The sequence below is a fragment of the Pelophylax lessonae genome, assembly GCF_965119305.1.
Source record: "Pelophylax lessonae genome assembly, chromosome: 10".
Taxonomy (NCBI): Eukaryota; Metazoa; Chordata; class Amphibia; order Anura; family Ranidae; genus Pelophylax; species Pelophylax lessonae.
Genome location: NC_138777.1, coordinates 184157088 through 184301266, shown reverse-complemented (window position 1 = coordinate 184301266; position 144179 = coordinate 184157088). Strand labels below are relative to the sequence as shown.

Sequence of the window (144179 nt, the reverse complement as noted above, 5' to 3'; positions counted from 1 at the left end):
CGTATTTCCTGTGCTTGTTGCTGACTCTGCTTGCTGCCTACCTTGACCTCTGCATGGACACCAACTACTCTTGACTCCAGCCTTCTTCGACCTCTGCCTGGACACTGACAACTCCTGGTTGCTGCCTGCCTTAACTTCTGCCCAAACACTGACTAACCCTGCCTGCCACCTACTTTGATCTCTACCTGAGCCCTGACTTCTCCCATTGCTGCTATCTTATGTCCACAATACAAACATTTTGTTCCTGTTACTCTCTAGTGTTGCGATTCAGAGGACCGCAACCTGGTGTCATCTTGCAGCAAAATAGCCAGGGTGCCACTAGGGTCACTGGCCCATTATTCCTTGGAGGGGGGCTTCGGTTAAACCCAAGGTGCAGCTTAGACTTCCTCTGGGCTGCTTCTTCATCGGTCTTTGGGTCCCCGATGCCAGCATGTTTACTAAGGAAAACTGGCTGTGACTCATTGTGGCTGCACAGCCGGCTTCCCCCTGCGCATGTGCGAGTTGCGCTGCATTTTGTGAATGGACCTGCAGTCTCCTGGGAGCTGTTACGTGTCCCAGAAGGTTGTGACCAAGAGAGGGAATTGTCTAGGTATTCCAACAGGTGGATCAACAGAGAATTTTTATAGTGTTTCCTAGAGGGGTCAGAGTGGTGTATTAAGTACCTTGCTGGGTCTTCCCCTAGGTCAACATCTGTCAGCTGTTTGACAGTCTCTCTGATGTGTGACCAAAGGTTGGTCAGCATGCTACAAAACCAGAAAACATGGAGGATAATACCCTCTTTGCAATGCTAGCAAATATTTGTTGCTTCCTGGTGGAGCGTCACCAATAGAGTTGGAACTCTATACCAGCAGGGGAGCATTTTATACCCCAACTCCAGGTATTTGCTACTTTCCCTACACAGATCCCTCTCCCATTTAGGTAGATACGGAGGTACAAAAGATTCAGCATGCCAGCTTAGTAGTTTATAGGTATCTGAAACCACATGGGATGTGGGGTCTGGGACAAAACAGAGATCCTGAAAGTGAGTATTAGGGAGATCATTAATTCCTCAACAAGATAAGGTAGTAAGAAAATAAATAAGCTGCTGTAGCCACCAGTTGTCTAGGGGCGAGAAAAAACAGCTCCCGAATGACCTACGGAGCTTTCATCCCCCTACCAAATGCGAAATCGCGAAGTTGAAAAATGCCAGGAAGCATAGGTTGCTCAAATCTCACATCTGTTAATCCTGGTAGAAATGTAGGGTTGCCAAGCACTGGGTACAATCGAGAGGGAGCAGAGTCTGAGATGATGGCATCCTTGCACTGTTGCAACACTCCAGCCATTCCTCCATATATCTTTGGCATGGATAGGTATATGCGAAAGACGTGGGTGGAATTTTGCCCACACAAAACGGATAAAAGCACCACATACTTTTTTACGAAAAGACAAAGGAATCACAATAGGAAGCGTCTGAAATAGGTAGAGGAGCCGAGGCATAATATTCTTCTTGAGAATGGCATTTCTGCCCATCCAAGAGTGAGAATTGTTAGCCCATTTGCGCAGGTCTTCTGTTATATGATGTAAGATGGGGGGGGAAATTGACCTCAAAGATTTTGTCAAGGGTGGGGAATTTTAGCTCCCAAATAGGTAATAGAAGAGGTAGCCAATTAAAACAGAAAGGAAGAATGAAGAACACGGGACCTGGTTGAGTACAAGGAGACCTTTCAAAGCTCTGATTTATGTGCATTTATTCGAGAGAGCGCCATAACGTCTAAATTCCTCCACCTGGTTCGGAAGAGTAACCTCCGGGGACACAACAAAAAACAGCAGGCCATCAGCAAAAGCTGCCACCTTATGTTCCACAAGGCCCACCGGGAAAGCCCTGACATTCTGATTTCGGCATACATATCCCAAAAAAGGCTCCAGAGACAAAATGAATATGCTGAGGTCACCTCGTTGTTGTACACTGTGGTCATCAGGTTGGAATAGATGGCCTTGATCCAAGTCAGAAAGTTGTATCCCACTCCTATGTGGCTAAGCGTCTCCACCCTGTCAAAAGCTTTCTCAGTATCTGTAAAGAGCAAACATATGGGAATCTTCCGTGAGTGAGCCAGATGAATGACATTTAAGACCCTGGAACATTTTCTTTTGTCACCTTTCAATATGTTGTAGACTATTGTCTCTTGTAAGAGATTGTATTAATAAATATTGTATATTTTAATTCAATTTTTTGTATTCTTGGTGCCAATTTAAAAAAATCCCAGGCCACTAATTGACCTTCTTGATGTGTCAATAGCTTGGTTTTACTTAACAAATGAATATTTAGCAACAGAAAAGCTTAAAGAAATTAATGAAGAATTTATAATCTTTACTATTAAGATCTGGCAAATTACAAATATATATATATACATATCTAGCCCAAACTGGTAGATAGTTGCAGTTGTTTCTGTGCAATGAAAACATTAAATGGAGGTACGTCTACTGACAATGTTACTGTGACATGTCATCTGACACAAGTCGATTTCTACACTTTGATTTCAGGTTCAATAATGCAGAGAATCCTGTTTCTCAGAGATAAGTAGTTATCAAGAGAGCCAAAACATCAATTGCCCTTCAAAAGACTGTAAACATATTTACTTTTTTAAAATAACAAACATGTAATACTTACCTGCTCTATGCAATGGTTTTTGCACATAGCAGCCCCAATCTTCCCCTTCTGGGGTCCCCAGCTAGCGGTCTCCCCTGCTGACTGCCCCCAAAGCAAGCTTCTTGCTATGGGGGCACTCATGCCGACTCGATCACGAGCCATGCTGTGTGTGTTCACAGACACACACAACACGGCTTAGACCCGCCCCTTGCTCTTTCCTCGCAGGCTGTGATTGACAGCAGCAGGAGCCATTGGCCTCCATGTCCTGTGAGGGGAGAGAGGATAGAAAGCTACTGCTCTCAGGCACAGTGCTGGGACTGGGCTCAGGTAAGTATTTATGGGGGGGGGGGGGGGCACTGGACACAGAAGGTTTTTAACCTTAATGCAGAAAATGCATTAAAAGAGAAGTATGGAGGTTTATTTCTTTTTTCTTTTTTTCAGAATCATACCTACCTAGGTTGATGCACCATTGGTCTGATAATGCATCTGTCCCCCACTGGCTCTAACACTGAGAACCCGAGCTATTAAGCACCACCAACCACTAGATTCTCAGAGCTCCCCAAGCAGAGAGCTGGTGGCTGTCTGCTCTGCCCCCCCCCCTCTCTCTCACTGGAGCACCGGGCTGTGGAGGGAGTGGCCAGGTGTCGGTTCAGCAGTCCACTGTCTGCTGAAAATGGGTCACAGGAGTGCAGAATAAACTACAATCCTGTGATCCACAGGAGAAGAACAGCCAAACGAGCTTTGGCTTTACTTCTTCTTTAAGGTTAAAAACCTACATTTAAAACCACTTTAGGCCGATCCGTGTTAATAAGGATGATAGTTAATAATCTGATGTTTAGGTTATTCAATTTTAATCCAACAACAACTGTACTTTTTATATTTAGAGATCCAGTCCCATACCCCCTTTATTTGGTTTCCATACCCCAAGGGGTATGGTTAACCTGGTCAAGTACCCCTTCTCTGTATTAAAGCTCCACTATGGACATTGACCCCTCCTACCACAAGCACTACCCCACCCCCTCTTACTATTTGCTGTAGCAATAGTTACAAAAATAAATAAAAAGCCCACCTAGCTGATCTAAATTAATGGGCATGTAGTGTGCTGGGTCCCAAGTCATATATCTTTGGGACTGGGGAATAGGAGGGTGCTTTTCTGGCTGTCCACATTGCCTGCTGGGTGACATAGATACTTTCCATTGGCTGTTCAGTGGCCGGGTTATAAAATGCTTGATTAAACATTATTCACTTACATAAAGTGTATTAATGTGGTGACTCTAACTGTGCTGCACGATTCTGAATAAAATGAGAATCGTGATTTTTTTTGCTTAAAATAAAGATCACGATTTTCAGCATAACATCATCTTTCACATTATACAAAAAAAAAATGAAGCTAACTTCACTGTTTAGTTTTTTGTTTTTTTCAGATCATTGAACTGTATTTTTCCCCAGAAAATTGTGTTTGAAAGACCACTGCGCAAATACAGTGTGACATAAAATATTGCGATGACCGCCATTTTATTCTCTAGGGTCTCTGCTAAAAAAATATATATAATGTTTGGGGGTTCTAAATAATTTTCTAGCAAAAAATACTGATTTGAACTTGTAAGCAACAAGTGTCGGAAAAAGGCTTAGTCTTTAAAGTGATTGTAAAGTCTCGTTTAAAAAAAAAAAAAAAAAGAAAATAACAAACATATTATACTTACCTTCTCTGTGCAGTTGGTTTGGCACAGAGCAGTCTGGATCCTCCTCTTCTCTGGTCCCTCATTCCTGCTCCTAGCCCCTTCCTCCTATCGAGTGCCCCCACAGCAAGCAGCTCGCTTTGGGGGCACCCGAGCCGAGCTGCAGCTCCGTGTGTCCATTTAGACACTGAACTGCCATTCAGCCCCGCCCCCTCTCTCTCCTGATTGGCTCATTGACTTTGACAGCCTCGGGAGCCAATGGTGCCGCAACTGTATCTCAGCCAATACTGGGAGAGCCCCAGGACGCGTGTGTCCATTTAGACCCGTGGACATCACTGGACAGAGAGAGGGGGTACAGGTAAGTATTAGGGGTGCTGGGGGGGGGGGGGGCTGCTACACACAGAAGGCTTTTTATCTTAATGCATAGAATAGAATGCATTAGGATAAAAACCTTCCTGGCTTACAACTCCTTTAAGTTGGTAAACTGACCTAATTTACAGACCGAAGTTCATCCCTTTGATCTAAAAGAACGAAATGATACAATGTCTCTCCTTATCTCTCAGCAATGTTGTGATAAACTTTGCCGGCTGTTGCAGAGAGCGGCTCTGCACTGTTACATGAATCGTGGAAATGCCAGATTAATTTCGTGAGGGGGGTTGAATCGAGAACGAGGCCTGTTTTTTTTTTTTTACTGCTTGTCATTTCTAATAAAATACCTCTCTATTCTAGCAGTTTTACCTCTTTCTGACTTGGAGTGTCAATGCTTTGTATCACTGATGTCACCCCTGAGTACTCTCTCCCATACACATTCTAATGCAGGCTGTGCCTACATACAGGTGCTTTTCATGTTCAGTTGTCAGCTGCCAACATCAAAAGTAGCCATACCTGCAAGGACAGTTATAAGCTATTGAGAAATAAGGCGGGTTGACATAAAGTTTAATGGATGCCGCAAAAATCAGGCCAAGGGTTCATTTTGCCCGGAAATGAGCTTCAATGATTGGGGCAGCATGCCAACTTAGTAGTGACCTCTCTTCACAGCTTTGAAACCCTGGGTTCCTGTCCATATGGACTACGCATGCTCTCCACATGTGGCTTCTTTCACAATTCAGAAACAAACTGGTAGACTATATTAATTGGCATTTGACCATATGTGCTTGGAAACACTTCTGTAAGACTCTGGTAACATACGTTACATTGTAAGCTCTGGGAGCAGGTACTAGCGTTGATGGTTCTATCGCTGCTTGTTTGGTACAAGTAAAGTTCTCCATATATTCCAGTGAGAGAGAGAGCAGTAATTTCTCCTGTCCCTACTACCTTACTTGATTTCTCCTTAAGGATTTATGGAAGATTAGTAACATAGCAGGGTAGCACAGAATCAAGAGAGGCCTTTCATAGATACTGCATGGGCGAGAGATCTCTTTACTGGGTTCCTGGATACCCTTGGCAGGCTCAGCAGAAATGTAACTGTTCCCCCTTTTTACAAAGAGAGCACTATTATGGGGCCAACTTTGTCTTGGACCTATCATACCAAAGCTGGGTTTAACTGTTCTATTCTTAACTTCTTCTGTTGATGAAGTATATCTTTGCATGTATTCGTTAACTTTAACTTCCTTTCATAGATGCTATAACCAAAAAAGTGTAAACAGAAGGGGAAGTTGTGGTATGAATTAGCACTGTAGAACCTTAATATGAAACTAAAACTTATGCTTGTGCTTAGCAGACTATAGCATAGGATCTACATAAATAAACTATGCTTCATCGGTTCAGTGTTGGGTTATTTAACACGTTAGAGTTAAACTGTTAAGTTTTACAGATCACTGCAAATTATATATATATATATATTGTAAGGGATTAGCTCGGTGGTAGGCGTGGATGACCCCTTTGGGGGTGCGTTTTCACAGAGAGATAGCCGAGCAGAGGTTGAAAACAAGACTGATTTATTCATGCAATTTACTTCACACAATTGCAAGCGTCAAAACAGCCAAAATAAAATAAAAGACAAAATAAATCCTTGCCTCTGTGGGCGGCTACCTTCTCACGCTGGAACCTACCTAAGAAGTCTTTCCAACCTACTGTTGGGCCGACACTGCTGATCCTACAGCAGACACTCAAATGTCCATTTGTTTGCTTTTCACACAGCACAAACATTGTCCATTGAACATGTCCCTTTGTTTTCTTTCACACAGCACATGTTCATTTATAACAGGATCCTTTACTCTTCAGATTCTTCACATGGAACACAGTTCATTTAACAGGTCCCTTTACTCTTCACACTCTTCACATGGAACACTTCTCTTCACACTCTTCACATGGAACACTTTGTCTTCTCACCTTTGAGACGTCTTCACTCGTGGTTACCCTCCTTAGCTTTACATCGCTGTAGGGGGTCTTCTCCCATGCTCACCAGCTTGTCGGGAGGCACACATCCGACTGTCCCCCTCTCCCAGCCCACACGGCGACAGGCGGCAGCAGTCCTTCTCCCATGCCCACACGGCGTCGGGAGGTACACGTATGTCTGTCCTCCTCTTCCCAGCTCACACAGCGACAGGAGGCAGCACTCAATAGATTTTCTCTGGACAAATTATATAGTCCTTGATCTCCTCATTCTGAACAGCTGAATGGTTTTCAACTTCCTGCTGGCTCTCTCTGCAGCCAACACCCTATAGTATCAGTGAACTTTCAAAGCAGGTGGGAATGTGTCTCCTCTCAGTGACTACATTCCCAGATTTACCTGACTTCCTGTCACATACCCCCCCCTCTTGTTTCAACCCTAGGGTTGGGACACATATTTCCAGGCACGCATGTGTCAGGCACTGCTGACTCACTGATAAGCCTCCTATTATCCTCAAGCTTCCGGATGAAACTGTTTTGTCATCTTCATTGACAGATTTCTCATAACTGCCACACAGTTTGTCTCTCATCTCATATACACATTCTTCAACTGCATTTTTGGCATCATTTTGCTCCTTCTCGTTTCTGTCATCTTCATTGACAGCTTTCTCATAAATGTCAGACAGCTTGTCCCTCATAACCGTCTGTCCAATCCACCATGGAGGACCGTGATCCATAGGCAACTCAATTGGGCTAGTCTTAATGTCTTCAACATTCTTAAGACGCCTCTCTCTGCAATCCATAAATGTTTTCCACAAAACTTTGAGAACCTTTGCTTCACTAAGCTTTGTTCCAAGTAGGGACTCTTGACATCCCTCTGTGACTTGAGTTGCCTCTCCATACATCTGTACACAATCATTGACTTTTTGTTGTAAAAGGGAATGATCTTCCTTCTTGAGCTTTGCTTGCTCTAAGATGCTGTGCAGAGGATTTTCCAATTGAGACAACAGGCTGTCACACATTTCTTCAAAGTGACCCCTGTTCCTTTTCCCAGAGATATCAATATCATTCACCAAACATTTCATATTCATAGGCAGATCGGAAGCATTTGCACTCATCAACTTCTTAAACTTTTCGCCCTCCTGAGCGAGTCGCAGTAAAGGCCTACTATTTGATTTGATATTCAGTTTATATTTCTTGCCAAACTCTTCACAGAAGTAGTCAACCAGAACATCATCAACTTTCCTTACACCAACATAGGGGTTAAAGGCAACAACACAGTTGAACCCAGCGATCTGGGTGGTATCCATTATAGACCTCCTCTCTGCATCAGTGAAGAAGCATGGAACTGCAACACATTCTTTTACAGGTTTCTTCAATGCACTTTCTGCTGAACTATTTGACCGCTCAAGGTCACCTAGTTCTTTTTCTCTATCTGAATTCCACATGGAATGCATCTCAAGATCACGATCAAACTTCTGCCACCCGTCTTTCACCAGTTCCATTTTGGAAACACTCCCTGAAAGGCACTTATTCATTTGCTTCACGTTTTCACCAACAGCCTTAGTTTTTCCCACTAGGTTTTCAGCCTGAACTGAGAAATCATCACATTTCTTACTCAGCTCCTTTGTTTGCTGAAGCTCTAATGATACATTTTCCAATGCTTGAAGTTTTTGAAGGAACGGTTTATTCCAAAGGGGTGATTCAAGCCACATGTCGTCACATTTCTGAGGCTCACTCAGGACAGACCCCAAAACACTGATCCTTTTAAAAACTGCATCAGGCACACTATCCCCTCTTTGGGACAGATCCTCTGTTGCCTGGAATTCCTCTTCCAGTTCCTGCAACGGAATCTTCATCTCTTCTACTTGCTGTTCTAAGGCTCGCTTAGACTTTTCTAGCTCCTGAACTCTTTTCTCAACCTCATCCTTGTAGCTGACCACATGTTCCATCTCTGTACATAGCTGCTTGTTAACTCTTTCTAGTTCAGCCTTACACTCTAGAGCTTCCTCCAAAGAGCGAGCCAAGAACAGGGCTTTGCTCTCGTTATCACGCACCTCCGTTTCTGCACGTGCGCGTTCTTCTGCATATTTTGCAGACACAGTCTCCTCTTCACCAAGCATCTGATCAAACTTCTTTTTCACATCTTCAACACACTGTAATGAACCAACGCTTTCTTCCATGCGTTTTTTCATATCCGCTATCTGAGCTTGCAATGTTGCGACTTGCTCTGATAGGTTTTTCTTTGCTTCCGCCTTCTCTTTTAATTGTTCCAGGAAGCCATTTTTCTCATCTTCCATTTGTTTGAGCTTTGTGCTAAAACTCAGCCTTTGACACCTCTCTTCCTGTAAGAGTTCCTGCGTGTCTTGCAGCTGCGATTCCAAGATAGAAAAATCTTCCGCAATTTCTCTAGATTTGCTGTCTGCTTGAGAAAGCTGATTTGTAACATTGTCCAACTCAACCTGCAGTCGGTTTGCCTTCTCTGACAGCTTAGCACACAATCGGTCACCTTCTGACACCTTGACTTGCGATTCCAGAAGCCGTGCCTCTACTTTTTCCCTCTTATGTTCACAATCTCCTTTTCCCTGCATAAGAGCCTTCACCTCATTGGCTAGCATCTGGGAATAAGAATGTAATTCTGCCACACAGGCTTCTTTCTCCTTTAACTGCTGCTGGACACGTTGGGCTTCCCCTTTCCAACTTTCACAGTCCGCACGCCATTCATTTACCACATTGCTCAAAGTAGTGAGCTCATACACAGTACTCAGTAATTTAGCCTCTCTTTCACTTTTCTCTTTGTCGCTGAGAGACAATGTCGCTTTCAGAGCAACATTCTGTTCCTGCGACTCCTGCAGGTCTATTTTTGTAGCTCCCAAAGACTGAAGACTTTTTTCCAGCTGATTACGCAACTCCAACATATCAGCCATACTTTGCTTCTGCAAAGTCTGAATTTCACTTTCCTTTTCCATGAGGATGGTATCTTTCTCCATTATAGTCTCTCTGCGTTTTTGCAACTCGACCAAAAGAAGAGCAGTGGATTCTTCCCACTGTGACACATGAGACTTGAGTAGTTCATTCATTTCCTGCAAGTTTCTATGCTCCATTTTAAGCAATTCCAAGGCTTGTTCCTTTTCTTCCATTTTCCGTTGCAAGGCATCCAACTCAGCCCTGGACACATACTCGGTTTCCTCCAAACCGATGGCCTCCATTGGCTGCTGGCGTCTCTGTTTCCAGCCTGCCATGCTCTCTTGATGAGCCTTTTGTTGAGCTGCAAAGCTCCGCTGAAAATCCGCATTTGCCTGCTGTTGAGCTGCATTTGCCTGCTGTTGAGCTGTATTTGATATAATCAGTTGTTTCAACATCTCCTCCATTTTGAGCTTACTTTTCATCTGAGCACACTGCGTCTCCATAGCAGTTTCATCAGTGTTGCTAGGGACAACAACCTTCCTCTTTAGTAGACTCTCTTTAGGCATGGATGGGGCTGGTTCAGACGGCAACATCCCCTCCATCCAAAGAATCCGGTCTCTCATTTCATCTATCTTTGCATTTTTCAGGCGTTTGGACCGCCCCATCTTCAATAACTCCACAAACAAATTTTTCACAGTCCAGCAAACAATTTTCAGACCACTGTCTCTTCAACACATGTAGTTTTTCTCTCTCTTGCAGGATCTCTTTTCCTGCGCACACAGTTTGTGCAGTCACTTGCACCAGACACAACAAAGTTCATCAAATAATTTTGAGACCGCTGTCTCTTTAAAACACTTTTTTTTTTTTTTTTTCTGTCAGGATCTTCTCTCCTGCACACATAGATTGTGCAATCTCATGCACCAGATAAAGTTCATCAAACATTTGCACTTCCTTGCAGGGATCTTGCTGCTTCTGCCCGCATCCTCCACCATATGTAAGGGATTAGCTCGGTGGTAGGCGTGGATGACCCCTTTGGGGGTGCGTTTTCACAGAGAGATAGCCGAGCAGAGGTTGAAAACAAGACTGATTTATTCATGCAATTTACTTCACACAATTGCAAGCGTCAAAACAGCCAAAATAAAATAAAAGACAAAATAAATCCTTGCCTCTGTGGGCGGCTACCTTCTCACGCTGGAACCTACCTAAGAAGTCTTTCCAACCTACTGTTGGGCCGACACTGCTGATCCTACAGCAGACACTCAAATGTCCATTTGTTTGCTTTTCACACAGCACAAACATTGTCCATTGAACATGTCCCTTTGTTTTCTTTCACACAGCACATGTTCATTTATAACAGGATCCTTTACTCTTCAGATTCTTCACATGGAACACAGTTCATTTAACAGGTCCCTTTACTCTTCACACTCTTCACATGGAACACTTCTCTTCACACTCTTCACATGGAACACTTTGTCTTCTCACCTTTGAGACGTCTTCACTCGTGGTTACCCTCCTTAGCTTCACATCGCTGTAGGGGGTCTTCTCCCATGCTCACCAGCTTGTCGGGAGGCACACATCCGACTGTCCCCCTCTCCCAGCCCACACGGCGACAGGCGGCAGCAGTCCTTCTCCCATGCCCACACGGCGTCGGGAGGTACACGTATGTCTGTCCTCCTCTTCCCAGCTCACACAGCGACAGGAGGCAGCACTCAATAGATTTTCTCTGGACAAATTATAGAGTCCTTGATCTCCTCATTCTGAACAGCTGAATGGTTTTCAACTTCCTGCTGGCTCTCTCTGCAGCCAACACCCTATAGTATCAGTGAACTTTCAAAGCAGGTGGGAATGTGTCTCCTCTCAGTGACTACATTCCCAGATTTACCTGACTTCCTGTCACAATATATATATATATGTGTGTGTGTATATATATATATATACAATATATATATATATATATATACTTAGTATACTGTATGTATGTGTGTCTGCTCAACAGATCCCTTGTATATGTAAAATAGCAGTTGCTGTTAAGAGAAGTATCAAAGGGTACATCTTGACTATAAATAAATAGGCATATTTAACAGCGCTAGCTCTAACTTTTTTTTTTTGCGATATATTTAACTTTTATTTACGCTATAAACAACAAAAAACAACAATTTGAAAAAAAAAATATATATATATATATATATTTTTTACTTTCTGCCTTTAAACATCCAATAAATAAAAATGTAGAAAATCAATTTTTTTTCATCACTTAAGGCCAATATGTATTCTGCTATGTATTTGTGGTAAAAGAAAACCCCTTTAAGGGTATATTGATTGGTTTGCACAAACCTAATAGTGTCTACAAACTATGGGATATATTTATGGAATTTGTATTTATGTTTATTTTTTTTTACTCTCACTAAAATCTAAACCATAAATCATATCCTATTCACATTATCCAAATTAATATATAAAAAAAATTTGTAACAATTCATCAAAAATACATGTGCAACAAAATAAATAAATATATCATGTGCAACGAAAACAATTCTAAATGAAGCATATACAATAAATTCATAAAAATCTTGTGCAAATGTAGTTGCAACAAAGTGTCCAGTGCAATAATATACCACAAATAATGTACAATGTTCCAAAAAAGTGTCCTATGCTTCAAACAATCAAATGCAAATCTCCATGTATCACAAACATCTTCACAATGTATATTCATTCCAGAGTGAAAATCCACAAGTGAAACCTCCACCATTCAGCCTGCCAAAGATTTTTTGAATCTCGGTCGGTTCAGCAGGGACTGCCCGAGATTTGAACCATGTATGGGTAGGTGATTGCACCTAAGTTGATCGATTGATCAACTTGGGTACAACCAACCTTGTTAAATTCTTCATGCAATTATTACCAGTGGCTATAGCTGCTAGCAGTATCACTGTGTGTTCTCCTGGCCCGGGGCGCCCCCCCCCCCCCCCCCCCCAAAGGAACACAGTAGCTCTGCAGGAGGGATTGGGGAAATTCAGCAATTGAAAAATGCACCATCCATCTATATCTGGCTTAAATTACTCACCAGAGCTATTGACCCTCTAATCTATGGGTCATCTCTCGCTCAATCATTTAGCTCTAGTGGATTCTTAACATAAATACATTCTCAGCAAATGTGGGTGTAAAACAAGAAAAAACAATTCTCATTGCATAACACAGCTTTTATTAAGATCACATTAAAAACAAAGTAGCACACTCACATGGATTAAGTGCCATTCTTGACACTAAAGGCTAACTGCAATGTCTCATTAAACTGTGCCATCTCCAGCCACACACACTGGCTGCAAGCACACACAGGCCAACAGGATGGCACTGAACAAGCCTCGTCCTATTTGGATAATGTTAATAGGATGATATGATTTATGGTTTAGATTTTATATTTAGTGATAGAATTGTTGAAGCTAGCGCTGTTACATATTCCCATTTATCACTGTAAATTGTGGCATTTCTAGTTTCTAGACTGAATACATTGTCTGTAAATAAATATTCCACTGAATAATATGGTGTAAACAGCATTCAATTGGTTGTATGTAACATGGTATTTATGTAAATAATATATGTGAACTTAACCCTAAGAGGACTGTTTTGTACCCAGGTTGGAATTGACTTTACAGCATCAAATGGAAATCCACGGGATTCCTCATCTCTACATCACATTAATCCTATGGGAACCAATGAATATCTCTCTGCACTTTGGTCAGTGGGACAGATCATCCAGGACTATGATTCGTGAGTAAAGTGATTTTAATCTCTGCATACAATGAGAACACCTTTTCTGCAAAAGGGTCATGCCTTTAAATGTGGTAGGAAAAGTCAGCTCTTTTGTCAGAAAAAGCTCTTATTCCTCCGTAAAGTGAACCCATGGGCAAGCAAGAATTCTTTTCACAGTAAATGAGCATTAAAACAGGGAGTCCTGGCCATTATCTATGTAGCTTTAGGCACTGTGGAGCAACACATCTTCAAAGTTCATATAAGAAGCAGCAATGTTTTACATTTGGTGTCTGAGCAGTTTTATCCCTCTCTGATCTTGTTTTTTTCTGATCAGGCTGCACGAAAAATAGGAACAGAACTTCCATCCACACAAGCGAGGTGGCTGGAGAAATCCCCTCATTGTCACATTCTATTTTGACAGCGGGACTATTCACTGTCAGAATACACTGGTCAACGAATGCAGTCGCTGATCAACAAAAGTTTTCTAGCTTGCCAGATAAACAAAAGCCAATCTAACAGTTGATTTCTGTTGAACAGGGACGGCCACACATAGAACCCCCACACATAGAACCCTGTTGAACCAGGCAAAATTAGGTCTGTCTATGGCTAGCTTAGGTCACTGCTGAAAAGGGGGAGCATAAGGAGCAGAACTGTTCAGTTAAAAATTGCTTAAAAAAAAGAGAGAAAAGGAGGCGCAAACACCTGGTGCATTATCCTTGGACACCTTTAAAACTTTTATTAAAAAGCCAAAAACATACTCACAGACATGAAGAACATATATCGCATAGAATGAGTCCACACATGTGGAGGTAGTCGTCCCTATCGTTGGACCGCTGACGCGTTTCAGGAGACATGCTCCCTTCTTCAGAGCTAATACATCTTTCAGCAAGATTAAATTTATACTGGACATGCCCAGCGAGCTGACACCCGTTTCTCCTCCCACCCCCACTACTTGGAAGCTTGTCAATCACAATGGTGAGGGCTGGGCTACAGGACAAGAGGAGCCACTGTCAAACACTCTTACCTGCCTTGTTAGGCTCTCAGCTGCCCAAGTCACCAGCACCACTGACACCCTGACAGGGCGGGTAAGAGTGTTTGATTGACAGTGGCTCCTCCTGTCTTTAAAATTCACAGCAATTCAGACTGGTCCTGTCTAAAGCCCAGGTTGCTTGGACTAGAAGTACCTTTGTGGATCCTAGAAGCATATGCCTAGGTAGTGGCAATGCTGCAGAGGGCTGCTGAGCCTGCAGATAGTTACTATCATCAACAAACCACGGGAAGTCTCTGGTAGGATCAGCTGGCATTTATATATAAATTCAGTGTATTAAAAAGATTAGAAGGTACACAATATTTGTTGTAGAGCCTAAAAGGTCTAGTTTTTTTTTTGGGGGGGGGGGGTACTGATGCTTTAAAGGACATTTACAAATAGTACAGTAGCTGCTCTTTAAGCTTTTTGCCGGCAAGTTCCAGTAATAAAAATGGTAAGAGACAGTTCCCTAAAGCCTCGTTGCCTGACGAAGACAACAAGGGATTCTCGAAAATGCACATAAAGTTTTAGTTTATGCTTTTTTCTAATTAAATTTACCATCACATACTAAATAGCCTATTATAGCAACATTTTATTGGCATTCTCATCTTCTCCCATTTTATCTTCCCATATCTTCACATGTCTCCTAATGACACGGATTAATGCGTGACGATGTATTGATCCCTGTAGTGGGTCAACCAGAGCAATCCATCTTAGATTGGGTTACATTGTCTGTGGGGAGTTAGGTTACTGCTAATAGCTAATACTTTTTCCTGACTGGCATTATTTAAATGAATTTGAGTTCAACTGGAAATACCTCATTGTTGTTTTGTTTTTTTGGTGGACCAAAATCCAAGCACAGCCATACTAAATATTAGTATACTGAGACTTTGTTAAATGATTGCAAAATAGTTTTGGGAGGTATCTTTTTTTTTTTTTTTTTTATGAAATAATTAATGACAATATACAGCCATGGCCAAAAGTTTTGAGAATGACATAAATATTAATTTTCACAAAGTCTGCTGCCTCAGTTTTTATAATGGCAATTTGCATATACTCCAGAATGTTATGAAAAGTGATCAGATGAATTGCAAAGTCCTTCTTTGCCATGAAAATGACCTTAATCCTATAAACAGTGCTGTATTTTGGCCTGGCCAACAAGGCCCAGGCCTAGGGCAGCACTTTGCAGGGGGGCAGCAAAAAAGCCGCCCCCTCCACCTGAGACTCTTTTGGCCTCTGGTTGCTAGAGCCACCTCTCCCACCTCTCTCTCTCAACCCTCCTTTCTCTCTCACCTCTCTCTCTCACCCCCTCTCTCTTTACCCCCTCTCTCTCAACCCCTCCTCTCTCATCCCCCCTCTCTCTCACCCCCTCTCTCTCTCACCCCCTCTTTCTCTCTCATCCCCTCTTTCTCTCTCATCCTCCCTCTCTCTTATCCCCCCTCTCTCTCTTTCTCTCACCTCTCTCTTTCTCTCACTCCCCCCTCTCTCTCTCTCTCACCCCCCTCTCTCATCCCCCTCCTCTCTCTCATTCCCCTCCCTCCGTCACCCACCCCCCTTTCTCTCTCTCTCCCACCCCCTCTCACCCCCCCTCTCGTGAGATCTCAGGGGTTCATGCTGGGACTTGGAGTCCTTCAATTTTGGAGGGAGTCACATCTGTTAAAAAGGAAGGAGTGGGGCAAATTGACATAGGAGTCGGAAAGCCGGCGCACAATTTTAGTCTTGCCTAGGGCAGCACAAAACCAAAATACACCACTGCCTATAAAACACATTTCAACTACATTTGTGAAGAAGGCTTCAGGGTGCCCAAGAAAGTCCAGCAAATGCCAGGACTGTCTCTTACAGTTGATTCAGCTGTGGGATCTGGACTCCACCAGTGCAGAGCTTGCTCAGGAATGGCAGCAGGCAGGTGTGAATACATTTGCACGCACAGTGAGGCAAAGACTTTTGGAGGATGGCCTGGTGTCAAGAAGGGCAGCAAAGAAGCCACTTCTCTCTGGGGACTGGGGTAAAGTCATTTTCTCTGATGAATCCCATCCCCTTTCCAATTGTTTGGGGCATCAAGAAAAAACCTTATCCGGAAAAGAATAGGTGAGCACTACCATCAGTCCTGTGTCATGCCAACAGTAAGGCATCCTGAGACCATTCATGTGTTGGGTTACTTCTCAGCCAAGGGAGTTGGCTCACTCACAGTTTTGCCTAAGAACGCAGTCATGAATAAAGAATGGTATCAAAAAAAAAAGATCCTCCGAAAGCAACTTCTTCTAACCATCCAAGAACAGTTTGGTGATGAACAATGCCTTTTCTAGCATGATGGAGCATCTTGCCATAAGGCAAAAGTGATAACTAAGTGGCCTGGGGAACAAAACATCGAAATTTTGGGTCCATGGCCAGGAAACTCCCCCGACCTTAATTCAATTGAGAACTTGTGGTCAATCCTCAAGAGGCGGGTGAACAAAAAAAAAAACCCCACAAATTCTGACAAACTCAAAGTGTTGATAATGCAAGAATGGGCTGCCATCAGTCAGGATGTGGCCCAGAAGTTGATTGACAACACTGCAAATATTGACTCTTTGCATAAACTTAATGTAATTTTCAATAGAAAACCTTTGTCACTTATGAAATGCTTGTAATTATACTTCAGTATACCATAGTAACATCGGACAAAAAGATCTAAAAACATTGAAGCAGCAGATTTTGTGAAAATTAAGATTTGTGGCTCAAAACTTTTGGCCACGGCTGTATAACTGCCTCACACCATTTAGGACATTGCTCTTTATACAAACGAGGCTTTTTGTTCAGTCTTTGATTTTTTTTTTTTTTTTTTTAGTAAATGTTTATTAGGACATCAAGAAAACAGGTCCATGTTATATACGATACCATTCATGAGTAACCACTTTACCACCGGAGGATTTTGCTGTCTTACATCCAGGCCACATTTTGCGATTCGGCGCTGTGTGACTTTAACTGACAATTGCGCGGTCGTGCAACGCCGTACCCAAACGAAATTTACATCCTTTTTTTACCACAAATAGATCTTTCTTTTGGTGGTATTTAATCACCTGTGCGATTTTTACTTTTTGCGCTATAAACAAAAAAAGAGCGTTTATTTTGAAAAAATAACAATATTTTTAACATTTTTTTATATGAAATTCCTCCCAAAAAATATGTAAAATGCCTATGTTTGGTAAAAAAAAATCACAATAAGCGTATTTTGATTGGTTTGCGTAAAAGTTATTGCGTTTACTAACTAAGGGAAAGATTTCTGTCATTTTTGGTGCTTTTTTTTTTAACGAGTAATGGCGGTGATCTGCGATTTTTTTTTTGCGAACTGCGACATTGCGGCGGACAGATCGGACCCTTGACTGACATTTTTGACACTTTTGGGGGTACCAGTGACATTACTACAGTAATCAGTGCTATATATATGCACTGTTACTGTAAAAATGACACTGGCAGGGAAGGGGTTAATTTTATTGGAGAGGGAGGGGGTTAATGTATGCCTGGTGCTTACTAACGTGTGGGGAGGGGAGGTGACTGAGTGAGCCAGGGACAGATCGGAAGTTCAGCTATGCTGAACACTCCGATCTGTCACTCCCTGTCACTTAGGAGATCCGCCCGCTCTGTTTACACAGGTGGACGGATCTCCAAACTAGATTCCCCGACGATCGGGGAAGAGCGGCGGCGATCGCCGCCGCTCCTCCCCTTGCCCGACTCCCGCTGTGAATGAAAACAGTGGGAGCGCGGTTACACTTTTTGTAGCTGCTGACTTTTAATAAACACAGAAAAGGCTGGAACTCTGCTTTAAGATCAACCTATTATGGGATGTATATGTGTATATGGATTGGCTGCTAAGGGGGAGGGGGGTTGTCCCACAGTGTATATTTTTTTGTGCCTGTGTTTCAATAAACAGTTTTTATTCTGGTTTCCTCCAAAGCTGTTACTGCTTAGTTCTTGGGGTACCTATAGCCAGATTCACGGATCTCGTGTTCCAGAGCTTAGGATGCAGCTTCTTGGCGGAAACACCCAGTCGGGGTGTCCGGAGTCTGTCACAGATGGAAAATAGGGTTTCCATCCGTCTGGATTTCACAGACAGGATCGGATCGGATAGCAGTGGGTGTCAGCGGACCACCTAAGAACCAAGCCTATTTCTGACACATGCCGTTTACAAGTTAAAATAAGTATTTTTTGCTAGAAAATTATATATATATATATATATATATATATATATATATATATATATATAAAAAAATATTTTAGCAAAGACTCTGGAGAATAAAATGATGGTCGTTGCAATATTTTTCATCACGTGGTATTTGTGCAGCGGTCTCTTTTGGAAAAACTATATTTCACTGAATATTAAAAAACTAAACAGTAAAGTTAGCCCAAATGGATACCCAACATGTTACAGTTTAAAATTGCACACACTCATGGAATGGCGACAAACTACGGGACTTAAAAATCTCCATAGGCGGTGCTTTAAAAAAATTTTAACGGTTACCAGTTTAGAGTTACAGAGAAGGTCTTTTGCTAGAATTTTTGCTCTTGCTCTGACGATCAAGGCGATAACTCACAGGTGTGATTTGAACACCGTTTACATTTACGGGCACGACTTACGTATACATTCTCTTTAGTGCGCGAGTTCACGGCGTCGGGGGCACGTAAAAAATGTTATTTTTTTTCCCTATTTGTTTTATTTTATTTTGTTATTTTTAATACTGTTTAAAAAAAAAAAAAATCTGATCACAAATCTGTAAACATCCCTTGTGACAGTAATAGGCAGTCACTGTGGTCATCTGTGTATTTACATTCACACGCTGTATACTGAGCACTGGGTCACAGTGCTGGATTTGTAAGTGCTTTTAATTTGCTATTAATAAATGTACTTTCCAAGCAGAGAGGGCTATATATTTCTTTACTTAAATGTACCATACGCTGAGAATTTGAGGACCAGATTACCCTAGAGATTTTGTGCTGGCGATCGCCAGTCCTGCATGATCCCAGGATATCTTGATAATAGAGTGGATGTGTATAGGAGAATACATTGGTCACCCCTGAGGGGAAAAGTGCAACTGACCTACCTGTTGACTCAGGGGTCTTGGAGTGAGGTGAACTGCTATTGTTGCCTATGGTGGAGGGTTTGCACCTGAATCACCTGCAAGATTTAATCAGAAGCACTGACATCACTCTCTGGGATCTTGTGTATTCTTTATGTTTGCGCTGCACTGTTTTTTTACTATTAGTAATAGGCAGACCCCCCCCCCCCCCCACTCCACTTCAAAGTATTCAAAATGCAAAAATCTGCAATACTGACACTTTTTTTTAAATTGGCTCCATTGGCAGCAGAGTAAACCGGAAGTGATGTTGTGATGTCTTTTCCGGGTTACGTGATCAGAGACCCGATCAAAGTCGAATCCGGCTTCGTTCGGGACTCCAACCAGTGGACATCTCGGCTGGTTGCTCGGGTCTCCATGTGGGTCGGGAGACCTAAACAGAGCGGCGGGAGGGGGGAAATGTCTCTTCCAGCTTGCTGGGATAGCGGCCGAGTGGCTGCTGAGCCGCATCAGTTGTTATCCAGAAAGCCAACCGCCGACTCTAAAAACCGGTATCGGGGTAAAGCCTCTAGTTGCAGGCATGACCCCGGTACAACCACTTCTTCTAGCCGACGTACAGGTAGCTCGGTTTGTGGGAAGTGGTTAAACTTAAAAAAAAACAATGAACAGGTCCATTGTGTTTGCTGTTGATCAGAGATTTGTTATCAAAATGATAGGCCCAGCATCGCAAAAAAAACCCTTAAGTGGTAGTAGAGTGGATTTGTTTATGTTTTACCTACAGGTAAGCCTATACTAAAGCTTATCTGTCATGTTTTGCACACCAGCAGCAAATTTAAAATTAATTCTAAGGAAGAAGAAAACTTAGTAACAATAATTTCATAACATATTAAAAAACATATTAAAGACAAAACTTCTTGTATCCATTCCAGGACCATCCTTTCATTAATGGTAATAGCACTGTTCCATAGTACAATGCACAAAAATCAAACTAGGTCCCCAACTGGTAATATCACAGTTTGAGGAATTTCCACATGGTGTACAGCTAGACTTGATGTACTCTGATCTGTGTACTCCATGGTGTTACTGCCAAAAGTCACGTTGCCACAATCTCCTCACCAATTTTTGCTTCTTAGGTGTTGGGAACGTTTGCACCAGTCATCTTGCTTCTGGAACAATGCTCCAAATCTGTCAAAGTATATGAAATATTCTATGCAAAGTAGACGTGTTCTATTGACAGGGAATCTATGTCATCCAATCATGATACCCAACGTTTCACCAGTATAACTTTTTTCAAAGGAGTAAATGTTCCTTCCAGAATTTGACTTGATTACTGGTGAAAGACTCCCTTTAATGAGTAGAGGACCCCTGGGCAAAATTTGGAAGAAGAACCAAACACTATTTCTGAGAGCCGTGTCACACTAGTAAGCCTTTTGCCTTTCAATGGCAGCAACCCACCAGAAATAAGACCACTTTAAGATCAGAGAAAACATTCTCCTGCTTTTTTAGTCATTCTGTCACTGCTGCTTCATTGGTCATCAACATTTTTCAGCGAGCGTGTGACGCCATAGCAGCAGGTGAGAGCTTGCTTTAGAAATTCTGTTGCTGGCAAGTTGCCAGCAGTGACAGGATCGCTATTCTGATATGGTCCTAAAACTTGTTGGCCATACAAATAAATAAAGTGTTTTAAATGTTCTTTAGCTTAAAAAAAACATTGTTCCCCACAGGCAGAAACTTTTTGATTTCGATTTTTCACTAGTGGTGATCATTTATTGATCAAACTGCCCATTTAATGCTATTGGTGTGTAAAAGATGCAATTCTTTTACTGATACTTTTGTTATAATAAACATTTCTACCAGTAATGTGTATGGAAAACATTAGATTTATAAAATATTTTAAGCAAGAGAGATGCGTACTTTACACAGTGTGCCAGCTATGTGCCGAAGCATTCACAGAACGGTCACATGACACAGGAATCATATTTCCAAATATAATGCTGCACTGTTCACGGTCTAATGCCAATGTCCTTATCACAGTAGTCATAGAAATATTTTGTAGTCAGCTGATAAGGATAGATCTGGGTAAACAGAAATTGCTCATTACATTTTATTGTATGAAAGCCAAGATAAATGTAGGTACAGTAGGTATTTTTTTTATGGTTGTTATAAGATTAAGATGCAATGTTATGTAACAGGATTTTAATTGCTTTGATTCTGCTCTTATTTGTACAGCCATACCCCACTTTTAAGTACACAATGGGACCAGAGCATGAGTAAGACAAAAATGTACTTAAAGTGAAGCAATACCTTTTTTCACTTCTCAAGGCATGTAAATACAATAGCTCTATGGGAAATATTGGTCAGCTTGACATGGCACTGCTCCCAAACCATAAATGATAAGGACACCAAACTTGGGAAGCACGTTAAGGGGACCAAGGATTATGACATGGTAGATTACCTAGGCAAGCTGGCTGACCAAAAAATAGAATAGGTTATAGCCCTGATTCCCCCCGTTCGGTGCTCCCTAAGTTTGGTGTCCCTGTCACTTGGTTCAGGAGCAGTGCCATGTCAAGCTGACCAATATTTCCCATAGATGCCAGTGTTAGACAGGGAGCAGTGCCATGTCAAGCTGACCAATATTTCCCATAGACACCAGTGTTAGACAGGGAGCAGTGCCATGTCAAGCTGACCAATATTTCCCATAGACGCCAGTGTTAGACAGGGAGCAGTGCAATTTTAAGCTGACCAATATTTCCCATAGACGCCAGTGTTAGACAGGGAGCAGTGCCATGTGAAGCTGACTAATATTTCCCACATATGCCAGTGTTAGACAGGGAGCAGTGCCATGTGAAGCTGACTAATATTTCCCACATATGCCAGTGTTAGACAGGGAGCAGTGCCTTACCAAGCTTACCAAGATTTCCCATAGATGCCAATGTTAAAAACCAGGAGTAGTGCCATGCCAAGCTGACCAAGCTGTGTTCGTACTCGCGAGTGTAGGTAAAGGGAGTGTACATAAAACGGGGTATGCCTGTAATAAGATGTAGTGATTTGTGTATTTCTCTATAATGTTTATATATGATAAAAGGAATTATATATCTACATATTGACTATAGTGTTTTTTTTTTTGCATACTAGTCTCATATCGAAAATAAAAGAGGTTACTAAAGTTACGAAAATTCTCATACAACAGAATAAAAATTTGGAAGTGATGTAATGTATTGTAATGTATTTGTATTGTATTTTTGGACGACAACTGTACCGATTAAATAAAAATCGTACGATCTGTTATGGCACGCGAAAAATTTTCAATAGTCCCTTTGGATAAATTTGCATGAATTATCATGTTCTGCTTTCCAAAGCTGTGTAATAACAATCAGATTATTGTATGATCACTTCAAAAGTGGTATTTTTTGTATGAGTTTCTGATTGTGTGCACGAGCCATAAGAACAGTGTGAACAGAAAGCTTTTATGAAACTTTCAACAACTTTTTGAAGCTTCTGGCAAGCTTCAATCAGCTTTCTCTAAGCCTTAAAGCACCCTTCGTCTCCTTTTGTAAAATTGTATACATAGATTTTAATGGGAGTGCTCATGGCCACTTTAAAAAAAAGCTGCTAACCAGCTTCAGCATGCTTTGAACAAGCTTCAGGCTGGGCTCACATTTGTGCAATGCAGGAAACAGCACGATTACTGTGTGGGTTCCGCATTGCACCTGAATCGCCGGCGGTTCACACTGACATCTGCAAACCGATGCGGGTGTCAATGTAAAGGTAATGACACCCCCAGATTGGTTCACAGATCGCAGCGTGAACTGTGAAATGGTACAGGAATCATGATCGCACAAGTGTGAACCCAGCCTCGAGTAGTGCTGAAGCCTGCTAGCAGCTTGTTCAACGAGGCAATCAGTATTTCCATTAGGATTTGTGTTGAACAATTACAAACAGGGGCTGAATGGTACTTTAAAAGCTTCAACAAAGCTTGCTGAAAGCTCTACAAATGCTTTGTCAAAGGTTGCTGTTCACACTGCTCTTATACAAGCTGAAGTCCATGTGAAACAGACCTTAGGGCTCGTTTACCCTAGTGATTGGGGGTAGTAAAACCCCATGGTTGGACCTTGTTTGTGCCCTCAACCGTTCCCCCATTCAGCTGGAAAGACTGCGGCCGGGGATGTACAGTTGCGCGTCAGCAGTTGTACCCCATGTCACGTTCGGGGGGCACTGCCACTGGCCACACGCAAGCCATTTAGGTGAATAGGGCCACGCTACAACCGCAATGCACTGGGTTGCGGTGTGGTAGTGTGGCATTTAGAGTGTTAAAAGGGGAACAGGGAGGCAGGGCCAGGGACAAGGGGTGGACAGGAGGGACAGCTGCCCTGGGCGCAGAGGTTTACTGTATGGATAGAGGCACCAGTGAGCTTATTCTGATACAAGGCATTTTGACAAGTGGATGACTGCTGGGGTAACATCCCCTAAGTTTGCACATAATAAAGGAAAGGGAGGCGCAGTTTGGCTTCTTTGTCTTGGGTGCTGGATGACCTTGTCCTGGCACTGCAGGGAGGCTATGCAACACATCCGCACCGTTTGTCAAAATCTCTCTGAAGAGCAATCTGAACACAGATCACTCTTCAAAGAGCAATGCTGGTGTCAAAAAACCCTAAAGGTGGCCATGTACTGTACATTAAAATTTGAATGTACAGTCACCTTTAGATTTGCCAATAAGGTAATTCAAGAGCCTACCTATCTAGATAAATTGACTGGGTTTCTTAATCAGGCCCATGCACTTTATAATTGTTGGTCAATGCAAGGAGAAGAACACAGCAGGACAGACAACAAGCATGGGCTGTGCGGGCTCAAGGGGAAGTTGCCCTGGGCTCCCCAACAATAACTGGGCCCAGGGCAGCTGCCCTGTTTTCCCAATGTTAAAGACGGCCCTGACTAGTGAGCTGGTCACTTCTGGCTTCTTCTTGAATACTCCATCAGCAAGATCTCCCTGCAATAATTCATGACTGTCTTCCTGTCCACCTGGGATTTTTGGGTGTTCCCACCTTTGTACTCTCTTTATTAAAAAATAAACAACAAATCTAGCTTGAAGAGTGGGAACCCCTCAAATTGGCCAGAGCAGGTGTACAGACCCAGGAAAGCACAGGTCCAAGAAGGGTCCCCCCTTGCAGTGGGACTGTTTAGTTCTAGGGAACAGAAAAAGCTGTTTTACATACCCAGAACTCTATAGACACACACAGCTTGGCTCGGGATCATTTGCCACCTTCCTGTGGTGGCACACAGAGAAGAGGAGGAGCCCAGAGTTCCGGCAGGGGACCCTAGAAGAGGCACCATTGCACAGAGCAGGTAAGTATAACATGTATAAGTATCATTTTTTTTTTTTTTAAATTAGGCTTTATAATCACTTTAAATACGGTTTGTATGGGGCGTGGCCGGGATGTAGACGGCGCCGGACGTGTGTTAGCAGAGCTCTCCACCATCCTGATCTTATCCGGCTCCATCCACGGCCCCTGTGCCTCGGATCGCGGCGGTTTTGCCCTCCTCCGCATCGGGCACAGGTGGGGCACGGATGCCGGGGAGAAAATCCCGGGTTTCAGCACCGACCCCGCGGCCTAAACGAGCGGTCCCGCCGCGAGGCGCGAAAGCGGCCGCCGCCATCTTGCAGGTCCAGGCCTCATCTTCTTCCTCTGCAGCCACAGGCGCCCAGGCCTTCCTGAAGTCGGGAAAGATGTCCGCGGGGGCCGGGGACCCTCCTATGGCACAGCCTATGGACTCAGGTACCGGGGGGTCTCTGCCGGGGACCGCTGGTCAGAATGGGGGGTCGCATGGAGGGGGGGATATTACTGCTCCCATACTGGCTGCTATAGACGCCTCAAAAACTGCCCTGATGCTCCGGATTGACCACCTGGCCTCTGAATGTACCCTAATCCGCCATGATCTGGATAAAATCAGGGGGCGCCTGACTGAGACTGAGGGCAGGGTGTCTGAGGTGGAGGATGTTACCGCTTCCCATTCGGCACAAATCATTGCCATGCAGGCCCAGGTGAATGCTTTGGCGGACAAGATGGAGGATGCTGAGAACCGACAGCGTCGCAACAATATCAGGGTGGTCGGCTTGCCAGAGAAGGCTGAGGGATCTAATTCTACATTGTTTGCTGAGAAGTTCTTTTGTGATCTACTCAAATTGCCTCCCCCTCCCCCGACATATGTGGTGGAGAGGGCCCATAGGGTTCCCACGGGACCTCGGCCACCCGGGGCCCCCCCGCGCCCGTTTCTGGTCCGCTTTTTGAACTTCCGTGACAGGGATCGTATCCTCTCTGAGGCCAGGAAGCAGGAGGAATTGCAGTTTGAGAACAGCAAGATAATGTTATTTCCTGACTTCTCTGTGGAAACGCAGAAGAAACGCAGATCATTTACTGAAGTGCGCAAACTCCTGAGAACCAAGGGCCTGAAATATGGTATGATGTACCCGAGCCGCTTGCGTGTGGATTACAAGGGATCTGTCCTTTTCTTCAATTCGGCGGGGGAGGCTGCTGACTGGTTGGACTCCATTTAATTTCCTCTGATGCACCTGCTATCTTGGATGATATGGGGCTCTTGGGGCCCTGCTGCACTGTACTCCCTATTTGCAGCTCCTGTCTATGCACGGTCTGCCTCCTCAATTGCTGCTGGGGGGACATCTACGGTTCCTGTATTGTTGATCCTGCCCTGAAGTTTCCTGGGTTGCCCTGGGCTGGATCCATGCTTCTATTCCTGGGGCTGTGGACTGGTCTACAGGTCATTGGAGCTCTGTGTGCTACACGTTGTTGAACTGACATTTTTCTCTTTTTTTGTTTTGACTCTATTTTTCCTCTCTTTAGGTTTTTTTCCTTTTTTTTGAGGAATGACTGTCTAGCGGCCCCCCCTTTTTTGGGGCTGCCGTTGGTGGACAAGAGTAACGCCGGCTGCGGTTTTTATGTTGCAGCCATGCCTTTAAAATTTTTGCTGGGTTTTGGGATTAGGCTGGGTACCCTGTTGCACTTTTTTTTGTTCCAGGTTTGGGTATCACAGCAGGGATGTTTTTTTGTTTTTGGCTCCAGGCTCCATCCGGTGGTCACTGTTCTTTTTTACTTATGTGTCTGTATTGCTGAATGTCTGGATGGAGTTGGGGGATCGGGTTGGTCCTCGGGCTGTGCTTGGTCCTCCGGCTCCCTCCTGCTATATGTCCCTCTGCTGTTCTATGGCTGAGCTACTTAAAATCATGTCATGGAATGTGCGGGGTCTCAATGACAAGGTGAAACGCACAGCCATTTTTAGGTACATTAAATCTGTTCAACCGCATGTTATCCTCCTCCAGGAGACGCATTTGGATGGGAGCAGGGTGCTTGCCTTGAAGAGGCCTTGGATTCAGAGGATCTTCAATGCCACTTACTCCACGTATGCCCGTGGGGTGTCTATTTTGCTGGGTAGAAATGCACCCTGCTCGATTCAAAAGGTAATTACGGATCCTGGCGGACGGTATGTTATTGTTCTACTGGAGATTTTTCACCGGCAGGTGGTACTGGTGAGTGTCTACTTACCTCCCCCGTTCCACTCTCAGATTCTGGTGGATCTCCTGGTGACCTTGGCCCCTTATATGCATCTTCCTCTAATTATGGCGGGGGATTTCAATGCTGTTCTGGATGGCGGGCTGGACTCTAACCCGGGTAGACTGTCGTCTCCTGAACTGGTGTCCTGGTCTTCCGCGGCTCAGCTTACGGAGCTGTGGCGCTGGAAAAACCCTGGGGTACGTGGCTACTCCTGTTGGTCTGGGGTGCACAGAACGGCGTCCAGGATAGATCTGGCTTTTGCTAATGGGCCTTGTCTTGCTTTGGTCCAGGATGCTACATATTTGGCGGGTGGCCTCTCTGATCACAACCCACTGCTGTTGACTCTGCGGGTGGGAACGGGTAGAACTAGGGGTGCATGGCGCCTTTCGCCGGGTTGGCTGCAAACTGACAAGGTGATGCAACAGGTGGAGCCCCAGATGCCTACATATTGGGAAGATAATGCCTCGTCCACGGTAGGGGTGGTCCTGTGGGATGCTTTCAAAGCGGTTATGCGGGGTCATTACATCTCTGCGATTAAGGCATCTCGTAGGGAGGCTAATGCTGACAGGGAAGCTGTTCTGCTGGAGGTCCGTAGGTTGGAAGATGAATACTCGGCCACTCCGGGACCGGCGGCCTATGCGGCCCTGGAGGAGGCCAGGAGGCGTTTGGCTTTGTTGGATACTGATTTTGCGCATGCCAACCTTAAACATAGAGCGGAGTCACTTTTTGAGAAGGGAGACAAGAATGGTAAGCTTTTGGCCTTTTTGGTGGCAGATCAGAGGGCTTCGGTAAGTGTTCCGTGCATCCAGTCTAGTTCAGGGGAACTGGTTAGGGACCCGGGGGAGATCTCCCGGGTCTTTATGGATTACTACTCTGACACCTATTCCCCCCTACCTGCATATGACCTGGAGGAGTTGGAGCGCCTTTTATCTGGCTTGCCGGTTCCGGTCTTGGAGGGTGAGGACAGTGCGTGGCTGGACAATGACATCACGTTGAAGGAAATAGAGAGAGCCATCTCATCCTTTCCCTCCAATAAATCGCCGGGCCCTGATGGGTTCCCGGTGGAATGGTATCGGCAGTACTCGGACTCCCTGGCTCCCAGGCTCCAGGCATTGTATGCTGCGTGTTTCGATCAGGGGGCCCTGCCGGGTTCCATGCTCGAGGCGTATGTTGTTCTCCTGCCCAAGCCGGGGAAGGATCGCACCCTGTGTTCCTCCTACCGCCCCATTGCCTTACTCAATGTGGATCTCAAGATACTCACGAAGGTCTTGGCTACTAGGCTGGCGGTGGTCTTGCCTTCCCTGGTGGACATTGATCAGACCGGGTTTATGCCGGGCAAGTCCACGGACACCAACCTTCGACGTCTGTTTACTCATTTGCAGGTGTCCCATGCCTCCGTTGGCACTAGGGTGGTGGTGTCCTTGGACATTGCCAAGGCCTTCGACACGGTGGATTGGGGGTACATGGGGGTGGTGCTGAGGCGCATGGGGTTTGGTCCTAAATTTTGCAAGTGGATTTCCCTTTTGTATTCCTCCCCGCGTATGGCGTTGAAGATTGGATCTTCCCTGTCTCCATTTTTTGCAGTAGGTAGGGGGACTAGGCAGGGCTGCCCTCTTTCGCCCTTTTTGTTCTCTCTGATGATTGAACCCTTGGCTATTGCATTGCGTGCATCTCCGGAGGTGGGGGCTCTGGAAGTGGGCTCCATTAAGGAGTGCCTGGCACTTTATGCGGATGATATGCTTTTATTTTTGAAGGATCCCAATGCTTCTCTGCGGGCGGTGTTCAATATCCTAGACACTTTTGCAAAGTTTTCCGGCCTAAGGGTGAATTGGGATAAATCCACTATGCTCCCTATTGATCCTGGTGCCATTGCTGCAGCTGATGGGGCGCTACCATTGAAATGGGTGACGGAGTTCACCTACCTGGGAGTCAGGGTGTCGGCGAGGGTGGCGGATTATCTTACTCTGAATCTTAACCCACTGCTGGAGGTCTTTAAACGCAGGGCGGAGGTGTGGCGCGACTTACCTTTGTCGGTTCTGGGGCGCATTAACTTGGTGAAAATGAAACTTCTCCCTGTCTTTCTATACTTCCTTAGAAATTCCCCGGTGTGGGTCCCGCGTTCTTTCTTCCGCCGCGTTCATGGCCTGATAGGTTCCTTTATTTGGGGTACCTCTCCTCCTAGAATTGGTCTGCAGGTGTTGCAGGAGCCCTGGGGTCAGGGGGGATTGGCTTTACCTGATCTTTATAAATATTTCCTGGCTGGGCAGGGGGTGGTGGCGCGACGCTGGCTTGCAGGGGACGATGGGGACTCCGCCACGGTGCTGGAGGCGGCTGTTTTGGGCTCCTACGAGAGTCTTCGCCTTTTACTGCATCGAGGGTCCAGGGCTACATTTCAGCTGACAGGAACGATGCGTTCTACCATCAAAGCCTGGGAACAGATGCAGGTGCTGGTGGAGCCAGGAGCCACTGGTGTTTCCCCGGCCTCCCCATTGTGGTGGAACCCCAAGTTTCCTCATTTTGCCTCGATCCCTGATCCTACCATCTGGGCCGTTAAGGGGGTGAAGTTGCTGGGGGATATTGTCTCTGGTGAGGAGCTGTGCTCCTTTGATGCCCTGAAGGCGCGTTATGATCTTCCAAATGGGTATTTTTTTCGCTATCTCCAACTTCGCCATGCGTTTGTGGCACAATTCGGTTCCTCTCGGGTTGTGATTAAAGCTTCAGCTCTTGAAACAGCGATACAAGCGGCGGGTATGCGGAAGCCTCTCTCAGAATTGTACAGGGAATTGTTCGCTGTCACTCCGCCTGCTGTACGTAGATGTCGGGAACGCTGGGTGGAGGAGGTGCCTGACCTGGATGGTGATGACTGGGATGATATGTGGAGTTCACCCTTCGCCTACCTGGTCTCTGCGAGGGACCGTCTGATTCACTTTAAATTTCTGCATCGGATTTATTACACGCCGGCGAGGCTGGCACGTATTTATCAGACGGCCTCGGCGGAGTGCTGGCGTTGTTCCCATTCACCGGCGGACTTCAGTCACATCTTCTGGGGGTGCCCGGTGGTCAAGGACTATTGGGCATCCGTCTTAGCTTGTATTGTGGAGGTGGTTAAGATTCCGGTCCCCAGCTCCGTGGAGGTTTGCCTCTTGGGGTTGGTGGATGGCTTAGCTCCTGCGAGGGCCATTCGTACTCTGGTCAGCTTGCTGCTTTTCTATGCGCGCAAGGCTCTGCTCTTACACTGGAAGAGTCCCTTGGCTCCCACGATCCTTTTCTGGAAAGGCTTGGTTAATAAAGTGACTCCGCTCTATAAGGCCACGTATCTCAGTAGGGGGTGCCCCCGCAAGTTTGATAAAGTATGGAAAACATGGATAGACTCTCCGGCCTCGACCTCCGTAGATCAGCTTTAGTGTTTTATGTGCTACTGTTCGGGACTGTCTGGGGGGGGGGGGGATGGCCATGCCGGTCGGTGATATATTCCTGTTCATTGTGCTCTAACTGCATGTATAGAAGTCTCTCTATTTTTTTTATTTTTTTTTTATTTTTATCGACTGAGCCATGGGGTTGCTGCTAGTGGGCTCTTTGCTGGACTAATCTATAATGTTCTATGACCTTGTTACTGGATAATTGGAGCAGTCTTGAGGGGTATCTTTATTACTGATGGATGCTTTGTTTTTCCACTGGACGTGCTGGATGGAGCCTGGGGTGGGGGGGGGTGGGTGGGGGGTGGTGTGGGAGGGGTTTGACCTGTTGTCACTGAGGGTGGTTGTTGCCCTGCGTGGCATTGTCTTGTCTGTTTTTTGTGTGCAAAAGTTCAATAAAAACAAATTTTCAAAAAAAATACGGTTTGTATTGTTGCATCTGAATTTTATTTAGCTAATTTAAATTCAGTTAAAGAGGAGCTCCAGGCTCCTTCAGAAGAAATTTGAAGTGAGCAGCTACAAATACTGACGCTGCTGACTTTTAATATTAGGACACTTACCTGTGCACAAATCCAGCGATGTCTTCACCCGAGCCAATTTTTGAACCGGCTCTTGGGTGCTGCCGCTGCCATCTTGGCTAAGGGAAACTGGCTGTGCGGCTTCATAGCCGATCCCTACTGCGCATGCGTGAAACTTGCTGCACTTTGTGAATGGTCCAGCTGCGGGGCAAGAAGGAGGAAGGCCGAACTTCTGGCTAAGTTCGCTGCGACAAAGTCAGCCGAAGGGGGGAGCGGGTACCTGTCAAAACCAGGTACCCACCCCCCCCCCCTGAAAAGTGCCAAATCTGCTTAAACTATGCTCAATTGGTACTAAGGGGCCCAAAGCATGCCAAGAAAATATCCCCCAGACCATTAAACCACCACAACCAGCCTGAACCATTGATACAAGGCAGGATGGATCCATGCTTTCATGTTGTTTACGCCAAATTCTATCTTTACTATCTGAATGTCGCAGCTGAAATCGAGACTCATCAGACCAGGCAACGTTTTTCCAATCTTCTATTGTCCAATTTTGGTGAGCCTGCGCAAATTGTAGCCTCAGTTTCTTGTTCTTAGCTGACAGGAGTGGCACCCGGTGTGGTCTTTTTTGCTGTAGCCCATCTGATTTAAGGTTCGATGTGTTGTGCGTTTAGAGGTGGTATTCTGCATACCTTGGATGTAATGAGTGGTTATTTGAGTTACTTTTGCCTTTCTATTATCTCGTCTGCCAATTCTCCTCTGACCTCTGACATCAACAAGGCATTTTCGTCCACACAACTGCCGCTCACTGAATATTTTCTCTTTTTCGGACCATTCTCTGGAAACTCTGGGTTTGAGATGGTTGTATGTGAAAATCCCATTAGATCAGTTTTTGAAATACTCACACCAACAATAAAGTCACTTAAATCTCCTTTCTTCCTCATTCTGATGCTCGGTTTGAACTTCAGCAAGTCATCTTCACCACGTCTAAATGCCTAAATATATGGAGTTGCTGACATGTGATTGGCTGATTAGCAATTTGTGTTACCAAGCAGTAAAGTGACCGGTGAGTGTAGATCTATTATTGCTATCTGGAGAGGTCGACTGGAAAGTTAATCAATCATGTATCAATGTGTGAATGGCCATCATCTGTCTGCTGATTCCCGAACTGTTAAAGTTTTTAAATGATAAGCTTACAGTTTTTCTGTGGTCTCTGCTTTGCCATCTGGTGGACATATTTGGTATTACAAGTATAGCAACATACTGTGAAAAAGGAACCTTTTATTCAGTTAAAAACTTTTGATTTACTTTGGGATTTCACCAAAAAGAATTCCTTCCCTGAAATAAATGTCCCTACTTTATTACTGAAAACTGAATACTACAATCAACTAAAACATATGCATATGATGCACATTTATTATCCTACTTAACTTGAAAAGTAATCCTACTTTTTTTATTTTTTATCCTACCTTACCACATATTTCATATAATAATACATTCAAACTCTTAAAAACCTCTGCCTTATCTGATTTATATTGCTGTTGTATAAAGTTATATAGGTGATGTTTTGTATTCGTATGGGAAATTAAACCCCATCTGCATTTCACCACCTTTTTCAGGGTTTAACTTTTTTATGTCACTTTTCTAATTTACTATTCCATAATGAGGAATTAGTGATAACCCCCAATGAAAGGGAAACACGCCTCAAAATAAGGAGCAGCCAGCGCAGGAAACTTGTTCGGCATCTCTATTAAACGGCTAGTCTAATACAGACTCCACACAACAGTTACCACGGTAACATGCTCATTTGTTTTCTGCTGCTTGCTGGGAGAGAAAAATGGATTTCTGTCAAATGACAGAAATTCATGCTTTAAAAGCTACAATAATGTACATAGAAAAAGGCTCAAAACAATGCTGGGAAGACATGGGAAGTATAGATTACCATAGAGCATGATCCTCATTTTTATATGGGATAGTATATCGCTGTAATAGTGTAAAGAAAAATAAAAAAATCTAAAAATAGGAGACTGATGTGAAAACAAAAAAGTGGACTAAAAAATGCCGCAGCTGCCAAAAGAATTGCTCCATAAACTGCATAAACTACACTGGTTACTCTATGTGACTGAATGAACCTCCAGTTTCCTATGCACCCCTCTTGTAAACATGCTCCAAAGGTTTCAGTTAAAATGTGTATTTTTAGTTTGTAGGATTAGCCTGTTTGAATCTTTAAAGGATAAAATATAATGGTTGACATGATTGCATATTGGAAGAAACACGATCAAGTGTTATGGTTCACACTGAAATAATTATGAGCAGCATGGTGCCTCAGTACTTGGCACTGCTGTCTGGCATTGCTGAGGTTCTTGAAATAATCCCCACCATGGTATTTTTTGCATTGAGATTCTGTTTTTCCCATGATATAAGGCTTTTCTCTCTTATGCCTAAAACATGCCAGGAGGTTAATCCACACCTGACCAAACTGATCTTTGAAAAAGATCTTTGGCATAAAAAGGTTTTGTGGGAATTTAATAAAACATTTACAACACTTTTCTGGTGGTATGTCCTCTTTAATATGGCCTGCACCAGATTTAAAAATCCCAGTTTTTTGTACTGTATTGTAAACTACTCATGTCACTTTAAATAGCGCCACTAAATTAAAAAAGAATTACCTTCAGTTTGAAAATAACTAAACTGGAGGTAATTGGGACCAACTCTAAGTTGGTATATTGGACAGGCAGAATGCCTGTTTCCTATACTCAAAAGAAGGGGGGGGGGGGGAGCTAAATAATGGCTGAAACTGGAAAGGTTCCTATCCAACACCCACTCACTCAAACTCTTGTAATATACAAAGGAGTGGTACTCATATGGCCAGAAAAAGCTTATATGAAAAACAGGGACAGCAAGGAAAGAAGGTTGCCCCAAAGCGCCATATCTAAGTAACCGGGGTATGCGTATGCCAAATTTCCAAAAAGAACCAACTCAATATTTTATGAAAAACTATGATATTTATTCAATCATCAATAGTCAAAAAACAATGTGTAGTCAAAAAACAAACAGACCCTTCCACCTTGTCACCATAAAAAGGATTACGTAATCATTAAAAACACATGCACGCCAACCTGAACTGCTGTAATACACCATAATAGCATGAATGGATAAATAATTACCAATTTCAAACAGGTGGAGGGGCTAGCTAGCGATATCGGATATATCTCCACAAATGGGCCAAAAATAATGGCATAAATATACAAGATGAAAAGCCGCAGGGTCCGTGTGGTAAGCCAATTAGACACCGGTGTGTATATAATTCACTAGCCCTCACTGATTGAAACACACTGCAAATTAAACCAATGAGTCTAGGGGCATTCTGGAATTTTGCAAAATAATAGAAAATAACAGTATAATAATAACCAGTTACACAGTGTCAATAAATACTAAACCTATCGAGGATTTACAATACTTAGTCTAGGGCTATCCACTAAAGTAATAAGCTGAGTGACAATATCGGATAAGCCTCCACATATGGGCTGTCTCCTATGCTATACTGTGTAGGAAAGCCTTGGGGGCACTCTGCTCAATTTGGTGTGTATTTCTAGAGAGTTTTTTTATGGGAGGGTGCATGTTATCAGCACAGGGCCAATCAGCACTGTCCAGACAGAGGGTCAGCAGTCATGCAGCCTCGTAGGACAGTCAAAGGAGAATAAAAACTCCTCCAAGCTTTAACCAGTGCTCAGCCGAACACTGATAGAAGTCACAAGACTCCTATATACTGCTGATGAGAAAAGGTATTTAGCAGTTTATATTTATTAAAATAACTCCATTCCCATGTTCTGTGTACTGTGGGAGACCAGAAATAGGGTTTTACTGTTGATGTAAATGATCCGGTTCCTGGGCAGGCAGCTTCTACACCCCAGAGGATCCCCACAGTCTACTTGGCTTGTAGTCATGTAGTGTGATGTAAAAAGAGTTCTGATTGACTGGCAACAGAGTGAACAAACCAATAAGTAAAATAAACCTACAATGGTATTTTTTTGTTGTGCACAGGCCTAGTCAGCAGTCTGTTTGGCAGTGCTACCCCATCCGCTCCCGTCCTTGGTTTTCAAGGACTGTGTTGGCTTAACAGAATCCTAGCAACCAGTGAAGCAAAACGTGGGCAGAGCCTGATGGGGAAGCTGAGGGTCTAGTTCCCTATCAGGTCTGCTCTATCTTGTGATTAACAGCAGGCAGTGGGCTGATTTTATAGGCAATAGCATGCTGTCTATTGACTATGGAATCCACCCTCTGCCTGCTGTTAATCACAGGGGGAGCATTTCTAATGGACAACTCTGGCCTCTGTACCTCCAGCATGTAGTGTTTGACCCAAATTCATATATGTGTTGGAAAACAGGAAGGAGGCCCAATGGAATTCTAGAGAGTGTTGTAGACCCTCTTTATAATTTCCCTATGTGTTTGTATGTGTATTTAAAATTCTGAAATGCAATTTTCTGGGCTCCTGGCTGTAATATACAGTAAATAAGGACTTTTGACTTTTCATATTCACATATTTGTTCCAAAGCAGGCTCAGCATTCAAGCCACTGGATCAGTATAACAGTCTGCAATCTTGAATTTCTTGTATTGGGACACCTGCCTTTATACTCGCATGATTCAATTTGAGAGTGCGCTACCAAATGGCAGTAAAATTGGGCGCAAAAGTAAATGAAATAGTGCCACAACCTGATTTACATAGAAGAGAAATTGGTAAAAAAATATGGACTTTATAGGCACTGATATCTTTTTTATAAAAAATATATTTTATTGATTGACAATTTAAAACCAAAGGAGTTCCCCAGAGTGAGGATGTAACAGAAACAGAGACATAAAAATATTGCCTTAACAGGTGTATATAGCATAGGCAATAGTAGTCATGGTAATAATACAGAAATGTTACATATCACATAACAATAAGTGACAAAATATATACGTCACATCCTGTAGGTTTCATAGACGTAAACATAGCTTGTATCGTCCCTGAGTTCCACTCGTGCGTTACTAGATATGTAGACGGTTCATGTAGCCAGGTTGCCCTACATGTTTCGCTTGAGTAGTCAAGCTTCCTCTGGAGCTACTGGTACATATCTTTCTGTGTGATGGAATAATTTACATGTTATTTATAAACGTAAATGTACAATTTTGCATAAATCACCATTTTGAATAGTTTTAATGTTAATAGATTACAAATCAGAAAATACATATTATCATATACGACATATAACATATTTATTATTGAAATACATAACAGTCAATCAATTATATAGAAGGGAGTTGAGAGAGTAGGTCACAGTGGAGGATCATGTCACTGAAACAACCCCCCAGGGCGAACAGCAGGAAAGGGTCCATGTGGGGACTGCAGCAGTGTAAAAATTCAGAAAAATTTGTAAATATTGTAGTTATACATACCTGTATGAAGCCAAGTATGAGTTCAAAACAGGCCAGAGCCATTAAGTAAAAATGGAAAAAGTGGAAAAATCAAATTAATTATAATGGGGAGCTTGCTGAAATATGTTGCCAAGAGATGCCTGAAGGACCTTGGCTTCATACAGATTCAATATTGAGTTGGTCCACCCTTAGCAGCTATAACAGCTTCAACTCTTCTAGGAAGGCTGTCCACAAGGCTTAGGAGTGTGTCTATGGGAATGCTTGGCCATTCTTTCAGAAGCGCATTTAGGACAAAATGTCTTGGTATGCTGACACCTCAAGAGTTCCCTTCACTGGAACTAAGGTGCCAAGCCCGACCCCTAAAAAAGAGTCCTGACCTCAACCCGATAGAACACCTTTGGGATGAGTTAGATTGCAGACAGCAAGCCAGGCCTTCTCATCCAAAATCAGTGCCTGACCTCACAAATGCACTTCTGGAAGAATGGTCAAACATTCCCATAGACACACTCCTAAACCTTGTGGAAAGCCTTCCCTGAAGAGTTGAGGTGTAAAGGAAGGCATCCTAATACTTTTGGTAATATAGTGTATCATTATAGAAATCATTATAGAGCCTGTGTCCTTCTGACCTCCACCAGAAAGTCAGGGCCACCAGTTAGACCTGTGATTTTCTAAAACAAGGGCTTTCATGTTCAGTGACAATGAAGACACAACAAATCAAAGCATGCTATCAGGTAGGTATGGATGTCAAATTCAAATGCTGATCAGGAAACAGTGAGGACTTTCTTGCACTATTTTAATTAAGTATCTGAAAACAGGGGGAATAAAGTGCCTAATGATTAGAGATTTATGGGAATGGTCACATGTACTCAGTTAGATGAGAACCATTTGTGATATCCTGCAGTACATGTTTTCCACCCACATAGAAAACAGGATTTTAGTGTTGTAAGATTATATAAAGAATTCTGCAATACATTTCCCGTGGTCTTATTTTGTTTATTTAATTTTCTTTTCTTGTATTTGTAGAGATAAACTATTCCCAGCATTAGGATTTGGTGCACAGCTGCCTCCAGATTGGAAGGTAACATCATTTCCCCTCATTATGCGATGATGTAATAGTATGTATGGAAGAATAGAACTGCATGTGCATGGTAAAGCAGACATACTGTATATGAGTTTTTACATTTGCAAAATGCTATAACTTTATGCAGAAATGAAGTGACTGTTGGTCCAGGATTTGGCCTATAGTACCAATTTTAAAGATTAATTGAACTATCAGTTTAAATAAGCTAAATACATGCCAAGTGCATCAAAACAAAATGTGCTATTCCCTGGGCAAATTGAAAATCTCATCCTCGTGATACACAATAGACATGTGTGGTTCATTTAGTTCTAAATTGAAATTCAGACAAATTTATCGTTATTTGGAAATTTGGATGTATCCGAATTAAAACAGTAAGGAATTTAAATAAATCCGAAATAACAAATCATAACTTCAGGCGAGATTCTAATTCTGATAGCTTTCAAATGGAATTCAAATCTTTTTGAATTGTCTTCAAATTGTTTTCAGATTGAATTTGAATTTTTGAAGAGAATAAAATAGAATAGAAAATAAAGGAATAGAATAGAAAATAATAGAATAGAAAATAAAAGAATACAGAAAAATAGATTAGAAAATAAAGGGATAATAATAGAAAATAAAAGAATAGAATAGAAAAGAATATAGTTAAACAGAACAAAATAGAATAGAAAATGGAACAGAATAGAATAAAATAGAAACAATCTTTCCATCTTCTGAAATTCGAATTCCAAATAGAATACATTTGAATTTAAATACAATAGAATTAAAAAAAAAAGATTAGAATAGAATATAAAAAAAGACTAGAATAGCATATAACCTTATTCCGAAATTTGAATTTCGAATAGAATAAATTCAAATTCGAATAGAATAGAATGGAAAAGAATAGAATAGAATTTTAAAAATAGAATAGAAAGAATATACGGTAACTATTTCCCAAAATTCAAGTAGAATACATTTAAATTCGATAAGAATAGAAGATAAAAGGATGGAATAGAAAAAAAATAATAGAATATAATAAAAAGAATATAACCATCTTCAGAAATCCAAATTTTGAATAGAATACATTAGAATTCGAACAGAATAGAATAGACAATAGAAAAGAATAGAAAGAATATAACAATACAAATCTTTTCTGAAATTAAAACTTCAAATGGAATGAATTTGAAATTTAAATAGAATAAATTAGAATTTGAAAAGAATAGAAAAGAATAAAGTATAATAGAAAAGAATAGAATAAAAAAAAACAATATAATAGAATGGAATTGAAAGGATATAACCATCTTCCAAAATTCGAATTTCAAATAAATTTGATTTAGAATGAAATTTGAATTTGAATCGACTTGAATTTTCTGAATTTGACCAAATTCATAAAATTTGAATAAATTCGAATTTGAATAAAGGAAACAAATTCCGAAAAGGAATTCAACAAATTTAACTAAACGAATTTATGTAAATACTGAATCAAAGCAAAATAAATTTTTTCATTCTGCACATGTCTAATACATAATTGTACCTTTTCATTATATATATCCTGCCCCTCTGTTGTGTATTTTCTGGGGCTAGCCCCCCTATTTCCTTCTTCTATGTTCACTCTGTTAGGTTAATGGGTGTAGAAACATGTTCAAGACCTGCTATTGAAAATTACTTCCTCGTAGTACTTCTCTTACTTCATAGTAACTTACTAGACAACTGAGAGTCATCCAACCCTTGGGTTAGTTTTCTCCTCACGTTCCATGCGAGAAAGCTTACCAATGTATTACTGTCGGTATGTGTTTTGCTTTTACTTTTTCTGTCCATGACTGTGTGTGCTTTTGGTTTTCAATTAGCCGTTTTGTACCTCTTGATTGTTACATCATAATGTCACTTCTTTTGCTTTTATCGTGTTTTGTATATTAAAACTCCCAATAAACCTATATTTAAAAAAAATGTGTTCAATACCTTACAGTTAAACTTCTTTCTAAAGCTTAACCACTTCCCATATAGCAAAATGATGTCCGGGAAGTGGTTGCTCTATCATGACTGGCCGTCATATGACATCCACCAGGCTAGACCGCGCAGAACAGCGATCGGTGGAGCGGTGTGTCACTCTGACACACCGCATCTCCGTTCCTGATAAATAGCCTAATGAGGTAGGCTCTTTACCATGTGACCAGCTGTGTCCAATCACAGCTGGTCACATAGTAAATAGGAAGTGCCGCTGATCGGCTTTCCTCAGTTCGTGCCTGACAGGCACGAGTAGAGGAGAGCCGATTGGTGGCTTTCCTGACAGGGGGGGTTGTGCTGGTAATCAGAGCATTGATTACCAGTGCAGACCCTTGGGGGATGCCACTAGAGCCACCAGGGATTGCCCACCCATGGCCACCAGGGATGCCCACCCATGGCCACTAGGGATGCCTACCTATGGCCACCAGGGATGCCAATCAGGCTCAGGGACCCTTTCAGTGCTGCCCATCATTGCCATCTATCAGTGCTGCCCACTAGTGCCCATTATTGCCCATCAGTGCCACCTATCAGTGCCGCCCATTAGTGCCGCCTATCGGTGCACATCAGTGCTGCCTATCAGTGCCCACCAGTGCTGCATATCAGTGCTACCTATCCGTGCCACATATCAGTGCCCATCATTGCTGCATATCAGTGCCGCCTATCAGTGCCCATCAGTGCTGCATATTAGTGCCTCATCATCAGTGCCTCCTCATAAGTGCCTGTCAGTGCGGCCTCATCAGTCCTCATGAGTGCAGGAAAAAAATGTATCTATTTACAAAGGCTCCGTTCACATCTAGGCGTTTTGGGGCGTTTTTGGGGCGTTTTTCTGCTCTAGGATCAGCTCTCAAAACGCCCAACAAGACAAATCCTATTCATTTCAATGGCCCCTGTTCACATCTGAGCGTTTTGACGCTGTATACAAAACGCCCAACGCTCAAAAAAGTACATGAGCTTCTTTTTGGGCAGATTACAGGCGTTTTCCATTCATCTCTATTCAATCTAAAAACGCCTACACAAAAATCGCGGTAAAAATCGCGGTAAAATCGCGGTAAAAAACGCCGCAAAAAATCGCGGTAAAATCGCGGTAAAAAACGCGCGAAAAACGCTACGCTCAGGTGTGAATGTAGCCTAAATGTTATAACATAAACAAAAAATGTTTGTTTTTTTTCAAACATTTCGGTCATTTTTTATTTGTGTAGCAAAAAAGAATAAAACCCTGCGGTGATCAAATACCCCCAAAAGAAAGCTCTATTTGTGGGGAAAAAAATTACATAAATTTGGTTTGGGTACAGTGTTGCATTACCGCGCAATTGTCATTCAAAATGCAACAGCGCTAAAAGCTGAAAATTGGCCTGGGCAGGAAGAGGGTGAAAGTGCCCTGTATTGAAGTGGTTAAAGAGGAACTGCAGTCTACTCACATAATTCGTAAAAAAAAAAAAAATACATAATTATCATTCTGAAGCTTCCCTCCAACCACTTTGCATATTATTTTATATATATACTGTATACTGCGATTCTGTACTTGCCAAATAGGCTGCAGAAATCTCCCTCCACTAAGTCTGGCTGCAGCCATTTTAACTGTGGCAGCTGAAGCTGCTGCCTGTTCACTTCCTGATTTACATAGACACACACATACACATTTATACACACACACATATATATACAGATAGACAGACACAGTCACACCATTGCTCACATTTCTCCTCTCTGGATGAATACTCATGGATCTCTGCAGTCTCCTGTTATCTCCGCCCTCATCCAGCCCCCTCCAGCTACCCATCTCTCATTGGCTGTCCTATGACTCATCCTTCCTCCCTTGCTGGAAAACTCTCACGAGAGTTAGAGAGAAAGCTGTTCATGATGTCATTAGCCTAGGCTAATTACCAGACAAGGAAGAGGAAGTGGGCTGTATAAGGTATTAATTGGCAGAAAAAAATGTTTTACTGTCCAAAGGTAAAATAACAAGGGCAGAGGATTTAATAGATGGAAAGATGAAAAAATGACTGAAGAGTCACTTTAAGTAGAAAAGCCTGTCTCCTGCTAGCAGCTGCAGAGTGGGACCCATGCTATATGTGGGGAAGCATTGGCCTCTGGTCTGACAAGCCCTAAATGAATCCGGCCTATAGCTCTGCAGTCAGCAAAGTTCATCCCCCCTGCTGATTGGAGAGCTCTTGCTCTGTCTAGGCATGGGACGTGTTGGACCCCTGCAGAAAGATCACTGCTTCCCCACTCTGTAGTATGTTGGAAGGGGAGAGGCTTTTCTAATTAGGCTGTGGCTGCCTTAGAAAGAAAGTGAACTGTAAGTCACTGAACATCTTTTTTCATAAACCGGAAATGTATTTTGCTGATTTAAGCTGAGAGTTCAATTGGGCTTTACAAAAAAAAATGTTCATCACTTAAAGTGGTAGTAAACCTATCCTGTCCAATTTCTGCCATCTCAAGCATTCTAAAGTGAACTTGCTCTGGGTAGAATGCATTCTACCTTCTCTGTTTCTGTGTAATCCGTCCTTTTCTTTGCAATGATGTCATCGGTGCACTTAGTCAGATTTTTCCGGCATGCTCTTCATGCCGTAAGTCCTGTGTTTACATGCTGGGGCTACATAATTTCCCTTGTTTAGCGGCAGCTCCAAGATCCCATAGAAGAAATGGAACTGGATGGCAGCACTCCGATGCAAACACCTTTATTCAAAATTATAAAAACGATGAATCACACAGTGAACAATGGTAAAACAACAGGGTACAGCTAACACGTTTCGCACCTCAACTGGTGCTTAATCAGAGCTGAAATATCAGACATGCATACATACAGATATATATATATATATATATATATATATATATATATATATATATATATATACACACACAGTATCTCACAGAAGTGAGTACAACCCTCACATTTTTATACATTTTTTTTATATCTTTTTATGTGACAACACTGAAGAAATGACACTTTGCTACAATGTGAAGTAGTGAGTGTACAGCTTGTATAACAGTGTAAATTTGCTGTCCCCTCAAAATAACTCAACACACAGCCATTAATGTCTAAACCGCTGGCAACAAAAGTGAGTACACCCCTAAGTGAAAATTTACAAATTGGGCCCAATTAGCCATTTCCCCTCCCCGGTGTTATCTGACTCGTTAGTGTTACAAGGTCTCAGATGTTAATGGGGTGCAGGTGTGTTAAATTTGGTGTTATTGCTCTCACTCTCTCATACTGGTAACTGGAAGTTTAACATGGCACCTCATGGCAAAGAACTCTCTGAGGATCTGAAAAAAAAATTGTCGCTCTACATAAAGAAGGCCTAAGCTATAAGAAGATTGCCAAGACTCTGAAACTGAGCTGCAGCACGATGGCCAAGACCATACAGCGGTTTAACAGGACAGGACAGGTTCCACTCACAACAAGCCTCGCCATGGTTGACCAAAGAAATTGAGTGCACGCACTCAGCGTCATATCCAAAGGTTGTCTTTGGGAAATAGATGTATGAGTGCTGCCAGCATTGCTGCAGAGGTTGAAGTTGTGGGGGATCAGCCTGTCAGTGCTCAGACCATACGCCACACACTGCTACATTGGTCTGCATGGCTGTCGTCCCACAAGGAGGCCTCTTCTAAAGATGATGCACAAGAAAGCCCGCAAACAGTTTACTGAAAACAAGCAGACTAAGGACATGGGTTACTGGAACCATGCCCTGTGGCCTAATGAGACCAAGATAAACCTGTTTGGTTCAGATGGTGTCAAGTGTGTGTGGCGGCAACCAGGTGAGGAGTACAAAGACAAGTGTGTCTTGCCTACAGTCAAGCATGGTGGTGGGAGTGTCATGGTCTGGGGCTGCATGAGTGCTGCTGGCCATGAATGAATGCCAACATATACTGTGACATACTGAAGCAGAGCATGATCCCCTCCCTTCGGAGACTGGGCCACAGGGCAGTATTCCAACATGATACAGACCCCAAAGATATCTCAAAGATGCCACTGCCTTGTGGTTGATGGACTTGCCAAGCATGTCTCCAGACCTAATCCCTATTGAGCATCTGTGGGGCATTCTCAAATGGGAGGTGGAGGAGCGCAAGGTCTCTAACATCCACCAGCTCAGTGATGTCATCATGGAGAAGTGGAAGAGGACTCCAGTGGCAACCTGTGAAGCTCTGGTGAACACTATGCCCAAGAGGGTTAGGGCAATGCTGGGAAAGAACGGTGATCACACAAAATATTGACACGTTGGGCCCAATTTGGACATTTTTACTTAGGGCTGTACTCACTTTTGTTGCCAGCCGTTTAGACATTTAAATCTGTGTGTTGCGTTATTTTGAGTGGGCAGCAAATGTACACTGTTATACAAGCTGTACACTCACTACTTTACATTGTAGCAAAGTATAATTTCTTCAGTGTTGTCACATGAAAAAGATATAATAAAACATTTACAAAAATTTGAGGGGTATACTCATTTTTGTGTGAGATACCTGTATATACCTGTATGTATGTCTGATATTTCAGCTATGATTAAACACCAGTTGAGGTGTGAAACACGTTAGCTGTACCCTTTTGTTTTACCATCGCTCGCTGTATGATTCATCGTTTAATCATCTTGAATAAAGGTGTTTGCATCGGAGTGCTGCCATCCAGTTCCATTTCTTCTATGCGTTCCTGTTGCAACCAGGGCCGGCAGGCACCTGATCTATTCTCAGAGGCAGCTGAATAATAAAGGAGGTGATTCTATCCTGGAGCAGTACTCCATTTGTTTTTTTAGCTCCGAGATCCTGCGAGACTCAATTTCCATACATTAGAACCCTGAATATGGGGTAATACAGAAGCAGGTCAGCTCTAATTTGTGGGACATGGTTCTCATAGTAATCCCGCAATGAAAACGAGGCTTGGCTTACTAAGCACTGCGCATGCGTGAGATTACGGACAGGTTGAGGGATAAAGAGCGGAAGTTATAATGGCATCAGACGCGGAAGACAACAGTCAGTATGGCATATGGCTGTACCCAGAAAGGAGCTTAGACATAAAGAAGGAAAATACAAGTAGGAAACATGCAATATGATTTCAATCTGCTGTGCAGTGTTTTAAAATGAAATAATACACGTTCTTCTCGAAATGTAGGTGTTGAGGGTCTGAGTTTACTATTGCTTTAAGCAGCCCATAGACTGCTTAAAGCGGTAGTGGAAGAGAAGAAAAATTTGCTTGATCGGGAAGAAAAGAATAAGTGCTTGATTCCTACATCAACATAGTCAGTGTTGATGACTATGTTGAGTCAATGGTTACTGCTGGCGGCGATAGCTTCCAGCAGTCATCGCGTGCAAAAAATCTGACAGGCTGGTTGTACTAATGTCAATGGATGAAGCAACTTCAGTACAACCAGCCTACCCATAGATAGAATATCAGTCGATCCCTGCTGAACCGTCTGAGATTCGATCCATCTATGGTCAGCCAGAATGAAAAACAGGCACTCTAAGGTGCCTGAACTTAACTTTTTCCTTTCTCTTTAGTGCCTCAGGAGTCTTAAACCAGGGAGTTCTTGTGTCTAATTCTCAACTTACTTTAGAAAACTCAAGGGCAGCCCTTCCGCTTCCACTCACTGAAACTTCATATTGGTTGTTACCCTTGATAGATGGCTTCAGTGTCATATAGGGACTTGGAGTAGGAAACATTTTAATGACTGCTGGAGCATTTTTTCATATGGGTGTAATGTGTAACATGCTTCAAAAGGTGACCCTAGCCTTTAAAGTTTTACTAATCTCACAACACTAAAATCTGTCTGTATATGTAGTAAAGCATGCTTGGTATACTCACTGTGGATCCTAAGAGGTTATTCCTGCGCATTGTGTAAAAAGGCTGTTTGATTCTGTCTTCCCTGATCCTCTCCTTCTTCCAGTCCCCGATCCATCCACTGATAGTACAGAGCCTTGGGGGCACTTTGCACATGCTCAGTTTGGTGTGTATTACTAGAGAGTTTTTTTTTTTTTTGGGGGGGGGGGGAGGGAGGGGTGCATGTTTGGCACAGGGCCAATCAGCACTGTCCAGGCAGAGGGTCAGGGGTCATACAGCCTCATAGTACAGTCAGAAGAGAATGAAACCTCCTCCTAAAAGCTTTAATCAGTAATCGGCCAGACACTAATAGAAGTCAGAAGACTGCTATATACTGCTGATGAGAAAAGGTATTTAGCAGTTTATATTTAATAAATTCAGTAAAACCTTGGATTGCGAGCATAATTCGTTCTGGAAACATGCTTGTAACCCAAAGCACTCTTATATCAAAGCGAGTTTCCTCATAAGAAATAATGGAAACTCATATGATTCCTTCCACAACCATTTATTCATAAGCCCTTCACTTTATAGTCCATTAATAAGATTATAGCAATGTCCATCCACAAATGGCGCCTCCACAAGGGGATTAGAAGCAAAATCCAACAGGGGCTACAGTGTATAAAAGAGAAGAGAGGCGCCTCGAAATGTAGAAATATGGTTACATTTAATGAAGGTACAACATTTAGCAACTCACATGGACTACATAGACCATCCTCCGTAGACCACAGCTCTATCACCGCTATCAGTCTGCAGTCGTGATCAGGAAGACTACCCTGCAGTAGAGCGATCTGAAAGCAAGCCTTGAATCGCTTGAGGAGTGCAGTTAGGAAGGAATGACGTTGATGGTGGTGGTGGACGGTCTATGTGGACAGCTTTACCCCAGATTCTTTCATTCTTAGATGTGCCCCTTTTAATCATCAACTATGTAAGTTGCTAAATGTTGTACCTTCGTTAAATGTAACCATATTGCTACACTTAGAGGCGCCTCTCATCTCTTTTATACGCAGTTCTGATGTGACGCTACTTGTATATCAAGACATCGCTTGTTTATCAAGTCAAAATTTAAAAAAAAAGTTTGCTTGTCTTGCAAAACGCTCTCAAACCAAGTTACTCTCATTTCAAGGTTTTACTATAACTGCATTTCCATGTTCTGTGTACTGTGGGAGACCAGATATAGTGAATGCAGGCTCCTGGGTTTAGTAACACTTTAATTATGATTGTTACACGTGTGAATATTTTGAGGTACCGAATCAACTCGGACAATAAAGCTCAGTTTGTTGTTTGCAATACTTGTAGTCGTAGACTGCCATATTCATATTTTCACACATTGGTTGTCATCTAGAAAATGTATGATAAGCAAAAGGTAGAATTAGAATAATACTGTATGCATTCCTTTTTAGACTGGGTTCACACTGCCGCGACTTCAAAGTCACACGACTTTGAATCCGACATCCCTGTCCAACTTTATTGCGGCTTGCATACAACTTAACAGAAGTCATTGCAAGGTGTATTGAAGTCGCACCAAAAGTAGTTTAGAAACCTTTTTCTAAGTTGCACCGTTTAGAACGGTTCCATGGGGCGTGACTTGTCATGCGACTTCGAACTGTTAAGTTGCATGGCAAGTCGCGGCAGTGTGAACCAGGTCTTATCATATAGTGGTAAACGTGTTATCGAGTGTCATTGGTGTGCGGCCTGATCAGAATGCTTTATATTTCAGGTGTCTCATGAATTTGCTATCAACTTTAATCCTACAAGCCCTTTCTGCTCAGGTGAGTTTATGTTTGTCTCTTGTAGTGGAGGTTTTACAAAGTTTTTCATACTGTGACATTTAAAGATGGCATCTAGCTGGGATTCATTCGTTCAACCCTTCCTAAGAAATATTTTGATGTTGGATCGATATTAAAAGGAAAAATCGTACACCATTGTTTTATATCTCTCACAATCTACTACTGTCACACGGACCTTCACACTTCTGGTCTACAGTATTTTTCTTCTTCAGCAATGATGGTACATTATCACCCTGCCTGTTAGAATTTTTTTTTTTTTTTTAATTTTACAAAAGAATGCAGCTAGGGCAGTGAGACTCCATGTTGAAAAGAAGGAATGCTTTCTGGATGCTCTATGAGCTAAATCACAATACTCAGATTTTCAATGCCTTTATCTGTAATTCTCAGAAGGATGATTGCACAGAATCATGCGACAAGTGTGAGAAGCCCATTGACACTGGCTACAATGGATTATATTCTTGGGTTTATTACTCCAGCTGTAACGTATCTTAGAAAGCAATCACTGTTTGATTTTGCTTGGAGCTACGTTGCCCATGACAAAATTTAAACTTTCTGAAGAAATTAAAGGTTTTTGTGCATTTTTCTTATAGGAGTTGAAGGCATTATAGAAGCATATTCTGCTTGCCTCCCGCACATACGCTTCTATGGACCAACCAACTTCTCCCCAATAATCAACCATGTGGCTCGATTTGCAGCACAAGCAACAACTCAAGACGCAGCAGCGGTAAGTATATTAATCAGTAACCTGTGTTAGATTTATTAAAAAAATAAATAAAAATAAAAAAACAGCCACTTTAGAGCATATCTAGCTCTGAACGCATTTTTTCAGGTTGTGCTTTTTACTATTTCACTGTAAAATTTCAGGTATTGATGACCTTGCAGAGAAAACATCACAGTACTCTTCCTTGCATATCTATTTATTTTTCTTCCCCAGAACACTAGTGCCATGTTTGTTCAGGCATCATTTGGGATAAGGATCTACTTCTGGTATTAAGATGCTTGGGCTAAGATTAAATCATTTATATCCTGATGCCTTTGCAGTAGTAGCAGTCCCTTGTTGTTACCTGGTAATCTGTGACTAGATAGTGTTAACCACTTAAGCCCCGGAAGATTTTACCCCCTTCCTGACCAGGCCTATTTTGCGATTCGGCACTGCGTGACTTTAACGGACAATTTCGCGGTCGTGCGACGCTGTACCCAAATAACATTCACGTCCTTTTTTTCCCACAAACAGAGCTTTCTTTTGGTGGTATTTGATCACCTGTGCAATTTTTTGATCATGCGCTATATACAAAAAAAGAGCGACAATTTTGCAAAAATAACAATATTTTTCACATTTTTTTTATATGAAATTCCCCCAAAAAAATGTAAAAATCTAAATTTTTTAACATTTTAGGCCAATTTGTTTTCTGCTACATATGTTTGGTAAAAAAAAATCGCAAAAAGCGTATTTTGATTGGTTTGCGCAAAAGTTATTGCGTTTACTAACTAAGGGAAAGAATTTTTGTCATTTTTATTTTTTTTAACGAGTAATGGCGGCAATCTGCGATTTTTTTTGTGGTACTGCGACATTGCGGCGGACAGATCAGACCCTTGACTGACATTTTTGACACTTTTGGGGGTACCAGTGACATTACTACAGTAATCAGTGCTATACATATGCACTGTTACTGTAAAAGGGGTTAATTTTTATTGGAGAGGGAGGGGTTAAGTGTGTCCCTAGGGGCGTGTTTCTTACTGTGATTGGATGTGGCTTTGTGTGTAACAGCACAGATCAATGGTCCTACATAGCAGGACCGAGTGATCAGTGCTTTTACACAGGGGAGAGTGACAGGTGGCTTTGTTTACATTAGCTGCCTGCCTTTCTCCCTCTCCACCTCGCCGGCTACTTCTGGTACGAGCGGGGGCGGGAGCGCGCCTCCGTCGGCGCGCTCGCCCCCTATTCGCTCCAAGGCTAGTGACGTACCGGTACGTCACTTTGCCTGGGAGGGGCTGACCGCCGCCGCATATAGTTGGGCGGCGGTCGGCAAGTGGTTAAAGTCCATCACACCTACACAGCTCAGTAACAGTTCATGCCTGTTATTTTGTTATCTGCAAAACTGGGGACTCAGGGGATAACTCTGCAAAAACCAAACAGAAAAAGGCGCACCAGCCTAGTGTATTATCCCACGCACCATTTATTAATAATCCATAGATAAACATACTCACAAACAACGGAGAAATGACATGGTATCAAAGCAAGCATCAGCTTCCAGGTTGCTCAGTCCACACAAATGCGTAAGCCAGCTAGGATCTTGGTGGTGCCCTCCAAAGGTTTGGAGTGCGCTGAGTGGACTGGGCAACCTAGAAGCTGATGCTTGCTTTGATACGCTGTAATTTCTGCATTGTTTGTGAGTATATTTATCTATAGAACATTTATAAGTGGTGTGTGGGATAATGCACTAGGCTGGTGCACCCTTTTTTGTTTGTTTTTTTTGTAGAGAGCTATCGGAGCTTCCCCAGTCCTAGGAGGCAGCAAGGCGATGTGTGTCCTTGACCCATGTGGTGAAGCAGATGTTTTTGGAAAACTGGTACCAAATCATCATACTCATGGCCAGGAGGTGTCTTGTTTTGATGTAAGGACTCAGGGGATCACTGGGGGGAAGGAGACTAAAGCTGGACATAGATGGATCAAAAACAAATTTTGATCCATCTATGGCTGTTCTGATTCGAGAGAAGTCGGTATAATGATCAGCTTCTCTCAAACGGGAATGTTGGAAAATTTTCATTTGTTCAGCACATTTCTATCAGCTCATTGGCTGATCAAAAAAAGATCCATCTAGCTTTAGAAAACAGTTATTAAATCTTCTCTGCACGTTCTTATCTCCCCTTCACACTCTTAATGTTGGCTCATGACTGGACATCTAAGCATCATGTTTTGGAATTGTCTGAAACTACAACGCAAAAATTAACTCTACTTACTACCAAAAATTAGCTCTATAAACAATGTTTACCTGTCTTTTATGCTACACTGGCTCCTAAAATATCAATGCTGGGTTCAAAATTTCTTCAACATTTGGGAATATTTCATTCAAACCTTGCTCATAAAAACTCAACAATCTATAATGCAATGCTTTCAACATACTCAATTGTGTCTACTCTGACTCCTAGCCAATTATTCTCCAATTGACATCCCATGCCTGGAATTGCACTTGTTGTCTAAAAATAGAGGCTCCCCCCGCCTCTTCCCTTATGCTTGCTACTTACTAGTCCGACCGCAATTCATTCAAATGTTTTTTAGTGTACACCACTGGACCCAGCACTGCTAGGTCTCTCAACTTATAATAACCTATTGTATATTGTCTTCTTGATTTGACTTGTTGGCCAAATATTGCGGCCATTGTTCTTGGTAATTGCATTCTCATAATTATTAAAAAAAATAAATACCAATGGTACATAGGTGGAAATGTTTAAAGTAAACCTCTGCATGGCAGTCTAAACAGTTACAAATCCAGTTACTACTAGAGCCGCATAATGTAAAATAAAACATCCTATACCTTCCTTGAGTTAGCCAAGTCCTCCTTTAGTTTTGGCTCACATGTTCCCCATCCCAGATAGTGCAGCAAAGTCATTTCTGCCAATAGAGAAAGCAGTGGGCAGGGCTAGGTGTGGTCAACTGCTAATTGACAATAATCAGCTACAGGCTTGTGAATTAGCAGTGCTGATTGCCACACCCCTTGCAACATCTTCTCATACCACTGTAGTGCAAACAGCCATATTCTACACAGGGAACAATGCTGCTTTGAATTCAGTTGCAGTGCAGCAGTGTTGTCCCCCATCTAAGGAAGCTGTATGAGTTGAATGTCACCGACAAAATTAACAGGTATTTGGGGACTTTCAGGGGGACTAAGGCTTCATGTACACCCTACCTTCTTTTACCGCGGCCACGGAAAAACACAAAATGGCGCGATTTTGCCATGGTTTTCCCGTGTTTTAAGTTTCCTCGCGCCTAGCGCTCAAAACATTCCTACCCTAAAAGCAAGAGTCCCACGTTGAGGAGAGGGAGGTTGAAGCTCACCTAACCACGGCAGCTCCTAAACGCTGCTAAAAGCTTATGTGTACATTGACACACAGGCTTTTACGGAGTTGAGTTTAGGAGCTTTGCCAAAAAAATGCCAAAAGCTCCTAAATTCAAGTTTAGGAGCTGCCAGTGTACATGAAGTCTAAGGGGAAAGCGGTAAGTGCAGATGCTTAAAATGAAGTGCTGTAGCACATATTGTTTTTAAAGTGGGAGTAAATCCTTTTCTGCCACTTGTACCTACAGGTAAGCCTAAAATAAGGGCTTACAGGTAAGTACAGTGAATGCAGAATACACACTGCATGCAGCCGGTTCATGTGCTCTGAAGGGACGGTATACCCGTACTGTCCCTTAACAGCTCCATGGCGCGGTCAGTGACTCTCACGCCCATGTGCGGGAGTAACATCTTTGCGGCGCGGCCAATCAGACGCCCGCAGTACGCGAACCCGGAAGGAAAACCAGGTGAAGATGAAAGCGCCTGTCAGCGGTGACAGCACGGCGCTGGAGGGCTTCATTCTATGATAAGTATTTAATATTGTGCTAGTATGCAATTCAAACTAGCACATTATGCCTAAAAAAAAAGAAATTGGTGCGGTTTACTACCACGTTAATGGGAGGCCATAGTTATACTGTACTTTTTCCTGGGACTGTGTGAGAACAGTAGACACATAAATTGCTGTATACTTATGAATATGTTCCTTGATGCCTGTAGAGAGCCAGTTTTAGACATAATTGAATAAGAGAGGTAAATAATATACTTGAGAGAGTATTAGTTTATTGCCTTTCTTTATAGAGAATAGATTTCTCAGACGTTACATTTGTCACTAACCTTGGCAATTTAGACTATGCTAATGATAAAAAATTGCATAAACAGAGGTCACCAGCCCCTTTCACACATGCGGACTGTTCATATCCGCCTGTCAGTTTTTCAGACGGATCTGAACGAATGCCCCATGCATCTCTATGGGGCAGTGGATGTCAGCGGAGACATGTCCGATGACATCCGATCCGATCTTGTCCGTCAAATCCGGACGGATGGAAATCCTGTTTTCCATCCGTCTGGTGGATCGGATCCGATGAGAACAGACAGGTGGTCCGTTCTCATCCGATTCCCCATAGAGGACAGCGGGGATCTGACAGCTCAGTCTCTGCACACAGAGCGGAGACGGAGCTGTCATCCACCTGCTCAGTGGGGATCAGCGGATCGATCCCAGCTGAGAAAAACGGAGCCCATCGGCGGAACGGACATGTGTAAAAGGGGTCTTAGTGAAAAATGTAGGTCAAATCATTCAGTAGATCAAAAGATAATAGCAGCTGTAATTGTTGAATATGACAAATCTTGACTTTAACTGTAACAGACAAGCCAGGCCCTATCCTACCACATATTTTATCAGTTTGCATTGTCTAGATTTTTTTTTTGTTCTGTATATTAAGTTTTTTTTTTTCAAAATCTTAGAAACAGAAACATATAGGGGTTGATTTACTAAAAGCAAATAGGTTGTGCACTTTGCGCGTTCCATTGTTCCAAAGCTGAGTAAATGAAGGGAAGCTCTGCTAACTTCCATCATCCAATCATGTGCAAGCAAAATTCTGTTTTTTTTTTTTTTCCCTTGCATGTAATTGGGTATTTTTTGCAGAGTGAAGCCTTCCCTCATTTACTAAGCTCTGGAGCAAATCTATGCGAGCTAAACACGCAATGTACTGTAGGTCCTGTTTTCGCCCTGTGAAGTGTTTGGTGGTTTTTCGACCTGATGCCCTTGGCCCGGGCAGTTGTAACTTGCTTTAAGTAGAGCCCTATTGCTTTTATCTTCCTTTAACCAGGGTAACTGGGGTCTGTCGAGGGAGGGGAGACAATTTCCCTCCTCATTTTCACCCTGCTCCCCCCCCATCCTCCTTTTTTTTCTTCGTTGGCTCTCCTGTACTAACCAAGCTTCAGGGATTCCAAGCCAGGATGACCTTTAATGCAGAAGTCTATATTGTTGTTATTGCTTGGTGCAATATTTTGTAAAAGTTTTGGATATATCTTTTCGTGCAAATGTGTAACCATACGCTTTTTTTCAGAGAACTTTATGTAATATAGTATTTTCAGGACAACCTGAATGGTTGTCGGTTTTCTTTTTGTTTTTATTGCCTGTACTTTTTTTTTTTTCGATACCTTTTCTGTAAATTTTTGCAAAAACTTTAATGATAGAATGCAAAAAAAAAAAAATCCAGTGGTAAATATGTAAACAGTACAATTGAACATTCTGCTAGAAAACTGTACATCAAATAAATTCAATGTCCATAGATGAGTTTACAGTGAGTCCCATATTCAAAGGAAAGTAATTCGAGGAACAGATTTAATTAAGGTATATGTATCAGGATTACGGTTCTTCCCATCATATATCTATAGTAAATCTGAGTACTGTGAGCCCTTTTTTTAAACCTCATATGATAGGGGTGGGTGAGGATAGCTAAGGAGAGGAAGGTGAAAGCAGAAGACAAGAGGGAAGGAGAAATAAAAAAAATAGAAAAAACAAGGGGTGGGGGGCAGAAGGTTTATTTTAACATTAAGATCTACTTTCGCAAATGGCACTCAAAGGAACACATGGCTCGCCAAATATAATATAAAAGAATGTCTCCGAAGACTTTTTTTCTGCATGAGTATGAAAACTGCTATAAATGATAATTGACATTATACATTTCTCACTGTCAGTTTTGAAATTTCCAGTGACAGCTGGGGTTATACAAACCTCTGTGTATTTTATTTTCCAGCAATACTTCATCCTTCTTATTATAACGGATGGTGTCATTAGTGACATGGATGAAACAAGACATGCCATTGTACAAGCCTCTAAGCTGCCCATGTCCATTATCATCATCGGGGTGGGGAATGCAGACTTTTCCGCAATGGAGTTTCTTGACGGAGATAACAGAGTACTCCGATCTCATACCGGAGAGGAAGCATCGCGGGACATTGTACAGTTTGTGCCATTTCGGGAGTTTCGTAATGTAAGTAGACCATGTTTATGTCAATATTGTAGGGCCTAAAGAGGCTCATATCTATAAGTAATACATACCAGTGCCTGTTTTTGATGTGGTGATAAATGAGTAGATCAGTTATGACAGGGGGTACATTTTTTGTCTTACTTTGTCTCCATTGGTTCTCATTTCAAATTGGTTTGGGCAATGTACAGTTTCAACACAAGCAATATACAGTTTCAACACAAGAAATCTAGTTGTTGCAGTTATTGCAGTTATGTTACTAATACATTTTGCATATCTGAGAAATTAGATCTAAAGGATAAAAAAGGCAGCAAACCTAATAAATAGAACAAAAAAAAAAGTAATAATGCAGTTAAAATATAACATACGCTGTCAGCTGATTATGAGTTGTTTGCGGTGTTCCTCCCAACTCCAACCTCTTTAGGTAGACAACCACTAACATTTACAGCTGTTAGCACACCCCCTTTATCATACATATACAATACCAGGACCAGATTTCCCTCGCTGGAGCCTGTAGACCAGCCTTTCTTGACTGTTTTACCCCAGAGGGCCCCCAAGGAAGCCCCTGCTAAAACCAAATAATTGGTTGCCAGTAGGAAGAATGCCCCTTACAGTGGTGGCCAGAATGCCACCTTTACAAATGACTAAAAAGTTCATTGGTGTCATGCAGGTGCCTCTGCCAATTGGCATTAGCCCCAGAACTATGAAGGAACCATCAAATGAAAGGTCAATAAGCCACAATTTAACTAGCAACCTTTGAATAAACCACAGAACCCTGCATAATTCCTTTCTGCCTAGCACCGACATCCCTTTTAATAGGGTCTGTACGTCCAATTGGACAGGAAGGTTTGAGGCATCACCCTGGTACCAGCGTCCAAAGCCGATGGTCGGCTGTCTTATAATGACAACTGATGTGGCTAAGAAGCTGCTTGGCTGTCATTACAAGTAGCTGGAGGGGACATCCCCCCCCCCCTCCCACCGCCTTCCGTGGCTCGCCCGGGTCTCCTGTCCCACCGGGAGACCCGGGTATCCTACCTGCACGGCTGCCGAAGACCCGATCAAAGCTGTATTAGGCTCTGATCGGGTCTCCATGTAAATACCCGGAAGTGATGTCATGACATCACTTCCGGGTACTCGGCGCCAAATTAAAAAAAATGACAGCATTCAAAACAGCCAAACTTGGCCTTTTGAATGCTTTTAAGTGCAGAGGAGGGGTTTGGGGTCGACTTGGGTACAAACAGCCTTCCCAAAGTTGGTTGCGGAACCGTCCAAGATTTTAACTGTCTATGGCCAGCTTTAGTAAGCATTTTCTATAGCTCCAGTGGATGTTTGAGGGGCCTCAAGTGTTGCATTGAACACCCGTGATTACATGTGTAATTGTCTTTCCATCTTTTTGCTCCTCAGGCTCCTAAGGAAACTCTGGCCAAAGCGGTACTTGCAGAGCTTCCTCAACAAGTAGTGGATTACTTCAAGAACCACAACCTGCCTCCCACCAAGGCTGAGGCTGTATAACTTTCTGGACCTGCAGCCCATATGGCAGGAAGCCTGTGAATTAAACTCATTACAGTATAAAACCAGCAATCTGTCTCAGCAGTGTAAAAATGTCTTTCAAGGTGGTCAGATATGGACATCCTTCTCTGTAGTATTAAAGCCATTGTATTTTTTTTTTTTTTAATCCTATTTTAATGCTAGAGGTCACTGTGACAATCTGAGACTTCATGAAGCTCTGGCAAGGATTGCTGCTATAATTACCATGGTGTTCTGTGGCTCTCCAGGTATTCTTTTCTTCAGAATGGCCTTCCCCAGGAGAATTCTAGTTTTGTGTTACATTTGTGGCAGGCCTCATCTAGTGCTTTGTGTTTTGTTCTTTTGCTTCAGATTTACCCCTAATGCAGTCCTGAATCTATTCAGATCTCCAGAAACACATTTCAGAGGATGGGATGTTTTTAGCTGTGTCTGGGAGGAAAGGCTCGAACACATTTGAGCTCTTAACCATATGTTTTATTTGCACTTAGAATACATTTTCAGCACACAGAACAAGGCCAAACGAGTGTTGGTGTATCAAAAAGGACAGATGAGAGATTGGTCTTGTTGCCTGTAGCAGCCATTGTGAGCATGCCATGTTTCTAGTGCCATATCGGGAATGAAAGAGAGATGCTGTTTAAAGCCCAGCTGAACTGTTTGCGTCCTTTCACATGAGTGGCATCAGTTCAATCACGCTTTTTGCTAAGAAAACAATATGAGGAATATGAATTCAGGTTACATCAGATTATATCAGTTTGTATATCAATCTTGAGTTCAGTTCATATCAATTTGCACTTCAGTTCAGATCAGCGCTCTTCAGTTTGCAGTTCAGCTTACATCTGTTTTTGCATCCATTTTTTTTTTCTCTAGTTGTTACAGAAACCAAGCAGAGATGACAAAAGTATAAATAAAAATGTTTCTTGCCTAAAAAATGGACATTTAGGCCCCTTTCACACAGTTCAGACCCTGCTAAGAGTCTGCCTGCTCAGCGTTAAATCTGTCGGCTCAACTTTTTGAAAAGGTCTGGAGCCCGTGGCTTCGGTATTTGGAGGGGGGACCCCCGAGCTGGACAGTTGTAGACCGTATAGATGAGCCTATTTAGGTCATATGAGACTTGTTGTGTATTGGGCACCAAGTGCCCCACTTCTCACAGCCCTGAAGTACCCTTCCTCTATCCAATTTTCTTCATCTTTGTTGCTCTCTTCTTTTTTCTGTGTTTCCTTTCCTTTCTTCCTTTCTCTCCTTCTGGGGTTGTCTTTTCCAATCCGAAGTCTCTGCGGTTCCCTTGGGGTCCCACATATTCTTACGGACCCCATACCAGTCAGAGCCCTAACATATGAGAGTGAAGTACCTAACTCGTGTTGGTACTGATTTTATCTTGGTTATAGCCCACCCCACTCATATATGCCCCTTCGGTATTACTGAAGGCAGCCAACTTTAAGTATGTCACGGTTCATGTACTTGTTTGCTATGTTGTAAAATGAAAAATTTCAATAAAAACATTGAAACAAAAAAAAAAAATCTGTCGGCTGATCCACACTGAGCAGGCGGATGGCTGGTCCATGTCTGCTCAGCTTATGCAGAGCGGACACAGACACAGCCCGCTCTCCTCTATGGGTGGTCGGATGTACATGGATTGCCTGTCTGTTTACACCTGCCGATCCATAGAGGACAGTGGAGGGTCTGCCTGGAAAACTAAAAACTGACAGACGGACCCTGATTGGTCCATTTGTGTGAAAGGGGCCTAAGGAGAAAGCTAAAAGTTATAGGAGGTGGGCATGATTGAAGTCATTCAAACAGGAAATTAAGGTAGACAAAAGATAGCTGCTTCAGCTTTAAAGGATTGTGTTGTTTAGATGCAAATTTGCAGGAAAGTGTAAGTAATCCATTTCAACACGGAAGAGGACTTGCTACAAGTGTGGGAAAGAAAATGTAGGGCTGGAGTTCAGCTTTAACTGTAGGAAACGGAAGCATGACTTGCACATAATAACATGAACATAGTAGAGGGCAATGGGAGAAATAAAATAGTCCGTCTAATATTGTAAATACAAATATCAATGGTCCTGCTCACAGGCATGCTACATTTATAGTATGTGATATTTACATATTTGTACATACATGTAGGTCAATTTTTGTGTCATTAATGGATGGATGTGGAATAGAGCTGAGAACTGAGTGGAAGATTTTCTCTCTGATTACATGGCAGTTCAAGGCCCTGTTCACACCTGAGCATTTTTCAGCTTGTAAAACTCTCATCTCTGAAGTTTCAAAGCGCCCAACAAGCAAAAATCCATTCATTTCAATGGCCCCTGTTCACATATGAGTGTTTTGTCACCTGAAGCTCAAAAAGTACATGAGCTTCTTTTTTGGCAAATTACAAGCATTTTTGGTCAGATGTCAATGCCTGCCTCCAAAGTAGTGATCGACCGATATCGCTTTCTCATTGCCGATACCGATATTTTGGTCATCGCGTATCAGTATCGGCCGATGCAATATTTTCGTACATTTGGAAAAAAAAAATGTATTTGACAGATACTTTTGTGGAGGGATCTGGGGGTCTAAAAGACCCCAAACCCCTCCTCTGCACTTAAAAGCATTCAAAACGCCAAGTCATTTTTTTTAATCTGGTGCCGAGTACCCGGAAGTAATGTCATTACATCACTTCCGTTTTTTTTCATGGAGACCCGATCAGAGCCGAAATTTGGCTTTGATCGGGTCTTCGGCGGCCGTGCAGGCTGGATGCCAGGGTCTCCCTTCCCACCGAGTCACGGGAGGGAGGGGGGCGCCCCCTCCCGCTCCTTGTAATGACAGCCGAGTGGCTTCTAAGCCACATCGGTTGTCATTACAAGACAGCCGACCGTCGGCTATGGACGCCGGTACCGGGGTGATGCCTCTAGCTGCAGGCATCACTCAGGTACAAGCACTTTCCGAAATATCGACAATATCGGCAACCTCCTGGGCCGATTCCGATATATCGGGGAAAGTGCATATCGGCCCTCGGTATTTCGGCTTTGCCGATAATCGGTCAATCCCTACTCCAAAGGCTTTCAAAAAACGCCCAAAAAACACATGGAAAAATGCCCAAAAAACGCCTGAAAACGATACACTCAGGTGTGAATGAAGCCCAATGGCCATGTTCTGCATTGGCTTGGTGACGTGCTGTATGTTAACTAACGTCCCGGACATGTGTATGTACAGTCACCACCTACATACAGATAATGTTTTACTGTTTGTATAGAAACGTTTATATTATACTCACAAATAAATATATAAAACTGATCAGAAGTATCAGAGAAGTTATTCTTGATAAAGATAGTAGTGTGCAGAGAAATGTTTTACTATACAAATCTTATTTACTAGGGATTTCCACGGAGACATACTACAAATACCACTATTGCCTAATTTGGTGGATCACATAAAATAAAACTTGGGTATATATGCATAGTTTCTTTTTTTGGTCCCATGCTACGTTATTGTATTCTGACAGCATGGTCACCCCCACCCTGTCAGAATACACAGATCAGTGCCTACAGCCATTGGCTGCAAGCGTTGATTGAATGTTGGCTTTCCAGCAGGACTGTTTTTTAGAAGCCGGTGCTGTTAAACAAACAACGGTGCACACATACTGAAATTTCAGTACATGTACACCGAGCTTAAGGTTATCTAGCAAAGATTGGGAAGAACTTCAGGCAAACCTCAACATTAGAACAGGTGCAATACTATAAAAATAGAAAAAAAAAACTAAAAACGTTTGAATTCAAAAAGCTACATCCTGTTAAAGGAAATGTATTTTCTTTTATATATTTTCTTTGCTTAATTTTTTTATGTTTGCTGAATATTTCTTATGTTTGTTCGGGAATAATATATAACGATTCTCTAATGTTGTATATTTTTATGTCCGTTGCATATCTTTTATGCTCAGGAATAATATATAACTATTCTCTAATGTTTAGTTCTTTGTATGTTTTTTTTTTTTTATTTCTTCTTTGCATATTTTTTTATGTTTGTTGCATCTTTTTTATGTTCAGGAATAATATATAACAAGTCTATAATTTTTTTGTTTTTTTGCGTATTTTTTCAAATATTATTGTTAAGGAATAATATTTAATAATTCTCAAATGTTTCTTTTATAGGTAGTAATTAAATATTGCATATGAATGTTTAATATTTAGGCACTGTTCACACCTGAGCGTAATTCAGCTTGTAAAACGCTCATCTCTGAAGTCTCAAAATGGCCAACAAGCAAAATTCCATTCATTTCAATGGCCCCTGTTCACATCTGAGCATTTTGTCTCCTGAAGCAAAATGCCTGAAGCTCAAAAAAGTACATGAGCTTCTTTTTTGGCAGATTACAAGCGTTTTTGTTAGATGTGAATGCCTGCCTCCAAACACCTGCAAAAAATGCCTGAAAAAAGCGAGAAAAAAAACACTTTAAAAAAAGCCAGAAAAAAACGCCTAAAAAAAGCCCAAAAAATGCCTAAAAATTATACTCTCAGGTGTGAATGGAGCCTTATGATCTCTAGGCTCACTTTCACATTTACCAGGCTAATTTGAACTGCTTTACAAAAAAAGGAGCTGGTAATTGTGCACAATAGCTCAAGATTAGATTAAACACATAGCTGAAAGAGTGAAAGGGTTGACAATGTCCTCTCCACTCCCCCTTCTCTTCTGGCTCTGTACAGCTCCATACAGAGTTTCAGTTAGAGAGGGACAGTCTGAAAGCAATCTGCTTCTGTAGTGTTCTTTCTTTATAACCATAATGTGAAATGTTTGTGTAAAATAAAGATTTCATGTAAATACTAAAAATATATGAAAATAGGTTTAGCATATATTCACTTTAAAAAAAAAAGCAATGTAAAAATAAATTTACCCAATGACCTCATAGTTCCCAATTAATCTGATTGTGTAGTGGTTCTTCCATGGCCCTAACAGATCCAATCTGGCTGCGGGGAAAATGACAGCTGGGATAATACGATGGTGTTATTCACCACCATGTTTAGTCCTATATTGCCTGTTCTGGAGTTCTCATAGAAGGACTAATCAAGCTAACGTCCCTTTCACACTTGTGCAACCTAAAAGTCGTGCGATTTTTTGGCGCGATTTTGACTAAACTTGAAGCAATGCCTGTATAATGGACCGCAAAATGCATCAAAGTCAGACCAAAGTAGAGCAGGGACTACTTTGAAGTCGTTGCAACTCGAAGTCACACAGATATGAACAGTGCTCATTGGAAATCATGAAGTACGAATTGTCATGTGACTTTTCAGTCCCAAGTCGCAGGACAAGTTGCACAAATGTGAAAGGGGCCTAAGGAAGGTTCCATCAGTAGTGTGAATCTACCCAGCCTGCCCCAGCTTTATATGAATGCCTGGCCATTTAAACATGCCTTTCTCTGTGACTGCAGGTGTGCTTGTGGTCATGTCTATATCAAAACTCGATGATGGAGATCTACAACTGGATTCCTCCCATCCAAGGGTATTATTCAGAACACAAAATAGGAACATAGGGGGACAAAAAAAATATACAAAAAATGTTTTTTAAGGTTTTTTTTTTTTTGTAGTACTATGCCTGATCTTTCATTCCGAGGTTGCCTGGAGTCCCATACTGAAACTGTGTCAAGTATATCCATTGTGAATGTGACTAGTACCACTTTTACAGAAAGCAATTTCCATTTTAGCCTTGCTGTCCCTTTTTAATAGAGCGAAGCGGTGCAGGAGTGACTTTTGCTCTTACCGTATGCAGCACTGTGCCACAAAACCGAAAGAACAGACAAGGCAGCTGAACTGAGATTGTAAACCTGTTGTAAATCTGTATAATCTAGCTGTGTATTAGTTTTCTGTGTATGATTAGAAGCTTCATCGACAATGTGTTTTTAATGGCTGTTTTTATTTTATGAGTGGTGTCGCCGCGTTCAGGATTTGTGGCAGATTGAATACACAGTTTTAACTTAGTGATTTTATGTGAAAATGTGTGTCAGTATAATGCCAGCAGTAAATAAGGAGCCGAAGAGCTTTGGCCGATAACGTTTTTTTTTTTTTTTGGTGCTCTGAATGAGACCTAAACTGGTCGTTATGTCATCCAATTACAGAGATTTATTGCTGCCCTCTGCAGCCTCCCCCGTTTCTCCTGCATTACAATCATAGGCGTGTGCAGGGGGTGGGTCAGGTGTGCTGTGCTGCTGGCTTCCCTCCTCTCTTCCTGGTTGCCGCGGGGATGTTTTAATTTGAAGACCAAGGGAAGGGGCTAGGAAATATGTCATTTACCAGCCCCTTCCTTTTCTAAATGAACACAGTGAACAAACTCACTCACTGTGTTCATTCATAAGTAAAGCATAGTAAACTGTGTTTACTATGCTTCAGTTTGTGAATGAACAGGAAGCCTTTTAACACAGAACACTTCCCATTCTTTCACTGTCCATTGCAGCTGAGGTTGCAGAGAAAGACATGTGTTTGAGCTTTGGGGTGCACACCCGAATGCAATAGGCTGTGCACACCTATGAATACAGTGTAACCTTTCTGGCAGGTTTCCTTCACAGGAGCGGTTATATACAGACAGCGGATTCCTGCAACAGGAAAAACAGCTGCATGTGAACAACTACGGCAGGGTAGCCTACAGCCACATCTGTCAACAGCTGTTTGAATGTAGTAGCACATGGAGTGATTTCATGGGGTTAGGGACAGATGATCTGCCCTGGGTGCAAGCGTTCTGCATACAGGGGGGAAAGATGATCTGCCCTGGGTGCAATCGTTCTGCATACAGGGGAGACAGATGATCTGCCCTGGGTGAAATCGTTCTGCATACAGGGGAGACAGATCATCTGCCCTGGGTGCAATCGTTCTGCATACAGGGGGGACAGATGATCTGCCCTGGGTGAAATCGTTCTGCATACAGGGGAGACAGATGATCTGCCCTGGGTGAAATCGTTCTGCATACAGGGGAGACAGATCATCTGCCCTGGGTGCAATCGTTCTGCATACAGGGGGGACAGATGATCTGCCCTGGATGCAATCGTTCTGCATACAGGGGAGACAGATGATCTGCCCTGGATGCTAGCGTTCTGCATACAGGGGGGACAGATGATCTGCCCTGGGTGCAATCATTCTGCATACGGGGGGGACAGATGATCTGCCCTGGATGCAATCATTCTGCATACGGGGGGACAGATGATCTGCCCTGGATGCAATCATTCTGCATACGGGGGGACAGATGATCTGCCCTGGATGCAATCATTCTGCATACGGGGGGACAGATGATCTGCCCTGGATGCAATCATTCTGCATACGGGGGGACAGATGATCTGCCCTGGATGCAATCATTCTGCATACGGGGGGACAGATGATCTGCCCTGGGTGCAATCATTCTGCATACAGGGGGGACAGATGATCTGCCCTGGGTGCAATCGTTCTGCATACAAGGGGGGCAGATGATCTGCCCTGAGTGCAATGGTTCTGCATACAAGGGGGACAGATGATCTTCCCTGGGTGCAATCGTTCTGCATACAAGGGGGACAGATGATCTGCCCTGAGTGCAATCGTTCTGCATACAAGGGGGACAGATGATCTGCCCTGGGTGCAATCGTTCTGCATACAAGGGGGACAGATGATCTGCCCTGAGTGCAATCGTTCTGCATACAAGGGGGACAGATGATCTGCCCTGGGTGCAATCGTTCTGCATACAAGGGGGACAGATGATCTGCCCTGGGTGCAATCGTTCTACATATAGGGCTGATCATCTGTCGCTAACCACAAGTAATTGGTCCATGTGTCAACATTTTCTTAAGTGGGGTACACACTATGAGAAGACCGGAAGAAAAATTCCATATGAGGCTAAATCGTTTGATTTTTGTATAATGTGTACAAAACTGTTGACATCCGATTCAGACTTTCCAAAACGAAAATTTCGCTTAATGTGTACTGTTTTTGTATGGTTTTTATATGAGGAAAAATCAAATATGAAAGACTGCGCATGATCAGCAACAATAAACAACTAAAAAAAGCCTTTGTTCTTGGAGAATTTTCATGCAATTAGTACCGTCTTCGTTTTCGACCTGCTATGAAACATCTAAGAAAACCAGACAATTGTTCATCCGATTTTCTTATAGTGTGTACTGGGCTTAAAACTCACCATACATGCACATGGTTTCTCTCATTCATTCCACAGGCTGAATGAGAAAAACCTAAAAAATGCCATCATCCATGCTAAATAGCATGGCTAAAGCAATCTTCCCTGCTGGCTGTAGCTGTCTGAGTACCCAAACAGTGATTGTATCTGGTTGGAGGCAGTCAGAAATTTTGAGGCCCCCTTACACAGTTTTAGGCCTGCCCCCCCCCCCCCCCCCATGCCTGACCACCAACATTCCCCAGTGCCCGCCTACCATGTCGTCAACCCTTTCCAGTCCCATGTCCTCCTGCATCCCATGTCCTCCTCCTCCTCCTCCAGTCCCATGTCCTCCATCCCAGGAAAAAAAAGGTAATTGGTTCTAGTAAATGCCGCTCCTACTGTCCAGGAGTGAACAGCTGGAGAACAGGGGAGGGTGGGGCGGGGCCTACAGCTGTGGGTGGGGGCTAGTGAGGGGCAGGACTCCCCACATAGTGCCAGTCTGCAAGGGAACAGCGGAGCTTACAATTGAATGGTATTGTGAGGACAGGAGGCAGCCCTACCCTGTTTGGGGCCCCTCGGGATGCCCGGGCCCCCTACATGTGTATGGGCTGTACCCCCCTGATGGCGGCCCTGGAGGCAGTCACTGTTCAGTCAACAATTTTCCACCAGGCACCTTTGATTTTTCTATTGAATTTTGATAAGCCAGGTGGTGCCGATAGGGCCACTCGCAGCTCGAATGTTGCCCGATTCAGCCAAACTATAGGCCACGTATGGCCCTCGCAAGAATCAACCAACCAGCTAGACAAAAAGCAGTTGACTTAGCCATTGGATAATTATTATATTGAACAGTGGCAGCATCCTTTCACATACAGTCATTGTTTGGCAGTACAACTGTATTCAGGCAGCTGCGGCACCCATGTCTACTGAATACAACTGCTGGCGGTGGGGATTCCTTCATCCAGGCTGCTTAGCATGGAAGTTGGAATTGGTTGATTTTTCTCATTTAGCCCATGAACTGAATAAAAGAAAATCAAGTCATGTATGGCCAGCTTAGCAAGATGTGAGGATAGTGACTTAGTGACTGATGTGTAGGCTATAAAATCCACATCTAGCTACAAAGTTATCCCCTGATCAGCCTTCCTAAGCGTTATTGGTTTGGCTGCACTATTTCTTTCAGCTCCTGGCTTTTTAAATTTTATCAACACTAACCATTTCATGAATGCCACAAGCTTTTGAAAATAAAGAAATAGAACAATATTTTTGCTACTCTAGGCTTCGGAGATCAGTGGTAGCAGTAGAACTACAAGTGCCAGCTTATACTGCCACCGAGAACACTGACAATGTAATTACATAACAGGCAGCCTGGCTTTCTGACTCACTGATTGGCTTTTGGGACTATCTGTACATGTGTATATTTTGTATATAGACCTGACATAATGATCAGGGTACATAGGTTGTTCTGAGTTGGAGCCTTGCATACAGCACTCGCTGCCCAGGCAGTAAATGGATCAAGAGCTCCTCCTATTGGAGGAACTTGTAAGTAATAGCTGTAACTATTGTATTTTGCCAATGCAATTTTAGTTTCTATGTGGAAGCTTCAATCTTAATGTATTTGTTCATTGTTATTCTGTTATGTTTTTATTGTTATTCTGTTATGTTTATGTGACCTTTTTGTATAAGAGATGCAAAACAAAGAATCTGTTGCAAAATAAAGGCTTAAAATATTCAGTTTTAAGGCTGTGTGCATTCATTTCTTTCAGTAACGTATAATCTATCCATAACTTCCATTGCTATCTCTTTATAAATGTGACATGAAATAAGGTCTGCAGGTATCGATAGCAGGGTTTGCTCTTGGATACGGAACTGGCTAAAAAGGCGGGTCCAAAGGGTAGTAATAAACAGCGCATACTCAGACTGGTCTGAGGTGGTAAGCGGGGTCCCCCAAGGCTCAGTCCTGGGACCAACCTTGTTCAATTTATTCATAAACAACATTGAGGTCGGGATCAGTAGTTCGATATCAGTTTTTGCAGATGACACAAAATTGGGCAGGGCAATAACTTCACAACATGAAGCAGATATCCTGCAGAATGACCTGGACAAAATAACAGAGTGGGCAACGACATGGCAAATGAGGTTTAACGTGGAGAAGTGTAAGGTTTTGCACTTGGGGACTAAAAACATAAAATCACAATACACGTTAGGAGGGGAGCCCTTGGGGGAATCAAAAATGGAGAAGGATCTGGGAGTATTGGTTGATGATAGATTAGGAAACAGCATGCAATGTCAAGCGGCAGCTTCCAAAGCCAACAGAATATTAGCATGCATAAAGAAAGGGATGCATTCCAGAGATAAGACTATAATCCTTCCACTTTATAAAACTCTGGTCCGACCGCATCTGGAGTATTCCGTCCAGTTCTGGTCGCCAGTCCTCAGGAGGGATGTGTTGGAGCTGGAGAGAGTCCAGAGAAGGGCAACTAAACTAATTAGGGGATTGGAGGACCTTGACTATGAAGAGCGTCTACAATCGCTCGATTTATTCTCCCTGGAGAAGAGACGTCTGAGGGGGGACATGATAGCAATTTATAAATATCTTAATGGGGATCCCAGCTTAGAAAAAAAGCTGTTCATTCGAAGGGATTGCATGAGGACTCGAGGGCATACAATGCGATTAGAGGAGAAGCGTTTTAACCTCAGGCAACGCGGGGGGTTCTTTACTGTTAGGGCAACAAGATTGTGGAATTCTCTACCACAAGAGGTGGTTTCTGCGGGTAGTATGGTGGCTTTCAAAAGACTCTTAGACTTACATCTCAAGGATCAGAACATTCAGGGGTATGGGAGATGATTACAGCCACACATGCCTACACAGGTTGAACTGGATGGACTATTGTCTTTATTCAACCTCACCTACTATGTAACTATGTAACTATGTAACTATGAAGGTCAATTCACAGGTTTCTGAGCATATTCTCAGCTGTCTGTAATGGTCAGAAGATGTACGGAAATAGGAAATGGGACCGTTGGTGTATTCTCTCATTGTATGGTCTCTAATGAGCTGCTGCCATGCCCTATGCACGCAAGCAATTATCCAAATCACAAGAGATGTGCTTAAACATGCTGTACTTCATAAAGGCAGGGCCATCTTACCGAATGGGCACACTGGGCAGTTGCCCGGGGGCCCCACTTGCCCAGGGGGCTCCGCCTGCCCAGCGACCCAGCCAAGCATTATTCAGAACTTGGCAGGTGGCAAGCTCCTGCTGGCCCTGAGCTGCTGTCAGGCCACTTGGGCCATGGAGGGGGAGCCCACAACTGCAGGAATGCCTGTCTGCCTCCATGGGAACAGGCACACACAGGACAGTTGAGTCTGACTCCCGTCTGTGTGTGTGTTCACCGGACCCAGCCACCAGACTTGGAAGCGGTCATTAGCCTGGCACTGCTGCACCAATAAATATTGCATTATCGACAATTGCATTTTTATTCTCGTGGGTGATTGTGTAGGCAGGGCCCCAGTGCACTGCATTGCCCGGGGGCTTATAATGCTCTTAAGATGGCACTGCATAAAGGTGTGTCAGCCTGTGCATTACAAACATTACAAACATGTCTTTATGCCATGTGTAATTTTCATGTATACACAGATCAGGGGGGAAAAGGTCCATTTTAAAATGGAACTTTACTCATAACAACTTGATAAAGATATTATTCTTTAACAAGCAAAATAAATTCCACAAAATGTGTTACCAAATTGTTACCATTTTAAATGACTACACTATGGGAGGCTATTTTGCTTTGTTCTAGCATGCGGATGAGTGCAATTGTCGTTGCCTTAAAGCAGGGGTCTCAAACCGGTGGCCCTCCTGCTGTTGCAGAACTGCAATTTCCATGAGGCATTGCAAGGCTGACAGTTGTAAGCATGACTCCCATTGGCAGAGGCATGATGGGACTTGTAGTTCTGCAAAAGCTGGAGGGCCGCCAGTTTGAGACCCTTGCCTTAAAGGGACCAACACCATAGATCAGGGGTGTCAAACTCAATTTCCTTGTGGGCCGCATCAGCCTTATGGTTGCCCTCAAAGGGCCGGCTATATCTGTAGGATTAGATGTCCAGAGTACCCGACACCCCCTTACATAAGATGTCAAGAACCCCCCCACCATCAGAAGTCAAGAGTCACCCACACTTCCTTACATCACAATGCACCTCCTTATCTTGCGCTGCTGACAGTAAGAAGATGCGGGTGGATCTGGGAAGAAGTACAGGGTCTGGAGGAGAACCAGAGGAGGGCTGGAGTCAGCTTCCAATGTCTGCTGAATGCTGAGACCAGGGAAGGCAGAGACAAGGTGGTGTTGTGGCTGCACAGAGAGGTACAGGATCTGTAGGAGGAGTTCTGCCCTCCTCTCTGCTGCAGACTGCTGAGAAGCGAGGGGATGGGGGGGGGGGGGCAAAGACGAGCCTTTCTGCAGCTTCACAGAGGAGTATGGGATCTGGCAAAGGAGTTCTGTCCTCTCTACTGTCGACTACAGAGACAAGGGGGGTGTTGCAGCTGCAGGAGAGGTGCAAAGGCCAAATGAAGTGGCCTGGGGGGGCCGCATTCGGCCACCGGGCCTTGTGTTTGACATCTGTGCCATAGATCGAATGAAGTTTATTCGGGAGGACTAGGATAAGGCTGTGATCTGAGGGACACCATACAACCTATGGAATTGTGATCATAATGCGTATTTGATTATTTATTAAGGTAAAGTTCTGTGAGCACAGAGGTGTTACAAGGAGGTGAAAGCACACCATGTGATTTTATTATTGTATCCCTTTGAAGGAAGTGGACTTTTTGTATATATCACTCTGGAAGATTGAGTTATCACTCACTATATGTTTTTTTTGTAAATAATTGGTTGTCGACTATACCAGGTTTATGCACTATATTTAGTTTCACTTTTATTGATTGCTATATATTTTTTTTTGTCACAAAAATGCTATTACATCATTGATCACTTTTGATTATTACTGGTGCAAAATAGTTCTTTACTATTGTGAGTCTGCGCAACACTATTCACAACATTCGATTTATTTTAACACCTAATTGTGGGAACACATTAGGTGTTGCAGCAATTATTCATACATCAATATATTATATAAATGTATACATTGTATGCACGATTCCACACACAGGTAGCACAGAGGAAATTTTGTTTAATATGTCTTTAGGCTGTCAGCTGATCAGCCTCTACAAATTTGTCAAAATGCCCAAAAAAAAAAAAATACAGAGCAACTGAGCAAGTGCAGAGCAGGATGAGACAGTGTAATACTTGTCTATAAATAGTATAGGCACTTATTTTTATTGTTTTTCATAGCTATACTTGCAAAAGGGGGCAGCCTGATGTGATCTATCTAATCTATTAATTTTCTGAGTAAAGTTCCACTTGAAGGCCTAATTACAGATTTGCACTACAGAACGTGTTCCATAGACAAACCATGTTAATGGACTGTAGTGCATTTCTGAAAAATGCAAAAAGCACTAGAAATGCATAGGTGTGAATAGGGCCTTAGTTAACGGACATATTCACTTTATGGGTGGTGCTACAGTGACATCTAGTGGAATAACCAGGTGTTAGCAGCATTTATATAATTTCTTTTAGCCATCAAAGTGTTTAAGTATTTGGGACTACTTTAACTGTAAGCCGAACAATTGTAAAATATGTGTATAAAAGAAAAAGTTAATTTCTACAATGGGAAAGCAATAGTGGAGATTGTGATGAACGCCCATTTGCTGGGACGTTCGCCAGGGGCTACTGGAGGTGTGTGGAGGCCAGACTCCTGCCCACGGACTATGGGCCCTGGCTTGTAGGGGAGTGCACCTCTGTGTGGGGATATATGCTGGAGGACAATGGGAGTAGTTTTGCTTTGGACTTAAATCCATGTCACCCCAAGATACAAACTCAGACTGGGATGAATGTTACAGGCCTAAAGCTGCCTGTTACAGCAGAGGACTTCTCCACACATTGAGAGACTAAAGAGATGCTAATGACGTCTACTGTAGGGATGTGTATTGACAGTTATAATAAGGTGTGTTGAAAATGGAGTATTAGACTTATGCGCTAAACAGAGGTAAACGACACCAAGGAAACTGCAAACAGAAACCGAAATCAAACGTGGAACTCCTCCGAGCAAGCAGCTAATTTGATAGTGTCCCCACTTATCACAATAATAGTAAAAGCAAAAAAATCAGCGCTTAACTCTAAATGAGGTGGACCACTCTATGTGTCTTCAGTACTAACTACTCAAAAACCTTAAATGTCACATAAATCCAAAAAACCATATAATTATGCAATTGAACTTCTAAAGGAGGATGTGAAGATATGTAAAATCCAAGTAAACGTGATAATAAAAAATAATAAAAGAATATTTCTCAAAGTGATGTGTGCTTAATCCAAATGTATGTGATGTTTAAGAAATGGCTGACAGGTGGAAAATAAATAAAACCTGACAGGTGAAGGGTAAAATACACAAAAAAATGTCTACTCAATAAGGTGACAGTGAGCAAAATAATTCATGTAAGAATAAATAAATAATATTGTTCAAATAACAGTAAAAGTGATCTCAATCCAAACAAAGGAAATGTCGACCGCCGGACTGAATCTTTAAAAGTGCAACTGTGCTAAACATAAGGTGCATGTGTGTCCATAAATAAGACTTCAATCAGTCCAATCCGGTCATTAAAGTGCAAGGTGCCTTGAAATAAAGTGATCAATACGAGTGCAAACAATGAGTGAAGTCCAAAACACAGCAAAGTGACCCGGTGAGCTCGCAATCCAAACCCAGGTGCAGTGGCCGCTCACCTCCACAACACTCAACAAGAGCGTTTAAGTATTGTTATCCCAGCTTCTGATATTTTCTGGACACACGTTAATTTCCCTCCAGCTGTTTATGGATCTATGTCTCAGAATGGGTCCCCACGAATTTGTCTCAGTCCGTTTATCTAGCTCTTAGACAAGAGAGGCTCTCATGGTGTAGTATCTTTAGGTATATCTTTATTCAAACAAGTTTCAAACTACTTACATCAGTGCAGTTACAATCGTGCAGAAACAATCTCCAATACATCCGCCGATGCGGTGAGCTCCGAAGCTTCCGGTCTCGGCCGAAGACCGGAAGTGACGTCAAAGCGGCTTTGTCCCTGACGCGTTGCGCTCCGAACACCCGTAGCTTTTTCAAAGGGGAAAAAAGCTACGGGTGTTCGTAGCGCAACGCGTAGTTTGAAACTTGTTTGAATAAAGATATACCTAAAGATACTACACCATGAGAGCCTCTCTTGTCTAAGAGTTAGATAAACGGACTGAGACAAATTCGTGGGGACCCATTCTGAGACATAGATCCATAAACAGCTGGAGGGAAATTAACGTGTGTCCGGAAAATATCAGAAGCTGGGATAACAATACTTAAACGCTCTTGTTGAGTGTTGTGGAGGTGAGCGGCCACTGCACCTGGGTTTGGATTGCGAGCTCACCGGGTCACTTTGCTGTGTTTTGGACTTCACTCATTGTTTGCACTCGTATTGATCACTTTATTTCAAGGCACCTTGCACTTTAATGACCGGATTGGACTGATTGAAGTCTTATGTATGGACACACATGCACCTTATGTTTAGCACAGTTGCACTTTTAAAGATTCAGTCCGGCGGTCGACATTTCCTTTGTTTGGATTGAGATCACTTTTAGAGCTGGTTCACACTACCACTACCAGAAAGTCGCCCCGTGACTTGAAGAGACTTGTTTAGAGACTTGGAAGAGACTTGGAAGAGACTTGGAAGAGACTTGTGCACTACTTTGAAGAGACAGGCGACTTTGTCTGTGGGGAATGCCTGGCTAATCTCTTTCTTCCTCCTGGAAAGTCTGATAACAAGTCGTGTCAATTAAGATAAGGAGGCAACTCCCATTGAAGTATATGAGACAGTCGGATCACTGGTCGCCTCAAAGTAGTACAGGACCCTTTTCTGAAGTCGGAGCAACTTCAGTAGTGCCAATTAAGACGGCACTGATTGATTAACATTGCTTTTGTTATGTCAAGCTACCTGGGGCAACACAAGTTGCCTCACAAGTCGCGCTAGTGTGAATGGGCTCTTACTGTTATTTGAACAATATTATTTATTTATTCTTACATGAATTATTTTGCTCACTGTCACCTTATTGAGTAGACATTTTTTTGTGTATTTTACCCTTCACCTGTCAGGTATTATTTATTTTCCACCTGTCAGCCATTTCTTAAACATCACATACATTTGGATTAAGCACACATCACTTTGAGAAATATTCTTTTATTATTTTTTATTATCACGTTTACTTGGATTTTACATATCTTCACATCCGCCTTTAGAAGTTCAATTGCATAATTATATGGTTTTTTGGATTTATGTGACATTTAAGGTTTTTGAGTAGTTAGTACTGAAGACACATAGAGTGGTCCACCTCATTTAGAGTTAAGCGCTGATTTTTTTGCTTTTACTAGTGTTGAAAATGGAGACGTGCAGTCTGAGAGCCTATGTCTTCTGCTTTCATCTGTTTAGAGGTGAAGTGTGTTCACACTTCTAGGAATGCGTTTTCGGCTATGTTTTGGGCTTGTTGTTTGTTGAATTAATTATGATAATGTTGCAGTCTCATTCACCTATTGTCTCTTTCCAGAAGGCCAAGGTATGTTAACTATGTTCTGTATACAATTACATTTGCATATGATAATGAAATCAAACTCATGAGACTGTATATATTGGAAGTGAGTTGGTGAATAAAGTGTCATTTGTTTTACCCTTCATCAAGCTTCGGTTGATGTTTGGGGGGAATTGAGGGACCAGGTCACTGCATCACGTGAGAGTCTGGAGACCTAAGACAGAAATACTTGGTCCAAGTATTGGGGATCTGTTATACTGGTGGCAAGTGGTGGGATTCTTCTCTGAATAGATCCCAAACCAGGAATGCAGTGAGGAGCCCAGCAGCATCTTGGTCTAAGGAGGAACTCGGGAGATGGAGCGAGCTAGCCCCCGGGCAGTGTCCCCATATGAGGTGGAGTTTCAGCTGAGACTGCAAGACATACTGGCAAAGGAACAGGGCCATATGTCAGCCAAGGACAAGGGGAACTGGAGAAAAAATGTAATGCAAGAGAGAAATTATGCTGGAGGACTCGTACCGGGCCCTTTTGTGGTACGCAGTCCAACGAGACCCTTGGTTGGCAGAAGGCATTCAACCAGAGGTGGGGGGGGGCTATGATGGCCCAGGCCTGTTGTGGAAGGACATGGAGGAAGATGATGATTTTGGCAGTCCTGCGATGTCGTGGTTCTGGGCTATTTATTATTACCGGAGAAGGATGCTACCAGCCCAGTTGTTGTTGGAGCTGAGACTAGACCTCATCTACCTTGTTATCATCGAGTGGGGGTTGGAACAGGACTACCAACACCTCCTAGACTTGGTCCAGCAGCAGCCCACAGCACTGGGGGTGGAGATGGTCATGCCCACTACCCAGGACCAGGCAGCGATACCGGGAGAGGCGATTGTAGGTCCCTCGTCCCAGCAGCAGCCAACAGCACTGGGGGTGGAGATGGTCGTGCCCACTACCCAGCACCAGCCAGCGTTACCGGGAGAGGCGATTGTAGGTCCCTTCTCCCAGCAGCAGCCAACAGCACTGGGGGTGGAAATGGTCGTGCCCACCACCCAGGACCAGCCAGCGGTACCGGGAGAGGCGATTGTAGGTCCCTCATCCCAGCAGCAGCCAACAGCACTGGGGGTGGAGATGGTCGTGCCCACTACCCAGTACCAGCCAGCGTTACCGGGAGAGGCGATTGTAGGTCCCTTGTCCCAGCAGCTGAGTGCCTACCCAGCAGAAGAGCTGGCAGCCGGGCAGAACCACACTGGAATCTGCCCACCAGTCCATGCAGCTTTTGGCAGGGAAGGGGTGGGTGGGGCCGTGGCCTCCACCCCTGGATTACAGAGATGCTGTGCAATCGGCCCAGATCCCCAACCCCCTAATATGGGGGCCAATGCCACCCTGATTTTGCTTCTCCAGCAACCATGGAATGCCTCTGGAGTGGATTATAGCTGGTGCCTTGCCCCGGATATTTTAATTGGGACGTAGGGCAGGAGGCCTTCTGGAGCATGGCACAGCCTGGCAAAAGACACCAGACTAACACAGACCCAAACCAGTTGGAGGTCTGGGGTCTGGTTAGTCTCCCCAGCAGGAGGGAGATATGTGACGAACGCCCATTTGCTGGGACGTTTGCCAGGGGCTACTGGAGGTGTGCGGAGGCCAGACTCCTGCCCATGGACTATGGGCCCTGGCTTGTAGGGGAGTGCACCTCTGTGTGGGGGTATATGCTGGAGGACAATGGGAGTAGTTTTGCTTTGGACTCAAATCCATGTCACCCCAAGATACAGACTCAGACTGGGATGAATGTTAGAGGCCTAAAGCTGCCTGTTACAGCAGAGGACTTCTCCACACATTGAGAGACTAAAGAGATGCTAATGACGTCTACTGTAGGGATGTGTATTGACAGTTATAATAAGGTGTGTTGAAAATGGAGACGTGCAGTCTGAGAGCCTATGTCTTCTGCTTTCATCTGTTTAGAGGTGAAGTGTGTTCACACTTCTAGGAATGCGTATTCAGCTATGTTTTGGGCTTGTTGTTTGTTGAATTAATTATGATAATGTTGCAGTCTCATTCACCTATTGTCTCTTTCCAGAAGGCCAAGGTATGTTAACTATGTTCTGTATACAATTACATTTGCATATGATAATGAAATCAAACTCATGAGACTGTATATATTGGAAGTGAGTTGGTGAATAAAGTGTCATTTGTTTTACCCTTCATCAAGCTTCGGTTGATGTTTGGGGGGAATTGAGGGGCCAGGTCACTGCATCACGTGAGAGTCTGGAGACCTAAGACAGAAATACTTGGTCCAAGTATTGGGGATCTGTTACAGAGATATAAATAGTCAGACCGTAGTAGGGATTGGGAGGACTTACTTGTAATTACATTTAGCAACGGAGAAGCTGTAGGGGGTGAGTGGACCACTAATGTGAAGACTAATAAGGTGATTGTTTGGTAGGGAATGCCTATTCCCTTCTGGACGATCTGCCTTCCAAAATGCACAAAGAGCAGGAGATCTGGGAGCTGTCACATGCATAGTGGCACTAAAGTCGGTGTTGGGCGTAGATGGTATGGATCTGAGGATACTGTAGAGGTTGAATTAAATGAAACTCAAATGATTAATGAAGTAACATGAACAGGGGGTATTCAAAACAAAATTCCTGCATGCAGGAAATTCGGTGCGCTTTTACACCCGCACTGTGGGGAAATCGCACCAGAGCAGTGTGAAAAGGGGCCTAAAGCAGGAAGTAGAGTTACAAAGTTGTATGCAATACTTTCTCTAAAAAAAAAATACTTTTTTATATATATTTTTTTTTTTTTTTATGCCTTATAACACAGTCCTATGTTAGCCTACACTATATTACGAAAAATTTTGGGACACCTGCCTTTACACGCACGTGAACTTTAATAGCATCCCAGTCTTAGTCTGTGGGGTTCAATATTGAGTTGGCTCACCCTTTGCAGCTGTAACAGCTTCAACTCTCCTGGGAAGGCTGTCCACAAGGTTTAGGAGTGTGTCTATGGGAATGTTTGACCATTCTTCCAGAAGCGCATTTGTGAGGTCAGGCACTGATGTTGGACTAGAAGGCCTGTGTTTGTCCATTGCCTTAGGTTAAAGGATAAGGTTAGGTTGAGTAGATGCAAGGTGGGACCTCAGAGGTGACAAAGTAGGATATCCAAGCAAAGAAGTCATCAAGTAAGCATGACATTGATCCAGGAGGCTGATAAATTAGTACAACCCTGACCAGACAGAAAAATGCATACAGAGCACTTCTAAAGAGCAGAGGGAGAGAGAGGGAAGTGTAGGAAAAAAATGAAAGGTGCTTTGTGGGGATTGAAGGATTCCAACTCCACCCCCTTTACATGCACTGGGTGTGGGCGAGTGAGTCCAGTGGCCAGCAGTGACCATGGGAGAGGACAGCTGGAGATGCAGAATTTGATTCCTGAAGCCAGGTTTCAGTAACAGTAAGTAGGTTGATGATGTTGGAGAGGAAAAGGTATTCGACAGAGGCAAGGTCCTCATTTTCATTTGTTTGAACAAGCAGTGCATGTTAGTAGTGGTTATGTGCTCTTCTCTATGCACACTACAAATCTCATAGTCCTTAGTCCATCTGGGGAGTGAGCAAGAGAGGGTGGCTAACTGGCTATGAATATAGCCACACTGTAACATGAAGTTAGATCACAGCAGCAAAAAAAAAAAAAAATAAATAAATGTAGAGATTTGGAGGAGGCTGAGAGCAATAAAATTTCCTTTTTTTTAAATTAAGACTACATACTTGAATAGATTTTTTAAACCAGTGTTTAGTGTCATTTTAAATACTTTTGGACCACCCATAACAAGCACTCAGATCAGGAAATCATTGAATTATCTGTGTACTTGCAAAAGAACATGATCCGAGGATTAGCAATGGCAGCTTTCATGTTTTTGAAACAAGTTTAGTCTTACCTTCAATTCCCACAGTGCTAGTGATTAATAAAAACCCACATCTCCAATTTAATGTTTCAAATATTTAACATTTATTTTAAAAAAATATAACATATATATACACATCTGATTGTTTTTACAGCAATAAAAATACATATAATAAAGTTTTAGACTTGCAGTGTAGTGACAGTGAGTTTACTCTAGCAGCGTATCTTCTAAAAGGCTGGAAGGTATCTCCAGGTCTCCAGCTCTATTAGAATGAAGCCAGTCTCTCCCTGAGTAGGCAGGATGAGGCAAAAATAAAGAATCAGTCTAACTAAAAGAGAGATTTTAGTTTCTGCTGTGTGCCAGCATAAATAACTCTCTTAAAGCGTATTTCCACTTTTGCAGTCAAATTATGTGTATGTTATGTGTTCCTATTCATATGCCTATTTTTTTTATTTTAAGATATTTCTTCCCTTTTGGATCTTTCTCAGGACCAGGTGTCATTGTGATAATAAAAGTGATAAAAAAAAAAATTTAAGTGAAAGTGTAAAAAAAATAATAAAATAATACAATTTTAAAGCACCCATGTCCCCCTGTGCTCATGCACAAAGGTGAATGCATGTGTCGGTCCCACCCATGTGAGGTGTCACCAAGAAACATCAGCTTTTACATTTTACCAAGCAATTGGGTATTATATTGAGTTTTTGTGCATTAAAATTCAGAAGATATCTTGGACAAGTTGTCCAAGATAAGAACTAGGAGGGCTGCTGAGATAACAGGAAGTCTGCACCAAAAACAAAACAGCTCTGAATGTCTGATATGATCAACAGGTATTTGTATTGAACAGACATACAGACCAATATGCAGCAAATTCGAGAAGTTCATTGTTAGGGTTTACACGCACTTCAATAAATGTAGCACAAGGTTTGACTCGGGAGCCCAAGGATGGAGATTTTGACACTAGAGTCTCCATGAAATAAAAGAATCTGGTGGGTGATTCAACTGTCCAGCGTGTATTAAACTTTGATAAATACGGTAAATAATAATCAGCGTATAACACGCACTTTTTCCTCCTAGAAATGGAGGGCAAAGCAGCAGTGCATGTTATACGCCGATATATATAAAAACAAAAAGGCCAGGCAGCGCTGAGAAGCAGAGGGGGGCAGGCCGGGCTGAGCAGAATGCTGGGACACAGGACGTGTGATGGCTATCATAGGAGCCAGGACTTCCTATGAAAGGGGAAGCTCGTCCTCCCTTCTCCTTGGCCCAGCATGCCCCCCTCTGCCTCTCAGCACTGCCTGGCCTTTTTTTTTCTTTTTAAATATATTGCTGCTCTGTGCAATGGTGCTGGAGAGGCTGCATTGGTGGACACTGCGCTGGTGAGGCTTCATTGGTGAACACTGTGTTGGCGAGGCTGCATTACTGGACACTGCGCTGGCGAGGCTGCATTGCTGGACACTGCGCTGGCGAGGCTGCATTGCTGGACACTGCGCTGGTGAGGCTGCATTGCTGGACACTGCGCTGGCGAGGCTGCATTGCTGGACACTGCGCTGGTGAGGCTGCATTGCTGGACACTGCGCTGGCGAGGCTCCATTGCTGGACACTGCGCTGGTGAGGCTCCATTGCTGGACACTACGCTGATGAGGCTGCATTGCTGGACACTGCGCTGGCGAGGCTGCATTGCTGGACACTGCGATGGCGAGGCTGCATTACTGGACACTGCGCTGGCGAGGCTGCATTGCTGGACACTGCGCTGGTGAGGCTGCATTGCTGGACACTACGCTGATGAGGCTGCATTGCTGGACACTGCGCTGGCGAGGCTGCATTGCTGGACACTGCGCTGGTGAGGCTGCATTGCTGGACACTACGCTGATGAGTCTGCATTGCTGGACACTGCGCTGGCGAGGCTGCATTGCTGGACACTGCGATGGCGAGGCTGCATTACTGGACACTGCGCTGGCGAGGCTGCATTGCTGGACACTGCGCTGGTGAGGCTGCATTGCTGGACACTACGCTGATGAGGCTGCATTGCTGGACACTGCGCTGGCGAGGCTGCATTGCTGGACACAGCGCTGGTGAGGCTGCATTGCTGGACACTACGCTGGCGAGGCTGCATTGCTGGACACTACGCTGGCGAGGCTGCATTGCTGGACACTACGCTGGCGAGGCTGCATTGCTGGACACTACGCTGATGAGGCTGCATTGCTGGACACTACGCTGGCGAGGCTGCATTGCTGGACACTACGCTGATGAGGCTTCATTCATGGGCATTGGTAAGGCTGCATTTGATTAAAAAAAAAAAAAATCTGAGTTCAAAGCTGTTTATTTCAAATTTAAGCTTTTTTCCTAAAATTTCCCTCCTAAATTTGAGGTGCGTGTTATACGCCGATGCGTGTTATACGCTGATAAATACGGTAATTGTCTCTATCCTCTAAGAAAGACCCTTTACACTTCTAAATTCCGTGTGTGTGAAAACACAGCTCAAAACTGAGCTGTGAATTATAGAAAATATTATTAATTTAAAATTAAAAATTCACATCTGTGGACCAAACTCCCAGCAAGCTTTGGAAGTCATCACAGCTTTTAATTAAATGTAAATAATAAAGTGACATCTCTTTCAGTTATATTTTTCTAATATTATCATTCTCAATTGTGTACAGTAAAAAGAAATCCTTTTTCTTCTTGAGCGTCTATATACAGTATGCCAACTGTGCTGTGGTCCTACATTTACTGCAGTGGACTTACATCACCTTACTCTTTTCTATGGCATCCAGTGCTAACACAAGCTGTAAATGGAGCACTGGAGGAACCAAGAAATTCAGATAAAAGAAACTGAACCTCTGCATCCTGAATTATGTGTCACAGATAAAAATTACATGACAACTTACTTATCAGCCATGGTCATTATAGGCCATGATGCTGATCACTTATAGAACTTGAAATTGTTTTAGTTTCAAAATTTTTGCTGGTTCTTCATCTTTTCTCTGTTCAGGTCTGCTGAAACATTATTGATGTTGATTGCAGAAATGTCCCAGTGTATAATGATTAGTTATCAGTTATTGTGTGGGATGAAGATTCCATGCAGGTCCAGATGCATGTTGGCATTGATACTGGCACGGCCTATTTCTTTGAATGTTTTGGCATCCAGTAGGAGTAGAAATGGAGATTTATTTGGATCAGAAGACACAATGGAAGATAATATAACCCCTGCAATGATAAAAATGAATATATAAGATGCAAACTGGAACTGACTTATTGTAAATTCACACAGAATGGATACAGCACAAAATCAGGTAAGAGCTTGATCACATTTTCCTAAACAATGCAAACTATCAGTGGCGTACCAACAGGGGGAGGCGGTCCGCCCCGGGAGCTACACATTAGGGGGGGTCTCAGGGTCCGGGAGCACCAGGGTGACACCCGGGGCCGGCTGCCGGACTGCCTCCGCCACTTGCTGTGCTCGCTGACACAGGAGCGCAGAGGAGGAGGAACTGTTTCAAGCAGAGAACAGGAGAGAGACTCACCGTCACTCATGAACTCTGAATACACAGCGATCGCTGCCGGAGTTAACTGTGCTAGTTAATGAGAAGGCGATTGGTTGCTAGGACCGCCTAGCAACCAATCACCTGCTCATTAACTAGCACAGTTAACTTCGGCAGTTCCCGCTGACCACTGTGTATTCAGGGCTCGTGAGTGACGGCGAGTCTCTCTCTCCTGTTCTCTGCTTGAAACAGTTCCTCCTCCTCTGCTCTAAGGTAGGAGGGGGAGGGGCGCTTGCATTGTAAGGGGGTTCTATTGGGGGGGGGGTTTGTATTGTTAAGGGGTTCTATTTTGGTAGGGTCTGTATTGTAAAGAGGTTCTATTGGGGCGTCTGCATTGTAAAGGGGTTCTATGGGGGGGGGGCTTTGTATTGTAAAGGGGTTCTATTAACGGGGGCTTTGTATTGTAAAGGGGTTCTATTTGGGGGGTTTGTATTGTTAAGGGGTTCTATTTTGGTAGGGTCTGTATTGTAAAGAGGTTCTATTGGGGCGTCTGCATTGTAAAGGGGTTCTATGGGGGGGGGCTTTGCATTGTAAAGGGGTTCTATTAACGGGGGCTTTGTATTGTAAAGGGGTTCTATTTGGGGGGTTTGTATTGTAAAGGAGTTCTAATGGGGGGGGGGGTTGGGGTTTATAATGTAAAGGGGTTCTATGGGGGGGTTCTATTGTAAAGGGGTTCTATGGGGGGGCTTTGTATTGTAAAGGGGTTCTATTTGGGGGAGGGTTTATTGTAAAGGGGTTCTATTGGCGGGGGCTTTGTATTGTAAATGGGGTTCTATTGGCGGGGGCTTTGTATTATAAAGGGGTTCTATTGGTGGGGGCTTTGTATTATAAAGGGGTTCTATTGGGGGTCTGCATTGTAAAGGGGTTCTATTGGGGGGGTTTGTATTGTAAAGGGGTTCTATTTGGGGGGTTGTATTGTAAAGGGGTTCTACTGTATTGGCGGGGTCTTTGTATTGTAAAGGGGTTCTATTGGGGGGCTGTATAATATGGGTTCTATGGGGGGTGGGGGCTGTGTAATGTGAAGGGGTCCAGGGGTACGGGGGCTGTGTAATGTAAAGGGGGCCTTCCTACATTTCAGCTATTACTGAAGTCCTATAGATTTTTTAGGTTGGGCGTTTTTTTTCCCCTGCATTTTCTGAAAGTGCACCAAAAGTCCTGCATGCTGCATCTTTGGCGCGCTTTCAGAAAACAGGGAAAAAAAAAAAATTTTTTTGGGGGGGGGGGTGACACCATGGTTTACTGCACCAGGTGACCCCCATCCCTAGTGACACCACTGGCAGTAGCACACGGTAATTGTGCCACTGCCAGTTACATGTATTTCTGTCTGGCGCCTCAGGTCAGTCTGTGCCGTTTTTGCAGAGGAGGAGGGGCCTGGTCGCTGGGGGAAGCAGAGGGAGGAGGATTCTTCTGGGTTACAGGCTGCAGTGCATGGAGGCGCTACACGTGACAGTGACAATGACAATGAGCGGTTCGTCGCCTGCACACCTGGGGGGGGGGGTGCCAGATATAGGATCCGCCCCGGGTGCCAAATGCTCTAGGTACGCCCCTGCAAACTATAAACAGTAATATAATTATCATATCTAAGGAATAGACAACATAAACAGTAAGCAAATTAATAACTAGTCACCTAGATCAGCCTATGTGACTCAGGTCACTGACCACCCAGACAGGGCTTTGATTAATCAAGGATCCCACCCCACCTCAGACTGTCCGGCAACAGTGTATAAGACAAAACTCATACAATGTTCCAGCAGTCTGAAAAAGTGGAATTTATTTATCTTCATAGATTTCTTGAGGGAGATTTTTGATAAATATTTCTCTCACAAGTGGAGGAGTCTCTCCAACCCAGTCTGCAGGAGGGCCACCATATTTCCTCTGACCATTCACTTGTACAAGATTAATATTACACCATTCCATCCACTCCAGAATGGAAGCTTTATTGTATTTATTCAGAGAATGTATCACGTTGTTGTCCATCATTAGAGAATTATCTGCTCTCTCTATGGGATCAGAGGCTGAACTGAGCTCTGACTGGCAGAAGCAGACAAAATCCCCAGACTCCTCCATGGGCAATAATCAGTGGGTAGAAGGCTAGCCCCTAGTCCCCTCCAAAAGCCTCTGTCCCGGTTAGGTCTGTCACACAATATATTCACCAACTTTATTCTTAGGGCTCTTTTATAACTTTCCCTGTACTACAACAGATGCTAGGTATTACATCAGCATTTTAGATACTTACAGTGTAGCCATGCTGCTGAAGTCCAGTTTGGACTCTGGGAGGAGATGTACATTTTCAAAATTCCAAATTAGGGACAGCCCCATTTCAACAGTTCATAGACATCTCACTTCCACCTTCTATCCCATTCTTCTTGGTGGTAAGTTCCCCCCTCTCCTCAAAGCACTACTTAAAGAGGTTCTAAAGGCTAAAGGTTTTTTTCACCTTTATGCACTCTATGAATGAAGGTAAAAAACCTTCTGAGTGCTACTCCCCTCCTAATACTTACTTAAAGCGGAGTTCCAGCCTTGGAAACTATTTTTCAATAAAAATACCCCCGGGACAGTCAGGGCTAGTACATTTCATAATGGATAGCCTCTGAACTGTCCCAGGTTGCACTTACCTTTTAGAAAAAATACTTACCTTGAAAATGTCATGTCCAGCGCTACCATCTCAGGTGTGGGCAGCTGAAGCCAGCGCATCCTCTTCGGCATCCTCTTCCGTGTCCTCTTAGGTCTCACAATGCCCTGCATCGGCCCCGCTCGTCACTTCCGGGGCACGCGTGTCATCCCTGCACAGCTTCTGTGCATGCCCAAAGGCTGTTTAGCAGGAAATATAGCGCCTGCCCTGGAACTGACGAGCAGGGCTGGTGCAGGCGCATTGATTCCTGGGAGCGTTGACATTCAGCTCCCAGGAATCAGTGCAAGCAGGAAGTGACGGCGCGGGCCGCGGCCGCAGATGGAGGAAGTGGAAGAAAGGTAAGTATATTTTCTTCAATATCAAGGTAAGCAATTGAAAAAAAAAATTGTGACTATTCATTTTTTTTTAGGTGACACTGAGCAAGCGGATGGCCCAAAGTGGATTTTGAGGCCCGAACTCCGCCTTAAGCCTGATCTTGATTGAGTGATGTGCATGAGAGTAGCTGCTCTTCCGGCTCGCTCCCCCCTCATTTGCTCAGACACAGCAGGGGGAGACATTGGCTTCCATTGCTGTCAATCACAACCAATGACAAGGGAGCAAGGGCAGGGCTTACAGTAGCTCTGTTCTGGTTGTCCATGGAAGCGAGCACGCACGAGTGCCCCTCTGGGGGGGAGGAGTCCAGTGCATTGGTGGGAGTCCCAAAAAGAGGAGGATCAAGGCTGCTCTGTACAAAACCATTGCACAGAGCAGGTAAGTATGACATGTTTGGGATTTTTTTTTTTTAATTTTCCTTTAGTATCACGTTAAGGTTGGTAGTTGATAACTTAAATTGGTTCACCTCGTGCAGTCCCTGCATTACAGTAAAAAATGTCCCGGTGTTTGCATCACCCCCTCACAACCCTTTTATACTTACTTGGGTCCTATTTCGATCCCACTCTTTGCACATTTGCAGTGGCTTTCTCCTCTCTCTCTGCTTACAGAGGCAGCAGCAAGACCCATTGGCCCCTGCTGCTGTCAATCAAATTTTGTGAGTACAAAGCGGGGGGTGGGGTTGAGTCACGCTTTGTGTGGTGTGTCAATAGATATACACAGCCTGGCTTGAGATTGAGTCCACACAGCAAGTGGCTTACTTTTGGGGCACACAAAGAAGAGGAGGAGCAAAGAGCATCAATAGGGGACCCCAGAAGGGGAGGTCCAGGGTGTCTGTGTGCAAAACAATTACGATTTTAATGGTTGGGTTTTCATCTTCTTTAAAAGAGCAGTAGGGTGGATCAGAAAGTGGGAGGGCTGAGGCAAGCTCTGCTTATACAGTAGTAGGCTAGGTTTTCATATATATACAGCTATTTCTACAGAACATTTTAGCTCTAAAATTAACTCTGAATGAGTAAAACACTTCAGAGGAAGAGGCTGACAGAAACTTGAAGTTCAATAAAGTTTTATTGTTTGTCTGTTGCTGCTGTAGTGTGGCCTTTAAAGACTATTTTGACCAGTGGGTTCACCAAGGCTAGAGTCACACCTTTATGTGCATGTTGTCATGTGTTTTTACATGCCTTATTAAAAATCATGCATTTTAATTGTGTCACCATTGACATTAGACCCTTCAATGTGTTTTGATGCATTAAAAAAAAAAAAAAAAAAACACAGACATGAACTGGCACCATTCAAATCAATGGCTAACCTGAGTAAATGCGTTGATGTGTATTATAATCTATGCATTAAAATGCATAGGTATAAATGAGTGCTATAACTGCAAATTTCACAAAAAGTTTGTTGCAGGCTTACGTTAAGAATGTCTTTGTAAAAGTAGTAGGATGAAACCAACTGAAACTTACCATCATCTTCTTCTTTGGCATCTGGATGTGGTACAAAAAAAGGTTCAGCAGGCCAGCACATGTCCTCAGTCCATTCAAGCATTTCCTTTGTAACAAGGTCAAACTTCACTATCTAAATAATGTACAACAGAGATATGGTTATTACAAAGGCTCTAACACAGCAAACACATGCACAGAAGTTAACATTTAGAAAGATGTCAGGTTTGATTACATTGACATATGCATACTTTGTTGCTTCATAAATATGTGAGTAGGACTTAAAGCAGTATTAAACCCAAAGCAAACATTTATTATACAGCAGCTTACCAATTCTTAGATGTGATGGCTGCAATAATTTTCTTTCTCTCTTTTATTTTCACCTAAGAAAGGAATGGTCTGTGTCTGCACTATGGATCTGGGAAGATCTCTGTCTTCCTAGATCCATGGTGCAAACACAGAATGGCCCTCACACCTCTCAGCCAGGACAAGAAGCCTCCATCTTCCATCGGAGATACAGAGGAGAAACAGAGAAGAGCCTCACATAGGTCAGAGCAGAATCAGCTTCATGTCTACAGTCTGCACATTGCAGGCCTAGGACCCCCACATGTTGGAATGACACTTTAAGGGGAACCTTCCCCTGATTGTGTACACTTGTGAGCAGGAGAAGGAGAAGCCAAGAGTTGGGAGAGATTTCCCCCTTCATGTCCAGTCACTGTGCTGGGAAGTGTCAAAAGTCAACCAACTATAGAAGACTCATCAGAGGAGCTCCACATCAACCTCCAGAACAGGACACCATCAGCCAGGGCAGGGTGGCAATTGAGCAATGTGCATTGATGTCCACTATCTGTGGATGATCCCTATGTAATTCACCCTCTGATTGCAACACCAGGATAGGAGGCCACTGTGCTTCATCGCAAAAGTTCAAGGCTCATTCATTTCCGCTGTCTGGTGAGTGTATAGATTGGTGGAGGTGCATAGTCGTGGCAGTCCATATTTTTTACACGCTGGGAGAAGTGCTTTTTTTCACTTGATGCTTGACACTATTTAATTTCTGGTGAGTGTTTCAGGCACAGCACACCTACCATTGGAATTATTCTGAAAGCAGGGAAGAATACCCTCAATCACGTGACAAATTTATTTATTTTAGAACTTTATTTGCTTATCACTTATTAAGATTTTTGTATGTTTGCACAATTGAGCCCTGCACCCCATTTCCTTGTTATTGACTATTGAAGGTTTTATATTTACTTTTGGTTGCTAGCCACTTACCTATACTAGCTAGCCTACGCACGCCAAGGAAGCTCCTGCACCTATTCTCGAGTTGAGCTTTGTTTTTTATTATGCGTTTTGATGCATGTTTTTCTGCGAGTGAAAATGCACATCTACTGGCCACATTTGGGGTGCCATTAGCAATGAACGGAATGTGCACATGTGAATGGAGCCTAATACAGCAAGTGTGTTAGGGCGGCCATACATGTATTGAAATTTCGATCAATGTATGGACAGGACAGGCTGGTTGCACAGAAGTCAATCTGCTAATTGACTTCTATACAACTAGCCTGTTGGGATTTTCCCGAGCGATCAGTGCCGCCGGCTATAGCTGACAACACTGATCAGTGTATTCTGACGACTGGGAAGTCTCCCCACTACCAAAATACCATAGCACAGTGGGAGTGATTCCCCCATCCACATTGAATATATGGATGGGGGAATTGGTTAATTTTTATTTATTTTTTTCGTTCAACCCAAAAAAATAAAAATAAACTAATGCCATCTTTATTAGCCAGATTACCAAGTGAAAACAGAGGGAAAAGGCCTGAAAAAAGAAAACAAATGCAACCACCACATCCAATGATTGGTAAGCTGCAATAATACATTTTTGGTTTTGGGTTTACTACCACTTTAAATTATGCAGTCTTTATGAGTATTTATATGCTTATATTGGCTTGCTAAACTTGCAAAACAATTGCATAATACTTCTATGTGGTAATTGGATGTTATTGCTGGAAAGTTATGCCACAAGTAACATTATCAGCTCGTATTCTATTGTAATAGTAGCAAAGATGATAAAAATAGGGTTTATTTATTTTTTTATATTTACACTTTACATTATAATACCTGTAAAGTAATGGAAAAGATAATAAATGATAATCTTAAATCACAACTATCATATGAGGTAAGGTTACAGTGATCAGACTGAAACACTGTGGAATTGCTAAAAATTCTTGCAGCCAATGCTCAGCAGCAGAACACCAGTTTTAAAGTGGATGTTAAATTATAATTTAACATCCAAAGAGATCTGTATACACTGCATAGGACCATTAGGTATTGGAAGAAGATATAATTCTGTCACAACAACAAAATGTAAAAAAAAATGTTATTGAAAAACAATCCTTTAAGAATTAAAGAAGTTATTTCAATTTGTATTTAGTTATTGTAAGAAAGATAGGAAAGCCACAATGTAAATGTAATTTCCCAGGAGAGCACACCAGACTTGAGGAGGCTACTCTACTCTTTAAAGAGGTTGTAAACCCATTAAAAATTTTTTTTTTTTTTTCAACCTGAAAGAGAAATGCATCGCATGCTAGCTCATTATGAAATACTTACCTTAGAACGAGCCCCCGCCGCGCCGTCCGCTTACCTGTATGACGGGCGACATGTTCCGGGATCACGGCATCCAGCCATCTGATTGGCCGGAACCGCGGTGACGTCACTCCCGCGCACGCGCCCGGGAGCCGACGGTCCCGGCACGGGGCTCTGAAGGAACGGCACCAGCGGCCGTTCCTTCAGAGCGCATGCGCCAGTGATGTCACTGGCTGCATGTAAGGTAAATATCTTCTAAACGGTACTTGATTAGGAGATATTTACAGTACCTATAGGTAAGCCTTATCATAGGCTTACCTATAGGTAAAATTTGCAGAGGAGGGTTCTTGACCAGTGGCGTAGCGTGGGTTGTCAGCGCCCGGGGCAAGGCAAGTAATCTGAGCCCCCTACCCGTGTACTTTTACCACTCCCTGAGTCCCTTCCACTTGTACAGTATTAAACCCTTATGGTACATTTTAGGATTATTCATACATATATATGTGGTCTTTGTAGTTTATTTAATAAATATATTATATATTTATTATTATTTTTTAATTTACTAAGGGAAAATATATATTATACTGGTGGTCTTTACCTAAGAATGGGGGCCCAGGGACTGTTATGCCTGTGGCTGTGGAAACGCAAAGGGTTCCTCCACTCACAGCCTGAGCCTGTAATTGGCTGCTCAGCTTTTTAATATTGGTTAAATCTGAGATATCTCTTTGACTACATTACAGTGGCATGCTAAGGTCATGAATTAAAAGGGTATCTAAACCCAAAAACAAAAGTGTAACGCATTGCAGCTTACCAGTACTTGGATGTAGTGACTGCCTTGGGTTACATTTTCCAGGATAAGTTTTGAGCGAGTACAGAAAATATCTGTTGATGTTGCCAGAAATGCCATGTCCTTGTTTGTTCACAAACATCCTCATCTTTCTGGGGAAAACAACTATCCACCATTTAATGGCGATAAACAAAGCCAGACATGTTTGAAGTCCAGCCTGTGTGACAATCATGGCTCCCTCCACAGATACAATGAAGATATATAATTAAGGCTGGCCATACACTATACAATTTTCTTGTTCAACTTTCCTTTAGATTTACCAAAACCATGTAATATAGGGTCAAACCTAAACACTTTCAATTTGTATGCAGTCAGGCAGGCCCTTGCACTACATAGTTTAAGGTAAATCTAAAGGAAATTGAATAAGAAAATTGTATAGTGTATGGCCAGCCTAAGGGTAGCCACAAAGGACAGAAATGTTGTCATTTGCAGTATGACCAGGTGAAAATAAAGGGAAAACAAACTAATGCAGCCACCACATCTAACGGCTGATACCCAGCAATATATTACATTTTTGTTTTTGGATTTAGATTTTGATTTAAATCCTACCTAAGCTGGGTTTGTAAAGCATTTATTAGAGCAACGCAGTAAAAAAGGTTGAAGCTGCATTATAGTCAGCTAGAATAAAGATAAGCAGCTTTAACTACAGTTGTAATGATGTGAAAAAGTAAATGAGTGATGCTCCTGCCCGGTAGTCATTATACTGGAAAGTTCATTCCTCTGGGATTGGAAAATTGTCTGTCAATGGCACTCTGAATTTGGATAGCTCATTTGGCATATATACAGATGCAAACTATGATCTTACCCTGGTGGGAATTGGACGCCATTCAACATGAGCAGCATAAACATATCTGTACTTCTTGCCATTGTAAGCGTAGTTAATTCTAGGTAGTTCAATTCCTAGGAGTACAAGACACAAGATTACATAACAGTCATGAGAAATCTAAAGATGCTAGCTGATACTACTTTTTCATCCTCTAATGGAATACTTGGTGGCTATAGATTAGGTACAAAATATGAATGACATGAACATAATTCTAAAAGGTACTTTTTTTTTTTTTTAATAATAAACAAGTCATACCTTCCTGCTCTGTGCAATGGTTGTACACAGAGCAGCCCCAAACTTAATCTTCTGGGGTCCCCCTCCAGCGCTCCTAGCTCCTCCCCCCTTCCGAGTGTCCCATAGCAAACTGATTACTATGGGGCACTCATGGGGGCTCCCCTATTGACACACATCGCACGGCTCTGTCCCAACCCCCCCCCCCTCCCCGCTCACATGGTGTGATTGACAATGGCTCCTGCTGCTGCCTCTATGTCCAGTGAGAAGAGAACGAGCAGAGAGAGCCACTGCTCTCGGGCACAGTGCTGGATCGAGATCGGGCTCAGGTAAGTATTTAAGGGTGGGATGGAGGGAGGGACTGATCACAGAAGTTTTTTTTTACCCTAATGCAGAAAATGCATTAAGGTAAAAAACCTCTGTCTTTAGAACAGGGGTGGGGAACTTATGGCTCAATTGGCTGCCGCTGAGTCTGTGTCTCTCAGCTGAGCTGTCAGAACAGGACCAATGTTTCCTGTACAGTTCCAGCTCTGCCCTGACGGAGTGATCTCAAATGCACTCCGCCTGTGACCAATACAGGAAGCATCGTCTCTATCTTCCTTTAGCACAGCATTTCACACCAGCAGTACCAGCCTGAGCCAGCAATACCCACCAGCAGTACCAGCTAGCAGTACCCACAGCAATTCTAGCCAGCAGAACCAGCCTGAGCCAGCAGTACCAGCTAGCAATACCCACAGCAAAACCAGCCAGCAGTACCATCCAGCAGTACCAGCTAGCAGTACCCACAGCAGTACAAGCCTGAGCCAGCAGTACCGACAGCAGTACCAGCCTGAGCCAGTAGTACCCACAGCAGTACTCACAGCAGTACCAGCCTGCAGTTCCCACAGCAGTACCAGCCTGAGCCAACAGTCCCCACAGCAAGAGCAGCAATAGCAGCCAGCAGTAACCACAGCAGTACCCAAAGCGCAGTACCAGCCCAAGCCAGCAGTACCAGTCAGCAGTACCCACAGCAGGACCAGCCAGCAGTACCCACAGCAGTACCCACAGCAGTACCAGCCATCAGTAACCACCAGCGGTACCAGCCAGCAGTACCCACCAGCGGTACCAGCCAGCAGTACCCACAGCAGTGCTAGCCAGCAGTACTAGCCAGCAGTACCAGCCTGAGCCAGCAGTACCCACAGCAGTCCCAGCCACCAGTACCCACAGTACAGTACCAGCCAGCAGTACTAGCCTTAGCCAACAGTACCCACAGCAGTACCGGCCTGAGCCAGCAGTACCAACAAGCAGTACCAGCCAGCAGTACCAGCCTGAGCCAGCAGTATCAGCCAGCAGTACCCACAGCAGTACCAGCCTGAGCCAGCAGTACCAGCCAGCAGGACCCACAGCAGTACCAGCCAGCAGTACACATTGCAGTACAAGCCAGCAGTACCAGCCAGCATTTCCCACCAGTTATCCCCACCAGCAGTACCAACTAGCAGTACCAGCCAGCTGTACCAGCCAGCAGTACCCGCCAGTAGTTCTATTCAAAACTTACTGCGCTCCAGACTAACCGACGCAAACCTGGAAAACCAGTTGCGAGTAGCAACATCATCAATACTAGCTAACATCACACACCTCACCAAAGAGAAGCAGTTCCAGCCAACACATTAGGGGTGAGTTAATTAAATGTTTGACCAAATATAACAGGCAGATTTTTAAGTTGATCATTTTGTACGGCCCCCGAATGATGTTATAAATATCCAAATGACCCTTGGCAGAAAAAAAGGTTCCCCACTCCTGCTTTAGAACCACTTTAAAGTCACTACCTCAATTACACATCTCAAAATATAAATACATATAAAAAAGGTAGTTTGTTTTTGCTTGGTCCAATAAGTAATTTTAATTGGTTTTATTATTTTGATGGATACCTAAAATGTAAAAGAAAAATAATTTTGATAAAAATTTGATAGTGTAACAATGCTTGATACTAATGACAGCTTCAAATTGTGTTGCTGATTCTATTATAGCTCAGTTATATATATATAATGCTATACTATAATGATATATATATATACACACCATTTCTATGTTCATTAATACATGACGTGGGGATGATGTGGATGATGATGTGAGGGATGATGTGGGGATCAAAACTGAAACACTCAGATTCTGGACAGTGGACAACCAATACAGTTGCTCCAGATTCTGCCTGCACTTGTTTTGATAAATTCCTCTCCATGTATTTTTGGAAATGCAAGCGATGCAAACACCTGAAGTTAACTTGGTTTTAGCCTCTTGCAGTCCCTTGTATAGCAGAGGTCAGACTTGGGGAGGTAGAAGCGCAAGGAGCCAATTAGTTGTGCTACAGTGCAATGAGCGTGCTGATAGGAGAGAGCAGAATGGCCTGCTATTTCTTTTTACTGTACAGTCACAGGCTGGGGGAGAGGGGAGAATACCTGTAACACTTACTGAATTGCAGCAGAAAATAATCAGGCTTCCTTCCCTGACAGTCAGAGCGTGGACATACATACAAATCCTTTGGCAGGTAAAACAGCTCTCTTATATGTATTCCATCTGTGCATTAAGCCATTTACTTGGAGTTCAGCTTTAAGCTTCTTAGCCTGTTGTTCAGTGAACCTTAAGGAATAACTGTGATCTCCCTACCTTCACATTTGATCTCCGGCTGGCAATATATCTCTCCTTCTTTAACTTTGACCGCTGTTGCAGTCATTTCAGGAAGCCGTACAAGGTTCACTCCCACTTCTGCTTTCTTTAAAGTTAAATAGAGAATGTTGATAGTTATTTGCGTGTTAATTTCCGTGTGTATACAATGCAGTAGCAAGCTACAGTATCTCACAAAAGTGAGTACACCCCTCACATTTTTATAAATATTTTATTATATCTTTTCATGAGACAACACTAAAGAAATTACACTTTGCCACAATGTAAAGTAGTGAGTGTACAGCTTGTATAACAGTTTAAATTTGCTGTCCCCTCAAAAAAACTCAACACACAGCCAATAATGTCTAAACCACTGGCAACAAAAGTGAGTACACCCCTAAGTGAAAATGTCCAAATTTGGCTCAGTTAGCCATTTTCCCTCCCTGATGTCATGTGACTTGTTAGTGTTACTAGGTCTTAGGTGTGAATGGGGAGCAGGTGTGGTAAATTTGGTGTTATCGCTCTCACTCTCTCATACTGGTCACTGGAAGTTCAACATGGCACCTCATGGCAAAGAGCTCTATGAGGATCTGAAAAAAACAGAATTGTTGCTCTACATGAAGATGGCCTAAGCTATAAGAAGATTGCCAAAACCCTGAAACTGAGCTTCAGCACGGTGGCCAGGACCATACAGCGGTTTAACAGGACAGGTACCACTCAAAATAGGCCTCGCCATGGTCAAGGAAAGCAGTTCAGTGCACGTGCTCAGCGTCATATCCAGAGGTTGTCTTTGGTAAATAGATGTATGAGTGCTGCCAGCATTGCTGAAGAGGTTGAAGGGGTGGGAGGTCAGCCTGTCAGTGCTCAGACCATACGCCGCACACTGCATCAAATTGGTCTGCATGGCTGTCATCCCAGAAGGAAGCCTCTTCTAAAGATGATGTACAAGAAAGCCTGCACTTTGCTGAAGAAAAGCAGACTAAGGATTACTGAAACCATGTCCTGTGGTCTGATGAGACCAAAATAATCGTATTTGGTTCAGATGGTGTCAAGTGTGTGTGGTGGAAACCAGGTGAGGAGTACAAAGACAAGTGTGACTTGCTTACAGTCAAGCATGGTGGTGGGAGTGTCATGGTCTGGGGCTGCATGAGAGCTTCCAGCACTGGGGAGCTACAGTTCATTGAGGGAACCATGAATGCCAACATGTACTGTGACATAGTGAAGCAGAGCATGATCCCCTCCCTTCGGAGACTGGATCGCAGGGCAGTATTCCAACATGATAACGACCCCAAATACATCTCCAAGACGACCACTGCCTTGCTAAAGAAGCTGAGGGTAAACGTCATGGACTGGCCAAGCATGTCTCCAGACCTAAACCCTATTGAGCATATGTGGGGCATCCTCAAACAGAAGGTGGAGGAGCGCAAGGTCTCTAACATCCACCAGCTCCGTGATGCCCTCATGAAGAAGTGGAAGAGGACTCCAGAGGCAACCTGTGAAGCTCTGGTGAACTCCATGCCCAAGAGGGTTAAGGCAGTGTTGGAAAATAATGGTGGCCACAAAAACTATTGACAATTTGGGCCCAATTTGGATATTTTAACTTAGGGGTGTACTCACTTGTTGCCAGCGATTTAGACATTAATGGCTGTGTGTTGAGTTATTTTGAGGGGACAGCAAATTTACACTGTTATGCAAGCTGCACACTCACTACTTTACATTGTAGCAAAGTGTAATTTCTTCAGTGTTGTCACATGAAAAGATATAATAAAATATCTACAAAAATTAGAGGGGTGTACTCACTTTTGTGAGATACTGTATATAGCTGGACAACAGGGAATAATAAGTACATGTCGTAAAGCACAGATAATGAAAAAATAATAAAAATATCGGCGTACACTACTATTTGCATAGTACACACTGAATACAAATAATAATAATACACGATTTATATAGTATCAAAAGTTTGCACAGAGCTTTACAATATAAAGGAAGACAGTATCATTACAATACAAATCAAAACAATTCTTCCTTTACAGTTTCTAGTGCAGTATTGGAGGAGATGCAAAGTTTTACCAATAAATATTTTATAATAAATCCTGTACTTTTTGCTGCAGCTATGAGCATGGATGTTGCAGTTGCTGGTGGCTTTTGGGATCCAAATATCTGTCGGCTGTTAGTAAAAAGAATTGCCATTGGCTTAGTTTGCACATAACAGCTGTGACCTTACAATATATATGATCAAAATAAGATCATGAAAACTCTATTTTTACTATTTTACTAATTTCTTGTTTAACAGATTTCAAATGCTAAGTAACTAATGCCTAGTAATATGTTTTGCAGGCTATTCAGGAAAATCCCATACACAGGATTTATTCTGACTGTTTACTTCCTTTATACTTACACTTCTAAGAAGAACCCGGCTCCTGCTAATCTTGGCAGGAATAAATCATAATCACAAGAATTTTGCACCACCCTTTCCTCATTATACAGTGCATCCGGAAAGTATTCACAGCACAAAAATGTCTTCAGCACTGAAGGTCCAAATGCTAAACTTCTACTGACCTGTCTCTGCTGCATGTTATAAAGAGTGTTAATGTCATTCCCCAGCCTCACCTCAGCAGATAGGGTTCAGGCAAGTACCTTATTATCCAATGTACACCAAGCTGTATTAATAAAGATAAAGTTGTACAATAGTAGAAGCCAAAAAGATGAACATAAACTGACCTTGGCACACTGAAGAGGGATAACAAAGCGCTTGCAGGTTGGTGTTGAGGTCATTGCAGTCTCTGGCTTAAGGTTCTGTCTTATATTGGCCATATAAAACATTTCATATAAACTATTGTCCTTGTATGCAACAATGTCGAATACAATATGACCGTCCTCTTCATAAGCATTAATGTGATGGTAAACTACCAAAGAATCAGAATAAAACTTTTCTGTGACTGGCTTTTTGGTTCTCTTGTCAATAATATGAAACCAAGTCTGAAAAAAAGAGAGCAAAATTTTTACGCTGAATATATGTTTATATACTGCATATGAACAGGTGAACCTAATAAAGTGACCGGTGAGTGTGTGTATATATATATATATATATATATATATATATATATATATATATATATATATACATACAGTTCTAGTTATATATTCATTACAAACAATTACAAGTATTTTTATGTATCACTAACATTACCTGAGTGTGTTGGCATCAGACTCCTCTAGTCCTGGTTCCTCAGTTTTTGTCCCTAAGAACTCAGCATGTGGCTTAATGAAGGACCCTTGGCACTCCCCGAATCCCTAACATTAACTGACCCTTAGGCTAACATTCACACCTTAAACTTTCCCTTTCCCTGAACCCTAAAACTTAACCCAACCCCTTAATGAAATTTCAACACATACTGTAACTGTTAACCTGTCCCTGAAACTCATAATCTGAACCTAATATGTAACCTTTAATCTAAAGTTAGGCTTTAGCCTTAACCCTCTGCATTAAAAATTGCTCTTACCCCTAACAATAAACCCCCTGGGACCAAACCCAAACTTCAACTCCTAACACCTTTTTCTAACCTTGACTTAAATGACAAATTCACATTAACTTGAAAAACATCCTCCCAGGCCCCCTCAATAAACACAACTGTGTACCCCACTGCAAGTATTTACTTTACTTGGGGGCAAGGGTACAGCTGATAAACTTTTACAGTGGATGTTTGCTGTATTATTATTGGTTTGTTGGTAAACCGTATGATACTGAATAGCCCTAGAAGCATTCACAATCCCAGAGTGAGCCTTAGCAGAAAGGTTATCCTTAGGACCATAGGCATGGATGATGATCTGTTTGAGTCACCGAAAAACTGAGGCGAGAAAAGCCGACTGCCCTTTACATACAGGGGCCATCAGGGAAGATAACAGGAGATTCAGCCATTCTGCAGTTGCTACATCTAGACAATGAAGGGGGATTTCCATCTGATGCACTGGAGGCGGACAGTGGAATAGAATAACAATGTCCTAATTGAGGTAGAAGGCCGAAGGGGGTTCTGGGCATCAACACCAACTTGTTCCTGTGTAGGATCACAAATGTTTTTTTGCAAGTCAAAGCCACCAGCTCACAAACATACTGTGCAGAGGTAATGTTGACAAGGAAGACAAGCTTGTTAGTAAGAGTGGAAAGGGGAATATCCACGATAAGTTCAAAAGGAGGTTTTTGAAGTGCCAAAAGAACCAAATTCAGATATTCAGACCCCACGGCGATAAAGGTACATGCACAGGGTGAGATACCCGAAAGACACCCTGAAAAAAGGTCTTAATTAGAGAACAGGACCTAGCAGTCTCTGGGACAAGATCACGAGTGTTGAGATGCCCTGGTGGTACTCTAGGCCAACTGTAGATCCAGGCCTGATTGCAGAAAGTAGAGGATTCATCCTACAAGGTATTTCCTGGAATGAAAGCTTCATTCCTCACACTAAGCAAAGAATGTCTTCCACATGCAATGATAGACCTTGTCGGAGATAGACTTCTTGGCTTTTAACATTGAAGAAATCACAAAAATTTGGAGATACCTGTTTCTCTAGATTTGGACTTGAACAGCCATGTCGCTAAAGCAAGTGATCGTGAAGCAGGATGCTAAACCCGTTCTTGACATAGAATGTTCTGATGATCTGGAAGAACCCATGGAGTATCTGACACAAGTCTGATCAGGTCAGACCACATCCTCATGAGCCTATCTGGAGCTATTAATATCACTGTAATGCCCTCCATCTCAATCCTGCAGAGCAGACAAAGAAAGTGTTGCAAGAGAGGAAAGGTGTAGATCAGGTTATACTGATTCCATGGGGCCATCAGAGCATCCACTGCTTCTGACAGAGGATCTCTGTCCCCCGGATACACATCTGTGCAGTTTGTTGTGTAATCTGGACAATAGGAGGTCCACATTTGATGTCTCTCACCTGTGACACAAGTCTCAGAATACCTCTGGTTGTAGAAACTTGCATCCAGGTGCTGCTGACTGAGGATAACAAAGGGAGAGACAGTGTCAGGGCTTACCTTGGTTGAAGTCTGTAGCGCAGAGATGTACGCTCACCCTTGCAGATATCCACAGTCCAAGGTGACCAGATAAGGAAGCCACCTGGGCTGTGAATCTGTGCACGGGGGCTTGGCAGGAAAAGTTCTCCAATTAGCAGTATCGACAGGAATACAAACGGAAGGATAGTCCAGGAACAACCGTAGTCAAAGGATTCCACAAGTCAGGATAAACTCAGAGCAGAGGCAAGGTCAGAAGCCGGAGTCTGGAAAACAAGCTCAGGAGACAAGAACACAGGAACTAAATCTGTCAACCAGGAACAATGAACTGACACTGCTCTCAGGGAGAGGCAGTGTTTTATAACTTGCTTAAATGAGCAATTAGCTTCAGGTGGACAATGAGAGACAGGAGCATACTAAGGTAACGTCCAGCCCCCTAGTGCTGCAGGCACTGCCAAATAAACAAGACTGGATCCATACAAGCTGAAGTGTGGCTCAGAGGTAGGATAACAGGACAGAACATAAAAGTACCCAGGTTCAAATCCCCTGTTAGGTACCTAACAGTGGCCACGCCTGGCTGTCAGTATGGCATGGCAAGAGCTGTGACAGTACCCCCCCTTTAAAGACATCCTTCTTCTTCGCAGAGGTCTTTTTTAGGGGAGGCATTCACAGCTTTTAATGCTTCTTTGAACATCTTCAGATCTTGCTTACGTACCATAGTGCCATTAGACGCAAATGTGCAGTCAGGTGGAAGAACTTCGTCACCAAAGCAGGAAGAAATGAAGGTGCTTGCTAGAAAAGAAGTTTCTTCTGGAAGAGGTTCAGACGTGCCTGGAGCTGGAGGAGGGATTTCCACAGGGGTACTGGTTTAGAAGATTGCCATAGTCAGGATGCCCTTTTCATTCACAGAACGGGGACAGGGCTGGCAGCAACCTTGGCAGTTTCCAGGCTGTGTTTCTGGGAAGGCAGTACGGATCTGCCTGGCAACCACTGGGAGAGCCTTAGGCCTGGATGGACGAGTTGGGCAAAAAGTGATAAAATGTTCCCTCTCTCCCCAATAGAAACAAAGGCCACTGTTTATCCTACGGTCTCTTTCTTTGGAAGACAGCCTGGTGCGCATGGCACCTATCTCAATGGGCTCCTCTTTAACCTCTGCAGGATCAAGGCATTGTGGGGTAGTGTCAGGGTGACAAGGCTGGCTGTTGAAGGCGGACTTGTACCGTAACCAAGCACAGTCATTGTATGCGTATGGGTTTCCTTTTTCTCTAGGTACCTGGGGTCTGCAGGAACCTGGAACAGGCTTGGAAGTAGCTTTCTGGGAGGTAAGACACTGCGAGTCCATGGCAGTTATAAATGACTCCCAATTGTCCAAGATAGCACTTTTTTCCTGCAGATTCTGGTATGCCCATGTATTCATCCGTCCAGAAAGCAGATTGACAGCGGAATAAACCTTGATCAAGTCACTGTATTAGGTCCTGGGCTTAAGGACAAACAGGAGCTCACAATCCATCCGGAATGTTGTAAATGAGGAACGGGAACCGTGGAATCTGTCAGGTAACAGGACATAGGGTTCTGGATGCGCAGGTTCCAGGGCTGGGCATACTGTGCCTTTAAGTATCAGCACTTTTTGCTGCAGCTCGGACATAGTCTGGGCCAGGCTGGATACCTGCTGGGTGAGCTGCTTGCACATCTCTGTGGACTCCATATGGTCAGTTCATTATGTCAGGGCCTACCTTGGTTGGAGTCTGTAGCACAGAGATGTACGCTCACCTTTGCAGATATCTGCAGTCCAAGGTAACCAGGTAAGGAAGCCACCTGGGCTGTGAATCTGTGCATGGGGGGCTTGGCAGGAAAAGTGCTCCAATTAGCAGTATCGGCAGGAATAAAAATGGAAGGATAGTCCAAGAACAACCGTAGTCAAAGGATGCCACAAGTCAGGATAAACACAGAGCGGAGGCAAGGTCAGAAGTAGGAGTCAGTCTGGAAAACAAGCTCAGGAGACAAGAACACAGGAACTAAATCTGTCAACCAGGAACAATGAACTGACACTGCTCTCAGGGAGAGGCAGTGTTTTATACCTTGCTTAAACAAGCAATTAGCTTCAGGTGGACAATGAGAGACAGGAGCATACGCAGGTAAAGTCCAGCCCCTAGTGCTGCAGGCACTGCCAGATTAACAAATGGCTTGATATGAGCTGAGGTGTGGCTCAGAGGTAGGATAACAGGACAGAACATAAAAGTACCCAGGTTCAAATCCTCTGTTAGGTACCCAACGGCAGCCACGTCTGGCCGTCTGTATGGCATGGCGAGAGCCATGACAGACAGCAGCACCAATCTGAGTACAGTATACAAAGTAATAGCGATTTGTTGATAAGTAAGCAACTCACAAGATGAAATAGTAATTAGGCATGTATTAAGCAGTAAACCTCTCTGCATGGGTTCTGTTAACTGTGTTCAATGCTGCCTCCAGTCACGGCCGTGCTGATGGTGTCCAAGGCTCCATGGCTGACGAGAGAACACAGGGCTGACAGCTGTGACATCACTAGATGGGAAGGCAGGAGGCATGGCAATGCGTGTTTGGAGCATGCATGCTCCTTCCTCAGGCCCTGAAGCAGCCATGTCAGTTGTGGTTTTATAGACACACAAGAGCTGGCTGACTATAATAGCCACCATGTTACCTATTTTCTTATTTAATATATTTTTTTATACATTTTTTATTGTACTTAAAAATATTGTATCTGACTAGGTTCATCATATATTTGGTGGCCACATCGTCCCCTGGAACCAGAGTCATTGTACCCCACACCTTTATCAGTTTATGTTTGTGGTATATACAGTATCTCACAAAAGTGAGTACACCCCTCACATGTTTGTAAATATTTTATTTATAGCTTTTGATATGACAACACTGAAGAAATGATACTTTGCTACAATGTAAAGTAGTGAGTGTACAGCTTGTACAACAGTGTAAATAACTCCAGTCAACACACAGTCATTAAAGTCTAAACTGCTGCCAAAAAAAGTGAGTACAACCCTAAGTGAAAATGTCCAAATTGGGCCCAATTAGCCATTTCCCTCCCCCCTCGGTGTCATGTGACTCGTTAGTGTTACAAGGTCTCACGTAATAGTTCTTTTAATTAACGTGTATACACAATGCAGTAGCAAGCTACAGTATCTCTATGTACTATGCAGTATGTCTAGCACTCATACCCAGCCATTCAGGCTGGCACCCATCGTGACAGTCTCCGTAAGGGATTGGCAGGAGGGATTTCCTCAACTTCAAAACCGGACTTCTCAGCCACCAGGTCAGAGATAATCTAGTCTTCATTATCAGGCAGGCAATTTGGTTTTTCAGAGACTGAAGTTGCTCCACAATGCCAAAATGTTGATTTGTACTATTCTGGAGGGAACTGGTTGAATGGGACTGCCCCTGTTGCTGCCTGCAACTCCACAGGAGCCATATCATCCATTAAAGATTTTTGAGACTCTTCATCAGGCGGAGCCTATGTGGCAGATTTTCCAAAGCCCAATAATGTCCCACGCAGATCAGAGACTGATTCTGCAGGGGAAGATATGGAGGCACATTATTGGCCTGTATAATAGTGATTAACCTCTCCCCGATAGAGCTGAGGAGGGAGCCATGCCTAACAGGACTGAGAGACTCTGAGAACTCAAACAGAAGAGAACATTCTATGCTGTCATTGTCAGGCCCTCCAGCACACTGGCAGCAGTGGAATTGTTAGCAGACCATGAGTTGGAAAGACGCATTAAAGAAGGACTGTTTCCCTTGTGTCTGGGATCCAACTTGTTGTGCTGCAAAGGCAGGAACAACAATGCTCAAGGCACAAGACTAAGCCTTGAATACTACAAACTGGCTGCCGGTAGCAGGAGAGGTATAGACAGCAGAAGGTGACCATGTTACTGTAGGTGGGCAGAAAAGACCAACTGGGGAGGAGGCGTGTGTCACTCGAGAAAGGAGCAATGGTGGGAAAGTGTTACCTCACAATGAATGTCAGGAAGAAGACAGCGGAGTGTGCACATGTGCCACTCCACCTAAGTTTATAATGGCACCCATTGACCTCTATTACGAGGTAATAATGGCACCCATTGACCTCTTTTACAAGGTAGCTTCTGCTTTTCACTCTATGAAGCCTACTCACAAATTGGACACTCAGAGAATGGGTCGCACCAGAGGTTGTGCCATAGCCCTGGACCCATAAAACACAGTACACTCAGGTCTAAGAAGTGCAAAAATGTGGGCCCTAGTGCTGAAGGTCACATTCTAAGCTAGCCCTGCAATCTTCCAGTCCAGTTAGGTCCAGGTATGACCTCCCCAAAGATAATGCTGAGGATATGCTGATCCTAAAAGCTGTGTATCGAGACTAGCTCAAGCAGTCTGTAGGAGAATCTTAATTGGGATAAAAACAAAAAATCTTGAAAGTAGGAAACAATAGCTAGCAAAAACAGTTACATTTTTAGTAGAGAAAAGAAGAACATTCTCCTAGGATACTGGCAAAAAATGAGGCATTCTGAGAGAGGGAGAGATTATTTTGGCTGGTCACTGTTTTTTTGTTTGCCAGTGTCCACAGCCTTCTGTAGGTGACAGTATAACCCAATTGTCTGAATCCTGTGTTCCTCAATCAATGAGACAGAAACGTTTTAACATAAAGTAGGGAAGTTTAAAAACCCATACTAGGTAGTTTGTTGTTTACCTTTATGTTCTGTCCCACAGACTCTACAGGCAGTTAGAGGAAATTTCCCAAAGTGAGAGTATTCCCCCTCTTAGACAGCTGTCCCTGCAACTGGTTTCCCAAATGGAAAATTTCTCCATTAGGGGTGCATGGAGCATCCAATTGGGTCCTTCTGAAAAACTGACAGGCGGACCTGATGGGAAGCCCCATGTGAAAGAATGGTCACCAGTACAAATAAAGGTGTGAATCTCTCAAATGGGGACACAGACCGCAATAAAAACTTTACAGATGGTCTAACCCTTCCCAAAAAGACCCATTCAGACCTATGCGTTATGGAAACGCAAATGCAGCAATACATTTACTGTGATGAGTGGATTCTCAACACACTAAACCAATGCACCACAAGTGCACTTACATTAAAGCACACCACAATGCATCATATTGGACTGCCATGCAATGTGGTGTGCTGATTCAGAAAAAAAGTATTGTTTCAATTTCAGGTCAGTTAGCAACCTGTTCAAATAAATAGGACTGCCTTAATGCAAGGCACATGCACTACCGTATTGCAAAGGCCTGAATAAGATTTACATGGGAGTACTGCAGTGTATACCCTTGCAAGGGCCGTGTTTACCCACATGGGGATGCACAGGTTATCCATGCATGTCTATGCAGGCAGTCCCATTAATGTCAATTGTTATACTGAGGCTAGGGATGATCGAACTTTTGAAAAGTTCGGTTCGACCAGAACACCCGAACTTCCCAAAAGTTCGGGTCTGGATTCCAGAACCCCATTGAAATCAATGGGACCCCAACTTCGGTAATCAAAAAACACCATTTTGAAGCCCTAAAACCCAATAAATGCCCCTAAAAAGTGCCTAGGGTTCTGGGTCATGCCCCAGGGACTATTAATCACACAAAAAAAAGTTCTTAAAAATTGTAATTTTTGATAGAGAGCCAATTATTGAAAAAATTTTAGAAAAAAAATTAGATTTCTTTGGATTTAGTGTCTGGGGGGTCTAAAAAGTGTACCTGTGAAGTTTCAGCTCTGTAGCATGTCCAGAACCAGAAGAAAAAAGATTGTTTGTCTTAGAATTGCAGTAGAGCAGGGATATGGCTCCGCTATTTTCACTCCTGGCCGTTTTTTTTGCAAGCGTTTATTGGGCTTTTTTGTGGACGTCTTTGGAGGCAGGCATGACATCTGAACTTCTGTGTAGGGGTATATATACACAAACACACATATATGTACGTATATATACACATACACACATATAGGTATGATAGGAGCGGAGCCCTATGCCTGCAACTGCAAATAATTTCATTAGCGCAGGCATAGGGTTCCGCTACTTTCACACCTATATGAGTGTATGTGTATATATACATATATGTGTGTGTGTGTATATATACCCCTACACAGAAGTTCAGATGTCATGCCTGCCTCCAAAGACATCCACAAAAAAGCCCAATAAACGCCTGCAACAAAAACGGCCAGGTGTGACAGGAGCGGAGACATATCCCTGCTCTACTGCAATTCTAAGACAAATGATCTTTTTTCTATGGAGGTCACCCTGACATGGAAGAGTTTGGTCACCCTGCCATAGCAGTCAGAGTCAGTTCACCCTACACTACAGTCACCCTGACACTTAACACATTCCCTACAGAAACTAGATTATTAAATCTAACTATAGTGGAAAATAGTACCCTAACTACACTAGATATCCCTTTCCTCACACTAATAATTGCTAAATGACACTTTTGAAGCAGGAGTAACAGAACTGCTTCCACTCTCTTCCACAGCCCCTGTATTACAGTGCTAGAGATTTGGCTGGGCTATCTTATATACTGGGGGGCGTATTCACTACTGATTGGCCTCTGGACACCCTAGTCACTCCAATCACATCCCTAGCATCCTCCTGCCCCCTCAGTTGGCTTTTACTGATGGTTCTGGTCCAATCACAGGCTTTTAAAGCCCAGTTCCTGTCCCATTGCATTTTGGTCGGTTCTGGTTGCCGAATTCCGAACTTTTTCCGCAAAAAGTTCGGAATTCGGCCGAATTTCGAACAGTCAATGTTCGGGTCGAACCGATGGTCGACCGGAACCGTTCGATCATCCCTAACTGAGGCTACATGGGCACAAATGATATGACATCCACACCAAAAGCATATTGTCTGCTGGGTGCAGTGGCTGTATCCTTGCAGCTGCTGCGTCCTAATTGACATAAATGGAACTCCCTGCATAGGGATGCACGGAATACTTATGAATCTAAGTTCAGGATAAACATGGCCTTTGCATGGGTGTACACTGTAGTATGCCTATGTGAACAAGGCCTAAATTGTCTCCTACAACAGCTTTAGAATTATTACTTGTTCGCAATGCTAAAGCATTGTGCCAAAAACTAGCTGATTTCCATTTAAACTGGAAAGCCCCTTTATATTCTCAAATATAACTAATTATTTGAAATGCATCTGTGAATCAAGTTCCTTTTTCTAACATTTAAACATTTTAAATCCTGCAGTACATTTAGCTAAGCATGTGGCTCATGTATTCCATATTTGTAGATGCCCTGGATCATACCTTGTCATCTTTATTGAAGCTAATGCATGAAGCCCAGTTAACATTGCGGAAGTAGGCAGTTGCAAGTTTCATAATTTCCAGCTTTAAGGGCTGTTCTATGAAGATGATGTAATTCTCTGTCATACCAAAGCTATGGTAGTAGCTGGGGCTTAGAAGATGATGGGCAGTAATGGAGCATAGAACCTCAGCATTCTTCAATGGAGACTTGTTATTATCTACAACAGAATAATGTCACATAAACATTTTTATTTCTATTACAACTATGTTATAAAATTAAAGCTGTAGCTCAGGGGCCAGCAAACTTTTCCACATTAAGGCCCCTTTCACACAGGGAGTCCCTCAGGCGGACTCCGTTTTTCTCAGCGGGGGATCGCTGAGCAGGAGAATGGCAGCTGTGTTTCCGCACTATGTGCGGAGACAGAGCTGTCAGGTCCCGTTGTTCTCTATGGGGGAATTAGATGGGAACAGACCGTCTGTCCGTTCTCATCCAATCCCATCCGATACTATCCACTGCATGGATGGAAAATAGGGTTTCCATCTGTCCAGATTTGACGGATCAGATGTCAGCGGACATGTCTCCGCTGACATCCGATGCCCCATAGAGATACATGAGGCATCCGTTCAGATTCGCCAAAAAAATGGACAGGCGGATCTGAACGGTCCGCCTGTGTGAAAGGGGCCTAAGTGTCGTGTTCACAAGGATTAGACAACCTGCAGCCAGTGAACGGTACTGCATTGTAGACATAGATTGTTTTACATTTTTGCAATCATAGTTTTACTGCTAAGGACAAGTTAAACTCATTATTCATATTCAATCTCTGCATGCACTTCAGACCTTAAGCCGGAGATACATGGATTGAAATTCAACCAGTTCATCAAGGACCAGCCGATTTGTGATCCATGTATGGGCAGGCTGATTGTACTTAAGTCGATCTATCAATAGACTTGAGTACCACCATTCTGTTTGATTTTTGGCATGCGATTACTGCTGGCAGCTATAGCCGCTAGTAGTGATCATTGTGGTCTGGAAGGCTCCCCGCGTCCCCAAGCCAGCAGAACACAATAGCGCTGCGGGGGCACTCCCCCCATCAACAACAAATGTATTGATGGGGACGAGCAATTTTCTTTCCTTCCACCCTTGGTTTTAATTTAAATTAATACTAAGAATCATATTATCCAGATTCCATTAAATTGTCAGTAAGGCCCCTTTCACACTAGTGCGACTTGTCCTGCGATTTTGGACCGCAAAATTGCATGACGAGTCGTTTTCCATTATTTCCAATGAGCCCCATTCATATCAGTGCGTTTTGAAGTCGCACCGACTTCAAAGTAGTTCCTGCACTACTTTGCCACTATTTGATTGCGTTTTGAGCCATAGCCATAGTCATTGCTTTCAAAATCACATCAAAATCGCGGCAAAGTCACGCCAAAATTGCGCCGCAAAATCGCAGTAAAATCGCGTTGCATAAGTGTGAAAGGGGCCTAAGTGAATTTAATTTAAAAGAAGCTATTAGGTTGAGTGGTTTGCTCCATCTTACCTGCAGCTACAGGAGGAACCTTAAACAACAAGTATTTTGTTTTCCCTTTGTCAACAATTGATGTTCCCATATTTATTGTGTTGCCAGCACTGTCATAATGTGGATGAGATGTGGCCAAATTAACCGTAACATACTTCACATAGTCTACCTGCAAAAAAGCCAAATTCTAAAAGATTAGGAATAGTTAGATATGACATCTATCTATCTATCTATCTATCTATCTATCTATCTATCTATCTATCTATCTATCTATCTATCTATCTATCTATCTATCTATCTATCTATCTATCTATCTATCTATCTATCTATCTATCCATCTTTATATCCATGTTGTTCTTTTGCATTCATTATTATTTCTGTACTCTTGATTACCGAAAAGCGATTTATGCACATGATTTCTCATAGCCACCACCCTGACGAAGGGTACTGTCCCGAAACGCGTTGGGTGCGTTGGAAACCAGTGCTTTATCACTATTTCTCAGTGATCAGGATATGATTTTATATCCCTTTTTTTGTATTATATATTATTTTTCTATGCATGTACACATGTATACTTGTGATTTTAACTTGAAATATTAAATGTATACCTTTTACACATTTTTGTGGTGTTCCTTTGGCCTTTAAAATCCCGTTACCCATAGGGGGGTTTCCTTTTGTTTATCTTTATATCCACTAGGGACATTTGCCCTCACTTCCTGTCCCAGAGATACAACAGGAATTTAGATGAATGCTCCCAAAGTAAAAAGAAATCCCACCTTTGACATTTGTTACCAGAACCAGTAGCCTCACTGGGAGATTTTTAATCCACTCTTTTCCTGGCAACAACTGTAAAATATCAGATTTTCTTTTACTTTCTGTCCCAGTATCAACAGTCATCAGGACAAAAACATGAGTTCTAACTGGTAGTCAACTTGCTATAGAGGGCCTCAGCTGTAGTGCCAGGCATTTGATGTAGATAAGAGAGTGCTGAATGAAAGTAAGAGATTTAACGAATGCTGCAGCACCTACAGATGGGGCACACTTTATTTTGACTGTGAAATTATACAATTCAATTTTGGTATTCTGTGATCAATCTACTGATCTTCCTTGAGCTAGGAATTTTAAAGAAAAATTGCATACTGTGTCCCAACTTTTTTTTATACATTTATCGATTATATACCGAAATTATGCACTTTTGCTTTAGGGGATATCATTGACCTAGTTAATTTGGGAATTATAAGAATCTGCGCTAATCATTACATATTGATTATATACCGTCTTTGAGATGAGTTCTCTAGCTATGCTGGGAACACAGTGTGCTCTCCTCCAATGATCAGACTTGTCCTGAAACTTCCTCGCTGCACAGCTATTCACTGGGAAGCTCAATGTACTGCAGTTTCTCCTCCTCCCAGCTCTTATGCAGCTGAGAACAGAGGATCTGACATCATTTATAAAAAGGGAAAAGGTATTTATAATGTTTTTTTTTTTTTTTAAACCTATACAAAAATGTGTTGCCTTTCATTTCTATTTTAAACCGAATGGGTTGTTTGACAAGGTGATCGTTTACAATCACTTTAAGCACTCCTGGGTCATTTTGCATGTACAAAATGTCTAAGTTTTGTTTTGCCTATTTGTGCAACAGTATATCTTATTTCTATTCAGATTGCAAATACTTTCTTGTTATGGAAGTTTAAATGGTTTCTTGATCAATGATCATATACTGGCCTTGGGAGAAGGTGGTATTAGAGAACTTCTGAAAAAACAGGAAGTTCAGTGGATCTATTACCTGGAGACATTACAACCACAAAGTTTAATTGTGAATTTGGATTTGTATATAAGTTTATGATTTATTTGCATCACATGTAGTATTATTTTTGGTTTTCACTTTTGACACTCTTGAATTGTTTTGCATGTACAATTTGGATGCAGTGCTTCTATGTCCTATTTCGCCTGGGTATTTCTACACCTGTATACCTTGTTCTCTGTATCTGATCTTTAGGATTGCATAAATGTCCTTGTTACCAATGGTATGGACAATTTATATAGTAATCTGTCTTAATTCCAGTCCCCTACGGATATATACACTATATTACCAAAAGTATTGGAACGCCTGCCTTTACACGCACATGAACTTTAATGGCATCCCAGTCTTAGTCTGTAGGGTTCAATATTGAGTTGGCCCATTCCTTGCAGCTATAACAGCGTAAAAGTTTCTGGGAAGGCTGTCCACAAGGTTTAGGAGTGTGTCTATGGGAATGTTTGAACATTCTTCCAGAAGCGCATTTGTGAGGTCAGGCACTGATGTTGGGGAAGATTCCTGGCTTGCAGTCTCTGCTCTAGTATATCCCAAAGGTGTTCTATGGGGTGGAGGTCAGGGCTCTGTGCAGGCCAGTACAGTTCCTCCACCCTGTACTTGCTCATCCATGTCTTTATGGACCTTGCTTTGTGCACTGGTGTGCAGTCATGTTGGAACAGGAAGGGGCCATCCCCAAACTGTTCCCACAAAGCTGGGAGCAAAAATTTGTCCAAAATGTCTAGGTATGCTGACACCTTAAGATTTCCCTTCACACCAACTAAATGATTTGGACCAGTGCATAAAGCAAGGTCTATAAAGACATGGATGAGCGATTTTGGGGCGGAGGGACTTGACTAACCTGCACAGAGTACTGACCTCAACCCAATAGAACACCTTTGGGATGAATTAGAGTGGAGACTGCGAGCCAGGCCTTCTCTCCAATATCAGTGCCTGACCTTACAAATGCGCTTCTGAAATAATGGTCAAACATTCCCATAAACACACTCCTAAACCTTGTGGACACCCTTCCCAGAAGAGTTGAAGCTGTTATAGCCGCAAGGATTGGGCCAACTCAATTTTGAACCCTACGGACTAAGACTGGGATTCCATTAAAGTTTCTGTGGGTGTAAAGGCAGGTTTCCCAATACTTTTGACAATATAGTATATGTTTCTCTTTCTAATGGGTTCCTTTATATATAAATGTAGCCCTAATGAAGGCCTGGGATAGGGCTGAAATGGATGCTGATAGTTACATTGTCTATTATTTTGAACAGCATAAATATAATTAAAATGCTTCATTCTTATTACAATAACTATTGTTAATTGCAATGTTGTATTTGTATCAATAGTAAACAGAGGCACTCTGCCACCTTCTGGCGGCAGTGACAACTACAGTGTCATCTGTGGGCTAAAATCTATTTTGTTAATGAAGCCTCCAGCCTGCAGGGACCACTACAACAGAGCTGAGTGCTGACAGTAATCACATGATCAGTAGGGATGATCGAACGGTTCGGGTCGACCATCGGTTCGGCCCGAACATTGGGTGTTCGAGGTTCGGCCGAATTTAGAACTTTTTGCCCAAAAAGTTCGGAATTCGGCAACCAGAACCGCCCAAAATGCAATGCTTCAGGAAATGGGCTTTAAAAGCCCGTGATTGGACCAGAACCATTAGCAAAAGCCAATTGAGGGGGCAGGAGAATGCTAGGAATGTGATTGGAGTGACTAGGGGGTCCCTAGACCAATCATTAGTGAATACGCCCCCCAGTATATAAGATCGCCCCCGCCAAATTCCTAGCATTCTTATACTGGACATGGAAGAGAGTGGAAGCAGTTCTGTTAATTTTACTTTAAAAGTGTCATTTAGCTATTTTTAGTGTGAGGAAAGGGATATCTAGTGTAGTTAGAGTGCTCCTTTACACTTAAGTTAGCTTCAAAAAATTAGTTTCTGTAGGGAAAGTATGAAGTGCCAGGGTGACCGTAATGTAGTGTAGGGGAAACTGACTGCCATGGCAGGCTGACCAAACCCTTCCATACCAGGGTGACCGTAATGTAGTGTAGGGGAAACTGACTGCCATGGCAGGCTGACCAAACCCTTCCATACCAGGGTGACCGTAATGTAGTGTAGGGGAAACTGACTGCCATGGCAGGCTGACCAAACCCTTCCATACCAGGGTGACCGTAATGTAGTGTAGGGGAAACTGATTGCCATGGCAGGCTGACCAAACCCTTCCATACCAGGGTGACCGTAATGTAGTGTAGGGGAAACTGACTGCCATGGCAGGCTGACCAAACCCTTCCATACCAGGGTGACCGTAATGTAGTGTAGGGTGAACTGACAGTGACTGCCATGGCAGGGTGACCAAACCCTTCCATGTCAGGGTGACCGCAATAGAGAAATGATTATTTCTCTGAATAGCTTCGGAACACCATTATGGCTTCTCACCAGCAAGCATTTTTTATGCTGCAGGGGCTGCCACTGTCAGTGCTTTTTTGAGGACATGTTTGATGTCAGACATGACATCTGAACATGTGTATAGGGGGTATATATACACATATATGTCTGAATATATACCCCTAGACATATATAGGTGTGATAGTAGCAGAAATAAATGCTTGCGCTAATGAAATCATTTACAGTAATATATTTCTGCTACTATCACACCTATATATGTCTAGGGGTATATATTCAGACATATATGTGTATATATACCCCCTATACACATGTTCAGATGTTTTGCCTGCCTCAAAAGAACCCAAAAAAATGCCAAAAAAACACTAGCGTCAAAAAAAAAATGCCCAGGTGTGTTTTTGCTGGCATTTTTTGGGGGGTTTTAGAGGCAGGCAAAACATCAGAACTTGTGCACAGTACCACTATACACAAGTTCAGATGTTTTTCCTGACTGAAAAGAACCCCAAAAAATGCCTTCTATTAAACCGGGAGAGAAGCTAACTACCTGTCCTGAAAGAAAGTGTTCTAATACAAACAATCTTTTTTTTTCTGGTTCTGGACATGCTACAGAGCTGAAACTTCACATGCACACCTTTTAGACCCCCCAGATACGAAATTCAAAGTAAAAATCAAAAAATCTCTTTTTTTTTTTTTTTTTTTCAATAATTGGCTTTTTTATCAAAAATGACAATTTTTAAGAACTTTTTTTGTGTGATTAATAGTTAATGGGGCATGACCCAGAACCCTGGGCACTTTTTAGGGGCGTTTATTGGGTTTTAGGGCTTAAAAATTGTGTTTTTTGATTACCGAAGTTCGGGTCCCATTGATTTCAATGGGGTTCTGAAATCCGGGCCGAACTTTCAGGAAGTTCGGATGTTCTGGCCGAACCGAACTTTTCAAAAGTTCGATCATCCCTAATGATCAGCAATCACTTTGGATGGCAAACCCTAGCAGCCCAACATTTGCATTATGTGTTATAGGCCAATTTTTTGGAGTGTTCTATTACAAACTAATCTGAGGAGCTGATGGAGCCGGCAGCTGAACCATGCACCAGAATATGAGGCTATTAGGGACGCTTGCACGCTCATTTCCCTTCTGTACAATGTACACTAAACGGAAGTCTTACATCATTATATATAGAGAAGGCAGTCAGTTAAGAGCTGGTTAATATAATGAGTATAATGTAATTCTAATCTACAAAGTAGAAAAATAAACAGTTATTACACCTAAATACCTTTTCTAGGGTATCCAACGTCTGTGGATCAATTTTTCTGATAAAGTTGGTTTCAGAAGAAGCATAATAATCATCTCCAAACTTTATGATGTTGATTAAGCAATTATCAGTGAACTCAGGCACCACATGTGACAGGTACGTGAAGGCTCTGTTATGTAAGCGATAAAGCATTAAAGGTGGAATGCGATGGTTTTTAATTACTAATCCTATAGTTATTAGTGGCTAGAGCATTTATAACTGCATGGAAATAGTAAGTAATACAGCCTCCTCTGAAATCCCCTATACCTAAAAAGTGTTTAACCCTTTCAGTGTAAGGGGTGGGGGGGGGGCATTGCAGGAGTTAATTTTTTCTTGTGCTTAGAGTTTTAAGGCCTCCTTCACTCTGTGCATTGCCAACCATTCAGAGTGGTACGCCAATGCACTATTATAGCATATGCCATTGGTCCCAATGGCTAGGTCTGCTGTTTAATAACAAGAGTTGTGTTAATGTGTTAGGTGTTGGGTAAAGCTATGGGTATAATGATGGAGGCTCGGGCTGCTGCCAGATGAGAATTTCTGCAGCAGATGTTAAGTTCTAAAACTTAGTTTGCAAGTTACTGCTGCTCATAGCTAAGTTTTGACCACAGATTTGCCCCTTTCAGTAAGTGGAGGAAATCAAAACGGGCCCAGTCATTAAAAGAAGATAAATACTTTTTTCACAGGTTAAAACTCTTCTGCATCCTTAATCTCCTACTGCTGCAGGTTATTGACACTTTCATGAGTGTCAAATCCTTGCTTACCCTTAGGATGCTGTGGATCCTCTTGCCAACTCCTACATCACTATGAGTCATAGGGGCTGGCGGGAGGAACCAAAGCGCACGGGGGGGCAGGTAATCAGCACACCCACAAGTGACACAACCAAGACATTGGTTGCCAGAAAGGTAGTATATGCCTTCTACTTACAAGCTAGGCTTAGTATTATTTACTCCAACTACAAACAGGGTCACTTTAAAGTATCGACACATGAAAGCAATAGAAGCGAACAGTTTGCAACTTACTTAGCGAAGATATTTTTGCAGGGGTCTGGATAAGCCATGGTGCCAAATTCTGACACCACTATTCTCTTGGACTCCATGTTGGAGTTATAGGTGTCACTACGCAGGAATTTACTTCTGTAGTATACTTCACCTGCAAAAAAAAATGATGCAACAATACAATATATTGCATTAATGAAATTTCTTATTTTGACTTCATCTTTGTATTTGTTTGGAGTTCAGCTTTAATCTTAGATTGGCCAGAACACCAGGTGTTTGGCTCTTGCACATGATCAGATCTGCCTGTCCATTTTTTCAGGCGGACCCGATCGTCCCACCCATTTTCCTCTATGGGGAGGTGGATGTCTGCGAACGTGTCCTCTGACATCCGCCTGGCATCTGATCTGACAAAATACACTGAAAACAGACGTATGGCGATACGTTCACCATCCGTCCAGTGGATCGGAATTCACATGCAGTCCATTTCTATTCGACCTCCCCATAGAGGAGAGCAGGCTCCGTCCTTGCCCGCTCTTGCATAGCAGAGCGGACATAGACCTGTCATCTGCCTGCTCAGCGGGGATCAGCGGACAGATCCCTGCTGAGCTCAGGTAGATCTGCCCTATGTGAAAGGGTCCTTTATAGCAGTACATCAAGATCATTTGATGTAAGCTTTAACACCTACACTCAGGGTGGGCTCCTGCAGTGGGGAGGTGGCCAGGAAGCAAAGATTGGTGAGTATACTTTGCTGGGGTAGATGGACTATTAGGAGACAACCTTACTTTGCCAGGAATAAAGCAACAATGGCAACTGCTCAGAGAAATGTAATACTCTAAAACAAAATAAAAAGGTTAACATGGTCAGGGCAATATACAGAGCAATAGAACATTTTCCTAACTTGATTTTCAGCTTGACAAAAAAAACAAAAAACGAAATTGTCTTGTGCAATTTCCCCCTTTTTGCTAGTTTATAAATTGATCTGAGCAGTTGCCTTTGTTGGTTTGTTAAATTTGGTGTGGACACACACGGGGATTTTGGCTGCTAAGTAATGTTGGGCTCCGGGTGTGAGAGGGCTGCCTCCTTCTTACCTATTTTAAATTTTTGCCTTGCTCTACAGATATGTGCCATACATAGCTGGTAACTCAGATTAGCTTTGAGTTAAGGAGTAAGGACCACACTTTACAGAGGTACGTTGACATGGCAAGCGATATAGCTTTAATAACATTCAATTACAATATGATTTGTGTTGCAAATGTATACGCTATATTGTTTTTTCTTTATTTGCTATTTTTTTTCCCCACGAAACTGGAGTTACCCTTTAATTATAACCTCTTTCTTGTATAAATGGAGAGAAACAAAAACTTACCATTTTTAAATGTAAAACTATGCAGTAAAGATAGCCCATCAAACCAGTGATTATAATTCATCTCTCCAACACAGTGAATTCCTGGACCATTGCGAAGAAGAGTTCCTTGCAGCCAGTTTGGTATGTGCCCTGCAGAACAAAGACAAAGTTGTTTGTAACAATTTCTGTATAAGGATAAGGTTGACCATAGATCACTTGTCTTCTTTCACCATAGATCACTTGTCTTCTTTCACCATAAGGGTCTTTTCACACGGCCGCTCCGTGTGAAAGGTCCGCTGCGGGACTTTTTTTTTTTTTTTTCCACGGAGCGGATGACATTTCTGTCATCCGCTCCGTGTGCCCGCATATCATCCTATCCATTTGCGGATGATATGCGGACATAATGTAAGTATATGGCACTGCGGATGTCAGCGGATGACACCGCTGACATCCGATTTTCCTTCCTTTCCGTTTTTTACACGGAAGAAAAAATGGGGTTCTGTTCCATTCGAAAAAACGGAACAGAACTGAAAGGAGGAAAATCGGATGTCAGTGGATGGTATTGATGGATGGTATGACATCCGCAGTGCCATTCACTTACATTATGTCCGCAAATCATCCGCAAAAAAAATAGGATGATTTGCGGACACACGGAACGGCCGTGTGAAAGGACCCTAAATCACTTGTCTTCTTTCGATCAGCCAGTGGGTTGATAGAAAAAAAAAAAATTTCCCTCATCTACACAAGTGAGGTGGATGGAGGAATCCTCCCTGCTGGAGCATTGTACTCCACTGTCAGAATACATGAATCAGCAGCCGCAGCTGATTGGCTACATCCACTGATTGACAACAGTTTTCCAACATCCCCGTTCAACAGAAGTTGATCGTTAGATTGACTTTTTTCAAGCTGGAACAGCCAAACATGGAATATAATTCAGATGTTCCCTACTGAACCGGCCAAATTTCAGTTAATCTATTTACATTCCATACACACATGAGCTCACAATTGGGTTAAATGTAGCAAGCTGCTTGTCTATGTGGCTTGGGAAGCAAAACACTGATTACCTGTATCGCATGTTTCCTACAAATGGTCCATGCACCCCAGGGTTTGCATGTTTGGAGGGTTCTTCTGCTTGCTGATTTAAATTCATGATAACATTTTAGAATTTTATATATTTTACATAGTCACATGTCAAGCACTTGACCATTTGTTTATTTCATTGGCCAGAAAATTAGATTTTTTTGGCCATTGAAATGTGAAAACACACAAGCACTAAACACACCTAACACTTAGATAAACTTAGACACTTTTACTTGCGTTTAGATGCATTGGGTGTTTTTTCTTCCCAAAAGCCCTTCTCCGGAGCGCAGTTTTGATGCGTTCAGATTTCTGCCCCTAAACGCAGTGTGCATCAGGCCTGAGGAAGGAGGTCAAGACCCTTGTATTGTACTTGTAATGGGCATTACTGCATGCACATTAACATATTATGTGTTAAGGCAGCCCATTCATTTTTAATTGGCTGCTAATGCATCGCAATACGGATGGTTGCCATCTGTGTGTTATGTTACTATATAAAGCATGTGCATTTAGGTGCACTGGCAAAGAACATTCAGATAGAAAAACAGTGGAAAGAATTGCAACACCAATTGCGTTGGATTGTGCGTCGCAATATAATACAAGTTGTACCATAAATATTGGCAATGCACAAATGTGAAGCCAGCCTTAAAGTGTCACCAAAATCACAACCAAAAAAAACTATTGATAAATGGTGTATAACATGCTGTTCATACTCACTCAGTCACTATGAGATTCATTTTCTGTATTCTACAAAAAACCTAGTTGATCCTGCTGCTCTCTATCTCCACCTTCTGTTCTGTCCCCAATTCAGCTAGGGATGTGGCAGCTGTTGAGGCAATTCTGCACATGCTCTGTTTCCATTGAGTTTCTATGCTGAGCATTTCGTCCCTATCACATCTGAGCCGCCCATGTAACTATAGAGTCACACATGTGGGTGTATACACAGTGGTAAATGACAGCCTACTCCCTCCCTCCTACTCCATGTCTACTAACCAGCTAAACACAATGGGGGGCGGGATATTACATCATGATCGTTGGAGGCTTTACCTCCCTCTCATTCTAAGTCACAGGCTGGAGGGGCGTGACACAGTCTGTGACAGGCAAAAATCCACCCACATCATGTTATTTACACAAAATAATATAGATTTATTTATATAAATATATATTTGTATGCCAATTTAAAACAGTTTATTGATATTATTTTTTATTTTTAATCTGTATTTCAAAGGTTTATTTATGACCAACAGCAGAGGACTAAAAGCGCCTCCTGCTTATGTTTAGCTGCATACAGGCTAGGAAAGATCTGGGTCATGTGACAGCTGTATATCGATAAGGAAAAAGGTACTTAGATGTTTTATTTTATTAAAATAATTACAATGCCAGTATCCATATACAGAAATAGAAAGGACAATGCAAATTAAACCGTGTGTGTTTAGTATTACTTTAAACTCATTTAGGGAATACTTGAAATTAAAGTTCCCATCTGGGTGCCCTTGAGAGAGGATGATGTACAACAAGGGTTCCTGGTAAGCACTGTCTTTTATAGAGCGGTAAATACTTTTAAAATAATAATAATCTATATATATAAAAGCGAAAAGAATATTACAGTTGTAACATGCTGTCTTTCCTCTTACTTAAAGAGGTTGTAAACCTCAGAATTATTAAAAAAAAAAAAAATGAACACCTGAAAGACAAACACATAATGAGCTAGTATGCATCGCATACCAGCTCATTATGACATACTTACCTTAGAAGGAAGCCTTGCAGTGCCGACCGCTCACCTGTCTCATGGGTGACATGTTCTGTCATCCTTCTTCCGGGTTTGCGGCATCCAGCCCTCTGATTGGCTGGAGCTGCGATGATGTCACTCCCATGAATGCGCGTGGGAGCCGACGGTCAGGGCACTGGGCTCTGAAGGAACGGCACTAGCGGCTGTTCCTTGAGAGCGCATGCGCCAGTGATGTCACTGGCTGCATGCAAAGTAAATATCTCCTAAACGGTACATGTTTAGGAGATATTTACCATAGGCTTACCTATAGGTACAAGTTGCAGAGGAGGGTTTACTTGCTCTTTAAAAGAAGATTGTTTAAAAAGAAATCAAACTCATCCCCCTCGGCACGTATCGTTACGCCTTCCTTTACTTCCCCTGATATCCCGCTCAACAAAGGCACTAGACAGGGATGCCCCCTTTCCCCTCTCCTCTTCAACATGGCTATCGAGCCTCTCTCGCGATTTTTGAACTCGGATTCAGGGGTTAGCGGTATTCGCGTAGGAGACCAGCTGTTTCGGTCGGCTCTTTTCGCCGATGACATCCTGCTTTTTTCTACGTCGCCTTCCTCAGACATTACACTACTCAGGGACGTATTTTCAACTTTTCGCAAGTGCACGGGGTTGCGCATCAATTTTGATAAGAGTGAAATCCTGCCTCTCAACACTCGGCTGGCCAGCTCCTGGATAGGCTCGTCACCGTTATTGGTGGCAAATCACCACATTACGTATTTGGGAGTTAAGATAGGAAGGGACCCCTCATCACTATATTCTCTCAACTATCCCCCAATTCTCAACAAAATGGTGCAGGAGATGGAAGCCTGGGCGGATCTCCCCCTCTCGCTCTTTGGGAGATGCCACCTTTTTCAAATGGTATCCTTCCCGAAACTACTGTACCCCTTACAGACTCTCCCACTATTACTGAAACATTATGATGTACGCAGGTTACACTCTGCCCTCCAGAAATTTCTATGGAGGGGGAAGAAACCTCGTATCTCCTTGAAAAAACTTTCTCTCCCGAAGGGCGAGGGGGGAGCTGGGCTGCCAAACATCAGACTGTACAACCTCTCCTGCCTCCTGAGACAAGGTATTGACTGGCTGGTCGCTAAAAACCGTTACTCCAACTATCAATTAGAATCAGCACTGGTGGCACCCTTTAACTTGCAAGCGATTCTCCACACAAGACCTTCTGCTTTACCACATCACCTGGGGAAGAATGTACTTATTAGGGACACAGTGATTGCCTGGAGAGAAATGAGGAAGCTCATGGACCTTCCCTCCATGATATCTCCCCACCTACCTATCACTGGTAATCCGATGTTCCTCCCATCCACGGACTGTAACACTTTCAAAAAATGGGCCTCTCTGGGACTAACCTCTGTTTCAAGAATGATAGACCACAAGTCGGGCTCTCCTCTCCCGTTTGCTGCTATCGCGCGGCAATACTCCCTACCGCCCTCACACGTGTTCCAATATCACCAACTGTGCAGCTACATTAGGGCCTGCTCCCACCCGGACAAGAACCCTTGTCAACGCTCACCTATTGACACCCTCATTGATCAAGACTCTTACTCTATTTCGGAGATCTACCATAAACTAGTGGCCCACCAAGCATCCAAATACGGCACAATCCCTTTTAAACCATGGTCACCCGTCCTAAATTCCCTGGAAGCACCGGAACAAATCCTCCTGGGCTACAAGAAAATTCGCTCCCTGGTCCTCAACGAAACCTGGCGTGAAACCCAATTCCGGATAGCACATAGAGCTTACTTTCCCTTTCGCCATGACAAACTGGACCCCTCTTCAGCCACCTGCTCATGGTGTAATACTCCTCGGCCAACCCTTTTTCACAGACTGTGGGAATGCCCCCCTATCGCTACATTTTGGGATCAAGTACTGCGCTATATCTCCAAAGTCACATCTCTATGTCTCCCGACAGAACCACTTTTATGCCTTTTTAGCTATGATATGTCGACGGCCAAATCTTCCTCGGGAACTATCACGCCAACTCCGCAGTGGGCTCATATCTGTCTTCTTGCGGCTCGCAGAGCTATAATGCAATCCTGGATCCATCCTGCCCCCCCACGGCTGGCGCTAGTTAAACAGGCTCTTCTCAAACTTTTCCTACTGGAAAAAACTGACTCCATGACCCAGCAAATCTGGAAACATGAAGAAATTTGAACGCAGATGGCGTCAGTTCATGGACTACTCTCTTCCCTCAGAGGAGCTTTCTCTTCACACATCCTCCTTCGCATTCAGTAACTGGAACACCCGCATGGACTTTGCAAGCACTCAGAATATAACAGGGTCTACTTCTCTACCTTAAGCCCCTGCCATACGGAACCCCTGTTGCATTCCATTATCCTCTTATACATTACCAATTATTTCATCGCTACCAGTCTCATGTTTGGCAGTCTATTCGTGCCTACCCAGCATCTTACTTCCCTCATTAACCCAGATACCACGTACTTTACTCGTTCAGTGTTCCTTAATTTGTTTTGTACTGATTTATGCTTACCCCATTGCGCCGGGGGGCATTAGGTCCCTAGGCCAACTGTACCATGTGTATTAACCATGCTGTTTTATATCTTTTATACCCTTTGTAAAAAGAGTTCGATCTCATGTTTATGTTTATATGTATTTTTCTACAAATCTCAATAAATATAGTATAAAAAAAAAAAAAGAAATCAAAGGAAATAACAGCAGAGGCTTACATTCCTAATTAGTAGCCAGTTTCCTCACAGCTTTTGGGTTCTATGAAAGAGAGGATGCCTGATTAGTAAATTGTGCAATGAGGTGAAATTAGAGGTCATCATGTCATGCTCCACAGATTAAAGGTGGAATCTTCCCTCTTTGTTCTATGGTTTCCCACATTTTATACGCTCCAATTTCTCCATTTATAAAGCTATAGTAAGTTGTATGTTTGTGTTACATCAGGCATATAAGGGATGTTTTTTTGTTGCATACCTGCCAACATTTTGAAATTTTTCCCAATAATTATTTGCTGCTAGAGAGTTGTTAAGAAAAATGCAGAGGTAGGCAATTCATTTTCCCAAGGGGCCACACGAGAAACTGGGATCGTTGTGGGGGCCAATCTTAATTCTGCTCAATATATATTCTGGACCTAGGAAGGTCCGTAAGTACGTAAACATATAGAAAACAAACACCTGACACTAGGAATAATAGGAACAAAATAGGTCATGAAATAGGTCTCTTTCGGACCAAACTGTAAAATAAGAGCTGGTTGGGACTGTTCACATGCCGCAGCCACAATTCTTTGCTTCGGGTACAGAGTTCAATGAGCGGCACCACTTATCAGTCTCGCCCTTTGAGTTCAATGGGGCTGCACCACAACCGGATGCAATGCATGTTATTGCAGTGTGGCAGTGCAGCATTATAGTGTTAAATCAAGCGGTGAGAAGGCGATATAACACCTCCATACTGTCTGTCAGATGCCCTTTGAAAAGCACTATAACTGGAAAAAGAGAACCTGAGATTTGTAAAGCAGGGATCCGGCATATCCTGACCTGCAGTGAAGAACAGCTGCATGGCTCCTGGGGTTTGCAGTGTGCAGGCACTAACAGAAAGAAATTGACCCAGTAGCAGAGTGGCAGGAGAGCATCGAGACGTCTCTTATGCCCCATACACACGTGCAGATTATCTGCAGACTTTTGTCTGCAGACTTACCAAAACCATATAATATGAGGTCAAACCTAAACACTTTCAATTTGTATGCAATCCGGCAGGCCCTTGCACTACATAGAAAAGGTAAGTCTGCAGACAAAAGTCTGCAGATAATCTGCACGTGTGTATGGGGCATTAGGTAACACTCTCCCAGCAGCACAAAACCTTCCCACTGTACCGATCAGCTCCTCAGGCTCTCTCCTTCCAGTTCTATCAGCTCTCTACATAGACATCTGTCAGTGTGCCTCTCTGAGCCTGTCGGCTTCCGCACTAGCTTAATACAAGGGTGCATAGAAAACAATTGTTTTCTATGTTCCCTGTTCACATGGTAATGCTGCATTGAGTTGGGTTGTTGCGTGTTCCATGAAAATGCAGATATGCAGCATTTTTATGCAACACACTGCCTTGCGGCATGTTGCAACACGCTATGAAACATAGAAAAGAATAAAGTGTCATTCTGCGTCACTTAATACATTTTAATAAATTAAAAAAAAATAATAATTAAATAGTACACTGGGGTAGATTTACTAAAACTGGTGCACTCAGAATCTGGTGCAGCTGTGCATGATAGCCAATCAGCGTTGAACGTAAGCTTGTTCAGTTAAAGAGGAAGTAAACCATGTCCAAGTTTTCTTTTTTTTTTAAACCCTGCAAAGTAATGGCATATTGTGCTAATATGCATAGCATAATTGCACATTATGAAATACTTATCTTAGAATAAAGCCCTGCACCGGCGCACTGTCAGCTCTGACAGAGGCTTCCATCTTCACCCGTTCTTCCTTCCAGGTTGGCGTCCTCAGGCCGTCTGATTGGCCGTTCCACGATGACTTCACTCCCGCCCATGCTCACCGCAGCACGGAGCTCTGAAGGGATGGCATGGGTATACTGTCCCTTCAGATCGCATGCGCCTTTGACATCACCGGCTGCATGAAGTGTGAATATCGCCTAAACTGTAAACGTTTATGAGATACTCATGGTAATAAGTCTTACCTGTAGGTACAAGCCTGCAGACTTGGTTTACATCCTCTTTTGATGATAAAACCTGAAAGCTGATTGGTTTCTATGCAAAGACGCACCAAAGACGCAATGCATATTGCACCATGCAGTTTTAGTAAATAACCCCCGTTGTGTTTTAAAAATGTATTGTACCACCCCTCACTGCACTAACACAGATACTCCAGGATGCCCACATTATAGTGTGCAGGCAGGTGTGCACAAGCTCTAATGGTTATCCTCTATATTGGACATCTTCAATGCTCTGAGAAGCATGCGAAAACATATTACCACTAAATATATTTTCCATCCCCCTGATCTATAGTAAACTGAGAACTGACTGGTTGTAATAGGTTTCTGCTTTTTTAAGTGGCTTAGCGGCTAGCAGCTCTGCCTTGCAGCACTAGGGTCCTGGTGTTCTGCCGAAAACTCCAACTTTGCGAGAACTCCAACGACGTTATTTCCGGTGAGTGTACACCAGGAAGAAATGAAGATTTCGACCACTTGGTGTTTTCACAGAACACTGGCAGCCTTTACACTCCAGTAGATGCTATAATTAGTGGAGATTGTTAGTCCGCCCGCTAGTAGGGATGGGCCAAACACCCCCCTGTTCAGTTCACAGCAGAACATCTCAAACAGGGAAAAAGTTCTAGCAAACATGTGAACTCTATTAATGTCTATGGGACACGAACATGAAAAATCAAAAGTCCACATTTTATAGGCTTATATGCAAGGTATTGCCAGAAAATGCATGGGGACCTGGATACTGCCCTGGGGGAAATGTATCAATGCAAAAAAATGTTTTTAAAACAATTGTTTTTAAAGGAGTAGTGATTTTAATGATGCTTAAAGTGAAACAATAAAAATGAAAAATTCCTTTGAATATCGTTCCTGGGAGGTCCCCTTAATGTGCCTTTAAAGATGTGCATCTGTACGATGTATGGAGCCTGCTGCAGCAATACTGATATTTTTAAAGGAAAAAAGTAATTTTTTCTCACGGCTATAATTTATTGCCGAGTCCTGGGAATACAGATCAAAAAAAAAAACAGGTCTGGTATGGATTTTAAGGGGAACCCATAATTTTAAAAAAGACGGCATATGTACCCCCCCCCCTCCCAAAATCCATACCAGATTCTTATCCGAGCATGTAGCCTGGACGGTCAGGAAAAGGGGGGGGAGTGAGCTGAACCATACCAGGCCACATGCCCTCAACATGAGGGGGGTGCTCTGGGGCAGACCCCCCCACCCCAGAACACCCTATCCCCATGTTGATGGGGACAAGGGCCTCTTCCTGACAACCCTGGGCTGTGGTTGTTGGGGTCTGCGGGTGGGGGGGCTTATCGGAATCTGGAAGCCCCCTTTTTAAAAGGGGGCCCCCAGATCCCGGCCCTCCCCTATGTGAAATGGTATTGGGTACATCGAACCCATACCCATTCACCAAAGAGGTGTACAAAAAAATAAACACATAGGACAGTTTTTGACAAGTCCTTTATTCAAAAATAAAAATAAAAAATAGTGTCCCCAGATGTAAAACCATCATCAATCACGCTCCCCCGCCGAACTGAAAGAAAAAAAAAAGCTCTGCTTTCGGTGAACACTTCACATAGACTGCCTACTCACGGTTTGACAGTCCTTATATATAGAATGGGCGGGGCCATGCTGGTGACATCACTGGGTGGTCCTGCCCCTCATTACATCACGGGCAGTTGCATGCTGGGTCAGTGACATTGTCTGAGTCAGGGCTGCCAAATGACATCACCGATGTGGTCCCGCCCATTCCCTATATAGGCACTGTCAAACTGCGAATAGGCAGTCCGTGGGAAGCGTTCACCAAGAGCAGATTTTTTTTTCGGGTCGGCGGGTGCGGCGGGCAGCGTGATTGACAATAAATTTACATCAGGGGACACTATTTTTTTATTTTTAAATAAAGGACTTGTCAAAACTGTCTGAGTGCTTTGGGGCACCCCAAAGCACCATCCACAAAGGGCCTGGTATAGATTTTGGGCGGGACCCCACGCCTTTTTTTTTGTTAATTTTGTCATGGGGTTCCCCTTAAAGGCCATACAAGACCCAAAGGATCCCCTCTGCTGTTTTTACCCCAATTTTTTCAAATTTACATTTTCTTTTACAATTATTTTTTTTAATTCAGCTCTCAGCAGGGAAGCATTAACAACCTATTGACTGCACACTTAGTGAGCGAACATCCGAGTGCCGAGAAAGTTCAGTTGTTAGAAGAGTACCCTGAATGGGCGATGTTTAGGCCAAACTTATGCTCAGCCCAAACAGTTAACTCGTCCCTAGTGGTGCCTGAACACTAAAACACAGTTGCTGGGTGCAGGAACGGACCCTGCTGTTAAAAATTAGGGAAAAAAATTTAAATTACATGCACGTGTTAAGCAGGTGCAGAAAAATATGGCCTTGGGTGTTGGTGGTGCTTGAACACTGTAACCCCTCACAGTTACTCTTGCTGGGTGCAGGAACAGGCCCTGCTGTTAAAAATGAGAAAAAAAGAATTAAAATGACATACACCTGTCAAACAGGTGCAGAAAAATTGGGCCTTGGGTGTTGGTGGTGCCTGAACACTGTAACCCCTTACAGTTACTCTTGCTGGGTGCAGGAATGGGCCCTGCTGTAAACATTTGAATAAAAAATTGAAATTACATTCACCTGTCAAACAGCTGCAGAAAAATTGGGCCTTGGATGTTGGTGGTGTCCTAAACCAAAAACATTGTTGGAAGCTAGCATTATCAAGATTAAGGAATAGGATAGGCAGCATAGGCAGTCTTCAAGGGATCCCAGATCCCTAGAAAATTCAATCAGTTACATCAGCATCAGGGGCTTGATAGCTGTTGATCCAGGACTGATTCATTTTGATTATAATCAGCCGGACAACAGAGTCTGTGGAGTCTCTTTTATCCATCACAAAACCTCCAGAAGCATCCTCAAGACCCAGTAACCCAGTTGGTGGTCAGTTGGAAAGGTCTCCAAGTCTGCTCTTACCCCTAAATAATCCTGCACCATATGATGCAGACGCTGCCAATGGTTGCTTAAACCTAACAGCCCTGGGCGCTGAGGACTAAAGAATTGTATATAGGCATCGGTCAGCCAGGTGCCTTCTCCACCGCTCCTCCTTTGACTGAATGAAGCCTCAGAAACACGTTGTCCTGGAAATGGTAACCTCCCAGTGTCTGGAAAGGTGTTACACAAATTTTTCTTCAAGGCGTTCTCAAGATGTTTCATCCTCTGCTCCCTCTGCAAAGGCAGGATTAGCTCTGCAACTTTACTCTTGTAACTTGGATCAAGAAGGGTTGCCAACCAGTAATGATCCCTCTCCTTGATACCACGAATCCTCTGGTCCTTTCGCAGGCTTTGCAGAATTTAGGGAGCCCATGCAGCCTAAGTTTGAGATTCTGAGTTCTCTGGGTCACTAAGGATGAGATTTTCAGGAGCAACCTTTCCCCAGCAACGTACTACTCCTGGGGTTTCTGGGGAACGAAAACCATCCCTTGAAGACTTCTGTATGTTATCCTCTACATCCATGCTGCCACAATCCTCCTCCTCCTCCTCTTCTTCCTTTGTGTTTTGCAGCCCCGCAGGAATGGTATCTGCATAAAGGGGGTCTTGTGAGGAAAGGAAGTCCTCCTCTTCCTCCCGCTGTTCTGCCTCAAGTGCACTGTCCATAATTCCATGAAGTGTGTGCTCCAGCAGGAAGACTAGAGGGATAGTGTCACTGATGCGTGCATCGTCGCGGCTCACCATATTTAAGGCCTTTTTAAATGGTGACAGGACAGTACATGTATCTTTTATCAGCAGCAACTGGCGTGGCGAAAAGAAGCCAAGCTCCCCCGAGCCTGTCCTTGTGCCATACTCACACGGGTACTCATCAATGGCCCTCTGCTGTGTGTGCAGCCACTGCAGTATTGCCAATGTTGAATTCCCCTGGTGGGCATGTCGCAAATGAGGCGGTTGGTGGGCAGGTTGAATTCCCGTTGAATGTCAGCCAACCGAGCACTGGCATTGTATGACCACAGACTTTTCTGGTCTGCCTCAGAAGATCTTGTAAGCCCGGGTACCTGTTCAAGAAACGCTGCACTATCAAATTCAGGACATGTGCCAAGCATGGAATATGTGTCAAGTGTCCCTGTCGGAGGGTGGAGAGAAGGTTGGCGCCATTTTCACATACAACCTTTCCTGGCTCAAGCTGCCATGGTGTCACCCACCTCTGAGCCTGCCCCCGCAGAGCTGACAGAATCTCTGCCCCTTTTATATGGCACATCGATCGACCATCATAAGGGGAATCTAACCAGATTGGGACCCTCATCTGGGGGATTGATCAACCATCTCTAACCCCAAGGAGGGTGATCCTGAGAAGGTTCACTGTGTTTTTAGACCAAGCTTAAGTGCGAGGTCACTGGAGTTGAGGTGAGGACCCATTCACACAGGGTGTCTGAGGTGGAGGCGTCACTCACCACGGAGGATCTATTGGACACATATTTTTCACATTTGAAGTGGACTATTCATTAATCACCTCTCACTGGGAAGTGAATTAACTATTTGATCACAGGAGGTGATCGTTCACAGCACTACTGTCACTTTTCAAGAGTGTGCATTGTTTACAGATATTTGATACGTTTGGACTTATGTATGTATATATATATATATATATATATATATATATATACTCAGTGATTATGCACATTTATTCACAAGTTCTGATCACTGTTGTGCATGTGTTTTAACACTTTGGCTAGTGTGGCAATTTTCTTTTATATATTTATTTTTTCTACAATTACTTTATAATATTTATTGAATGATTTATTTATCTGCACATGTAATAGAAGCACTGTAATTACGCATCACAATTTATTAATTCAGCATAAGAGGCCACAGAGGAAGAAGAAGAGGAGGGGTGGAGCAGACAGATGTGGCAGAATCACCACCAGCTTTTTGGAGGCGTGGTGGCGAAACAAGCTCCAGCACTGAACCCTGTCCTGCATCCTTCCTAGCTGCCAGCAGAGTTACCCAGTGCACTGTGAAGGAAATGTAACGTCCCTGACCATGCATGCTGGACCATGAGTCAGCAGTAATGTGAACCTTCCTGTTGACCTCTCTGTCCAACAAGGCCAAAACATTGCCTTCCACATGATGATACAGAGCTGGAATGGCCTTACCTAAAGAAGACATTTCTTGGAACCTCCCACTGTGGTACAGTACATTCTGCAAATTCAGGAAAGGGGCAGAGTCTGCCAGATGAAAAGGCAGCAGTTGTAGTGCTAGAAATTTGGGCAAACTTAGCATTTAGACGCTAAACATGTGGATAGCTGGGAAAGTTTTTTTATTTGGTTCAGCAACTGGGGTAGCGAAATTTGCCTGGTGGTGAAATCAACAGGTGGTGTACTGCTAGCAGATTGGGTGCAAGTACCTGTGGCACCCATTGCTATACCATCATCCCTCTCAGTGCAGGTTTTTGAGAGGACTTCTTTTTGAGGTATAGTAGGGGTAGAGATCCCAGATGATGAGCAAGGAGAAGTCTGCATTCTATTATGATGTGGGTCTTTCAGGTGCTGTTGCCAACGGACTGCATGGCAGGTCATCATATATCTTGTCAAGCATGTGGTGCCCAAGCAGCTGGTGTTTTGGCCATGCTTGATCTGCTTCAGACAGAGATTGCAAGTGGTCTGCTGCACATGTGTTGAAAAAAGCCCACACCAATGAACTTTTGGAAGTCAGCGGGGAGTTATAAGCCATTTTATAATAGTTTTTTTTATTAAGAAAAACCTAATAAAGCCAAAAAAGAAAACCCCTGCTGATGCAGAAGGAATAGCACCTGCAATGCAGAAGGTGGGGGGGGGGGCAGCAATTATGCCCTAAATATTGTTAGTGCTGCTGCGCCACAAAAAAAAAAGAAAACCCCTGCTGATGCAGAAGGAATGGTACCTGTGACGCAGAAGGGGGGACAACAATTATGCCCTAAATATTATCAGTACTGCTGTGCCACGGGAAAAAAAAACACACTGCTTACGCAGAAGGAATAACATCTGCAACGCAGGAGGGGGGACAGCAATTATGCCCTAAACAAAAAAGAAGAAAACCCCTGCTGATGCAGAAGGAATGGTACCTGCAACGCAGAAGGGAGGACAGCAATTATGCCCTAAATAATATTAGTGCTGCTGTTCCACAAAAAACCCCTGCTGACGCAGAAGGAATAGCATCTGCGATGCAGAACGGGGGGACAGCAATTATGCCCTAAATAATATTAGTGCTGCTGCGCCACAAAAAAAAGAAAACCCCTGCTCATGCAGAAGGAATGGTACCTGCCACACAGAAGGGAGGACAGCAATTATGCCCTAAATAATATTACTGCTGCTGCGCCACAAAAAAAACCCTGCTGAGGTAGCAGGAATAGCACCTGTGATGCAGAAGGGGGACAGCAATTATGCCCTAAATATTATTAGTGCTGCTGTGCCACAAAAAAACACACTGCTTGATGCAGAAGGAATAGCACCTGCGACGCAGAAGGGGGGGACAGCAATTATTCCCTAATTATTATTAGTGCTGCTGTGCCACAAAAAAAACCCTGCTGATGCAGAAGGAATAGCACCTGCAATGCAGAAGGGGTCAGCAATTATTTCTTAAATAATATTAGTGCTACTGTGCCACAAAAAAACCCTGCTGAAGCAGAAAGAATGGTACCTGTGACACAGAAGTGGGGGACAGCAATTATGCCCTAACTATTATTAGTGCTGCTGTGCCACGGAAAAAAAACAACACTGCTTACGCAGAAGGAAAAGCATCTGCGACGCAGAAGGGGGAACAGCAATTATGCCCTAAATATTATTAGTGTTGCTGTGCCACGAAAAAAAAAAGCGCACTGCTGGTGCAGAAGGAATAGCACCTGCGACGCAGAAGGGGGGGCAGCTATTATTCCCTAATTATTATTGGTGCTGTTGTGCCAGAAAAAAAACCCTGCTGACGCAGCTGCGACGCAGAAGGGGGGACAGCAATTATGCCCTAAATAATTTTAGTGCTGCTGCGCCACAAAAAAAACCCCTGCTGATGCAGAAGGAATAGCACCTGTAACGCAGAAGGGGGACACCAATTATGCCCTAAATATTATTAGTGCTGCTATGGACAAAAAAACCCTGACGCCAAAGGAATAACAACTGCGATTGTTGTATACATCAACATACACAATGTGTTCTATACACCAACACTTTAGTGGCACCACTACACTGTATTACACAAGAATCAGCACAGCACTACACTACAGCACCACACCGGGTTACACAAGAATAAGCCCTACACTACACTGCACTGACTGCATTAAACTGACTGAAAGCACAATCCACTAACTACCTGCCTTATTTTCACTCCTAACACACTGCAAAGGGCTGCCATGTAAGCAGCCTTATATAGTGTGGGGTGTGGACTAAGCCCCTGAGCCATGATTGGCCAAAGGCACCCTGCCTTTGACCACTCATGGCTCTGACAGGACATTGTGCTGTGATTGGCCAAAGCCTACAGGTCAGGTGCATGCTTTGGCCAAACACAAGCACTTAATGCACTGCAATCGTGCAGTGCATTATGGGGCACTCGTCGGTGAACTTCCTGCCGAGCGCTCTGGGTATTCGCGTGTTTAGCGAACACACGAACGCCTGATGTTCGAGTTGAACATACATAAGGCCCATCGCTACCCGCTAGTTGTCGCCGCCTTGGAGGCGGCCATGTTTTTGGTTACTAGTGGGCGGGCTAACAATCTCCACTAATTATAGCATCTATCGGAGTGTAAAGGCTGCTGGTGTTCTGTGAAAACACCAATAATAACGTTGTTGGAGTTTTCGGTAGAACACTGGTCCCCCCGGCTCGAAACCCTGTAAGAAAAATAACTGCAAGGAGTTTGTAGGTTTTCCTTGTGTTTGTGTGGGATTCCTCTGGATATTCCGGTTTCCTTCACGTTCCAAAGACATGCTGGTAGGTAAATTGGTACCTGTCTAAATTTGTCCTACTATGCTTTTTATGCGAGCCACACACACTTACTTTTTGTGTTTTTTTTGTTTAGCCAGACAGATTTCTCCATCCACAAGGTGGATGAAGCAATTCACCCCCCCCCCCCCCCAACCGGGACATTGTATTCTGGCAGCGGGAACCACTGTTGTCAGAATACACAGATCAGTGGCTGCAGCCGTTGATCAAGAAAAGTTTTCCAACGTATCTGTTTGACAGGAGTTGATCAAATGTTCGACTTCTGGCCAACAGAGACCGCCACACACCGACTGAAATTCATCTGGGCCCTGCTGAACCCGGCTGAATTTTGACCACTGTATGATCAGCTTAAAGCGATAGTAAAGTCCGCTGTGTGATTTTTTAACCTACAGGTAAGCCTATAATAAGGCTTACCTGTAGGTAAAATTAATATCTCCAAAACGTGCACCGTTTTAGAGATATTTACCCTGGATGCAGCCGGTGAAATCACTGGCGCATAAATTTTGAAGGTCTGGCATATCGTCAGAGTACCAATCGTTTAATCAGTACAGTTGTCATTCGAAAATATAATACAAATACACTACAACACATTTCATGACATCAGATTTTTTAATCTGTCCTACGAGAATTTTCGTAACTTTATAAATCTCTTAATTTTCGATATGAGATTAGCATGCGAAAAAAAAAAAAAAAAATCATTCGTCCGATAATCTCATAGTGTGTACCAGGCATTAACCACTGTGTAAATTGTCGGCGCTCTGTAAATTTACCTTGTTTTCAATTACGTAAATTCACACCACTGAACTACATACACCACTTTTTTTTTCCAAAAATACATCACAATGACACTGCATTTTACAGAACTATCATTTGTGTCATTTCAACAAAGTTGTAGCAAAAAAAAGACTGAAAAGTAAACAGTGCAATGCACCAGGATCAATATGGTTTGCTGATATCAATGACCCTTTATATAGTAAGCTCCTGATGTGAACGTACAATATGTAACACACTGTGTAAATTGTCGGTGCCCTGTAAATACCTGCGATAAATACATATTATCGCTGCACTTTGCACTGCCATAATAAATAAACCTGATGGCAATTTTTAAGGTAGTGCAAACTGTAGTATAACAATGAAAAATGGTAAAAATACAAAATAGAATATGTTGCTGTCCCGTCTTGCGTACATCGAATGAGCCAGGCGGTCCTGAAAAACAATAGGGCTTACCTTGTACCTCTGCTTTTATTGGCTCAGGGCACTCCTGGCGGTTTTTGGAGAAGAGGACTCCTACCACAGATTCCACTGAGTCATCTGTACTCTCCATGTCTGGTACACAGCCTCAGCTCTGCCTGCCTTCCACTTCTCCTCCTCTCAGCTTATTTATAGAGATGTCTTGGTCAAAGTACAGCATGGCTGATAGTGTGTTTATAACTGCACAATGAGCGACCAGCCCCTTCACTCCCTCACTCTCCTCCTCCCTGTGTCAGGAACAAGGAGCTTATCTCTATCCTAGGAGAAAAAAGGTTCAGGAAAACAAACGTAGGGTTAACCTGTGCTGTACCAAATGCAAATGTAATGTCGTCATATACATGTGGTTACTAGACAGCGTCATGTGCTGCTTATCGGAGAGGAAATGAGGAATATAAACATTTCAATGTTACGTATAACTACCATTGTCAGTGTTACTTCAGCACACAATCACACTGGAATCTAGGCCTACCTACTTAATGGGCCCCCATAGCAAAATACCAATGGGACCCCTTGGCTAACTCTCAGGCATTGATCTTAACGGTATTCCTATATGAGGGACAGGCAGCAGGAGAGCTGTCAGCATAGGAAATATCCCACAGGAATAGAAGTTGTAGTTGTAGTAGCAATGATAACCAGAATGATTCACAGTGGCGGCTGGTGCTCAAAATTTTTGGGGGGGCGCAAACAGAAAAATGTAATAGGCATTGCTTTGCAGGCAAAAAACGCTGTAAAAAATTGCGTGACTTTGAGGTCACAAAAGTGTGAAAGGGGCCTTCAGTAATTAAGGTATAGTGTGCCCCCTTTCAATGCAGAGAGACCAGCATGCCCCTTTCAATGCACAGTGACTACCGTGCCCCCTTTCAATGCACAGTGACCAGCATGCCCTCTTTCAATGCAGTGACCAGTGTACATGCCCCCTTCAATGCAGTGACCAGCGTACCTGCCCCCTTCAATGCAGAGATCAGCGTACATGCCCCCAATGCTGTGACCAGCGTACATGCCCCCGATGCAGTGACCAGCATACATGCCCCCAATGCAGAGATCAGTGGACATGCCCCCAATGCAGTGACCAGCATACATGCCCCCAATGCAGTGACTAGCGTACATGCCCCTTCAATGCAGTGACCAGCATACATGCCCCCAATGCAGTGATCAGCGTACATGCCCCCAATGCAGTGACCAGCGTACATGCCCCCAATGCAGTGACCAGCATACATGCCCCCAATGCAGAGATCAGCGGACATGCCCCCAATGCAGTGACCAGCATACATGCCCCTAATGCAGTGACCAGCGTACATGCCCCCAATGCAGTGACCAGCATACATGCCCCCAATGCAGTGACCAGCGTACATGCCCCTAATGCAGTGACCAGCGTACATTCCCCCAATGCAGTGACCAGCATACATGCCCCCAATGCAGTGACCAGCGTACATGCCCCCAATGCAGTGACCAGCATACATGCCCCAATGCAGTGACCAGCATACCATTCCCCCAATGCAGAGATCCGCGTACATGCCCCCAATGCAGTGACCAGCATACATGCCCCCAATGCAGTGACCAGCATACATGCCCCAATGCAGTGACCAGCATACATGCCCCCAATGCAGTTACCAGAGTACATGCCCCCAATGCAGTGACCAGCATACATGCCCCCAATGCAGTGACCAGCGTACATGCCCCCAATGCAGTGACCAGCATACATACCCCCAATGCAGTGACCAGCGTACATGCCCCCAATGCAGTGACCAGCATACATGCCCCCAATGCAGTGACCAGCGTACATGCCCCCAATGCAGTGACCAGCATACATGCCCCCAATGCAGTGACCAGCATACATGCCCCCAATGCAGTGACCAGCGTACAGGCCCCCAATGCAGTGACCAGCATACATGCACCCAATGCAGAGATCAGCGTGCGTGCCCCCAATGCAGTGACCAGCGTACATGCCCCCAATGCAGTGACCAGCATACATGCCCCCAATGCAGTGACCAGCGTACATGCCCCCAATGCAGTGACAAGCATACATGCCCCCAATGCAGAGATCATCGTGCGTGCCCCCAATGTAGTGACCAGCATACATGCCCCCAATGCAGAGATCAGCGTGCGTGCCCCCAATGTAGTGACCAGCATACATGCCCCCAATGCAGAGATCAGCGTGCGTGCCCCCAATGTAGTGACCAGCATACATGCCCCCAATGCAGAGATCAGCGTGCGTGCCCCCAATGTAGTGACCAGCATACATGCCCCCAATGCAGAGATCAGCGTGCATGCCCCCAATGTAGTGACCAGCATACATGCCCCCAATGCAGAGATCAGCGTGCGTGCCCCCTTACTTACCTGGAGCAGCAGCGGCGGTGGGCGGCTTCTCCTCAGTCCCGGTGACCGGCGGCGCGTCTCTTCCAGTCCTTCCGCTCCCACCTCCTCCTCGGCCAATGGCATGGGGTTTGCCTTGCGGCCAATCAGGAAGCGCGTATGGGACGCGCTTCCTGATTGGCCAGGAGGAGGATCGGTGTGACAATTTTCATTCGCTATTGTCACACAATGGGTGGGCTCGGGACGCACTGCTCTGCGCCCCGGGTCCACCCTTTGCATCGCCCAATTAGAGCCTCTGGCTCTAATCAGGTGATGGCAAAAAAGAAAATCCCCATTGAACTCCATGCGTCCGGCGCCCCTGCATGCAGATTACGGGGCCGGATGCATGGATGGGGGGGCGGTGCCCCTGTGCCCTCAGTACACCGGCCGCCACTGATTTGATTCATGTTATGACTAAATTATTCGTTTTCTGCACACAATTATTCAATAACCCTAACCGCTTCCGGACTGCCCCATGCATATATACTGTGGCAGGGCGGCCCTTCATCGTGAAATCACATATCTGTACGGTTTTTTTTCTTTCGGATGGTCTGGGGTGCGCACTGCTGGCGCCTCGCTACCGCTGTATGTGGAAAGAAAAAAATGATATAAAAGCAAAGTTCAGGGCTGGACTTTAACCGCTGCCGGACCACCCCACGTACATATACTGTGGCAGGGCAGCCCTTTAGCGTGAAATCACATACCTGTACGTCATTCACATTTCCGAGTCTGGGGCGCACATGCGTGCCGCCGGCGATCCGCTCCCACTGGGATTGGACACAGCGGGAGCCAATCAGCAGGTCCAGCGATCCTTTCCGAGAGAGGCAGAATGGCGGTCTGCGTATGTAAACAAGGCAGATCGCTGTTCTGTCAGAAGGGAAGATGGAGATCCTGTGTTTCTGCTAAGCAGGAATATGGATCTCTGTTCTCCCCCCAATCAAAGCATCCCCCAACAGTTAGCAAGCACTCCCAGGGAACACATTTAACCCTCTGATTGCTGCAAGAAAGAGAAAAGACAACACCACGCCAGGTGAAAGTAATCCTCTCTTTGGTAGCCGGGTGCTGATCCATGGTCTGACCTTGTAATCCAAAGAAGAGAGAGGGTGACCGCATTCCAGGAATAAAAAATGTTTTATTCTGTAAAACCATCCAACATCTAGAAATATGTTCATAATAACATCGTGACACAGACAGAGGAGGGCACGGTTGATGCATCAAACGCATCAGATGTTATTGTGAACATATTTCTTGATGTTGGATGGTTTCACGGAATAAAACATTTTTTCCTTGCATCCTGAATTGCGGTCACCCTCTCTCTTGTTTGAATTGGATTACAAACCTTTTGATTGCCTATGATGGTAACCTCTTCCCTGCCAGTGTCATTAGTATAGTAACAGTGCATTTTTTTTAACACTGATCACTGTATTGGTGTTACTGGTCCCCAAAAAGAAGCACTTAATGTTAGATTTGTCCGCCGCAATGTCGCAGTCCCGCTAAAAATTGCTGATCGCCGACATTACTGGTGTAGCACCCTACAGGTACGTGCTAGGTAAATGTATAGTGGGCCTCGTCTGCCTAACAACAGGGTTGTGATTTATTTAGTCAGGGTCTCAGGGCTTCCAGATGTGCCTGCTGAGGGGAGAAGTATCCCCACTGGCTCCTGTGAGAGGCTTCTCATAGGATAGTTTGGGAAGCCCAATCAGGGGACACATCCAAGCTTGTAACTACCCCAGAAGGCAGATTTTGCTGCAAAGTATTCTGGGAGTGGGTATAAGTTTGGGGGGAAGTGCGTGGCATGGTGTCTTTGGTGGAAGCAGAGTCCCAGGCAGGAGAGGAAGATGAGGAAGAGGATGTCTCAGGGTGTCGCCTGAGGATTCAGAGAGTGTTGAGCTGAGCTGAGGGGATCCGGTGTGCCGAGAGCCTGCGGAGAGAGAGAGGGGTCCAGTCCCAGGATAGCCTACACAGGTCGTGAGTACTGCGGATTGCCCCTGTGGGTCTGCTAGAGTCAGAGGGGACCACTCCAGGAGAGGTTCTGGGATCCAGTGCCAGCTAGTTGAAAGGGGGTACCTAGGCTGAGGACCCTGAAGTTAAAGAGGGTGGTACCTAGTCAGTGAACCCCGAAGAATTCAAGTTAAAGGGGGCACCTGCAGTTGGGCCCTGAAGTGTACAGAGTGTGTCAGTTAACAGTTGCAGCTTCACAGAAACCTACAGTGTACTACCTCAAGCCAGTGCAAGGCAGGAGGGGAGTATTCAGTGACTTTGCAGTGCAGCAGTGTCAGCAATTCTACAATTCACAGTTTTGGGTCTTCTGGACTTATTGTCGAGGATCCAGCACTTCTAGCAAGCTACAATGTGTTCTCAGTGTTAAGAAGCGTTGGCTGGCGTCAAGGAAGCGCCAAAGGGCATTTTTCTAGGATTAAGTCCCAAGTGTAATTTGTTGAGCCTAAAGGAGTATCCCACTCATTCCCTTCTCCCATCCCCTTAAATACAATAAAACAACAAAACAAAGATGCCGGAGTTGCCAATGTCTCAGTTCTCACACCCAGGGTCGCAGCTCACATGGGCTGGAGAGGTAATTGGTAACAATGGCAGACCCACATCAGACCACAGGCCTGGAAACCTTGCTACACTAGTAAAAAGAAAAATTTCAAAAAAATATCCCATAGTTTGTAGACACTATAATGTTTTCACAAACCAATCAATATACGCTTATTAGTGATCGATCAATATTTTCTTTGCTGATACCAATACTGATATTTTGGCCAATACATATCGGTATCGGCCGATATGTGCCGATATTTTTGTACATTTAAAAAAAAATTTTTTTTTTCTTTTTTTTCTTCACGGGTACTCTTGTGGAGGGATCTGGGGGTCTAAAAGACCCCAAAACCCTCCTCTGCACTTAAAAGCATTCAAAACACCAAGTTTGGCTGTTTTGAATGCTGTCATTTTTTTAAATCTGGCGCCAGTAACCGGAAGTGACATCATGACATCACTTCCGGGTTTTTGCATGGAGACCCGATCAGAGCCGAATGCAGCTTTGATCGGGTCCACGGCGGCCGTGCAGGCTGGTTGCCCCGGTCTCCCGGTGGGACGGGGGACCCGGGCAAGCCACGGAAGTCGGCGGGAGGGGGGGGGGAACGTCCCTTCCCGCTCCTTGTAATGATAGCCGAGCTGCTTCTCAGCCGCATCGGTTGTCAATACAAGACAGCTGACCGTCGGCTATGGACGCCAGTTATCGGGGTGATGCCTCTAGCTGCAGGCATCACTCCGGTACAAGTACTTTCCCGAAATATCGGCAATATCGGTAACCTCCGGGGCCGATTCCGATATATCGGGGAAAGTGCATATCGGCCCCCGATATATCGGTGTTGCCGATAATCGGTTGATCCCTAACACTTATTTGGATATTTATACCAAAAATATGTAGCAGAATACATATTGGCCTACATTGATGAAGAAATTTCATTTTTTCGATTTTTTTATCGGGTATGCTTTATACCAGAAAGTAAAAATATATATATTTTTTCCAAAATTGTCGATCTTTTTTTGTTTATAGCGCAAAAACTAACAAAAAATAAAAAAAAAACTGAGGTAATCAAATACCACCAAAAGAAAGCTCTATTTGTGGGGAAAAAAGGAGATACATTTTTGGGTACAATGTCGCACAAACGCACGATTGTCAGTTAAAATAACACAGTGCCATATCGCACAAAAGGGCCGGGTCATGAAGGGGGGTAAACCTTCTGGAGTAGAAGTGGTTGTAAGCGTTCGTTTAAAAAAAAAAAAAAACATGCCTATACGTACCACCTCTGTGTAATGGTTTTGCACAGAGCAGCCCCGATCGTCTTCTTCTGGGGTCTCCCACCAGCGCTCCAGGCCCCTCCTCTTCCTCAGGTGCCCCCATGTAAAGTCGCTTTCCATAGGGGCACATGTGCGGGCTCGTTCCTGAGTTCCCCTGCTGCGTCCATTGACAGAGACAGTGGGACTTAGCCCAGCTCCCCCACTCTCGTGTCACAGCTTTTAATTAACCACTTCTGGACCGGAAGGATTTGCCCCCTAATGACTAAGCCATTTTTTGCGATTCGGCACTGCGTTACTTTAACGGAAAATTGTGCGGTCTTGCGATGCTGTACCCAAAAAAAATTGATGTCCTTTTTTTTCCCACAAATAGAGCTTTGTTTTGGTGGTATTTGATCACCTGTGTGATGTTTATTTTTTGCGCTATAAACAAATAAATAGCTACAATTCTGAAAAAAAAAACAATATTTTTCACATTCTGCTATATAACTCCCCCCCCCCCCCCCCAAAAAAAAATGTAAAAATATAATTTTTTCATCCTTTTAGGCCAATTCGTATTCTGCTACATCTTTTCGGTACAAAAATCCCAATAAGCGTATTTTGATTGGTTTGTGCAAAAGTTATCGTATCTACAAACTAGGGGAAAGATTTATGTCATTTTTGTTTATTTATTTTTACTAGCGATCCGCGATTTTTAGCAGGACTGCAACATTGCGGTGGACAGATTGGACCCCTAACTGACATTTTTGACACTTTTGTGGGGTCCAGTAACATTACTACAGTGATCAGTATTAAAAATATGCACTGTTACTGTAAAAATGACACTGGCAGGGAAGGGGTTAACCTAGGGGTGATCAAAGGGTTAAGTGTGAGCTTAGGGGAGTGTTTTCTAACTGTGGGGGGAAGGAACTTGTGAAATGATCACATTGACCTGTGTTCCTATACAGGAGGATCACAGACGCTCTGTGATCATTTCAGAGAGAACAACGGTAGGCTGTGTTTACAACAGCTGACCGGTGTTCTCTCTCAGCGTGGAGCGATCGCGAGTGCCCCGGCGGCAATCTGTGCATCCCTGCTGCCTAGTGGGGGCAGGCGCGTGCTCGCCCCCAGGAGCGCTCCTGTGGTTCATGGTACAGGTATGTCGGTTAGTGCAGCCGAGCCAGCCTGCCGCAGTAAATCTGCGGCGGGCGGTCGGCAAGCGGTTAACAACAGCAATAGCCAATGGCTCCTGCTGCTATCAATCTGTCTAATGAGGAGAGCGACAGCGGCTGGAGCTGCTGCGCTTATGCACATCGCTGGATCGGATCGGGCTCAGGTAAGAAAAAGGAGGGGGGGGCAGGAGCTGCAGGACAGAAGGTTTTTCACCCTAACGCATAGAAGGTGAAAAATCTTAAGGCTTTATAACCACTTGAAAACAAAGTTCTTTAAAATCCAGCATCTTTAAACTTTTTTTGTAGAACTTCAAAACCTCAACTCTTCTTTAAAGGGTAACTCCACTCTGGGGAAAAAAGTCAGCAAATTAAAAAAAGCATACAATTGCAACAAAAGTCATTTTGTGATTTGAATGTTATTAAAAATGACCTTTCCCTTTCAATCTGCAGCCGCTGTCATTTTCTTTAAAGTAAAATGCAATATGGCTACCTGGAGGTGTTTTGTACACAGATAGTGTACAGAACACCCCCCAGATATGTCATTTCCTGCTTGTGTGATTGGCTCACTGATTTTCCCAGAAGTCTGCACTAAGAAAGAAATAAGATTTTGGCATCCCCTGCAACAAAAATGTAATTTTTGGTCAGGTACTCTCAAAGGGAAATTACGTCTAATGGGATGCAGACCCTACCATTTTCCTCATTAGTGCTGTGCAGGTGCAGCAGCTGATAGATAATTATAAAACCACTCCCACACAGATTCACTTGGCACATGGACACAGACAAACAAACAGCTATTTTTTCAGAATAACAAAAGGTAGGAATATGTAACAAAGTTTGTTAAAATCCTTGCAATGTACATAAATCACACAGAGAGGAATGTTTTTTTCTCAAGGAAAGTGGAATTACTCTTAAAGGTTTTAGCTGAGAAAAAATCTCTGGGATTTGTGACTGCATTAGGTACACAGAGTTACTTTCAGGCCCCTTAACACTTGTACGACCTGAAAGTCGTGCAACTTTGGCACGACTTGAAGCAATGCCTGTGTAATCCTGAGGTCTACGGACCTCAAGTTGCATCAAAGTTGGACCAAAGTAGTGCAGGGACTACTTTGAAGTTTTTGCAACTTGAAATCATATAGATATGAATGGAAATCAAGGGGTAAGACGACACAAGTTGCCCAAGTGTGAAAGGGGCCTCAGTCTGTAGCAGAAATCCTAAGGTCAGTAATGCCTCATTCATACAGCGCTTAGGCCTATAGACTGGGAATGGGCTGTGTGTCTATGCAGCTTAAGCCACCAGGTATTACATGCAGGCAGCCTATGTAAATGTATGAAGACACAGCATGAACACAGCTTCTCCTCCCAATCTGACAGGCGTGTGGCTGCAGGTGAGCCAACAGGAACACAGGCAGTGTGTATTTGGGGGGGTGCACAGGAACACATGTCATATTAGGATGAGCAGTTGTGTCCATGCAGCCACAGCATCCCCATACACCTATATGAGCTGCCTGTATGCAGCATCTGGTGGCTCAAGCCACATAAACACACGATTACTTCACACACACTGTGTTGCCAAGACATTTACAAAATGTCTTTATGATGCTTTAAATAAATTTAAAAAAAAAAAAGGAATCAGTGTGCTGAAACAGCCAACGTATTGCGGCCCAATTGCATGTAATGCTGTATGTTCATACCAATATGTAAATCATGTAAAAATTCTCAGTACATCACCTAATAATAGGAAATAAATGACGCATCTGTACGCAATTAAATATATACTCTAAATTGACAACGAATAAATCTCCTCTGTTCCCAATATTGGGTAATCCCCAATTTCTCCCGGGTCTAGATGATAGACAGTTTACAACACTGAGGGAAAAAGAACAGGAACAGGCTTCCTCATTTCTAATACAAAAAAAAGTGGCCCTCAGTGACCAAACTGATTGATGGAGATGGACCATACAATATGCCTTTTTGGCAAGCAATCCAATTACATCACTACCTGGCCTCAATCCCGAATCCGGAAGGCTTCGGTAGAACACTAACGAGATTTGAACAATTTTGTGTAAGACCAGGGAACCTATTTCGTACACTATCAATTGCATATGGTCTACTGACGAACCCAGAAGATCAACCGGAATTACCTTGGGTGAGAAAGTGGGGAATGGACCTGAAGTGTGATTTGACAAATGAACAGATCCATCCAGAGGATATTGAAGTTTGCCTTTAAGCCATCTAGCTGTACTAAAACCCAGGAGATGAATTATAAGCTTATAACGAGATGGTATACTACGCCCGAGAAATTACATAGCTGGTATCCGGGTGAAACAGATCTATGTTGGAGATGTAGAAAAGAAGTAGGCACACTGTATCATATCTTCTGGACCTGTGCTAATATAAAACCATGCTGGGCGGGAGTGAAGTCCATAATTCAGAAATTTACAGATTATGAAATAGAAGAGAATCTGATCTTTTTGTTGCATGTGTCGGATATACCAGCAAGTAGCTATGAAAGATCTGTCATCCCTCATTTGGTAAAAGCGGCAAAGGCATGCATTCCAGGTTATTGGAAAAAAAACACAACCCCCCTCGGTGTCTGATTGGGTACATAGGATAGAGGATAATAGGAGAATGGAAGAATTAATCGCTTCATCACAAAATAGACAGGGAAAATATAAAAAAAACATGGGAACTGTGGAATCATTTTATTATCTCCGATGAAGGGAAACAATTTATAGCAGGATAAAATGGGAAAAATAAGATATAGGGAGTGAGGTAGTCTTTCCATCGCTGGTCGCAAAGTAGTACTAGAATTTTATTTTTATTTTTTTTGTATTCTTGGGGGGAGGGAAGGAAAGGGGGGGGGGAAATAAAAAGGAAAAAGAAGGGGATGTAAGGAAAATGTAAAAGAGATGTAATATTATATATTAAGTCGGAGATGTATTTGATATCAAAAATGTTATTATGTGTACTTTTAAATCCCTGAATAAAAAGATAATATTTGAAAAAAAAAAAATTCTCAGTACAATAAATGGCTCGATGAATGTTGTTCGAAAGTACTTTAAAAATGAATTTGCCTTTACCATACAATTTCAGAGCAAATAGACTTTCCTGAACTTAAACTAAACATACAATTTGTCATGCATGCATCTTTATCTATGGTCTGTTCACATTCAGAATGAACTTGGTAATGAGTAAGCGACATTCTTAGTCGTGAAACGCGTCTACCTATTGTCCTATGTCTCACAGTTTGAAGTTTTGATGCCTATTTTTGATGTGGAATAAATACACTCCTGTTTGATTTTCATTTCGGAGTGCGGTCACTTTCTTCTTGATCAAATAGTTTCTGGATTACGGATCCGACCAGCACCTGATACCATCTCACCTGGAGCGGTCTCTGTTCAGTTTGGACCTCAATATACCCCTGATAGAGCAGACAGGTAGCACAGGAGTACAGAGTGGCACGAGTGCCTATTGGTTTTGCTAACAGCGGGGCTGGAAGGACTCTCGGGATCAAGTAGGGGAAGACCGCCAGTGGACTGCAGCGGAGCAAGAGTGCCATATGGCTACCACTGAGACAGAAGCAGGTTGAGGCCATCATTAGATTGCAGCAGCAGCAGGAATGCCGGATGGACACCAATTGAACATAGGCAGGGACTTGCAGCAGGGAATCCCACAGCACCTTAAGGAGGTCCAGGAGCTTCGGGACTGGTTTGGCAGATTCTATATGCTTATTTTCATTTTTTTGATTTCAATAAAATTGCTATTATCATCCAGAGACAGTCTCCAGTTTATCATCCATAGAGCAAAACCATACACAGATACCAGTGAGTGCCACCCTTCTTTTTTAGTATTAATAGTTTGTGACATCATCCCATGTTAAGGGTCTGGCAGCCTTGGTATAGCAAGTTACAATTGGTCACCGCTATGTTATCACAATATGTGGGTCCATGATTACCTAGGGACTTGTCTGCAGGGTCAGCGCTTGCTTGGACTGTTTTTTTGTGTTTATAGGGACTTGCAGCAGGCAGTCTAGCAGCAGTAAAGACAGGAGCAGAGTCAGACAAACCGGGTCATACACAGGCAAACAGATCAGGTGCAGATGCGTAGGCAGAAGCGTGGTCAAAGGCAAGCTGGGAATGCAAGCAGAGTTCAGGAGAAGTCAAGACAAGTCGGTAACAGTAGTCATATGCAGATTTACAGGTTTTAGGTATGCACAGGAACGCTGTAGACAAGACAGCACTGATACGCAGCACAGGCTCAGTTTAAACAGCCCCCTTGGCACCAATGTGAGCAACAGATGCGCACACGTGAGCAATAGACAAATATGTGCATGCCTGCGTACGTGAGTACTTGTGCAATTTCCATTAGCATGAACAGGAATACCGATTAGCCTGTGCCTATTCACAGGAAGCTGTCTAGAAAAGCCATTCTCTCTGCTGGAATGTCCTTCCTGACAGATATCTATGTTCAGACTGGAGGAAGCGGTATACTGACGGAAGTATTCAAGCGGAGTGTGGGACGGTTCTGTCAGATCACTCTCCTTATAAGATTGGTTGGGCCTTGCGATTGGCCTAGAACTGTCCTATAGGAAAGGGGGAGGGGTCTGTAGACCTGTGTAAGCTCCTACAAATTATTTTGCAGCCCATACAGGTCTATCTTCCCCTGATCCTGGCAGATGAAGGAAGCTGTAGGGGAGCGAGGAAAAGTGACTATATTCCTGCATTTTTAGCCAGAAGAGCCTCTCCTGTGCCTAACCCTGCACACTCCAGCCACCTGTGTCTTGATGTTTGTCCTTTTATAGCTAGGGGACCCATTACCAATAGGAAGAACTGGAAAGTCCTGCCTTTAGGGTTCAGAAGACTACGTGAGGACAGGAAGTGGACAGGCCAGCAAAGGACAGACTTCAGATGAGCTCCGATCATTGGTTTTTAAGATAAAGTGTCAGAACAAGCAATGCTAATTAGCGGGGCAAATAAAATAGTCTTTTATCTATTCAGTTTCTTGATTAAGTTTTGTTGACTTTGTTCCAAAAATATCAACTTCAAAGTTTTTTTCATAGTATTTTGAATGACTTGGCATTATTATGTATCCCGTATGCCAAACAAACTTGTAATTGGATCAATAAAACAGAAAAATTAAGCCAATTTTTTTTTGTTTACCAAGTGATGCAAGTTGGGTAACTTAAAGACTATTTGTTCTGTGTGTTTTTTGATTGAGATCACTGTCCTTATTTCACTTTCAGCCAAGAATGACCTGTTATAACACTAACCCACATTACTATGAAACCAGTTGTTTTTCCTTTGTAAACAGTAAATCATCAGTTTATGTGGTCCATGCGCTATTTAGAATATCTGCAAGCACTGCAATAGGAAATGCTGTGCAGGGTGATTGAAGTGTATGCGAATGAAAAGTAATGTAAAAAACACACAACAGTGGACACTATTAAGGTCACATAGCTCCAAAGTTAGTAAAAAAAAAAAAAGGAATTGTATATACCTCTTCAGCTTCCTTTTTTCTAGTCACATGACTGCTGCCCCCCCCCCTCCACTCCCACAGATCGAAGGGCTATCTAATTCAGTCAGCCAATCAGGAGAGAGAGGGAGCGGGGCCGAACGGCAGCTCCCTGTCTGAATGGACAGCTCAGCTCGGGTGCCCCCATAGCAAGCTGCTTGCTGTGGGGGCACTCAACAAGAGGGAGGGGCCAGGAGCTCCAGCCAGAGTCCGCACAGAGCCCCCCTTACATCAGAGTCCACACAGAGCCCCCCTTACATCAGAGTCCACTGAGCCCCCCTTACATCAGAGTCCGCAGAGCCGCCCTTACATTAGAGTCCGCACAGAGTCTCTCCTTACATCAGAGTCCACACAGAGCCCCCCTACATCAGAGTCCGCAGAGAGCCCCCCCTTACATCAGAGTCTGCACAGAGCCCCCCTTACATCAGAGTCCGCACTGAGCCCCCCTTACATCAGAGTTCGCACAGAGCCCCCTTAATGTAAAGGGGAACTCTGATTTAAGGGGAACTCTCATGTAAGGGGTGTTCTGGGAACCCTGATTTAAGGGGGAATGCTCTGGTGTAAAGGGGAACTCTCATGTAAAGGGGTTTCTGCTCATCAAAGCCCCCCTTGCATCAGAGTCCACAGAGCACCCCTTAAATTCATTTTTATACTGGGAGGCAGGAGAGAGGGTGAGCTTACACATCTTAGGATGGATGTTCAGGCACAGGCTTTCTGCAGCTTCTCTCTTCTGGGTTTAAACTTCCCTCCCAAACATCCCCAAGGAGTGTGGGCCGGGCAGACCCAGGAGGAGAGGGGCAGGAGGAGAAGGAGGAGCAGATAAGCTCTCTCTCCCCTCTCGCATATCTGTGGAGAGAGGGAAACTGTCAGGGCTGGCTCTGAGGCTGAGCTGTGTGTGAGAGAGATACACAGCTCAGCCTCACAGCCATCAACCTCATTTTGTCGGATGTGACACTGTTAGGGCCGCATAACAGGAGGTAAGCGGCGGGCACGGCCTGTGTTAACCCTGTCCAGGTCGCGGTCGCCACTTACCTCCCCTTGTGCGCCCATAACAGTTTTTTAAGCCGCTCAGCAGGCCACGGCATGGGTGGCCCTGGCCCACCAGGCAAATGCCCGCTCTGCCCTATGGCTAGTCCGGGGCTGACCCCAATACACTAACCTTGGTTGGTAGGAAGATGTCGGTTGCAGAGCATGTATGGTTGCTAAGCTGCTGTTGGCTGCATAGCTCCATTGGTTGCCAGGATGCTGTCACCTGTGCAGATAACAGCGCCCTAGCAACCAAATAAAAAGTTAAGTGGTTGGGGAGCACAAAAATATGCCTTGATTTTTACTACATGGTAGCGCCACTCTGAGCACTCTGGTCTGTCTCTGAATAACCATCCTAGAGTTGGTCTTTATTATCTACAGTTTCCTTTTCTGCAAATTGGCAGTAATTTTCTTTTAAATTATTGCAGCCAAAGCGCCACATTGTGAAAGTGGTGCATATAAGAACTGCCTGAATTTGTTGCACGTGTCGGAATTGGTAATGGAACTGTCAGAGTGTCTTTCAGGCAATTATTATAGATGGTCTTGATAAAAACATGCAGTATAAGTAATCTACCAAAATCTTATTAGTGTATGTACTTTCAAATGCCAGAGCATAATCAGATAGCTCTGCATTCAGGAATCTGTGCTTTTGTTAGCCCAGTGTTTATATAGTTTGTTCCTGTTTCCTTTCACATGACATCGCTATTCACATGT

The 144179-nt window shown here is 43.4% G+C and overlaps 2 protein-coding genes across 3 annotated transcripts in view; one reads left to right on the top strand and one right to left on the bottom strand.

Moving 5' to 3' along the window:
* The window catches only part of CPNE2 (copine 2), a 253848-nt gene extending 198025 nt beyond the window's left edge, over positions 1 to 55823 (top strand). For both annotated transcript variants that reach the window (XM_082270133.1, XM_082270132.1), the window contains exons 11-16: positions 13175 to 13308; positions 37307 to 37361; positions 46874 to 46925; positions 47534 to 47667; positions 53755 to 53991; positions 55390 to 55823. In XM_082270133.1, coding sequence (XP_082126259.1) covers positions 13175 to 13308; positions 37307 to 37361; positions 46874 to 46925; positions 47534 to 47667; positions 53755 to 53991; positions 55390 to 55497 — 720 coding nt within the window. In that variant the 3' untranslated portion in view covers positions 55498 to 55823. The remainder of the gene's footprint in view (positions 1 to 13174; positions 13309 to 37306; positions 37362 to 46873; positions 46926 to 47533; positions 47668 to 53754; positions 53992 to 55389) is intronic.
* A 23096-nt stretch (positions 55824 to 78919) lies between these two features.
* Positions 78920 to 129773, bottom strand: LOC309565011 (beta,beta-carotene 15,15'-dioxygenase-like). The gene is made up of 11 exons (XM_082269743.1): positions 129601 to 129773; positions 112891 to 113019; positions 111549 to 111678; positions 110512 to 110659; positions 105055 to 105202; positions 103517 to 103731; positions 93964 to 94221; positions 91243 to 91348; positions 88348 to 88442; positions 84137 to 84248; positions 78920 to 79337 (listed from the first exon to the last, which is right to left on the bottom strand). Exons 1-11 carry the CDS (start codon positions 129695 to 129697, stop codon positions 79183 to 79185), a joined length of 1593 nt encoding a protein of 530 aa, XP_082125869.1. The 5' UTR covers positions 129698 to 129773; the 3' UTR covers positions 78920 to 79182.
* Positions 129774 to 144179: the final 14406 nt, after the last annotated feature.

Excerpts from the sequence above, each read along its gene's own strand:
- LOC309565011 (XM_082269743.1), bottom strand. The coding sequence starts at position 129,697 with ATGGAGAGTACAGATGACTCAGTGGAATCTGTGGTAGGAGTCCTCTTC. Across the intron at positions 105,203-110,511 it reads CGTTGGATACCCTAGAAAAG|GTAGACTATGTGAAGTATGT; the intron begins GTATTTAGGTGT and ends GCTTTTTTGCAG. Across the intron at positions 94,222-103,516 it reads GCTTCAATAAAGATGACAAG|ACTTGGTTTCATATTATTGA; the intron begins GTATGATCCAGG and ends TCTTTTTTTCAG.